Source organism: Gouania willdenowi, chromosome 6, assembly GCF_900634775.1.
Source record: "Gouania willdenowi chromosome 6, fGouWil2.1, whole genome shotgun sequence".
NCBI lineage: Eukaryota > Metazoa > Chordata > Actinopteri > Blenniiformes > Gobiesocidae > Gouania > Gouania willdenowi.
In genome coordinates, this window is record NC_041049.1 from 43,959,977 (window position 1) to 44,103,226 (window position 143,250).

A 143,250-nucleotide genomic window follows, 5' to 3' on the forward strand; every position below is an offset into this window, starting at 1 on the left:
TTCCTAGAATGATCTGCCCTCTTCAAGTAAAACTTTGAGTTACACCACGTGATTGTCGTATCGTAAGCAGTAAAAACATTCCCATATACAGTATGTATTTAAACTACTGAAGGACTTTCGACTGGTAAATAAGGGAAAATACTTCTTGTAAATTCATGTGTGCTCAAATGTCTGTGCATTACTCTACAATCCTCAAAGACGAAAGATATTACAGCACAAACCTACTCAGCTCCCCCATCATATGTGATGAGACAGGAGAGCTATTTTTTTTACATCCAACATAGCTCAAACATGTAAAATAATATCCCCTGTGATGGGAAATAACTGCGCATTATATTGGCTTCATGCTGAGATCTCAGTAATGTCGCCCCTCGGAGTCCCCCCTCCCCTGTTAGGTAGACAGTGACTGCAGCACATAATCTGTTCCTGCGTTACGCCCTCTTTCCATATCCTTCTTCAGGATGAGGCTTCTTAAATCTAAATTTCAAACTTGGTCCTAACGAGGTCCAGGCTTCAGGGATAAGAAACAAACCAACCTGACGTTATCTGCTGTTCGCTGGGCTGCGGAAAATTCAGCCCAGATGTGAAAGACACTCAATTGTTTTACTTTTAATTGCACTGACCGGTGAATAACATTTTCACACTGTGCAAAGGAATGTATCAGTTACTGTGGAGTTAAGAATCTGGCTGCAGAAGCTGGGGGAGAAAATTGAAAAAGCACGTGTTTGTATGACAGAGAGGAATAAAGACGCTGTGATGGAAAGGGGAATGTTTAATTTAATCTGACACACACTAATCCACTAAATTAAGTTACCTGACATATCATATAACTGTTTAGCAAAGAGAATATTTGTATAACTATTTGGCCTTGTCATGCAAAGAGTCATTAAAGTGATGTAATCCAGGTAGGTTTATACTGTATCCTTGGGCTGATAGATGAAGTGTGGCTCTATGAGAGGCTGCTGGTGCACTAATTCACCCCAGAGTCAGGCTAAAAATAAGACATTTTATACCGTCTCATCCCAGACACGGCTCTGCCCAAAGTAGACAGAGATGGAGTGATCTGCCAGAAAGCGCCGGCAGCCAAGCTGACCTGATGATCATTTGTTTGCTCCACTCTGAATGGAAAAAAGAAGCTCAGTGTGTTTACACAATCCTGGACAGAAAGTGGGCCAGGCACAGGCTCACCAAGGGAATTCAAAACACTGTTTCCCAAAAGGGCACCCCGAGAAGAAAAAAAACCCCAGCCATCCATAAATGGGTAAAGCCAGAAGTCAAGTTCTTATCTGGAATCACAGAGGTCTTTCCTGCTCAATGGAGGCTTCCGAGACATAATGAAATGCTTTAGATTCCCCATAAATGAACCCACCTAGCTGACCCCAATCCTGTTTTCATGAAGCATGTGTGTCAGGTTAGACTTTGAAACCCATGTTAACACTTCTTCTCAAGATTGTCAACAACCGATTACAAAGAAAACAAGAGAACTTGGAGTGCAAACCTCTTCCAAGTGCCAAATCTCCTCTTTTAGCAGATGTTGGCAGTTATCTGGACCAGTCATAATCATGGGTCGATGATCACTTTGAAGACTTGAAAAAAATTTGAGTAACACTTTACTTGAAGTCTTCTACATAAGGCTGACATTACACTGTCATTAGCATGAATAAGGTGTCATGAAGGCTGTCCGTAATTGTCGTTCGCTATCCTAACCCTAACCCTTTGATCCCCTAACCCCTAACCACTGACCATAACCTTAACCATAACTATACCCAACCCAACCCCTAACCCCACTAGATCCCAGTGCCTACCCAAGGGTGAATTGATATTTTGATTATTTGTTCTAATTATAATATAATTATAAATTATTTATTTTTCCATTTCCGATTGCCTACAGTACCTATTAGTTTGAAAGTGACAGGATTTTGTGCTTTTCATAGCCCAATTTCCTGGTATGGCAGAGACGCTACACAGTCTCACTCCGCTGTAAGACAGGAGGAGGCCACACCCTCTTCCAAAAGCACATTGCTGCTCTGCCTCTGTTCTCATAGCGTGTTTTTATGTGTTTGCGCATGCGGAGTCAGTTCCCCAAGATGAAAACCATTTATGTAAAAAGGCAGCTCTCTAAGCTGCCTTTGGACGTAATCGCCCTATGCTAAATGCTATACCTACAGTACGTTCAGAGTGCATTAGTGAATTGATACAGCATGGTCGCTGCTACGTTCTCTAGCTAGTGGGCGGGATAACACTACAGGAAGGATGACAGCGCTAGCGCCAGCGCTACCAATTTCCTGGTATGGCAGAGACGCTACACAGTCTCACTCCGCTGTAAGACAGGAGGAGGCCACACCCTCTTCCAAAAGCACATTGCTGCTCTGCCTCTGTTCTCATAGCGTGTTTTTATGTGTTTGCGCATGCGGAGTCAGTTCCCCAAGATGAAAACCATTTATGTAAAAAGGCAGCTCTCTAAGCTGCCTTTGGACGTAATCGCCCTATGCTAAATGCTATACCTACAGTACGTTCAGAGTGCATTAGTGAATTGATACAGCATGGTCGCTGCTACGTTCTCTAGCTAGTGGGCGGGATAACACTACAGGAAGGATGACAGCGCTAGAGACGATAAAGAAACTTTTTTTTGAGGAAAAATTACAGCTTTTAAAAGATGGGAGACCAACACCTGAGTTACCAGACCTTCAGCAAAAATAAGGTCAGAAAATGTTTTGTACTTTCCACAGTGAATGGTACAAAAGGAAGGATTGGCTTTGTGGATGCTCCTCACTGAGGCTGTTCCGAGTTGTTGTTGTTGTCATTTTCTCCGTGTTTCTGTGTTTCCAACACAAACAACGGATACGCTGCCGTGTCATGAGATATATCTTGTTGGGAAAATATGTAGGCTATATTGAATAATTGTTTATGTTTCTTTAATGGTGTTTTACGATGTTGATTTTGTTAGATTAACACTTGCCAGCAGAAACATATGGAATTGTCATTGGTGTCGACATTGGTGGTCTTGATTTGCAACTCCCTGCCTACCCAACCCTAGTGTTCACGGCACGTTACTGTCGCGGAACATACTGTAACAAGGTTGCATTGGGTCGCATTGATATCAGCGATCGTTTCCATTTGTATAGCGGTCTATAGGACGAAGGAGGGACTTATGTACATTAATGTATATGAATGACCACCGGCAGTAGACCATAGTAAAAGACTAGTTAGGTATTTTTTTGCATGTCAAAAGAATCATACATAATCATAGATTTATCAGAAACTCCAGATATCAGCTTTAACTCAAAACAGCTAAACTCAACCAACTGGAGACCTCATCTTCAGTAATGATGGGCAAACTTAAAAGTCACTTGCATGTCGCTGCATCACATGCGCTTCGCGTCCACCACGGAAACTGTAGTCCTGTGGTGCACCTAAGGAGTGGGTGTGTTGGTGACGTGTGTGGTGTGTGTTGGTGACAGGTAATGTGTTAAAGAAGGAAGTGCGGTGATGACAGCGGTAATGTTTTGACAGGTGAACTGTCATGCTGTGTGTGAGACAATAAAGAAAAGCAGTGGCTATCCTTACGGTTACCATATTGATATACTGACATTCTATCTGTACGCAGCGCCCTTATTTGGCCAGTTTATGTCACGTGATTCAACTCAATTCAACTTTGTGATAGGTCAGTCATTGGCCAATTTAGGTCATGTGACTAAGACAAAACCTTACCCTAACCCGACCTAAGACGCTACGTACTTGTACTTCGGCAACCGTACCAATAGCACCAAAGGTTGTCCGTACGGCAACCGTACAAATAGACACTTTCATAAAGAAAGCTAACTCGACATACAGTACCTGTCCGTCTCCTCTTTCTCGGCTTCCACATTGGTGATCCTGATATTTGCACAGCAAATAATCCGCTCTCAAACATCAGCTCCTCTGTCTGTTCCAGCTGTCCGACATGGAACGAGTGGATCGCCTGCTGTCACTCAACGGTTTGGGGGACAGTAAACCCACAGAGCTGATGGAAAATATGATTGCGCTGCTGGCATTAGGTGACACCTCATTCCTCCAAAATAAATAATACATTCTTTAATTCTAAGTAACTCAAAAGTTACTTTTTCCAGTAACGCATTACTTTTTGGTGTAAGTAATCAAAATAGTAACTGCGGTAACTAGTAACAGTAACTAGTTACTTTTTTTCAGTAACTAGCACAACACTGGTTACAGTACTCGTTACCGCAAAAAGTAACGCGTTACTTAATAACGTGTTAGTTTTGCTCAAGTTGTCATAATTTAGCGAACAACACCTAATGACAATTTTACATGTCACCCTTATGTAAAAAAAATTTCTAGGTCCAAATGTATGGACACCTGCATTTTCTGGAAATGTCACGATTAATGCAAAATCTAGGTCCATATCAGATTAAAGTCGGTGGAGTGTAGTCAAATTTCATAAAGATCCCTCAATTACAAACCGAGGTTGGAAATTTTCTATTTTTTTAAACAGAGCCAGAATCAGTATATTGATCTGGATCCTCTCCAAATTCTAATGCAATCATCTATGCCTTAAGGCACATATCTCAAACTCAAGGCCCGGGGGCCCTTTAGAGCATTAAATTCGGCCAGCTCGAGAAAGCAAAAAAGACAGAGTGAAGATCTTGCATGGACTGATAAACTCACATACTTAATCATTTATATATCAATTCTATGTGGAAGTACAAACCAGGGCACATTAATAATGAATTTGCCCTTTTACCTCCAAAAAATCTGTGGCCCACCAAGGTCAAACTGCTCCGTATTTGACCTTTGGAATAAATTAGTTTGGCACCCCTGCTCTAAGGTCTGTCTTTGGTTACTTTTTGTTAAATTCCCTTAAGTACGATTTGACGTAATCTTGCTAACAGCAAACAAACAATAAATAAATAAACCCTGGTGAAACAATTACCTCCTTGGTGGAGGTAATTGAAAGGATGTTCAATTTGATCTTTTGTCCTGCCAACAGTGGGAAAATGTCACTTAAGTGCAGACTGTGGTTATAGGAATGAACACCAGTTCAGATACAAGGACTGTAGTTCCCAAGCTTCAACATTTCCTCTGATAAGGTGCTCCTTCAGCTTTTTCCAAACAATCTTTAAGGTATCTGGTGTCCTATATTTAGCTCATTTTTTTCTAACTCACTGTTGCTCACTAAACAGAAGGATTACTCTGTCACAATTTGATGTTAGCAGTGAAATCTCTCAGCTGGTGAAGCAGGCAGAACATAAACCATGAGTCAGATTTAAAGTAGCTCATAAAAATAGGATCATTAAAGTAATCCAATTTTAAACTTTTACCATTTTGTAAAGCATCAAAACACTAATATCCTGTATTCCAGCCTGAATATCCTGTGGAATCTGACTTTTGCACCGCAAGGTTTGATTAACTAAATCCTCATTATCTTCACTCCCTGCCAGGAACAATTTCTGATTTATTCCATGTGACTGTGTTTTCTCTTTCCTCTTTCTCACACACACTGAATGTAGACCAATGAAATTAGCAGATTGAATGGATATAGATTGAAGAGAGATTTACTTCTTCACTCAAACCACAAGAGTTGATCTATAACCTATAAGAAAGTAATTATAAAGTGCGTGGAATAGAGATATTCCAAAAACTCAAATTGAGAACAGTGACAAATAAAAGGTACATTTCAGTTCAGTACAATCTAAATGACAACATCAAATTATCAAGATCACTAAATATGTTCAATACAATATGTGAAATGTATTATGCTGAAGAGATATGAGAAAGAATATCTACCAAAATGTGCAAAAGTGAGCCCTTATTGTGACAGCATTTAATGAGAATGCATGACAAATGGCTCTCATTAAGAAATCACTCTGCATAAGGGTGATGCATGTATGTTATAATAGGATTACAGTAAAATTATTTTTTTTGAAAGCTTTGTGGTTTGTAGTATTAAATGACTAATTGCTATTGCTGCTAGTGCTACAAGACAGAAAAATATATTTTCCTTATCTTTATTTATACTATCTTATTACTATGTTGTTGTTTTTTACACTTATCAGGGTTCCTCCCTTGTTGTTTAGTTTTTTTCTACTTGTTTTCCTTAAACTATGCAACAGTTCCACTTTCCAACTGAGCCACCTCCCTCCTCTCTAAAACCTCTCCTCCTCCTACATCCCACACTGTCACTGCGCCTCACACACTGAGGTGGGTGTTTTTACTCCCAGGACACAATGAGGTTAACAGCACCCTGCATATGCAGGAGCCTCTTGGCTTTATCTTGTCTATCTTGGATCAGGGGAGATCCTGAAGAGGTAAACCTGCTGGAATGGGGTGATGACTATGGCCCCTGCACTGCAACTCTGACACCTAAAGAGCCATGCAGACAGGGGCAGCACGGGAGCACGTGTCCTTACCTGTTCAGTCTGCCACCGCTGACCGTTCACCTGCCACAACAGCTGAGAGAGCTGGAGAAGATCATGCAGGACTTGGAAACGCTGAAGGACAGCGTGGATGAGCTGAGAAAGATGTGTGGGGACTGCCGCCCTAGTGAGAAGGAGTGCCGAAAGCAAAGAGAAAGAGGACATGAGGGTGAGGATGACATGAGCTGGATTAATCAGACACCTCCTGCTATTAACATGGATGTTCAACAGAGGCATGGAACAGACATAGGTAAGCTGGGAAACACAGAGGGAGATGGTGACACACAAAGACAAATAGACTGGAATGAAAAAAATAGAAAGGCAGAACGAGAAACTGATAAGAGAAAAGAAAAAGAAATGCCTGTGACTAAAGAGCCAGAACATTATGAAAGAACTCAGAAAGAAGGTACCAAAGAGGATGACAAACTAGAGCAAACAGAACTCTCCCCTTCAGAGAAAATAGTGATCATAGGAGATGCAGTGGAAGGAAATGCTGCTGAGCAAAATAGCAGAGAAAGAAAGACAAACAAATATACACAAAATCCAGAAGAGGGTTTAAATCAAGATCAAAAGGATTTATTTGAGAAAGAAACAGAAACAAATAAAACCTCTAATATTAAACCTCTAACAAATACAGACAAAGATGGTCTTTATTTGAGGCAAAATGAAAAAGAGAAACTCAGCCTTATTAAAGTCAGTGATAGAAAAAAGATGTCTGAAGACCTTGGTGGGCATACAGATCAGGAGCTAGAAAAGAGAAAGGAAATTGAGAGGAGCCTGAATTTGATGGAAAATAATAAAAAACCCAAACAGACTGAAAGCATTGGCCATGCAGGAAGAAAGGAGAAGACTGTAATCCGGAATGAGAAGGTGGAGGAGGGCGGCAGAGAGGAAGGAATGGAGATCAAGCAGCTAAAAGCTGATGGTCAGCAAGGAGACAGAGATGAAAATAAAAGGAAAGGCTTTGCTTCAGTTATTCCAACTCCTGACTCCACAGCCAAAATAAGGGTCGACTCCTCAGACTCTGACAAAATCATTAACTTTACGTCATCTTTTCCATCTCCCCTGCTTCACAGTTTGTCTTCAGATAAAATCACTGATGTCAGTCATGAAAGAATAACTACTTCTGGACCAACACAAAGGTCACATGTGGCAGCAGCTGGTATTTCTGAGCCTCTGAAACCTGACAAAGTGCCTGTTGTGGATGTTCCAACAAAGAGCATAGTGGGTGGCCCCACACAGCAGATAAGTGGTGCCAAAGCTGGGCAGAACACTTCAGCAAAGGTCAAACCTGAAGCAGGCCTCCAAGGTCACAATACATCCACTGCCACCAGCAGAGCGTCTTCTGAGAGTTCAGATGTGACTACACTGCCCCGGGCTGGAGATCGCAGTCGCTGGATGGCCAAAAAGAACATCAGCTCAACCACTAAGGCCAGCATGAAACCTCTGCCAGCCCGAGTACTAAAGCAAAAAGTCCAAAAGAAGCCTGAAGCAGACCAAAAGCTAAAGAATGCCAAGAATGAACGCAGAGTCAGCAGACCTCCTTTTCCAGACAAGAAACTAAATTATGACCAGAAGCCAAAACCATCTAATCACAAGCCAAATGCCAATCAAACTAAAGGTGCAAACTTTTCTAAAACCATCCAAAATCGAAAACATAAGGAGGAAACTCCAGCGGATTCTGTGGATCAAAACGACCCACCTGCTCAAAGGATTAAAACTCATACAGTTAATGACACTCAAGAGTCTAACCAAAGACCTCGGTCTACAAATTCAACCAACTTGGATGAAAATTCTCGACTCAGCCATGTGCGCAAATCTACCATATCTCAAAACTCTGAACTTGGTCGAAACCAGTTCTATCCTGCTAAAATTAAGCCTAGTGGAAAGCAAAGACCTGAAATAAAAACACAAATCCATCAACCACTTGAGAAAGCTCATGATCATACACCTGTTCAGGACCATGAATTGCACAAAGAATCTACATCCAAGGAAGACTTATTACTCGGGGAAATATTGATACCTGAACAGTCTGATCAGAAATCTCAAAGCCCTCGCCAAATACCTGTTGTAGATTTAACCAAAAAGAAAACTCAAGATCCAATTTCTAAAGAAGACTCTAACCTTGGCGAAAAGAATATTCCTAATCAAGGTCAAACACTAGTGAATCAAACGATCAAAATTGGTAAAAACCATCCCTCTGACTCTATCAAAAAACCTGATCAAAGTTTTTCATCTCCATCTTCCTTTCATCAATACATGTCTCCTAAAATACAAGTAATTCCAACAGATGAGCAAAACACAACACTGGATCAAGTACGACAACCTATCCAGAAAATACCCAAACCACTTCAGGATCCCATTACAAAACCATTGGAAGTATTGGGGGAATTGTTACCCTTTATGCCAACATCTGATAAAGACTCTGATGAAATACATGGGAAGGAGAATATCCCCCAAAATATCTCTGAAAGATTAAAGATTAAATCAAGCCCTAGTTTTCCAAAAGCTAAGCCAAAATCTGCCACTGAGACTTCAAGTAAGGCTGTTAAAAACTTAACATCACATGACTTTGGATTTCTTCAAGAAATGACTCCTGGGGAGAAGACTAGACATGACAAAGCAAATACATCACCAGACCAAGCCACTAAAATCAGGCAGAATATACCAAATCTTCAGCCTTATCTTGTCACCAAACCAAGTGAAAATATTGAGTATAATCATGAATCTGAGCCCGTGTCTAAGAAAAAAAATAACCCAGCACCCGATCACATGAGTGCGCCAAGTGAGAAAAGACGACAACCTTATCAAACTTTACCTGTCCCGAAATCAATGGGGAAGTCTGATGAAAACATTATATTTCAGCCTAGATCTGAAGAAGACTCAACGCGTAAAATAGCCATGATTACTCCAGATCTAGAGAAGATCCCGAGACCTACCAAAAACAGCGAGTCCTTTAAAGAGTCAAACAGGAGTCTTGCACTGTCAAAATTTGATGAGGAATTACCACCAGAAGAGGAAAGTCCTCATATTGGGGCCAATACACTGACAGATCAAATGATTAACAGCAGTAAAAAAGAACCAATACTAGACCACGAGGTCACAGAACCAAGTGAAAATGTAGAAGAGCCTACATCCACTGAGGATTCCATATCTGAAAAAAAACCTACTCCCGATAAAGAAAGTCAAACACTGACAAATCAAAGACTTAACAGCCGTAAAAAAGTACCAATAATGGACCTTAAGCCGATCACAGAACCGGGTGAAAATGTAGGAGAAGGGACCACATTTAATGACGATTCCATATCTGAGGAAAAAGCTACTTCTCACAAAGAGAGTCAACAAGTTCAAAAACCTCCTCAAATGTCCTTCCCTGAAGCCAGGCAAGAAGTAGATGGGCATTTAACAATAAAGACAATGTCTGATAAAGACTCAACACCTGAAGAGAGAACTGTAACGGACCAAATAAATACACCACCTGATCAAAAGTCCCCACCCAAACAAAGTATTCTAAATTTAAATGGAACTCTTCCCATCGGATCTGATGTAAACCTTTTAGTGGGGACTACATCCAATCAAGGCTTGATGATTGGAAGGCCAACTGCTGATAAGCTGCCAGAACAAAAGCTTGAAATTGGTTCTAACAAAAATCCTAAAATAAAACTAAACTCTGGCCAGCTGATCAAATCGCATCCAAGAACTCCAAAACTGGTGACAGACCTGAGGAGAAAATCAACTGTGGGCCGTAAAACTGACCAGCCCCCTCAAACCAACCACAGACCTGAAACTCCCAGGATTGATCCCAATCCTAACCCCTTGCCTGATGAAATCTCCATAGGAGAGTCCAGCAAAACAACCAAACAAAAGCTTCCCCTTCATTTACATCTATCAACCAGTAGACCTACATTTGAGCCAGGAACACCATCAGTTCCAAAGCCAAAACTCCAAGAAGAGTCACATCTAAAATCCAAGACAAACATTGATCTTCCTTTAATCAGCCGGACAAACACTGACAGTATCCCAAATGCACAAACTAAGGCTCCACCTCTTTTTAGCTCTGAAAGACTGATCTCTAAAGAGACTCATTCACCTAAGGATGCGGAATTTGAACACAGCATGAAGAAGATAATCCACAAAAAAGAAGACGATCCAAAAACTCTCTCTGATGACTTCACAACGAGCATGAACAGCTGGTCCATGTCTGATCTCAAGCCAATAACATCAAGTCCATTATCACAAAACCCAACAACTCCAAGTCCAAACAATGGCGTGTTCCCAGAGGTTATCCCAAGCATCGTTCCAAGATCAATAACATTAAACAGGATGCTTAAGCCCACCTCAAACATCCCCACTAACACCATTCACAAAGAAAAGGATGAAGTATCTACACTAACAGGCCCTTCCCCCAGTCTGAAAACCACCTCCACCCTCAGCTCTGACTTCAGGTCAATAACCCCAGCCACCTCTGGCCTCCGGCTTCCAGCTGCTGAGTCTTCCACTCCCAGTGCACGTGAACTGCGGGTGAAAATCAACCAGGTGGCTGCTTTTCTTAACAACGGTCCAAAGGGAAGACCACCAGTCAGACATCCACAGGCGCCCCCCGAGGACATCCCAGGAGACAGCAGGCCTGACAAGACACAGCTGTCAACTTTGACAACACCCACAGGTAAGATAAACAATTTCACTCTGTCAAGTCACAGTTGGCTTCTATGTGATTGGTTTAGATGTACAGTAAATACAATTTGTATTCAAAATAAATACATCAATTTATTTCAGGCAGTAAAGGGACTGAAGTAGAAATAGAAATCACCTTGTCCACTACGGTCACAGTGAAAATATCATCAGCATTAATATTAGGAACCTGATTCATTGTGCATTTATTACTCTGAAGAGTCTTTGACTTGAGAGGATGCTATGTAGAACAGCCTGATTCTCTTTTACACATATGGGCCACAAAAACTGTGATTTTGTGATTTGAAGGCCACATAATCAACATTCATGTCAGCATTTAGAATAATGACCAATAGTCATTTTGTGTGTTTGTGTTGTTGTTTTATGCATTTTGTTTATATTTGTTGTTGTTTTGTGTGTTTGGAGTAATTTTGTATATTTTTATGTATTTTTGTTGTTGTTTTGTGTATAATTTTGTGTTGCAGAGTCTTTTAGTATATTTTTATTGTGGTTTTTGTATTTTTGTTGTCATTTTGTGTACTTCTATGGTAGTTTTTTGTGTGTTTAAAGTCATTTTGTGTTTTTTTTCCCTCTCATTTTATGTTTCTGTTTTGTTTGTTTTTGGATTCATTTTGTGCATATCTATTGTCAATTTGTATATTTTTCTGTTATATTTATGTATATTTGTAGTCATCTTGTTTGTTTTGGTTGTCATTCTGTGTATTACTGTAATTTTGGATGTTTTTGAGGTAATTTTGTGGATTTCCTTTGGTGGCCACAGAATATTAGGCCTAGTTGCCCGTGTCTGCTCTTATGGATGTCATAAAAAATGTATTCATGTGGAGAGAAACTCTTTCTGTATCATACAGGCTGTGATTTATCATGCTGGGTAGTTTAAAAAGAAGTGTGTGATAAAACACAACTATGTGCAAAGTGACAAGCTTTAAATCATTCCAGAATGGGTGGAGGCCTTACAGGGAGTCAACAAAGAAATGAGGTTCACATAGAGCAAGTATTCATGAAACCATCATGTTGTGGTTTGCCTAAAATGTAATATCTATTTTGTTGAATCACCTGTGTCATTTTTATTTGAATATCCTCCTTCACTTTATCCATGAACCAAATCTGGCAACAAAAACACACAAAGTTACAAAAAATACCCAAAATGACATTAAAAATGCACAAAATGAGTCCAAAAAGATACAAAATTACTTCAAAAACATACAATAAAAAATACACAAAGAAATTCACATGAATAGACAAAAATTAAAGGGGAAGGAAAAAAACGATCACCAAAACACACACAACTCTTCATTTCCTGCTTTAATGCTCAGTTTTCTAAATGCTGACATGAATGTTGATAATGTGACCCACAGATCAGAGAATTATTTCTGATGAAGGTTATCTGTATGTGTTCTATAGCTTTTCATTAGACAAAAGTGCTTGTGCAGTGCTTTGGGTGAGCCTGAAGCGGATTGGACGGTTTCTTGCGTGTATCTACTGCGGTGGTCCTCCTAAAAAAAAGCTGCCCAAAGCACTTACTGGTTTATAGTGGAACAGGTTTGCTCAGCGCTGTTGCACTTGTGACCTCCTTAACATATTTCACAGTTACATTCCAGCTACAGGATGATAACTTTGCCTGAAAGGTATAAAAGAAGATGTGGAGCTTTGTGAGATTGTTTTTTAAATGAAGAAGCTCTTTAGTATGGTGTAGATTTTAGGACATCCTCGGGTCTCAGAGTGAGGTATCAGATATCAGGAAAACCTGTCATTTGTCAGACCAAACGGACTCATGACTCAGCAAAACCTACGTCAAATGAAACATCCTCACTTGTCAAACCAAACGGCGCCAAATGACACAGCCTCAGGCTTTAAAATAAAAGTCATTAGACTCAACGGCCTCAGGCCGTTAAACACAAAATGGCATTTTACTTTGAAGGAACCAGAAAAACATTTTTATTTTTAAAAAGTTGAGAGATATCAAAGTATTGTTGATTAATAAATCAAACGTTGATATATATTAACATTTTTAAAAAATTAGAAAATAGCTTTCAACTTACGCTCATAATTCTGTTTTTTTCAAAACACAACGTTATAGCGTGGTTTACGGCCTAAGGCCGTTGAGTGTGACAACTTTTATTTTGAAGCCTGAGGCCTTGTCATTTGATGCTGTTTGGTTTGACAAGTGAGGATGTTCCATTTGATGGAGGTTTTGCTGAGACATGAGTCCTAAAATGTACACCGTACTACGGAGGATTTATTAGATAACCTGTGTGATTTCTGTTCCAGTTTCCTCTGTGATCACAGACTGCTCGGGTCACCTCCTCATGGGGCACACACACAGTGGGGTGTACCAGGTGAGCCCTACTCCCCGCAGCAGCACTTTCAGGGTGTTTTGTGACATGGAGCTGGAGGGTGGAGGGTGGACCGTCCTGCAGCGCCGCCAGGACGGCACGGTCAGCTTTAACCGCTCCTGGGCAGAGTACCGCTCCGGCTTCGGGGAGCTGGACCATGGAGAGTTCTGGCTGGGCAACGACCTGATCCACCTGCTGACACGGGACAGGGTCATGATATTGCGTGTAGAGCTTGAGGACTTTGAGGGGGTGTCGGAGTACGCCCAGTATAAGCCCTTCAGGGTGGCCAGTGAGCGTCTGCACTACAGGCTGACTGTGGGGGCGTACTCAGGCACGGCAGGAAATGCTCTGCGCTTCAACCAGAAGTACGAGCACAACAACAGGGCCTTCACCACACCCGACAGGGACCATGACCGCTACCCATCTGGGAACTGTGGGGCCTACTACAGCTCAGGTTGGTGGTTCGACGCCTGCATGGCTGCAAACCTGAACGGGAGGTACTACAAGGGGAGCTACAAAGGGGTCAGGGACGGGATTTACTGGGGGACGTGGCCCAACATATCAACAGAGTATTACCCCACCAATGACAGACAGTCCTTTAAAAAAGTCCGGATGTTGATCAGACCCAGAGGGTTTGTACCGCCTTAAAACTCCTGAACCTAATTTCAGCGTTGGAGTCAATTATATTTTTCAATTACAGTTACGTCTTCAATTATCCATGTTCAGTTACAATTCAATCACGATTACGGTGACCAACATTATTTCCAATTACAATTAAAATCAAAATTATTATTTAGTCAATTACAATTGTGTTCCCAATTACTAAAGTTCAATTACAATTAATCCCGATTATTGAGCCCTTAATAAAATAAACCCATAAAATGTAACCTTCCTCTTGTGTTAGCTTTCTGTTAGCATCTCTTATGATAACGGCTCAAGTTTTGACCCATCTCTTAAATCAGCTGTAAAATACACTAAAAATATTATCTATCATCTAATTTGTTTCTCATCTCTCGGTTACCTTGTTAGGCTTATTTAACCATGAAAATATTGGTATTAATATTGTTGGTGTTGGCCACTAACATTTTTTTTTGTGTCAGTATACTCCTCGATTTAATTTTTTTTTTTTAAAGATAAAATCATTCTCAAGAGAACAGACAGATAGTAGTAGTACGTATGTGTTTAACTGACAGTTTATATCAAATTTTCATGCCATTCTTTATTGAATTTGGAATACATTTTATAAAATTTTAACAATTTGCAATTAAAATAGACTGTCATCATGTGAGAAAAGCACAGGAATATTGTGGCTATTCATTGAATTTATGTATTTGGAAGGGCTGAGATATCTACAATTGAATTATTTGGAATTTTTACACGATGATTCACGTTTTCTGTAATTTTGGCTTTATCTTATGGACCGAATTTGATGCTCTCATGGACTGAATTTGGCCCCCAGGCCTTGAATTTAACACATGCTTTAGAGCATGCATGGGCAACTGTTGGCATTCCTTCTAATTTTGTTAAGCCCTCAAAACAAATCCTCCAAAATTGTAACTGAAGAAGTTGGAAGAAATATGAAACCCAACCTAATATACAAAATAACTGCAAAAAGGTAAAACATTTTAACAAAAAAATCCACAAAGTAACAACAAAAACAAAAAAATGGTACCTGAAATAGACAAAATGACTCATAAAACACACAAAATGACAACAGACACAACAAAACACTCACTGAAACATTAAAGAACATTATGTAAAAACAAAAACAAACAATGATTTGAAAGAACTCAGAAAAATACACACAATTACTAATAACTCACAAAAAGACAACAAACACCCTTTTGTCATGTAATAATGCTCAGTCATTATTCTCAATGCTGACATGAGTGTTAATAATGTGACCCTCAGATCAGACAATTTGTTTTTGTGGCCCCCTGCTGTGATAAATGTTTCTAGTCTTTTCTCCAGGCCTTGGTGACACATTGAGCCCTGTTTGACATGATTTGAGTCGATAGGACTTTATCCTGCTGGAAAAAAACAATGAGAGTATTTGTGCGTCTTGTTTATGACGGACATGTGAACAGGTTTCTCAGGGTGCGCCAAGAAAGTTTCCTTCACATAAATGCATCACCCTAAAGGCTGCTGATATCCACAATTTCACATTTTTGTTGCTGCTTTTATAATTAGCTGTTGAGCTCCTTTATCATTCAGATACAATGTTCAGTCTGAGATGATCTTTTTATACCTTGTTTGTCTTACTTTGTCCTATAGGACTTTGCTTCTGTGTGATTTTAGGATTATTATTACTATTATTCATTTATGTGAATGAACCGTTAAACAAGGTGCACCTAAAGTTACTGGTGAGCCATTCCTTGTTACATTGTATAATTACGAATTTATATTGTTTTGATAAATAGTTCAAAGAGGAAGTCCTGAGAGTGTTGCCTTTTGATCTGCTGGCTTGAGTTCATCAGACGAGTTGATATAAATGTTATTATTATTACTCCTACGGGTCAGGTGATGGCTCAATGAAGCTTCTTGTGATGTATGTGATGTTTTGTTGAGAGCAATAAAATATTTTACTTAAGTTTTGTCCGATTCTGTTTCTCGAAACAAATGTCTGAAAAACTCAAATTCAATTGCTAAAAATTCTGTTAAAGATGGAGATACTTTCTCCTTAAAACACGTGAGTAACACTTTAGTTTAGAAAACACCTATAAACCATTAATTATTTGCTTATTAGCATTAGTCACATATTGGCTCTTAATTATTCATCATTAAGTACTTATTAATGCCTTATTCTTATTAATGCCTCATTATACACTTAATGGCAGTCTCGCTGTCCAAACAAGATTAGGATTAGGATTAGTATTAGGATTAACTATAACTCTAACCCTAATCCTAGCACAATGAGATCATAATTCATATACAATAACTTCCTTACTTAGTAATAAGTAATAATTCTGAGGTTATTGAGGGAAAACTCTTAGTTAATGGCTTACTGGCCATGCAGAATAAGACATTAATAAGAACTTAATCATGGCTAATTAGGAGTCAATATGTTACTCATTTTCATGCTAATAAGCAACTAATTAATAATTAACATCTGTTCCCTAAACTAAAGTGTTACTCAAAAGTGAAATAATAATGAAAAAAGTTGTTTAAACAATTGTATTTGTTGTTCCTATTTGCATCCATACAATGTGGATACATTACTGTATAAGAAAAACCAGTGCCGTCCCAAGCCTCTTTGGCACCTTAGGTGAGATTTTCTTTTGGCGCCCCATGGCATTTTTTTAAATATACCAAGTAATTGATATTTACATTATTATTGTAATATTACTATTATCAGAATAATTTCAAACACTTGCAAAGTGGCCTTCACCATACCCACAAAAATGCTATACATATTTTCCTGTACACCAACAGCTGCACCTCCTCTCACCAGTCGGTCAAACTCCTGAAGGTTGCGAACAACGCGACCATCATCGGACTCATCTCTCATTCTGCTTCCTGGGGACCATCATCACCCAGGACCTCAAGTGGGAGCTGAACATCAGCCCCCTCATCAAAAAAGCTCAGCAGAGGATGTACTTCCTGTGGCAGCTGAAGAGGTTCAGTCTTCTGTTAGGTTATTATCTTACATGTGCTCTGGTCTGATCCTTGGAGGGTCTACCCTGCCGACCGGAGCTGAAACCCACCTAGTTCTTAAATGCATGAGGAGGACTTACACTTACACTCTTACACTTATAATGAAGCTGAAGTCAAGGAATAGAGTTGACACCATTTATTACAGATACGTTTTACAAGTAGATACGTGTGGACAAGCCCTCAATCTCTCCCCTTTGAAAGGAGGTTTCAGTCCATCAGGATCAGAAGCTCTAGACACAAAACAGTGTCTTTCCCTCTGCCACCATCCTCATGAACACAGCTCTGGTCCCCCACTGACCCGGGACCCATCCCCATCACAACCTCCATAAAGACAATATCACCTGCAGCACTTGTATATAAGTATATATTTATCCTTTATTTTTCCCCTATCCTTTATCATTATTTTTTATTATTGTTTCTCTTTTGTTTTTTGTGCTTTGCACCAACTGCCAAGCTAAATTCCTTGTGCTGTTTTTAACTGTACTTGGCGAATGAAAACCTTCCTGATTCTGATTCTGATTTGATAAAGAGAAAACATAAACAAATGCACTTTTTTTATTTTGGTAAAAGGGTTTCACATACACATATAAAAGAACACAAACAAGTAGATAAAAGGTAATTTAAATATAGTGTACATCTAACAGGTTCAAAATACAAATTCCTAATATTATTAGAGTAAGGCATTGCACACAAAAAACAAGATAAATATAAAAGGCTTACCCTAAATGAATAAAAAACTAACAAACCAAACAATAATCTAACTTAAATTTGCTACAAAAAAGAGCAATACCTTTAAAGTACCTTCTAGTGATGGTTTGGCTCATCAAGTATTATTTTTAACTTAAATACTTTATGACTAAAAACTATTGACATTCACATTTTGTGAAAAGATCCAAAACTTCCAGATTACAATTACAATATTAAAATTGCAGTAATGAACACACATTGACTTAAAAAGTTGCAGTTGGCAGAGGTATTGCCCAAAGAAACTATTTAGCAGAAATAGTGTGATTTTCTGGTGGTGCTTTATAAAGCAGCATTAACCAACACAAGCTAAAAAAAAAAACACCATCCATTCCTCAGTCCAACCTTACAACTTTATTCTCCTGTTTTTCTGCCAGTGAAGTCATCGATGACTGTCATATTTCCTCAGTGCATCTGAAGGAAATATATATTTTTATAGTTTATCAAGCAAACCAAGTCATAGGATATGCATGATGTGATTATACATTGATGAATATTTATATATTTATAAACAGAATCAAAGCTGTACAGATTAAAGATGTAGCACACATAGCAAATAAATTAGATAAAAATGATTTTTTATTTATGAAATGTATCAGTGATGTAAAATGAGAGATATGAAATATCCAACATGAATAAATATAAATATATCTAACAGCAGGATTAAATAAATTAGTCCTCAGCTTTCTCTATTAAGTTAATCCTAATTGTATAAAACACAAACTGTGATGTCACTCTTTAAATTTGTATAAAAATTCAGTTATTTTAAAATGACGTTAACTACAGTGAAATAAATGAATATACCGCTGTTACCATGCAGTCAATGTTTTTTGTTAAGCATAAAACACATGTAAAGGTGAATCATACTCTTACTTAATTTGTTTAATAAATGACTTTGGAGTCATTAATATCAACTTTTAATAAAGTTTAATAATCCTTTTAAATTTGGACAACTCTTTGTATTTCTGCTACCATAGGAAGTATGGAGAAATTGGATTTCAGTCCAACGTTTTAGTGCTTAGGTGTCATCCTGTGACTTGAACGTTATGATATTTTTCCCAATAAGAGCAGAAACATTACAGAGGAGGGATTCTGACGTTGCACTAAGGAAAAGAGAATTTGAACAATAGGAAAATTCCATCACAAAGCCAAATAACATGCATATTTTTGATGTCCTGTCTTTAGAACTTCAAGTACAGTATATTCTTCATTGATACACACACAGGTGCTCAGTGTATGTATTACACAGATTATAATACATACACATTGTTAAAGTATATTTAGGCCAGTGGTTCTCAACCTTTTCAGCCTGCGACCCCCATGAACATTTAAGAACAGTGATGTGGAGACAGGGCCATCTATGAATCTAACTACATTTATTTATTTATCTGAATTATATCCACTGTTATTCAGGAGGTTTATTATTATTTGCACCATATTATATAGTCAGCTAAAAGATGTAAATCCTTGTTTTAATCAGAAATAAAATGGTTTAAGGTGACCAAAAACGGCAGAAAGGGTGGTGAAATTGGGTTTTAAAAAACCACAGAAATTGGTTAAAAGTTGCAAATTACAGTGGCCAAAAACGGACAGAAAAAATGTAAAAATGGTTTAAAATCTCAATATTTGAACAAATTGTTTTAACTAACAAATCATGAATGTGGATAAATTGGCAAAAGTAAGAATAAAATATGGTTAAAAGTGACAAAAATGGGTCAACATTTGCAACAGTGGGTGGGAAAAGTGGTGGAAATGATTTATGAGTGCTGAAAATGTCTTGAAAATGGAAAACATTTGCAAAAAGGGCATTGGAGAAGTGACAGAAATGTGAGTAATGTATATAAATGCTTTAAACGGAAAAATATGGCATGAAAAAGTGATGGAAATAGGTTCAAATTCCGTACATTTGGTGTCGTTGCAAAAAAATGGTAAAAATGAGAAAAAAAAGGGGCCTAAAATTGTTACAAAAACTATATATATATTCTTAGTTTCTTGAAGGCATCTGGCGACCCCTTCCCAGTGTCTCACAACCCCAAATGGGGTTCTGACCCCAAGGTTGAGAACCCTTGATTTAAGCAACACCCAGACTAAATCTCTGTAGACTCCAAATATCCAAGCATCCCAAACGTAAAGCCATTTTTAGGCTACATTTTAGACTAATATGTATATATATAAAATGTTTGACAGCTGTAAAAAGGCTTATGTTGTAGTTTGTAGTTTTACATTGTGATTTTAACATGTATTGGTCTAAAGATGAACAAAAATCTCAAGTATGAGTATCTTAGGTATTTTGCTAGAGAAAGTTTAAAAACAGGATGTATGTGCTTATGATACACAGTTTGGGTTTCACAGCAGGTTTAAAGCCTGCATAAATAAAGCATTTTATAAAGGCATGCAGTGAGTTTGCATTATACTTGTATTTATTTTGAAACCTCCGACCGGAAGTCATTAGTCTTGTTACGTAGTCGGACGCGGTGTGATGACGTAGTAGTGAGCATTTACTCCAGCGGTGTGTTGTTGTGTTGATGATTCCGGTGGGTGACTGACATGCTGTGGAGGTCAGTTGGTCGTGTGGGGGCCTCAGGCCTCCTCCGCTGCCTCTCAGTGTCTCTCCACTCCGGGACTCGCACAGCCACAGCAGCCCGGTGCCCTCCGTTCCTCTCCCGGTGCTTCTCCTCCTCCGTCGCTGAAGATGCGCAGCCGCCGGTGAAGCGGTGGACTCTGGCCGTCAGCCCCTTCACTACAGTGCGGGCACATTTAGGCTGCAGCATCTCCATCAGCCCGCTGGACCTGCACGCCTTTCCTGAGGCTGACCGAGCCTTCATCACCGTCCAGGGGAGTGAAACCCAGGTCAGTCTGGATCAGGTTCAGGTCCGCTACGACGAGGAGAGCAAAGATCTGCTGATTAGTGCTGAGAAGGTCCACAGTGGGGTGTCGATAGAGATGTCTGCACCGATCAAAAGCAGTGAGTGAGACTCCAATGACTTTGTAAAGCACTGATGTCATTCATTTCTTTGGAGAACCACAGGGCTCAGTACTGGGCCCCAAACCTTACAGACAGGGACACAAATTAGGTCAAAGTATGGGGAAAGATTCACAAATAGATCCACAATTTTCACGTGTGTTTCAGATCCACAAATAAATCCACTATTTACACGTGTTTGATCATTTGTGTGTGTATTTATCATGTGTACAAATATTAAATTGTGCTTGTGGATTGAGCAAAGTGTGTTTGTGCATTGGCCGGCGTGTGCTAGGGCTGGGCGATATGGACCTAAACTCATATCTCCATATTTTTTCTCAAAATGGCAATATACGATATAAATCTTGATCATTTTATTTCAAATACATTCTTACCAGAAAGAAAATTCAGTGTTAAATTTGCTGATGCAAAATGTCACACAGGCACATTTATTAACAAACTGTTTTTTTTTTAAATTTCTTATAAAGGACAGCATGTGTGAGTGAAACTGCTTTTTAATGCTGTTCAGAGTAGTGCAAACACAGACTCCTAAAACAAGTATTTTAAAACAAAATAAGCTTTAAAAAAAATAATAATAATAATTCAAACAGCTGCTGATCCACATGTGTGTAAAGCATGTAGATCAGATACTACAATACAATAATATCTAATAACATCACTGGTATTAACTGCTCTGTCACCAAAAGCACTTCAGTCTTCACTTGTACAACACTTGATTTGAGAAAAAATAGCTTGTATGGATTTGTATTAGTAATAAAATTAAATAACTTTACTCTAATGTACTGTAGAATAATGAAACTCTATCCAACCGTCAAAGGGGTTCTGTTGATCATACTACAACACTTGGTTTTTCATTATTTAATAGGTTTTTATTAAAAATGAAAAAATAGTTACAGGGTGTTTAATCAATTTAAACATTTGGTTTCAATTATCCATTAACACCAAAACCTTTTACGAAGGTGTCCGGTTATATACACCATCATTTATTTGGTCAAACTGTTGTACAGGGAATCTATGGCATTTTTACTCTGTTATATAAAATATAGCATCACATTTATCAAAAGAGAAGTGTCATCAAAAACATTTTTACTGATAAATATACACACACAACTTATTAAACACGTGTAAATTGTGAATATATTTGTGGATCTGAAAAACGTGAACATCTAAAAATCACATGTGAAAATTGTGGATCTATTTGTGAATTTTTTGAGACATATTCTCCCCATATTAAAGGGGCGGAATAAAGGAATTTTCCACAGGATGTGAAGTGCTGTAACTTTGGGGAATATTTAAAAAATATAACCTTTTCTTAGGAATTGTTTATCGGAATTAACCACAAATTTGGAGTAATGTTAAATAACAGATTCTGATACTTTAAAGCAGTGATTCTCAACTGGTGGGTCGGGACCCAAAAGTGGGTCTGTGTGTTTTCAACAGCTATTTCAGAAAAAAATAATTTGGTTGGTTGAATTCTAAATAAAAACTGGGTCACGATTTAATGATAGTGGTAAAAGGTGGGTCTCAGTGTGAGACCAGTTGAGAACCCCTGCTTTAAAGCAAGTGTGTCAAAGTCAGTTTAGTTCAGGGGCCAAATACAGACCAGTTTGAGCTTTAGTGGGCCACAGATTATTTTGTGGGAGAAAGAGGAAATTCACCATGAATGTGTCCTGGTTTGTACTTCCATGTTTAAATGATATATACATGATAAAGTATGTGAGTGTATCAGTCCCTGCTGGATCTTCACTTAAATTTCCCTGATTTTGGGAATTTGCGTAAATTTTGTCGCATAATTTGAGGAAAATTTGCCAGATTTTGGAAAAAGTCAGAGTTCTTTCAACAATTTGAGTTTAAAAATGACTGCAGTCATCATGTATAAGAACTGGAAAACTGAGCTCTGCAAACATTGTAGTTTTAGATAGAATTTTTGGAGGGACTGAGATATAAACAACTGAATTAGTTGGTAATTTACTAAATGTTTCATGTTTTTTCTGTCATTTTTACTTTCTTGAATGGGCCGAATTGGATGCTCTAAAGGGCTGGATTTGGCCCTCGGGCCTTGAGTTTGAAACATGCGCTTTAGATCAGTGGTTCCCACACTTTTCACAGTCCTGTACCCCTTCACACCTTTAAGCTGAAGCCATGTGCCCCCTACCCCTACACACTTAATAAACATAATGTCATATACAATGTAGAACTACAGTGAAATGTGTCCCTGAGTTTTACCTGTCCTGTTGAGGAATAATACATCATAATAATAATAACTAGAATATTTGCATTTACTGAAGAAAATGCAAGTGAAGATGCAGTTGCTGGCCTGCGTCATCCTGCCTTAGCTTAGCATTAGTATTAGCTGGTATTAACCTAGCATTAACATTAGCCTAGCAATAGCATTAACATTGACTTAGCATTAACTTTAACCTAGCATTACTATTAGCCTAGCAATAGCATTAGCCTAGCATTAACATTAGCTTAGCATTAACATTAACCGAGCGTTAGCCTAACAATAGCAATAACCTAGTATCAGCCTAGCATTAGCCTAACATTAGCATTCACTTATAATTAGCTTTAACCTAACATAAGCCTAACATTAACCTAGCATTAGCATTAGCAAAAGATACAGTGATTTAAAAATACCCCCAGTTTCTGATTAATTACAATAAATAATTCCAATAAAAACTTTAGATTTTTTAATATTTAATACTTTCTTCACACAGTCGGTCAGAGCGTTGCACATGTGGCTAAATCATTGTTTTTTTTAGATGAGGTAGATTTACATACAGGGGAACCTGCGATTATTATGAAATGTTACTTCAAAAAACAAATAATCCTAAATGGTATTTGATAAATATAATGACTATGTTAAATGTTGAATTTAATGTTAATATACAATATTTATAATTATGATAGTGTTTTATTACAAACTAAAATATTTTTTTAGTTATATATATGAGGCAGGGATGTTTGACTGATGCTGGCATATAGGAGTACAGTATATTACTGTGATATCAAATAAAATCATCATTTGTGTTTGGTTTTTTTCCAGATCTTCTCATCACCACTCGAGGAAACGGCAGCGTGCACGTGAAGAACATGGAGTGTGATATCTGCCAGGTCCAAACAGAGGAAGGCAACTGTTTGCTGCACTCTGTTAAGGTTTGGTTACAAACTCATATTTACTATTTGATTATATAAACGCAACACGTTCCACAGTAGATCCACATTCTAAAGTAGAAGGTGAGAAAACAACAACAAAATGACAAAAAAATTACCCCAAAACACACATAATGGCAATAAAAATAAACCATTTTACTCCAAAAACACACAACAAAAACGCACAACTATTAAGAAAACTATACAGAAAGGAAAATATGCATAATGACAACAAAAACACACAATGAGAACAAAAAAAACAGTGTTACATAAAAATACACAAAAGGACAAAAGAAATACACAAAATGACAACAAAAATAGATAGAATTACACTAAAAACATACAAGATGACTCCAAAAACTCAGGAAAAAACAAAAAAATATACAAAATGACAAAAAATAAAATAAAAAAAACATTACACAAAAATCAACGAAAATATGACCCAAAAAACAAAAGACAACAACGACAAAACCACAGACAAATGAGAGAAAAATATATAAAATGATGATTAACGTCACACTCAAAAACACAGAACATTTGCAAAAATGTACCAAAAAAACAGAAAAATACATGCGTGTGTGCACGGGGCAGGGTTAGACCTGATGGGAGCCGCATGCACACAGAAAATAGTTCACAGAAGTTATTGACGGTTCGGGCAATTATACCTGCAAATACCTGCATTGATTTACGGACTTTAATCCAGGTGAGATGAGGTTAAATGGTTCCTTGTAGAATAAAGGTTGCAGACCCCTGGTCTAAGGACAGGGGATGCTCCGGGACATTTATTATCTATTTGCTTAAGTCCAGCTAACATTGGTGCAAACTTTATTTATCAATTTATCATGTGCATGTCTGTAAATATGGATTATATTCATGGTTTCTTTTTTAACATACTGTAATGAAATAGCTCCTATTTAACCATAATAAAATATATTAAGGTCAACTTTCTCACAGCCTATTTTTTGGAACAAACAGTTTTAAAACATCTGATTTCAACTTAATCTAACAATAACACCATCATGTACATAAGTGATGAAACAAATCAGATATGAATAACTGGGACAACATATACCTAATAAATCCAATAAGCAGACACAATAGACCCCTAAATGATAAATAATAATAAATCAATCAATAATCTTGAACATAGTTATTGCTTTATATCAGCAGTAAATGTCATCTTTAACTAACTACAATAAATTGATCGTTTGATTTCTAAATGTAAAACATCTTCTAATTAAAATAATACCATTAGGTTTAAACTCTGACCTGTATCATTTGTGTATGTCTTTATCATTGATGAGCTCATGTGTCCCTGACAATCACAGATGTTTTACGTATCATAACAAAAGAAGACACATGTGCAGCCAGGGGAGGAGAAACAATAGATAACAACATAGAATAAAAATGCTGAGACAACTATGTTTGATGCCCACAGCTGTGTTTTAGATTAGTGCCTGTTATTTCCTATTGACTTGATATTGTTGTTGATTCATTTCTGTTCATCTGTAATACATTGATTAAACCTCTGACTATGTGTCTCTGTATGTAATCTCAGACACTGAAGACGAGTATCTCAAAACTCTAACATGTCTCATAGAATTAAACCAGGGAAATCACACACACTATTTTACTTTGCACCCACAAATATACCTCTTTATAACACTACAGAGTACAGAGTATGTACACCTCTTTGTACATCCAACCTTCAAACACATACTGACCATAATTGACAACTGTACTTAAGCTCCCACTATATGAATACATACTTCCAACAGGCACTGTACTAGTTATTCTAAATGTTGACATGAAAAAACATGTTTCAGTGGTCACAGCTTAGGACTAAAACTCCTCTTGGTTGGTGTTATTTCAGGGTCACCAGGTGGAGGTGCAGTCGAGACGAGGACACATCTCTGGTGTGGGAACCATCCATGGAAACGTGGACATCAGGACACGGGGAGATGGTGTAAGGACGTCGTGGTGGTTTTATCCCATGTGACCACTAGGGCGCAGCAGGCAGATGGTAATGAAATCTAGAGTTGATCCAGTGTGTGTTTGCAGGCTGTGGATGTGAAGAAGCTTCAGGGCAGCAGGATGAACGTGTCTACAGAGCGCGGCTCTATGAAGATCAAAGCCATCTATGCACAGTCCAGTGAGCTGTGCAGCAGCTCTGGGAAAGTAGAGCTGGGCCACGTACACGGTAAGAAGCACAGTTCACTTCACACACTCCTTAATGTGACGATATGGTGCACATCTTCACAAAGTCTGGAGAACTTGAGGACTGTTTTGAACATCACTGATCTGAGGCAGGCATTTTAGTTCAGGGGCCAGTTACAGAGCAGTTTGATCTTAAGTGGGCCACAGATTTTATGTGGGAAAACTAATCATTTCAATATTATTGTGCCCTTGTTCTACGTATAAATAAAATACAAAATATGCAAAAAACCGACAATATCCAAGCAATAAGTGATAGATATCAGTCCCAACAGGGTCTTCACTTTAAAATAGGTTGATTTCACGTGACGTCACATTGCTGCATCATGAGATTCAGATGGAGGGCAGGAAGCTTGAGAATTTGCCATCTGAAATAATCAAAATGCCCATGTTTTGTGTAGTTTACGGCTGCTCCAATCTGTTCTAACCGAGAAAAGCAAAAGAGATTTTATAGAGTACCGAAGATTGTCGTTCACAAAGGTGAGAAATGTAAAAAGCTCACAGAACAACTTTGTAAAAAGTGGATTTTAAACCTACGTCTGTGGATGGGAGGAGCAGAGTCTGCTGAGGCCATTGTCTGTAGCGACCACTTGGTCAGTGGTATGTTAGCGAGCTAGCTTTGTTTTTGTGGTCGTGTTTATATAGCATTAGGTTGTCGTTAAATGCTCATTTACTAACAAATAATGATCATAAGAAAGCATGAATCATCAGAAAAGTCCACCCACGTCCGTTATTCTGGACTCTGTTTCTGATGCCATCGTTGGTACAAACATACTGTGAGATGTATGCAGCTAAAAAAAAGTACAATGTATGCCATGTTTGCTGCCTTCTTATGATTGTTCCTTGTGGTTTTGTGTTAAAATGTGTGTGCTTTGTGGTGTTTGTGTTTAGTTTTGGGTGCTATACAATTACATTAGGTTTATTTTTCTTAGATCCAGCATGAACTTCTTCAGAAGCACTGGATAAGAGCCCAGTTATCACAGCGTCCGTGTTCAAATGGTCACAAAAGTGCTGTGTTTTATTCACTTTTCCATCCTCACACTGGCCAGAATGCAATTGTTAAATAAGAAGCAAAGTGGATGTGTAAAGCAATGAGTTAAAAAGGTTTTTATAGGGAAATTAAAGTTGGAATCCCAGTGCAGGGGGATGGAATGGTAGTATTTAATATCCCAGTGTGTTTTGTTGTACAGCTGCTTTATGTTATCTGGCTCCATCGGCACGTCAGGAATCCCATGCTTGCATCCAGTTTTTTTTTGTTTGTTTTTTTTTACAGCTGCATTCGCACGAAGTCACCCAGTGAAGGAAACGCTTCATCTTCGTAGAATTTAAATGTATTCCTCATGAGCTTATCATTATTATCATTATGCTTATCATTTTTTACCACCTCTGTTTTGTATAAAAAGGCCTCTCCCTTTCTATACAAAAACTTTTGGACACAACTACTCATTTATGAGAAGCTGGCCTTTCGTTTAATTTTGAGTGGTTCCAAAGTAAACACCCAAAATGACATAATAATACACATCTTGCAAAACAAAACATACCAAACTACAATAAATTGCTCAAAGGATGACAAAAAGACACACATTTCCTCCAAAAACACATGAAATGACTACAAATATGCTCAAAAATATCAAATATATATATAAAAATAAACATGAGAACAAAAGTTACTCAAAAACAACAACAAAAATACAAAGAATGACAAAAATGTACTAAGCGACAACAAAAATACAAACAATAACTCCAAAAACTGCACAAAATTACTCCATTAAGGCAAGGCAAATTTATTTGTATAGCGCATTTCATACACAAGGCAACTGACTCAGTGTGCTTTACATGATCAAAAAGTGCAACAGAAAACATTCATCAGCTTAAAATCAATAAAAACATTTAAATTCATCGATAAAATCATCAACAAACACATTACATCAACAACATGACCAAAAATCTCTCTCAATCATACGCAGTAGAGAAAAAAAGTGCCTTTAACTTTGATTTAAAAATGTTCACATGTGATGCTGACTTCAGCTCTGCTGCAGTTTGATCCACTTCTTTGCAGCATAACAACTAAAAGCAGCATCACCATGTTTACTGTGAACTCTGGGCTCCACTATCTGACCTGTGTCCATAGATCTGAGAGACCTGCTGGGTTCATACCTGACTAACATCTCACTGATGTATTCTGGATCAAACCCATTCACAGATTTATACACCAGCAGCAGAACTTTAAAGTCTATTCTGAGGCTGACTGGGAACCAGTGTAAAGACTTTAAAACTGGAGTAATGTGTTCTGACCTCTTTGTTCTGGTTAAGAACTGAGCTGCAGCGTTCTGAACCAGCTGTAGCTGTTTGATGCTCTTTTGGGGGATTCCTGTCAGAAGACCATTACAATAGTCCAGTCTGCTGGAGATAAAAGCATGGACCAGTTTCTCCTGATCTTTCTGAGTCATTAAACCTTTCACTCTGGAGATGTTCTTTAGGTGGTAGAAGCTGTTTTTGTGATAGATTTGATCTGACTGCTGAATGTAAGATCTGAGTCAATCAGAACACCAAGGTTTTTGACTTGGTTTTTAGCTTTTAAAGATCGAGACTGCTGAAATTATGACAAATAAAAATATTTCAGAACCAATTAGGATTAGCAGAGGTTGTAGACAAGGATGCTCACTCTCCCCCTTACTGTTCACATTAGCAATTGAACCATTTGCTATTGCTATGCGTTCTCACCCTCAGTTTAGTGGGATCTTGGTTGGACCAACGAGTCACAAACATTTCGCTGTCCGCGGACGATGTAGTTTTATTTTTGACAAATTTAAGCAAGTCAATACCAATCATTTTGGAAATAATTAGGTCTTTTAGTAAGATATCTGGATACAAAATTAATAGAACCAAGTCTTCAATACTGTTATTAAATGCAAGAGGTATCACAATTTAATGTAGTTTCACAGTTTGAGTACCTGGGAATCCAAATTTAGCCAGATCTGAAAGAAATAGTAGAAATAAATTATGATCTCATAAAGAAAGACATAACTATATATAATTTAATTGAAAGATAGATGCCTTTACCAATACCTTTGATTGGGAGACTTAACATGTTGAAAATGACTGTTACTAAAGCTACTCTATTAGTTCCTAAACATTCCCCTGCTGCCTCCTCTGGGCTTTTTTCCCCAAATGAAAAAGCTGTTTATAGCATTTATATGGAATAATAAAAGGTCACGTCTCTGCCTGTCTTTGCTCTACCTTCCATATGAACGAGGAGGTCTAAAATGCCCAGATCTCCAACTGTATTACTGGGCTACACAGTTGAGGTCTTTGATGTTCTATTACACAAATCATTCTCCACATTGGGTGGATATGGAAAGTCAAGGGTTACATTTAGAACTCCCTTTGTACATGTACTCCAACACAGTTCCAAAATTATTAAAACAAACAAAAAATCCAATGCTTAAAAATATGATCAGAGAATGGAGAGATTTGAAAGAACCAAATAGTTTATCCCAATTCAGTCCAATATGGGGTAACCACTGTTTTTGTACCTGGGAGAGCTGATGCAGTGTTTTGTATATGGAGAGCCAAAGGACTGAGAACGATTCAAGATGTTCACCTACCCACACTAATGTGCTTTCAGGAGTTGCAAGATACATTTCATATAGATAAAAAAACATTTCTTTAAATATCTTCAACTGCTAAGTTTCATACGGAAAACCCAGAATAATGTACTCACAAAACCTACTCCATCACACCTAGAGGAAATGATGACAAAAGATAGTCGAAAGAAAGGCATGATATCACATATATACAGTGTTATGATGGGTAATGATTCTGAAGATTCATATGGTAGACTCAAAGCTTGGAATGAAGATGTCATTATTTGGTTTATACCCAGAGAAATATACATATACAAAGAGTGAAAAAATGTTTATAAATATAAGCCTGTTGAATGCTAAGAGATGTGTATCACTATATTGGAAAAAGAGTCATGGACCTGCTGTGGATCAGTGGAGACAACAGATGTTGTCAACCCTCCCACTGGAGAAGATCACCTACGTGTTGAAGGGCAAATGTTTTTGAGTATATGGGGGCCATTCATGTTGTATGTTAAAGGCCTTTGAGCATGGGAAAAAGTGTAATGGTTTGCTTTGTCTTTGTTATTTCTTCTAAATGAGCATTGTGTTGTTTTTTAATGTATGTTATGTTCTAAAAATTAATAAAAAACAGTTTTGGAAAAGAAAAAAAAAAAAGATACTCGCTGATGGCAGTCCTCCTTTCCTTGTTACCAAAGATCCACATAAATTCACACAAGAAATATACAAAACTACAAAAAAAAAGACTAAACCTTGACTCCAAAACAACAAAAATACACAGAATGACAAAAAAATATATTCAAAGCGATAACAAAAATACACAAAATGGCTTCAATAACACAAAACTAAACTTTTATTAAACTCTTTATTGTTTCCTTTCCTAATTTCTGAGATGACATTCAGATATATTGTAGATCAGACTTTTTTTTTATCCTCTGGCTGTGTAATTGACACTAAGTAAAGCTGAGTGTGTGTTTGTGTTGATTTCAAGGTAACGCTACAGTGAGGAACGTTACTGGGGACACTGTTATAGGTGAGCACTGAGCAGATGCCTGAATGCAGTGATTCACTTTGTGCTGACTTTAGAAGGCCTGAGGCTTGCCTTGTTTTTGCAGATGGTTCCAATAGTTTCCTGAAGGTTTCTTCTCTCAGTGGAGGAATCGACGTGTACGTGGGAGAAGGTGGTAGTGCAGATCTACAAAGTCAGGAAGGTAAACGTTACAACAAGGGACTTCACCTGGTGAGGAGCAGCTTCAACAAAGTTTTATTGTTTTTGTTTTGTTTTTTTAAATAAAGGAGCGGTGTGTGTGCGTGTGCCATCTTCCATAAAGGCTGGCTATGAGCTGTGTGGAGCTATGGTGGACATCAGCCCACAGCTCACTCTGCATTCACTCAAAAACAACAGCTCTGAAGGCCTCACCACAGCTGCTGGTAAAGCTGTAACTTTTAATTACGTCACCACAAGTGTAAAAAGTACACCCAACAACATTTTGTTTTTCCTCCTCATTCATGGCTCAGTGTGTTGTTCTACTTCCTCCTCCCTTTTTGTGTTCTCTCAGGCTACGTGAATGGGGAACTTCCAGTTGAGCAGTGGATTAAAGCTCGAGCAGAGAGAGGCTCCGTCACAGTGAGGCCTCAGAGCTGGTTTGAGTCCCTGAGGCTGAAGAACTGACACATTAAACACTACACAACTGCACTGGGTTATCAGAGGGAGAGCCAGGGTTTCCTGCAGCTCTTTAAGACATTATCAAACATTACCTGTGTGTGGAAATTTACAGCAGAAAACATCCACATATAATGTAGTGTATTTACATGATCCTTAGCTGTGGTAAAGCTGCTTTAGTCGATGTTATTCATCAGATAAAGACAGTTTGAACAGAACAAATCCAACTTTTTCAAATCCGACCCAGGCCACTTTTACAAGTGCTCCTAAATCCAATACTTATCTGATATTTTGCGATGCGGCAGCTGTTTGAATGACCAGATCCCATTTATCTGACCTTTACATCATTGAAATGCGAGAAAAGTCACAAGTCGGGTAGAGCGGTGGGAAAAAGCAGCCATGGCGGGGGACAGAGTGAAAGAAGAGTGAGGTGGTGTTGGAATTAATACATATTTATTTATTATACATATTATTAGTGCGAGATGAGACACCGCCATATTTACTCCTGGTTCGCATTCAGTTCATATGAATGAGTGCACAAATTGTAGTCAGTTAAATCGAAGATCATTTGCTCAAAAAAAGATTTAAAAGGTTGAGTTTACTGCTCGAAAGTTTGTTTTAATCTCCACTGTAAACACTTTCTTATTGACAATGTTGGAAAAGTTTTCCCCATTGCATTGTGGGATGTGGAGTCCCGCGTAGACGTGTTTTTACTTCATTTTTTTTGTGATTAGTTCGTGAAAACACCAGAAATGTGTCTGGAAGTCACTTTGGCAGAGTTTTTGGGGCAAACACAAGAAATCAGTAAGAATGAAGTAAAAACACTTCTTTGCATCCCTCTACGAGACTCCATATCCCACAATGCAATGCGAGAAACTTTTCCGACAATGTCAATGAGTGTGTGGAAAAAAAGTTTGAGTGGAAATTTCAACCTTTTACATTATTTCTTTCGAGCTACGAGGCCTACACTATGTCTTTATTTGATAAAAGCAGCTTTAAAATAACTGTACATTAAATAGGCACCGCTCCAGAGGTTGTATTTAGTAGAAAAGTTACATTGTACATGTTATTTTATCATGTTGATGACCACTGATTTATTTATTTCAATAATCAATTCTGGTGAATGAAACCAGTCAAAATGAACAAAATGCTTCATATTTGTGACGGTGTGTATGACAGAGAGAAAATAAACAATCTCAGTGATTTTTTTCAAATTGAGTAGCTTGATTCTTGGTGCTTGTAAAGCTTAAATGTTATAAGATATGTAATTTGATTATCTGAGTATCATGTCACTATGGCTTTAGTATATTTTTCTATCCTTTTGGGTGTTTTTGTAGTCTGTCTATTTTTGCTGTTGGTTTGCAATTTTTGACTGATTTGTGCGTATTTTTCTGTCATTTTGTATTTTTTGAGTTATTTCAAACATTTTTGGAGATTGGGGTTTTTGGAGTCATTCATGTGTATATGTCTGCCACTTTGTGTTTCTTTCTATAGTCAATTGTGTATTTTGTTGTCGTTTTGTGTATTTTGTTGTCGTTTTGTGTATTGTTCTGTCATTTTGGATGTTTTTGGAATAATTTTGTGCACTTTTAGTGTATTTTTCTGTTGTTATGGGTGTCTTTTTGTGTAGTTTTTTTTGTCTTTTTGTGTAGTTTTGTTGTCTTTTTGTGTATTTCCTGTCATTTTGTGTTTTTTGCAATAATTTTGTGCATTTACTTTGTGAGTCACACAACATTTGACCGTGGCCCCCAGGTGACCAGTTGCTTATGATGTTTCAATGTAAACATCACCCTTTGAACAGAATATGTAATGTTATTCATGTCTTGTCTGTGTCCTCTACGTGCTGCCACTGGTCACTGTGAACATGAGCTGGTTCCTTTCTTTGAGAGCATCATTTGTTTTTAAGGGTTTTGTAGCTGAAGGCTGTATTTTTTTACCAGGCTGTATCCAAAGGATAAGGGGGGGTCATCACCACTGTGCTCCCAGTGCGTCACCCGTGGCTGCAGCGTCAGTGCAGCTGCCCTGAGGGAACAGGGAGAAAGGTTCAAATGCAGGACAAGGAAATGAACACCTGTTAACTCTTAAATTGCTGTTTTTTTTCATGTTAATTCATTAAGTAAGTAAGTATTTATTTATAAAGCGCTTTTCGCAGATAAAATCACAAAGTGCTGTACACAGAAACAATAAACATACATTTGCATCACATGTGTAGCATCATAAAAGGGCAGTAAAAATTAAAAATAAAATCTTGTTAACTAAAAGCTTTTTTGAAAAGCGAAGTCTTCAAATGTTTTTTAAAAGTGTCCACGCAGTTCATCTCCCGGAGAGACTGGGGCAGACCATTCCAGAGTCTGGGGGCTGCAGCCTGGAACGCCAGGTCTCCTCTGGTTTTAAATTTAGTTTTTGGGAACCTTAGTAGACCCTGACCTGAAGATCGAAGGCTGCGTCCTGAAGTGTAGGGACACAACATGTCTGAAATGTATAGAGGAGCCTGGCCATGCAAAGCCCGGAATGTTAGAACCAGTATTTTATATTCAATTCGGAAATTGACAGGGAGCCAGTGCAGGGAGGAAAGTATCGGGGTAATGTGTGATGTTCTGGACGTACCGGTCAAAAGTCTGGCAGCAGCATTTTGAACCATTTGGAGTTTACACAGGGTCGACTTATTAAAACAGGTAAAAACTGAGTTACAGTAGTCAATGCGGGACGAAATAAAAGCATGGATGACCAGTTCCAGATCAGGTTTGGACAGTAGATGCCTCACTTTTGAGATATTTCTCAGATGGTAAAAACAGTTTTTAGTCAGTTGACGACAGTGGCCCTCCAAAGACATCGATTGGTTAAACACAACCCCAAGATTTCTGATGCTGGATTTCACTGATGAACCCAAATCACCGAGAGAGTTCTTAATAAGTGGGATCTTTTTATCAGGGGCGATGATCAGAGTTTCTGTTTTGTTGGGGTTTATCTGGAGGTAGTTTGATGAAAACCAGTTTTTGATGCATGAGATACAGTCCAAGAACTCAGGTAAAAAGTGAGACTCTGAGTCATTAAAAGAGCAGTATAACTGGATATCATCAGCATAAAAATGATAAGAAACATTTTTAAAACCACGGATCAACCGACCAAGAGGCATCAGGTACAATAAAAACAAAACAGGCCCCAGAACAGAGCCCTGGGGTACTCCACATGACAGGGTGGACACATTGGACATTACATCATTAAAAGCCACATTAAAAGTTCTACCATTTATATACGAGGCAAACCACTGTAGTACAGTACCGGAAAACCCCATTTCTGATTTGAGACGATGGATCAGTGTGTTGTGATCTACGGTGTCGAAAGCAGATGTTAAATCCAATAAAGTTAAAACTGTGTAGCAACCAGAATCAGCAGCCATCATCACGTCACTGGAAACCTTCACAAGGGCAGTTTCAGTGGAGTGGATCAACCTAAAACCAGATTGATATTTATCATAAAGATCATTATCTTCCATGATTGATGTTAGCTGCTTGGCTACCACTTTTTCCATCATTTTTGACATGAAGGGAAGCTTAGATATGGGCCGGTAGTTTATAGGCTGACCTGGATCAAGATTAGGCTTTTTGAGAATGGGATTTACTAGGGCGTGTTTAAAGTAGCTGGGGACTGTGCCGGATTTAAGTGAAAGGTTGATCAGTTTCACCAACCATGGACCGACTTCATCAAAAACATTTAAAAGCAGTGAGGTTGGAATAATATCCACAGGGCTCGATGTGGGTTTCATTTTTCTCACTAGATCCTGAATATCCTGTAGGCTGACAGGAGAGAAGGAGGACCATGTGCTGACGGGAGCTACAGAAGTGCACAAGCTGACCAAAGGAGTCGTGATACTGGCCCTAATATCTTCTACTTTATTTACAAAGAAGTTTAAAAACATGTTACAATCATCCCTTGTGTGTACAGGGACATGGGACGGTGGGGGTGTAACAAGATGTTCAATAGTGTTGAACAAGACTCTGGGGTTTCTCTTATTTTGTAGAACAAGGTTAGTGAAATAAGTAGAGCGGACGCGCTTTATTATTTCATTTAGCACATTACAGGTTTAAATCAGTGTATAGTGTACAAGCCTGGATGTTCAGTTAACAGAAGTAAAGAACTTGTAATCATAGGCGGAGTTTGAGATTTTTGCTTGGGGGGAAGGGCAAAAGAAAAAATAGAATTAAATATATAGACCATCTTGAGATTTGTGCCAACCACAGTGTGTGTAACATATACAATAATGCAAAAATTGTAATTTATTGGTAACATAATTGATGATGTTGACTACACAAATTTGTGTTGATGCATCATTTAATATTGTAAATTAATGATAAAATCAGGCCGGTGACCACTTTCTGCTTCATTTTTGCTGCAGTACCATACATGAACTGCTGGATGCAGTGTTGCGTCTTCATTTACATTGTGAAGAAGAATTGTACAACAAAAGAAAAACCAACCTAGACTCTCAAAAGTTTGCGACCATTTCACTGAAAACGTATACTACACACCTGAGGTAGAACTAACATCTGTGACATTAAACAAACAGTAATATGTGAGAAACAAAGCAAACTATTTTGTGTTTCTGTCAAGTATCCCATTTTGGCCGGGAAACTCCCGTATTTTACACTTCTTTGCCGTCATCTTCCCGTATTAGTATTTTCCCGTAAATATCCAGTATTTTAATGTAATAATTAAAAGATGACTTACTAAACTGAACGCCGTCACTGGCCTCGCAAGAACTTCCACCTGAAATGGCCTGAGTGGCAGTTCTCGTGAGATTAGTGCCGACAGCAGCAACAAACCAGGAAACAACTCAGAAAAGAGATGATGAATGAATGAAAAAACAAAGAACTGGTGTAAATACGTTGTGAAATGTGACAGTTTATCTTCCTAAAGAGCATCAGGATGGGACACAGTTACACGTTCTGTTAGATTAATAATTGAGATTTTAGCGTCTCCCACAGGGGAAGGAACGACGTAAAGCAACATGAAAAATCAGCCAATCACAAGCACCACAAATATACACTGCTTTAAAAAGTGTTAAAGAATGTGAAGTCTGTAATAAATGTGTTTAATAAGTCATTAGTGAATACCAGAGAACCACATGAGTGAGTATGAGAAATTATAAGAAAATATATAATAAAAATAAAATGTTAATGTCTAACTTAAAGACAAACAATGTGAAATTAACAGTAATTATCCAATGTGTTGACTTGTATATAAACTGTAAGTATATTTAATAAACACATGTGCTTCATATACACATTTATGTTTTTATTTAGGCTGTTTTATAATTTAGGAATTAGAGCTGGGCAATATATCGAGATTCAAGATGTATCAAGTTTTCTATTTTGGTGATATAGAAAACTATAATATTTCATATATATATGCATATACTGTATATTATAGCTTATTATGTATCAAAATACTAGTATTAGGAGTCACTGCTTTTACTTCTCAGAACAACATGTAAAGCTCAGTTAGATGATTAATGAGTGCACATATTGATCAGCTGTTTGTTAATAAATGTCACTGTGTAGCATTTTTCATCAGCAAATTTAACCCAGAATTGTCTTTCTGGTCAGACATTATTTGATAAAATTATCTAAATTTATATCATATCACCATTTTGAGAAAATATATTGAGATATCACCCAGCCCTAGTAGGAATGTTCACAGCATTTCAATGTTAATAAAGGTCGACCTACCAGATTCTAATCACATAATTGTATTTAGTAAGTGATTGATAAGTGGGTATTTTAGATTTCTTGTAAACCTATCTTAAAATATAAGAGATAATGGAGCTTGGTTGGGCGGGTGGGACGGCTCGTAGTGGGCGCCAAAAAATTTCCCTTATTTTCAAATCTAAAACTTGACAGGTATGCTTTTGATGGCATTTCATGATTAATTTCATGTGCTACCTGGAGATGCTTCGACAGTGCATCATTGTAATGGAGCGGAGTGGAGGACAAATCTTCTCCAGGTGCTGTGGTGCACAATCTGTGAGCAGAACACAGCCACTCACGTCGAGCTCACGCAGGTACGGAGATCCAGACGTCAGATAGTGAACTGCCAAATCTGTCATCTACAATGGGATGAAAAAAAGTGGAAAACAAGTCGCTTGGAATAAGAAAAAATGAAGGAATTAGTTCCTTGGTGTTTATGGATTGTTTGAGTGTGTGTCAGAACCTTAAAACAACCTGACATCCGGAGTGTGACGAGACCTCTACAGTAAAATGAAAAGGCTCTGACGGCCGGATCAGACAGAGCTGCACAGTGGGATATATCGACGTGTTCCAGGTCCCTCACATTCTTGCACAGATTCTGATGAAAATATCAGGAATTATAACCATTCAGTCTTTCAACTGTAAGAAGATAAAATCTTATGGCAAGCCATTCCACTGAAATGTCTTGCCATATTACTGGAATCATTCCAGCAAGAACATTTTGTCTTTCAGGAAACTTTGATTTCCTCAAATGTTTCAACAGTCATCTGCCAGGCCTCTTCAAAGGCATCTGCTGATTGCTTTGATGTGTCCTTGACTTCCGCGTAGCAATTCCAGCAAGTTGTCTCAATAAATTAAACATTAACATATAATTTAAAAAGAAGACTAAATTAAGTGCTGGAATTACTACGCAGAAGTCAAGGACATATCAAAGCAATCAGCAGACACCCCTGAAGAAGACTGGCAGTTGGCAGACGAAACATGTCAGGAGATCAAATTAAAGTTGTCTGAATAAATGAAACCTTAACATCCTATGGCAAGCCGTTTTATCATTTAAATTAGACTATCTAGGATTAACATTATAGATATTTGTAATTCAATTTTGACTAGTCAAATTTGTCATTCACGATATCTCTACTTCAGGGGTGCAAGGTGGCTTAGTGGTTAGCACGTCAGCCTCACAGCAAGAAGGACCTGGATTCAAGTCCTGAGGTGGACACTTGGGTCCTTTCTGTGTGGAGTTTGCATGTTCTCCCTGTGCTGCATGGATTTCCTCTGGGTACTCCGGCTTCTTCCCACAATGCAAAAACATGACTGTTAGGTTGATTGGAGTCACTTAATTGCCCGTGGGAGTGTGAGTAGTTTGTCTCTCTGTGTGTTGCCCTGTGATGGACTGGCGCCTTGTCCAGGGCGTACCCCCGCCTAGTGCCCAGTGTGAGCCGGAGATAGGCACCGGCAGATCGCCGCGACTCTGAAATAGGACAATGGATGGATCTCTAATTCAATTTAACTACAGGCAAAATGAAATTAAACATATCTAAAATGATGTCACTGAAACGTCCAATGCGTCACACATCTCGAATGACGTTGCTTTTAGATATTCAGAAATACATCATTTCCCCTCCCTGCCAAAATCAAACAAAAAGTAGATTCATTCAACTGTTTCTTAGAGTTGAGGAAGAAAGAAGCAGCGGTCATGGCGATGGCTGTAATCGGAAAAAAAAAAAAAAAAAAAACCACAAGAAAATGCCATGAAATTGAACGCTCCTCATGGTGATACAATGTTCACAGGACCCGCTCCAGACGCCTAAAGTGGGAGGTGGGCCAAATTTTTCATCATTACAGATATCTGCAAAACTTTGTTAAAGATGTCTCCAATTCCAGCTTCCCACATTTGATAGAACTCAAATACACCTCACAGTGATACTTGGACACGTCATCAGTGATGAACCCGGGGTCATAGGGTGTTTCGGGTCTTTAATCATCAGACACCCTCGCCTGGGCGACCCAGCCGGGGGAGATCAGACCCCAGTCTGTGTCCAAGTGGCGCACCACGGATCCCCCCTACGGATCCACAGCCACCTGGAGGCCTTTTCTGTGGCCTCAAGGATGTTCTTGGTGTCTTTTCTCAACTGCTGTCCTCTAATGCCTAGGAGTTTGAACACTTGCTGTAGTGAGTGACCTGCAAAACCCCTGCATCCGATTTCGATATGTTCACAGCGGGCTCTCCAGCCATTGCTCCGGCACTCTGTGGTGAGCTCACAGCATTTAGCCCTCTTTTGCTCTCTGGCTTCGTCAATCCGGCCCTCCCAGGGGACCTTCAGCTCCAGTAGCACCACTTGCTTGGTTGAATCAGATGTTAACACCATGTCTGGGCAGAGTGAAGTGGGGACAATATTTGCAGGGGAACTTGAATTTCGTTCCCAGGTCAACTTGGAGCTGCCAGTCACGAGCGGTGGCGAGGAGCCCTCCTGCGGAACTCGGCTGGTGGTTTGCGTTCTGTCCTGCTCTAATGATTGATATCTACAATTAAATTATGATTATCCGTAACTCCAATTTCTACAATGTTATCTTGACTAGCCGTTAATTACATTTACAGATATCTGCAATATAATTTTGCCTAGTCAATATTGAATTTAAGATATCTGAAAAGGGAAATGTAGATATCTGGAATTCTATGGAATTCTGGTGAATTCAAGATATCTGTAAATGGAATTATGACTAGTAAAAATTGAACTGTGGATATCTCAAAACGGAATTACGGATATCTATGATTGATTTGCAGATATTTCACATTTTGGATATCCAAAATGCCATTGTAGATAACTGTTTAGAACCCCATAAACATGAATGATGTAAATTTCTCAAGATGGAATTACAGATATTCATAATTTAATTATGGATATCTGACAAGGCAAAATTGAATTACCGATATCTATAATGTTAACTCTGGACAGTTAAACTTAGTTTTTAAATGTTAAAACTTGCCAAACTCCTCCACCTTTGTACCTCTATCCCACTGTCCGTCACGTAACCACATCCTGTCAGGACTAATTTCTTCAAACGAATTCCTTCCAGATTAGACAGACCCTAAGAATACAGACGTTACGTCAAAAACTGTTCACCACAGAGGCTTTAATTGACATGTGGAGTGAAGGGAAAAGTTGGAAGCGGTACCAGATCTTGTATTTTGCAACCGGTGATATCGAGAGAGCCAATGGAGCTGCTTCTCAGGCTTTCCAGGGCCAAGTCGCTCAGCTGCTCACAGAAACTCAGATTCAAGTGGAACAGTTTGCACAACCTGAAAAATGTGTACACACAGCACACAAAAAAACAAAAACAAACGCTGCATGAGTTTATTTAACAGATTCTAAGGAGGTGGTTAAAGCAAATGTAAGATCCATGCTAACCTTTCAGCATATTCTTATTCAAAGTGTTCTGAGAGGACACTGGATCCTTCTCTTGGCTCTGGATTTAAGCTTTAGAAAACAAGGAGCGTGATGCTCTTTTTCAGCCAATCAGAAATCTTTCTACAAACCAAGTGCTCCACAAACTCTTTTGTCGATGCGCGTTCACGTCCTGAATGTACTTAAGGCACAATTCTGTATGATTTTCATGTCACAATACAATATATCCCCATACTAACAAAAACGATATACATCGCAATATAACACAATAACAATAACTACAAATTTCACCTTTACAAGTCCAAAATGGTATGAAATACCATTTATAAAAAAAAAAAAATTTAATTGCGAGAACATGTAAATGGTAATTAATTGTAATTCAAGTACCAATCTGTGAGCTTTGTGGCGATGGAGGAGCTCACGGTAGCCCCTGCTCCTCATATCAGAGTCTCTAAATTTTATCTTGTGTAATTGGAGAGTTTTCTTATCTTTTAGAGTCTAAAACGTCAGAAAACTCTCCAATAACACAAGATAAAGTCGCTAAGAGGAAATGGAAAGTGGCCAGATTTAGCGACAAAGTCGTGTGTGTTCATGAGGATGCCGGTGGATTCAAAACAGGGAGGGCGGTTGTTTCCATTCCAGTCACACACATTCTACATACTGCAACTTTAAGTTTTGGAATGCGTGTATGAGACATGCCCCCAGGTCACCTAAGCTCTGAGGTCTGAGCGTACCTTCGTGCAATCCTCTTGACAGACGCGTCAGTGATGAGAACGCACTGACTGACATTGAGTTCACGCAGTTTAGATGCGGAGCCTCCTTTGGTCAAATACTGGATCCCGACATCACTGATCCTGACGTAGAAAACATTTAAATGAAAAAGCAATGAAAAAAGAAACAATGACAGCAGTAAAAATCAAACACCTGCTGCAGAGTGAGATATCTAGATATTGGAGGTTTCGGAGGGTTCCGACGGACTTGAGGGCGACATCAGTCATTTGGGGACAATCTGCAGCTTGGATTCTGCTGAGTCGGGGTGAGCTGCTGCACAGGACTATCCAGCTGGCATCTGTTAACTGGTTGTTGCCTAAAAAAACAGTGCAAATTTAGATTTTTTTAAGCACAATGAAGTTTTTTGTGAATGATTCACCCTCTGTGCAGAACGACACAAACTTGGATCCTTCTGCGATGCTTTTGAAGGCAACATCCGTAAGATTAGGAGCGTTCAACAAAGAAACAGCTGCCAAATGCCAACATGTGGAAAGTAGAGCCTGTGAGAGAAGAGTGAGATGCAAATAATGTCTTGTTTTCTTTTTCAGTTTTCTTGATTCTGGTTGAACAATCCATTTGAAATGAACCCACATACCAACACACAGCTGTCTGAAAGTGTGGGCATGTCATTTATCACAAGCTCTTTGATTGATGGGCATCCAGCAGAAATATATCTGAACCCATCTATGGTCATCTAGGAGAAAAAAGAAAAAAGGAGAGGAAAATCTGAGTCTAAAGTAGAATCTGAATCATTTTCCTGGATGTAGTTTAATTTCTCCATTGGTCCAATTTCTCAGGGCCCTGTAAAGTTAAACTATACATCTGGAACCAAACTAATTCACATTCCTGGAAGAGAGCTCGTGTTTTATGTGTTTGATGCATGTGTTTTGGAGGGTACAAATGGTGAGTGGGTGGGCCAGGGCGGATTGCGTAAACCTGAAACCTCCTCCTGGCCACAGATGCCTTCAGCCCTCTTTGGTTTAGATCTTTCACAGCACAGTCTGAGTGTTGGTTGAATGCAAACACTCAGGCAAGAGCAGACACGTGGAGGCAGCATAAAGAAGAGGTTTAACCACAGCCAGAGGCAGGAATCTTTTGTAGCTGACATTTGAGGAATAACTCAAAAGGATCGTCTCGACGGACTGACCTGAGTACAACCAGACAGGTTTAGGTGGATGAGACTGCGACAACCCTTCCCCAAACTCAGGTAGAAAAGGCCTTTATCTGTTAATTTGTAGCAGTAGGCCACACTCAGATGTTGGAGGTTTAGACAGTTCCTGTTGCAAATTAGAAGTAGTAAAAACAAACAAGAGTTTTGACAAAGAATATTTGTGTTGTTCTGTAATTTTTTTAAAGAAGTTTAATATAAATCGAAAACATATACTATAAGTCAATCATAGCCATAAAAAAGCAGCCTAGAATTCACACAACATTCACGTTTTTATGGGAACATTTACAGTACGTGTATTTTCTATAATACCAGAGCGAAAGCAATCTAATGACAGGAAACATCTGTAGCTACAAATCTATCAACAACACGATCACTCTGTCAAGGCATGAACAACTGTTTCTCAGAATCATCCACATACTGTAGCTCTGACTTCATGGAACTTATTAATGTAACAGAAACTCATACAAAACAAACAAATGATGCTTCTGGAAGCGGCGGCTCATACTCTGCCAGTGTTGGAGTCCTACAGTAGGAACAAATGTTGTGTATAATTTTGGAGTGACTCAGTACCTGGACAGCTCTTTGAGGGTTGTGTTTGTTACCAGGGTGCGTGAAAGGTTCAGATAGAGCAGGTACGAGCAGCCTTCCACGATCCTCTGAAGCATTTCATCCTGTTAGAGAGACAGACTCACATGTGAATGTAGAGATGTTTGTGTAGCAGAAAGGAATCGAAGGAATGCATCAAGTTAATTCAATCATGCCAGTAATGTGTTACACTAATATCACCGCTTTTTTCACCAGAGTTATCTAACATGTTACTATTTCCAAACAAGTAGTCAGATTAAAGTTATTTGTCCAAGTCACTGGCAGTTACTGTTTTTGTCATTTTCCTGACCTATGCAACGAGTCACGTTTTCAGAGGAAAACTCACGTGTTAAGCAGTCAGCGACACTCACGTAAACAGTTAAATACGTCAGGTCAAACAAAGACTGTCTTCATTTTATATCTTATTTTCTAAATAGTATTTATGTTAAGTGAAGTCAAGAAAGGATGTTTTTATAGTTATTTTAAAAAAGCAACTATGTTAGGTTTTTTCAAGAGAGGCTGTCTTTATTTTATCCATTTAAAAAAAAGTAACTATAGTAAGTAAATTCAAGTAAGGAAGTTTTTATTTTATTTTCATAATTGAAAAAAACAAAGGAATTATGTCAAGTGAAGTCAAGAAAGGCTTTCTTTTTTAAAAAAAAATTTAAAAATTGAGAGGAAAAATGTTACTGTAACTTTAATTAAAGCGAAATTTTGCAAAAGCGGCTGTCATTTTTATGTAAAGGCGGTGGGGAAGCTGCTGAGTTAAACTAATGAAGTAACTTGTAATCTAACTACTTTTAGAATCAAGTAATCAGAAAAGTAACTAAGTTACTTTTTAAAGAGTAATTGGTAATTGATTACTTTTTCAAGGTAACTGTGGCAACACGGATTGTATTTAGTTTACATTTTTCCAGAAATGGCTTTTATATCCTTCTAAATTGAGAAAGTGTGGAAGTAACATTGCCAAAAGCATTTGTGTGAGACAATAAAAGATTATTTTACATAGACTAGATTTATTACCACTATTTAAAAAAATTACTTGCCGTAATGTTGGTACACTCTGATATATTAAGCTCCTGGAGATTTCTGCATTCACCTAAAAAGAGAGAAGATCATAAACTGATATAAAAACTGTGAAAAACTTTTATGGAATTGTATTGTTTTTTAATTAATCAGAATCCTAAGTTTTAATTACGTCCCCAATATAACGTGTTACTTTGTCCTTCGCTGTCTTTGGAGGGTAAACAGCATCTGTCAACCACAGTGTATCTTTGTCCTGTAACGTTTTGCTTCTGTTTAAATTCTTAAGATAGCAACAGGCAACTGGCGACCTAGGGGCCGCATGCAGGGCCACATGTGCATTTTGTGCGGCCCCTAATTTAAGTCTTAGGGACCTCTTCAGAAAAGTCTTAGGAGTCTTTTCATCCTAATTTAAATGCACAAAAAGACTACAAAAATGCACAAAAAGACCCCCAAAAAAACATACAAAATTATGAAAAATTTGCCTAAATGGAAAATAAAAATACATGTCAAATACAATTTCTCCCCAAAACACAAAAGACAACAACAAATAACAGAAAAATAAACAAAACAAGAACAAAAATGTCTCCAAAAACACTCAAAAAATGACCAAAAATGCAAAATGCTGAGATGATATTCTGAAATTGAGGCCCTCAGATCAGACAATCACATTTTCATGGTCCGTGATGTGATTAAAATTGTTCTTTCTGCAGAGATAGTCAGCACCGGGCTCAAGATGCGTATGGTTCGCCCCCTCCTCTTAGCGTCCCTGCTCCTCCTATTGATCCCCTCCATTGAGATGAAAAGACCAGGAAAGGGCCGAGGCCTCAAAGGAGCGAGACACAGGCTGACACGAGACAAGTACGTACTTTCTTCTCTATAGTCTAATTTGTACATTCAATTCATGTTCGCTATTCAATCATTCTCATCCTGTTGTATTTGAAAACCATCAGAGTGAGAGGTACTGGCCGTCATGGAAGATCCCGGGCCTCCAGGCTTGTGCCATCCAGCTGTTCTGAATCAACAGAAGCCGGGGAAGTCTTCGTGGATTGTCAAGATCGACATCTCTCTGTGGTCCCTGCCTCTAACAGTTGGTCCCAGCTGCCCAAACACCTTCTACTCGCCCGTAACCGTATAAAATTCCTTCGAGATGGGACCTTCCTTGGATATGAAGGATTAACCAGCCTAGACCTGCAGCAGAACCGAATCTCTCTTATAGAGGACGGAGCCTTTGAGGGTCTGACAGAACTCACAACCCTGCTGCTGCAGCACAACCACCTAGGAACCCTTACTGAAGAGGCTCTCATCCCAATGCCAAAGCTTCACTACCTACGTTTGTATGACAACCCCTGGATGTGTCTCTGTCCAATGGAAAGTCTCATACGGACGCTTCAGCTTCCCAGTAACCGTAATTTGGCAAATCATGCCAGGTGAGAGTAGTCTACCTCCACATAAGTGTATAAACTTAATGACTGATACCTGAAAAGTTACCAAACATACACATCATGTCTTCTCCATCAGGTGTGCAGAGCCGCTCAGGTTTAAAAACACGAAACTGAAGCAGGTTGATCCGGAGATGCTTTGCAAGGAGTTCGACCCAGCCATTGACCAGCAGGGTGACCAAACAGACCCTTCAGGACCTCTGGATCCCATTCCCTTTCGCAGACAGGATGCCACCACGCTGTGCCACACCTACTTTTTCCCTCAAGTACGAATGGATTGCAGCAATCGAGGCAAGCCTATCTATCTATCTATCTATCTATCTATCTATCTATCTATCTATCTATCTATCTATCTATCTATCTATCTATCTATCAGTGACGTGCTGTGACCACTAGGGTTGGGTAGGCACGTTGCAAATCGAGACCACCAATGACAATTTCATGTTTCTGCTGTCAAGTGTTAATTCAATTCAAATCAATTTTATTTGTATAAAGCAATTTCCTACAAAGTCATCTCAATGCGCTTATTAAATTATAAAATTCATAATAAGAAAGAAAAAACCCAATAAGATCCAAATGAACAAGCATTTAGCCATCTAACAAACTCAACATCATAAATACAATTAAAGAAACATAAACAATTATTTAATATAGCCTCCATACTCTCCAACAAGATATATCTCATCCATCCGTAGCACATCCATTGTTTGTGTTGGAAACACAGAAACACAGAGAAAATGGCAACAACAACAACTTAGAACATCCTCAGTGAGGAGCATCCACAAAGCCAATCCTTCCTTTTGTTCCATTCACTGTAGAAAGTATGAAACATGTTCTGACCTTACCTTTGCTGAAGATCTGGTAGCTCAGATGTTGGTCTCCATCTTTTAAAAGCTGTCGTTTTTCCTCAAAAAAAAAGTTTCTCTATCATCTCTAGCACTGTCATCCTGACTGTAGCGTTATCCCGCCCACTAGCTAGAGAACGTAACAGCAGCAGTCACATGGCATCTATTCACTAATGTACTTTGAACTTACGTATAGCATTTAGCATAGCGCGGTTACGTCCAAAGGCAGCTCTCTACGCTGCCTTTGCACGTAAATGGTTGTCATCTTGGGGACCTGACTGCGCATGCGCAATGGGAACGGAAGCAGAAGAGCAAAGTGCCTTTGGGAGGGGGCGTGGCCTCCCTCTGCCTTACAGCGGAGTGAAAAAAACTGTGCAGCTGTTCCAGGAAATAGCGCTGTTTAGTAATTTGGGCTATGAAACACACAAAATGCGGACACTTTTAAACTTATAGGTACTGTAGGCTATTGGAAATGGAAAAAAATAATAATTTATAAATATATTATAATTAAAACAAATAATCAAAATATCAATTCACCCTTGGGTAGGCACTGCCTCCTTTGCCTACCCTGACTGCACGTCACTGCTATCTATCTATCTATCTATCTATCTATCTATCTATCTATCTATCTATCTATCTGTACTTGAGTTGAGATGCAGGCTATTTTAAAGATAAGTCTTTTTTTCTGTAAACTACTTTCAAGAAACTGAAACACCTTCCTGTTTCTTTCTAGGCCTGACTGAGGCACCTACTGGTATTCCGGACGATGTTGTTCAAATTGACCTTTCTCGGAATTCAATCAGTCACCTTAAAACCAAGTCTTTTCATGGTCTGAGAAGTCTAAGAACCCTGAACCTCAGTCAGAACCACTTGGAGCACCTCGACACAGGTACTCTGGTTTCTCCCGTTTTACAGTTCATGGACCTGACGTGGTTTCTGAGTTTGTCTTTTCCCTCACACAGGTTCCCTGTCTGGGCTCCTGCACCTTCGTGAGCTCGACCTAACAGAAAACAGCCTGCATTTCATTCAGTATGGGGTTCTTGAGGACCTCTACTTCCTGTCGCAGCTAAAGCTGGGAGGAAATCCATGGATGTGTGACTATAAGTGAGTTTTCTTGGAAAAATATAGTTTTTTTACTCGGCTTATTGACATTGTCAGAGAAGTTTAGCACATAGCATTGTAGGATGGTGGATGTCTTTTTCCTTCATTCTTACTGTGATTTCTTGAGTTTCTTCTCCACATAAGGAGCACAGTTATTGGCTTGATTTAGTTTTTATTCTGGTTTGTTCCCAGTATTCCCTGTGAGATCACCTAACTCTGCGAGAAAATCAGAGGTTTTCTTGTAGGCCTCAAAAATAAACATCTGCAATTGATTTGCCGCAACTTTCAGTGAAAACTTTAGAGATGTGTTGAAAAGTCACTTTGGCAGAGTTTTTGGGGCAGACAAAAGATCATGTGTATTTCAAGCAACATTTTAGACCTTTTACATCTTTTTATTAGTGCAAATTAATTTTGATTTAATGATCTATGAGGCTACACTACGTCATCATCTGATCCTTTCCAGCAGCTTTAACTGATTACTGTCTTTCTGTTCAGCATCCACTACATGATGTACTGGCTTCGTCTGCATTCTGGAGTGAAGCACTCAGGCCTGATATGTCGCGCTCCACTTGACCACGCTGGGAACAGTGTGGAGGAATATGTGCACGACTACAACAGAGGATGTCCAAATGAAAGAAAGCCCAGCAGAGAAGATCAGGAGCAATTGAACACGGCGCTGGAGGTGCAGGGGGAGCTGGAGGAGGAGCTGGAGCCGAGCCACTTAAGAAAACCCAAAAAATATGAAATCATTCGGCTCTCATAATTTAATTTTTTCTTTCCTTTTTTTTTTTTTTTCATAAAATCCCATGTTCAACTTTCAAAAGCTTATTCTTTCCACTTTAACAATTTAACCTTCTTACAATATCAGCTAGTCTGCATCAGATGGAGAAACTATTTTTGTATGTTTGGTTAAGTTTTTTGTTCTGTCAGCTGTTTTTTTGATTAAAAATACAAAAAAAAAAAAAACACAATACAGGCTTGGATATTATTTTCACTGCAATACTCACTGCATAGATTTAAAATAATGAAAGAGAACTTTGCAACACTCACAGACACATTTAATGCTGTGCCATGTCAGGGACGTGCATCCTCTCATGTTGAGGTGGATCACAAATGGACGGTAGCTCTGAAGAATCTGCTTTGCTGTGCTGTCTGTGATCCAGTTTTTCCTTGTAGAAAAGTTTATCTTAAAATGAAAAGGGCCAATTGATCACCTGCTTTCTGTTTTAAAAGCAGTTTGGACATGTCTAAACAACTTGTTTCCTAATACTGACCTGACTCCACAGTGTGCCTGATTGGATGATAGATTTCCATGAAGAGCAGACCTCTGAACAAATCAGCCAATCGCTGAATTCCAAATATTGAAAAATCTAAAAAACCAAGCAGTTAATGAATGTATTCAAACTACACTGACAGGCCCATATAACAACAGTTAGAGTGGGATCTATTGGCAGGAAGTCAGCAGGGATTACATACGGTACTATCGTGGACTGTGTGATTATAGTTTATTCATTGTAAAAAGGAAAGATATTAATCTCTGGAGCTGCTTCTGTTCCTCAGTCATTTCTATTGTCGGTTTTAGGGTAATCAACCTTAAAGGGCCCATGATAAGCTAAATCAACTTTTCTGTGCTTTAAACATCATAAAGTGCTATTATGGCTTCATACACATGCCCAAAGTGTTTTTTTCATTGATTCACTCAATCGCTAGAGGGTGATTTGCCCCTTTCTTACTGCACCTCACTGTGACTTTCACCTCGCTCCAAATATGATGACGCGTTCCCACTTTGATGACGAATTTGACACAGCACTGAGCTGGAGAAGCCGCGCCTCAAAGAAGCTCTCTGCTGTGATTGACTTAAACAAACACGCCCACAAAGGTGAGCATTTCAGCCTCCTTCGCGCAGTGCTATGTATATATTTTCTACAGTCTATGTATGTCCGGTGAACGCCCCACCCCCACGCTCTGTCTCGTGTTTATAAAGCAGCATTAGCTCTGCTACGGAGTGGGTGGGAGGAGGGCGGGCTGTCCTCTGGCCCTACATCACCGTGCAGGGAGGGGGAAGCCAGTGTCCTGTCTATAGACACGCCCACTCATGAATATGAATAAGTAGGCTGCTAATCAGCCTGTTTTCGAGTAGACTTTTCAGAGGCTAATTTATTTTGGGAAAATAAACTTCAAATACTATGTTTTTGGGGTTCTTTGAACAAATGGAGATGGGTGAAAAACAGCATGACATGGGATGTTTAAGTTAAAATCAAACAATCCTAAGCAGAGGTAAAATACTTACCATATAAGATGGTAAAATATATTTTCTTTTGGAGACAAATTTAGAGCCGAAGATGAGGAGTGGCTGGTCGGATACACACAGGTTTTATTGTTAAGTTGCAGAGAATAACAAACAGGACTGAAGCTCCAATGCTTTTCCAAATGTGATCTGGGGTTTCACTATGAATCCCGTGCTCACCCAGTCTCTCACATATTTAAAGAGTAACTAAAAGAAATTCAAATAATGCCTTGATTATGGGCGGAGCTCCTGGAGTTAAGTCACGTGCAGTCTATACTATACAATCTCCAAAGAACAAGCTATGCTATGCTAACTAGCAACTCAATACTCACGATAGCTCTTTATTCACGATTCTCTTAATGCAAACTACTCGCCACAGATTGAGGAGTCCACAGGTGTTAGTTTCGATAGAAGGGGCGGAGCTAACAGTGGTGGTTCGTGACGTGAAAAGCCACTAATACGTCACAAGAAACCACCATTTTCAGCTAATGCATTTTTAAAAAAAACAAAATACACCAAATTTAAATACTTTGACTAAAATGTCAAGATCTGGACAAGAATCAATCAGCAACACTACTTCAAACCCAAATGCATTTTCATTTCAGCAGACAAAAGTGGTTTCAGGGTTTGGTTACTCTTTAAGAGAGTAGAGTTGCTGGTTTCATCAAACCAAACATGTTAAAGTCACCAAGGGCCTATGTTATGAAGCGAGATTACCATTTATCGCGCTAACGTCTTACAGAGCTAAATCACCATGGTAACTTATGCTGAACTACTAACTTGGTCGGGAGCAGGTTTTACTCTGGCTAGGATCTGAGCGAGTGCTAAAGTCCCGCCTCCTCACCAATCAGTTCTCTTAGAAAGCGAGTTGTCCAATAAAACGTCACTGTGTGGATCTGATCTGACAGCTGACAGGAGAGAGAATATTAGACATTGATGCAATCCTTTCATTTACTGTAGATGACATTCTATAGGAAATATATAGATTTATATCTGATAGACTGATCTATAGTCAGCTGATGAAACCTGTCTTTGTATGTGCAGACCAGTGAAGTCATTAATTAATTAATTCATTCATTCATACGCTATAGTGAGGCTGACGGCATCAGCAGGAACATACTCCAGACTGTGAAACAATGTGCTCTCATCCCAGTGTGTGTGATTAATAGGTCTACTTGAATAGGAAAATGTGTGTGCTGTAATAAAGTGAAACTGATCAGAGCACTGTCCGTTTTATGCATTAACAGCCTTTTCTGTGTTGTTTTTAGTCCGAATTATGGATTTTAATTATTCATAATTTCAAACTTAAGCAACACCTAACCTGGTCGGGACCAAGTTATGAAGTGGATCAGATCTGAGTGAGCATAGAAGCTCCAATTATTAAATTAGCATGTTGTGATCGACCATCGTAAGACAGCTTCTCTCTGACAGGGAATGTTTGGTTAGATGAAGCCCACTAACGAAGATTAATCCAGGATATAATTATCTAGATTTGTAGCAAAGGCCCTCAGTGCAAAGGCCCTGAGCAGGTGTTATCAAATTGTAGCATACTGCAGCTTCACAGCTGAAAACATGCCCAAATTATTATTTATTCACATTTATAGTTGGAAATATTTTACAGATTTTGCTTTGGACACAAAGATCATTCAGTCCAAGCTTTTGTTGTTTCAGCAGAGTGACGTGAACAAGAAGCTTCCACTGATCTCCAAACATGGTGAAGATAAAGCTCTATTTATAAAAGAAAGGTGATGGAAAGCCATTAGAGCAAACAAGGCCAGATCTGCTTCTGCTTTGGAAGCCAGTCCAGAATCTAAATGAACATAAATGTGTGTAAGCAGAAGCATAATGTGCTGCAAATGACTTTATAAACAGACTGGATGTGTGTTTACAGTGGAGTCCATTGTAGGCGTTGCATAATATGTGATCAACACAGCTGCTTTCAGACATAGGCTAGTGCAGGTTTGAGACAAGGATCTACACATTACTTTGTGTAAACTTGTCACATGAACTCACAGTGGAGGAATTACCTTTAACGAGAGGCTGCTCGGAAGCATCAAGATCCCATCACATCTTTCTCTTGTCAGGTGATCCTGGGCGTCATATTTTATATGACTTGTTTCCAATCTCTGAAAGTTGGTAATAAAACACAAAATAGTGAGAAAGACTGAAGCAGAGTTCGGATTATAATTGTATTATAATTTGTGATTCCAGACCTTAGAATGAATAAATACCTTAAACTCTTTGGTCCTCTTTGAGTTCTTTGCAACATGAAGCCATGCAGTGAAGATACGCTTAAGTACAAGTTTCTCAAGTTTCTTGATAGCGACTAGAAAAAGGTCAGTTAGTGCCGAAGATCATTATTAGCCTCTAGAGTCTAGAAGCTGACAGAGGGACTGAATGAGTCACAGCAGTGGGTGTGTGTGGTGGGAAAGAGTGGGATTTTAGGAAAGGCTTTGAGTTTAATGCATTTTTTAACCACAGTAAATGTTTTTCTATGGCACTACATAGGAGAAAGGAAGCTGCCCATTCACAGCTGAGCACATGTCAAACTCAAGGCCCGGGGGCCAAATCCGGCCCTTTGAAGCATCCAATTCGTCCCACAGGAAAAAGTAAAAATGACAGAAAACATTATTTTTTTTGTGTAAATTACCAAATAATCCAATTGTCCAGATATCTCAAATTCACCAACTCCACAATATTTTTAGGAATTTCCATTTTTCCTTGTTTATATCGCATGAATGCTGTCATTTTTAATTGGAAATTGTGGAAAGAACTCAAATTTACCCACAAATCTTGCAATTTCTACAAACAATTGCATAAAAGTCCTCTAAATTACACAATTGGTAACAAGAATTTTTAAAGTGAACTGAACTGATATTAAAAAACTAGTTTGACACCCATGCAGCAGAGAAACCCATAGTGCACATTAAAAAGCAACAACAAACAAACAAACAGATTCAGTCACCTACCATCCTTTCTGCTTTTGTGTAACTTCACCCAGTTCAACCACTTGTTAAGAGTCACCCGTTGGCTATTTCTCACATCCATTTTAGGATCGGGATTAGGGTTGCTGCTATTCCTCTGTACAGTGAAGCTCTTCCACTTCCTGTCACCCCACCAGCAAAAAAAAAAAAAAAAAACTCATCATTAATTCACTAAGCTGCATGGGACCCAGATAAGATGACAGTAGGTGGTGTTAAGTTATCAACACTAATAGAATAAAATAAAAGCAATAAATCAAGTTATCTTTCTTCTGACGTGTGTGTTATAATTGGGAATGTCAGCATGAAGGATTTAGCTTTTAGATGAGAGTGACAGGGGAAAAGGTCGGCAAATGACTGCTCTGACAATGGATTAGTGAAAGGAAACACGTGAAACTAAATATCCTCTTCAACCTGTGAACAATGTTCCAGGGAAAGTGTCAAGGCTTGTCTGAGGAAACACCTGACTCACTTGTTTTTATCAGGAGGAACTGGCAACCCGGGGGCAACATGCGGCCCTCACGCAAATTCTTAGTCAAAACTAAAAGCACCCCAAAACAGACAAAATGACAGTAAAATACAAAGTGATGATAAAAATACACAAAATGACTCCAAAAACACACAAAACAACAACCTAGGTACACAAAATGAGTGATAAATACACAAAGTGACAAAGTTTCTTGAAAGATCTTTACAGAAAAAAAGATTTATCCTGTATCTGGTAAGAGGACAAACCCACCCAACAACAAAAAAAAAAAAAACACACACACACACATGGAAGGACAACAAAATTATTACACAAAATGACAACAAACACACACAAACCCTTTGTTCTTTTTCTGTATTAATGCTCAAATTGGTCATTATTTTAATGCTGAGATGAATGCTAATGATGTGGTCCTGAATTCAGACAATCCTATTTTTATGGCCCTTGCTGTGATAACATGTCTGGTTTATATGGTAGAATTATAGAATACCAGATCTGTGAACAGTAAGCACATGAGATGTGTTTGTTAGGTATAGATATTTAATTCATCTTTGAAAGTGCAGCGCTCCACCTGCCTCAGTGTGATTGGTTGGATCTTTCACCCACCAGCTGCCTTCAATCACCTAATCACAGCCAGTGGGAGCAGAATCTCAGACAGTTTTCTTCTTTTGTTACCCTTTCCCCTGCCTGCTTTTATGTTTTCTGGAGCAAGAAAGGGTGAAGCATGAGCTTCAATGGTCTGGACTAGTAGTTTTAATCAACAGTCAGCTGCTGTCACTGCTGCAAAGGGACTCTGTGGTTGAATTTACAGTCATGGCTCTTCAATTTGGGTAAATGATACACTTGATTCTTTTTTATTACATTTCCCTGCTCTGCTGTGAGAAAGTGTAGGTATGTTAATGTTTAAATGACAGACTCACATGCACAACAAGCTGTTTGTGAAGCTTCGGTCTGACCTAGTCTAGCATTTATTCATACATTTTTGATAGTCTTTAAAGAGTAATTAAATGTTTTTTTTCAGTGCTGAAAACAAATGTATTTAGTATGAAGCACTGTTTAATTCTTGTCCAACTTCAAACCTGGCTATTAAATTTTAATTTTGCAATTGGCTGAGAATGGTAGTTTGTGACATTTTGGAGGCTTCTTACATCACAAACCAGCACTGCTGGCCCCGCCCTTTCTATAAAATCACCTGTGAGCTCTGCAATCAGTGGGAGTAGGTTGGCTTGAGAGAATTGTGAATATAGAGCTATAGTGAGTATTGAGCAGCTAGTTGGCATAGCATAAATCAGTGATTCTCAACTGGTAGGTCAGGACCTGGAAAAAAAAAATCATATATACTTGTTTTTCAGGGTCTTATGGCTTTGCATGCTTCTATGGGGCTGCAGTTCTCTCTCTCTGCAAAAAGGTAAGGTGTTGAAGATCATTTATTCACTGGACCAAAGATATACTATATAATTTATTTCCTGACAGGCTACAAAACTACACGAGACTACTACCCCTATGAGCGCCCGCAAACCTCTGGCTTGCATTATTCTGAAGTACCAGTGAACACAAACTATGAGAATGAAATGCAAGCGAGGAGACGACAAAACTATGTTCCTCAGAGACAACCTGTCCCCTACAAACCTGGTGAGGTCTCTAACCCTGCTGCTGCTGGTCTTAGAGAGGAGCAAGTGCAAAGCCAACCTAACTCAAGATATGGGTTTTTGGGGCCCTCCATTCCTTCTGCAGAGAGAAATAAACACTCGAGTAGCTTTTCAAACCCCTTTGGTTTACTTGTCAAGCAACATGCACAAAATCTTGTAAATGGTGTCAGCTTCCCAACAATCAACCAATTCCAGAACTTTATAGAAGCAATGAAGAGCTCCTACCTAATACCAGGAGGTGACTCGAGTAGATATTTTCAAACTGCACGGGAAACTATAAAAAATGTTGAAGGAGAGTCTTCTGTAGGCTACAACGGTTTTACAGAACAGCGTGCTGACGATGTAAATAGTAATTATTGGGGTGAACAAGGTGCCAGCGACCAGACGCCAGACAAACCCCTTTCTGGCCCAGATCCTGGATCCTCAGCGAGTCTAGTTTTTTCCGATGGGGATGCAAACCCAGAGTCAAACCAGGGCTCTTTAAACCCACAACCTCATGTTCCACTCACAGTGCATGGCTCGAGTGATTTGGATTATCCTGGGAGACATGTTGACACTTTCACCAATATTCCTGAAAATCAATTTAAGAGGCCAAATTATGTTCCCTCAAGACTGTTTTATGAGGAGGACTCATCTTTAAGAAATCCTGAGGATACATCCTCTGCCAATCCTTCATTTAGCCAAAACCAGGATTTTACCCCTTACCGAAGTACGGCACGAGAGAATCCTATACCTACGACTCAGAAATATGTGAATGACTTGATGAGGAGACCTCAAACCCCAACAGGTGACTATATACGAGGTAAAGTCTTCCATAGAGTTTCTCCAAATGTTTCACCACTAAATCTGTTTTTGGAGCATGATGATCTAAGTTCATACGTACCAAAAGTTCAAGTCTACATACCAACCCAAAGGAAAATGCCAAACCTCTTAACTCAAGCGTATTACCCAGCCGATGGCCTAAAATCAAAAAGTCTGGCACTTAACCACCTTCAGCCTTCATTGCCCTCATCCAGGAATAACGACTATGGGCCACTGGGGACTAAGGGACGTGTTACTTTTCAAACTCATAATCAAAGTCATTCTTTAAAGCCAAAGCAGCCTGACAGTTTTTACTCGAATCCTTCCAGTACTGATCAAGTCTTGAGCAAACCTGATTATCTTGAGTACCAGCGAGACAGTCCTAATGTTTTGAATTCGGCCAGCCAGACAAAAGAAGAAATCGTAGATGGGATTGCATCATATGAAACCACAAATCCTCAGAGCTCATTTGCTTCTCAACAAAGACATTTCTCTGTTGATGGTTCTGTCAGTAATAGACTTGAATCTGACGAAAAGAGACTTCCAGCCCACAAGAAGAAAGTGTTTAAAAACCAAGCCTCCTGGCCTTCTGATCTACAGTCTGCACCTAAAGGTTGCGTTGTATGGACAGATGGCACTAAAACCAATGATGCTCTGCCAAAAAACACTCGATTGTCTAAAAATGCACTCCTGAAGAACAGAAATCGCTTTGCGAGAGCTACAGCATATCTATCGAAAACCTGTTATGCACAATATCAGCAGGCTCTCAAGAACTCCAAAAAGGATCCCTGGAAAGTTGCCCCGTCTCAACGCAAAGACTCCAAAAATCCAAATCCTGACGTGCAGATAAATAACAGTCTTTTCAAGTGAGAAGTTACTGGTAGGAATTCACTTAACTCTGCTTTTTAATCACATTACTTTATTTTTCAATACTAATCCGTAGTTGTATTTTAAATAGAAAAAGTTGGAAAAAAATCTGTCTTAATTTGAATTTCATGTTTATCCTGTATCTCTTGTAGGCCACATTCTTGACAGTGAGTCCATGCAAATATGAGTAAGTATTAAGCTTGTTTTGTTTTTTAAATTTCAACACCAAAACTGACTCAAGTCCACGTTTTCTCTTTTTTTTTTCTTTTTTTTTTTTTTTAGTAGGATTGATTTCCAGCTTCAAATGAAGTTCCTGATGTTCTCTACTCATCCAGTGTCAATAGTAAAAGTCTGAAACAGGTATTGCTTTGTACTAGTCTTTATTGTAACATTTGGTGTATTGGAGTTTAATGTAATAATTGTGCATGCTTACCTGAAACAAAGGCTTAATAATTTATTTCTGTAGCTTGAAAACGCCTTCTCAAACAGATCCAGAGACACCTGGGGAGGAATAAAGGAGTGTCTCTAAGTGGCACAAATCATGTCAAAGTTAATTTATAATCTAAGGTTTTTGTGATATTTGATAATGTGCGGTGCTAAACCTCATTATCGATCTCCATATAATCCACAGCCTTGCCTGCCAGGAAGTATTTTGCAGCTAGATGCTCTGAATCGGTGAAAAACTTTTGCCTAAAACAAGTTGGCACAAACCAGAATACTCAAATATTCTAATTATTCAGAATATTTTGAGAGGCAGCTTTTTATATATATGAAGTCTGACATCAAAACATTTAAGCAGGCATGTTGACAATTATTGAAATTTGATTTAAGGTTAATTTTGTTTCAAAGATTTAATGACCATGTTGACGTAAAGACCAACTTGAGATGCCTTAAAACTTTGCAACCTATAATTTGTAAATATTTCTAATTACTATTAAATATTCCAGAGCAACTGTCAATGAAACTAAATTAATAATGGAGGATTGGTGTTTTTTAAGTCTTGTAACTTGCAAAAGTGTTGTTTAATCTCACTGAGGTTTAATGCACCTTCATAAAGGTTAGAGAAATGTTAAGAGAAGTGAGCCACCGTGTGTTCATCACAAGGAAAGTGGGAATGTTTGCATACCAGTCCACATCCTGAAGGTTGTCGTTCCCCTGGAAAACCACAAGAGTGTTTTTCAGAAACTGTACAGGGTCATTGGGACATGACAGGCAAGAAGCTGTCAGCAGGGCCTGTCAAAACACATGGAAATGAGTTAATCCATTGATAATTTACCAGTTATATTTCTCTTGAATTCCAGCTGACTTAAAGCCAGATGCACAATGTGGGCTTGGGTCAGGAATGGCCCAGGTTTATAACATAGGGGAGCTGGAGCAGAAAAATCCTGTGGAATTTGTGTTGCGTAATTTGTCATTAAGAGATTAATCTAGTTTAGTTTTCATTCACAAACCTCTATAACTCATCTCAGTGTTTTTCAACCTTGGGGTTATGACCCCATGTGTGGTCGGCTTGAATTTAAATGAGGTCATCTGAAATGTCTGGCAATTAAAAAAAAAAAAAAAAAAAAAAAAAAAAAAAACACAAACTGCTGAATAGAAATAGTTTTAAAACACATTATCTTGAACTGTATTCTGTAGTTTCACTTCCTCAATTATACATCTAGTTCAAATAAAATGTGGTATTAAAATATCTAAGTTGGTGCAACTTGTCACTAATAATTTGGAACACAGTTTAACAAACATGATCAAAAACTTCTTAAAAGGAAAATGTCTTTGGGGTCACCAGAAATTCTTGACATCAAAGTGTGGTTCATGATCCAGAAGATGTAGGAAACCACTGTCTTAAGTGGGAAATTAAACTGCTGTTATTACCATTTAAAAGTTTATTTTCCTTAAATTGAGCTAAATTTGTAAGAAACTCTCAGAAACAAAATTCCTTCTAGTGCATAGTTTATTACTAAAGGTTGGACCATATATCGTACAAGATATTTCAATAATAACACGTTATAAGACGTATCAGGGAATGAGTGATATTACTGGGGGTGCATTTACTTTAAAACAAACACAAAATCTACATGTCAGATACAGTAGGTAGGGTTTTTATTACCATCGGCCAAGTTTGGTCGTAGGTTATCAGTTTATCGCCTGTCTGTGTAGAGTGGTGTAGGTCTTTTAATGCAATACCCACCAACCATTCTCACACCAAACATTGGTACTCATGGGGGGATTCCAGGTAATAAAAAAAAAAATTTCAGTCAATTTTTGGCGAAAAAACTGCGCTTTTGAGGATTTTGAAAAAAACTTTGTTGCGGACTGATTTTTTTTTTTTTTGTGGACTGATTTTAAAGAAGGAAAGGAGGTGGACCATTGATACCTTGCTGTAAGGTGACATTCACTCAAGGCTTTAGATTAGTGGTAAAATTTTTCCAATCTGATAATTTTTAACGAACAAATTGGAAATTTTTTTTTTTTCCAAGTCTCTATTTTTGAACTCTGATATTTTATGTAGGTGTAAAGCTGAATTCATAACCCAGCAACAATTCATGCATCAAAACATTGGTACTAATATGGGGATTCTAGGTAATGTAGAACAGTGATTCTCAACTGGTGGGTCGGGACCCAAAAGTGGGTCGTGGACCTGTACTGGGTGGGTTGCGGAGGGCTGGTCAAAAATAAATAAATAGGATTTGTCTTTTATTTTGAAAGAAACTTTTCTTTTGACAGGCATGCTGTGAAATGCATGTTGCACAGGAAAATATAGATTTATGTTTTAAAAAAGATATATGTGTGCTTTCAACAGCTATTTTTGAAAAACTAAATTTGTTTGGTTGAATGAATTCTAAAAAAAAACTGTGGGTAATGATTTAATGACTGTGGCAAAATGTGGGTCCCAGGGTGAGACCAGTTGAGAACCCCTGATGTAGACCATTTTCCAGTCAGACATTGTTTGGTGAAAAAAAACTGCGTTTTTGAGGATTTTGAAAAAAAGGAAGAAGAAAAGGAGGACCATTGATGCTTTGCTGTAAGATGACATTCAATCAGGGCTCTTGATTAGTGGCAAAAAAATTTGGATGAAAAAAAATTGCATTTAAAAAAAAAAGTGACTATTTTTGGTGAGTCTAAATCTGAATTTATAACACTGGGGCAACTACACCGGTCTAAGTTTGTGAATCATGAAACATATTGTGGGTACTATTAGTTAATGGTTCACCTCAACAACACATTGGTGTTTGAATTTTACAGGAATGTCGACACTAGTTACAACACTACACATCTTTTGTACAATTTACCATCTACTCCTAAATAAACATCATCAAAAGGGTCTTCCGTCGAGGGAATCATGTTTTCCTACATCATGAGAAGAAGAATGAAATTAGAAAATAAATATGGTTTTGTATGAAAAATCAATCATAGCTGTTTTGCATCTTTACAGATACTGTAAGGATATGGAAACTGCTTACTTGTGCTTGTTTTCTTGGAGTATTGTGACCAGAGGGGTATTCCATAAAGCGTGTTATGTTCAAATTCTGAGTATGTTCAGGCTCAAATAAGGGAAACTCTGAGTATCCCATTACAAAAAGCGAGGTATGTTCTTCTCTGAGTATGTTACCATGGCAACATTGTCCTGAACTAAACTGGCAGGTTTTATCAAAGAAACCCTGGGTTTCTACCTGGCTCCGCCCACCTGAACACCGTTTCTTAACACTTTAATAAACCTTAACACTTTTCTCTGAAATACATTAGTAACATCACACACCACAGACGTGTTCACATCATTACTAATGTTGTGTTGCTTTACGTCTTTTTTTTTTTTTTTGTTGTGATAACGGTAATTTTCTTTATAACATTGTAGATGTAGATCATTAAGTGAAAGTCACTGAGAGGTTGATCTGCATTAAAATAATTACTGACGTCTGTAGTAAAGTTCTCTGGATAAAAACCTGTAGATAATATAAAGGAGGAGATGATAATTTAAATAAATCAACTTTTAAGGCTCGATTGTTGTTTTATATTGTTATACAGTTAAGTCTGTAGTTCACCCATCTTTGAAGGTATGATGGCGCAGTGAAGTGTGACGCTGCTCTTGAAAGCGATGGATCGCAGGTTTGTGTCCCGCTTCAGTGTTTTTTTTATGACATTTTTTAGGACGTTGAGATGACTCTACCGACAATATTACATTAAAAATCAATATAAATGATGTGATATGAAGCAGCAGCCACTGTCTTTATATTCAGTGTAACAGCAGGACTCTCTATGCAGCCATCCTATGCTGCTGACACGTCTCCTCAGACACACTTTATTCATATTATTCACCGCTCGTCACGTCACTGAAGCAATAAAGTGATGAAGCGACCAAAAAGTGTGACTAATTATGGGTGATGTAAGCCACTATAATCACTGAAGACTGAGCGCACCTTTAGAACAGGCTCATATTCATCAAACAACGGCTTATTTCATATCAGGGTGAATATATCACTATATTCCGTTTGGTTGTCATGGCAGTTTGAGTATTCTTTGATCCATTGATGATGGCTGTTTATCGCGCGCGTGCACATAAGTAACCCAAGGTTTACATACTCAGGGTTGATTAACCCACTTCATACCAGCTGTAATGGAATCAGATACCCAGAGTTTCCCATCGCGGGGTATGTTGACCCAGAGTTTATGGATAGACTCAGAGTTTGTTAACACTCCTTTATGGAACACCCCTCAGGAGAGAACTGAGGTGGTAGTTGATGATGTACTGTACACAGTCTTGATTCTAACAGTCTGCGATACAATGACTTTGCAGCATTACAAATTAGCTGTCTTGATAAACTGTTCATATTTTGTGTATGAGTAATCCTCTCATCAAACAAAATAAAACAATAAAAATTTGGGCTTAGGAACCATGTTGCAAGCAACCTGTGCACTATGTTGATAATTAATACTATTACACTGCATGTCAGGTAAACATTTCACAGACACATTTGTTAACAGATCCTAACTTCAATTTGAGTTTCATTGTTTTTATCCGTATCAATTTCATCAATATATTTACTTTCATAGATATTGGTTGCTTATATATTGTCACAGAAACTACTACGTAATCAAGATGTATGCATAAACAGGTGAGTAATCATATTTAATAATGTTTTATTCCCCTACCGGTATTATAAATGTAATGTATGAACCATTTCCAACTATAAATTCACTGAAGCGCTTAGCTTGGTCACAATAAATCAATGTACATTATTTTTCGTGACAGTTAATATTTTGAGGATTTTTCAAATGTCAGGCCGAGAGTTTTCAAGTGCGAGGACGTTATGTTTTATATTCCTATTGAGTGGAAAAGGTCATATTGTATCGTCTCACCCCATTTATTTCCCAATAGTTGGATGATTTAGTCAATCTCAGGTAATTGCATGACTATTTCAAATGCACACACTGTAAAAAAAAAAAAAAATCATGATGAAGTAACACAGATGGTTTATGGAGTTGATTTAACAATACAGAGCATACGTTTATTGTAAGATTTACATTATTTGTATCTTTGCTTTTATTAGGCCCCATATGCTCAAAAAATATTGACACTTCAAGTTTTAAACAATGCCACACATTAACTCTTACACCTTACCTTGTAAAGTTGAGGCAGGTTGTGTTTAAGAACATATTCTATGTTTAAATCAGCCATGTTTCGACTCCTGCGTTATTTTTATCTATTTTTTTAAATATAGATTAATGTTTCGGCTGTTGAGCGCGTGGATTCCACTATGAATCGTATCGTTGCTAGGCAACAAATGAAGTCAACCAACACTCCTGGGCAGCTAAATGTGACGCAGTGACACGTAATCATAGCATAAGCATGACAGAAATAAAATAAACCTACGAAATAAATCATAAATTAGCTTGAATGTTTTGTGTGTGTGGATCGAAAAGGGTTTAATTACTAACATTAGAAAAAGTGTCTAAAACTCTGGGAAAGATTTCTTCGGCCACCATGTAATGACCCGGATGAGGAGCGAAGTGAAACAAAACACACTTGACTGCAAACTTTTCCACTTAGTTCAAGAATGGCGTGGTTTAAGCATGTGTGGACGGGCTTTGTGTTGGATTTCGGTATGCTGTTTATACTGCTAGTATGCAAATGAATCACGCTAGTAAACGTGCGGTGTTTTTGTTCTATACGTTTTGAAGCTTAACGCCAGCTAGCAAGGAAGCTAGCTAGCTGTTGCTAGCAGGGGAGGGTTATACCATACTGTTAGCCCGGGGACACGGTAGCATGGGAGACGGAGGCAGGTTCAGCATGAAGGCTTTGCTCGGCCTCATAGCTGGAGCTGGAGCTTCGTATGGGATCTACAAACTGCTGAGTGGAGGCAGCTTTAAGAGGGCAAAGAAGAGTAGTGAGGTAAAACTGGAGCCGGGGAGCCTGCTGGAAAGAGTGTCCGGACTGGATGTGGTTTGTCCTCGACCAGTGGATGCAACACCAGGTAAGGACAAGAACATGCAGTTACTAGTTCACTGAAGTTTTATACATTTAAAATCAATTATTCAACTGAGGAACACAGGGTAACTCGCAATCAAAAAGTGTTGATGCTAAGGAAGTGTGTCAAACACAAACCCATGACCTCCTGATGCATTTTTTTTTGCAAATAAGAAACTTACCTATCAGACAATACAGCATTACTAATACAAGGAAACATGTCCTTGATTTTATATATATGTATCTTCAAGTACAAATAAGGACATTAGTTTGTACTAAATTATAAATCATTTGTTAAAAAAATAAAATAATAATAATAATAATAATAATAATAATAATAATAATAATAATAATAATGTGAAAGGTTGAGGTCAGGTTTTTTTTTTTTTTTTTTTTTAACCTTCCACTGTAAACACATTTTGTTGCTATTGTTGGAAAAGTTTTGTATAATACTGTACTATTTTCCTTTCATATTTTATTGTCTAAAGAGTCCCTTGATAAACTATTCAAAACAATGCAATTTAACTAAAAATAAATCTTGAATGAAATAAATAAAGGAATAATACAAATGAAGAAGAAGACTCGTAATTTAAATTCTGGTTCTATAGTAAACAATGCAAAACTACATAATAGTTCCTTTTGTTTTTAAAAGTGCAACTGAAAATGTATTTTGTGCCTTAACAATTGGACTTTAAAAAAAAAAAAAATACAGTCTGCACTGTATATACGTCAGATATTTGTTTGGACCAGCAGAGGGCGCTGGTAACCCAGTGGTCGGTTGGCATGCAGATATCCTTGCAGTAAAGAAGAGATGCTATGCTAGCAGACAGAGCTAATAGAAAAATGTGACTTTTACAGATATTCACGTAATATTACAGATATTCTTTCGGTGCTAAAGGGGTAAGGAATCATTTATGAATATGTTTAAGAGTAGAAGGCGGCCAGAAAGAAAGTAGCAGCAGATTCTGCCCGCCGCCTACACTTTTGGATGAGAAGGATATATATGTATATATGCTGTTTAAAAAAAGAACTGCGCTTCAATTTTCAAAGTATCGATGTCAACCGTGATACCTATGAATCGATTTTTAACTGCCTTACGATTAATCGTTACATCCCTAAGTCCCACACATCACAATTGCGTGCTTTAGTTTGCATATATAATATTTTCCCAATGCTCTCATTTGTTTGTTTATTTATAATTAGAATTTAAAAAAGAGAATCAAATTTCCGTTGGCAAATACCAGGAAAGCCTACCATCATGGATGACTAGTTCAAGCCTTCACAGATGTATTATTTTATTATTATTTCCCTTGAGGTGGCGCCATCCCTCAGCTGCCCAACAACCTGGAGCCACAACATCTGAAAATGCTGCTTTCATGTCTCCAGACCAGCAATGATCCATCTGACAGATGTCGAATTCTCCTCACACTTGGAAACGCAGCTGCTTTTACTGTAAACCAGGTGAAGGACCAGAAATACATCGGCTGCTGGACATTATTGACTGACAACAAGTTTAGTTATTGGATTATTTTGTTGCTTTCTTTCCACTGACTGAAGTTCTTTTTTAATGTCAGAATCTGCTTCGGGAGTTTGAAGGGATTCCAATCATAGCAGCTTTCCTCTCTGATCCTGTAGCAGAGATCCGTGTGCAGACTTTAAATGCTTTAAATAACCTTTGTATGAACATCTCTAACCAGGAACAAATAAAGGTAAGTTACACAACTTAGTGTCATGTATCGTTTTGACCATTAACTCCCGTCAGGTTTTATTTTAGATCTAAATGCATATAAACTCTTCATATTTCCATGACAGGTGTTTGTGCCACAAGTGCTGGAACTGATTGAGGTGTCGCCGGTGAACTCTGACCTTCAGCTCAGTGCTTTAGGGCTACTGACCAATCTGTCAGTCACAGACAAACATCAGCACTTACTGAGGGAATCCATCACACTTCTACTGTCTCTGCTGGTTGTGAGCAATGAAGCGTTACAGGTTGGTATCATTTAGGCCCTAGGTTCACAACCTTTTCACAGTCCCGTACCCCTTCAGCCCATAGACTGTAAAAAGAATTGATGACGCAGGCTCCCATGGAAGTGAAGCTTTTATTTTTAGAGCTCCCCCTGCTGACTGGCTGCAGTATAGGTCATAAACCCCGCCTCCTCAATAATGACAGATGGCATGTGGGTCAAACTGTAAAGTTAAAATACTCATCACAATTTTTATTCAAACTTAAACTCTGCTGTGATCATTAGTTATTATCACCCTACATTGTGCTCAAGTGCTCATTTTTCTTTGAAGTTTGTTTTAAATACGTTATTTGAGGTTGAAAAATGGGATTTCACGTCTTGTATGACGATGATTGACAGCCGTGGATCTTGTGTAACTCTCTTTGTGAATAGCATAAGCAGTTACGTCGTGAAGGAAAGCGAGACACCATTCATCTTTTCTGTTCAGTTTTTCCGTCTTTTTTGAGCTGTTTGTGGCATAGCCAGGCTGCGTAAGTCATCAAGGCAGTACGCTAAACATGAATGAAACATCTAAGTTAGAATTATCACTCGGTTTATTTAACTGGCCTACTGGGATTTTCTGTGAGGAAAAAAATCTCTTTTCATCACCCTGAGACTGTGAAACTCGCTACAACTTTAATGAGAAGTGTGAGGCTGAGAGGATGCACATAACTCTGCAATGTTGTCTTAAATCATTCTCCATGCAAAGTCTTGTTCTATACATTTTTGTCTTCATTTTCTTCATTTTTCACACAAGTACGTGGTAGCAAAGGGCATCAAAGTCTTGACAGCATGCTTGGATGTTTTTTCTGTCACCACTAGAGGCCAGTCTTACAGAGGCCAATGTGTCATTTGTGGCAATGCACAGAGGCTCCTGACTGATGCTCTATTTATTTTCTAATTTCCAAATTTTTATTTTTCTTCATTTACCCACTATGGTAATGTGCATAATCACCAGCAGGAGGTGTTATGGAACTGGCTTAAAAAGCTGAACATAGGGATTTATGTATTATTCAAACTCATCCAGAATCAGTATATTGATCCGGATCACCCCCAAAATGTATCATTTGTTCCTTTTCCCATTTCCGACATTTCCTGAAAAGTTAATCAAAATGTATCAATTAGTTTATGAGTTGGAACATATATACTGTATAACGTATGCCAAAACTTAGGCTTATGGAAGTCATTTTTAAATGTGAAGCTCTGGATGTTTTGATTTCAGGTTCAGGCTCTAAAAGTTCTGGTAAATCTGTCCTCAAATCCAGACATGATGGATGATATTGTTCAAGCCCAGGTGAGGCTAAACAAATCAAATCCATCATCACTTAAAGTAACAGCTAATAAATAAATGTGATGTATTTGTAATTCCTCTACCAGGCTCCAGCCTCAGTGGTGCTGCTGTTTGATGAGCGCACTGCTCCAGCGGTGCTGCTGCGGCTCTTGACCTTCACAGGAAACCTGAAGTCCTGGAGGCCGTCGGTCCAGGTGGCTGACGAGCTGAGGAGGAAGCAGGACTGCTTGTTCCGGGTCATGTTGGACGAGTCGTCCTCACAGCTCCACAGCAGACTGCTGCAGCTGCTTTCACATCCAGATGTAGAGATTCAGAGCCAGGTCGCTCGTATCCTCACATAGACCTCCTTCACAGTTTGCCAAAGACATCAGTGGATACCTGCAAACATGCGTTCAAGGTAAACTCCTGGAAACAAAGGCAGCGAAGCCTAATACATCTGATTCCACTGTGTTAAATCATTGATAAGACGACACAAAACTCACCAGCCTTATGGTTTTAAATGTTGGTTTGGGGGTAAAATACATGAGCAACACGGTCATCACTCTGGGGGCCACAAAAATGTGACTCTCTGATCTTAGGGCCACATTGTGCATATTTTTTTTCATAGTTTTTCTCTGTTGTCCTTTTCTGTATTTTTGTTGTCATTTTTTGTTCTTTTGTGTATTTATGTTGTCAATTCATCCATTTTCTGACCCACTTGCTCCTCTTTTCAGGGTCGCGGTGTCTGCTGGTGCTTATCTCCAGCTCTCATTGGGCACTAGGCGGGGGTTCACACTGGACAGCGTGCCAGTCCATTTTGTTCTCTAGTGAATTTCAGTTGTACTGTTGTGTTCTTTAGTTGTCCTTTTGTTTTAATTTTGTTCTATTGTGTATTTTTCTGTAATTTTGTTGTCTTTTTGTGTATATCTGTTTTCCTCTTGTGTATTTCTGTCCTTGTGTGTATTTCTTTTTTTTGTTGTTTTTTCTTTTTGTGTATTTCTGTCCTTTTGTGTGTGTGTTTTTTTTTCAGTATTTTTGAGGTCCTTTTGTGTGATTTGTTTATTTTTACGTATTTACAGGAGGGCTGCACAAAATTAGACCTAGGGCCGCATGTGACCCCCTGGCCACCACTTGCCTATGTCTGCATTAACAGATAATGAGCTCGACACATTTGTGAGAAGAAAAAAAAAAGTCAGCTCCTCGTTTCCTGCTGAGTGTTATTTTCTTCGAAGATCTGGATTTCCTTTTCCTTTTTGAATTATATTTTGAATCAAAGGGAAAATTCCAGGTCTTGAAAGGTTGTAATCTAACCTCACTGCCAAACATTTGATACAGTATTTTGCAGCATGACCCTGCAGTGGGTTTTTAGCTGCTAATAGTCGCACGCCAAAGAAACACTGTTGGATCAGAGCTGTAATCCCAGTTCCAGCACTGATGAATGTCTTGGCATGAAAGCATTGTAAAGCATTTTTTTATTTTAATCAATGTCTTGAGTGTTTCTGAGGAGTGAAGCATAACTTTACACAAGGCCATGTGATATTTTTACACGTGACGTTGCACCAGCATGAAGAAGAAGAGCATGTGGTTCGGAATTATTCCAGACTTTGTGGGAATGTTGACAGCAGCTGTTTGGAATGGTTGATCCAGGATAGGATTGTTTCAAATCCTCCAGGGAGGTTGAAGGAAGTCTGTTACGGAAGAGGATGTGTGGACAGCCGCCATTCTTCTAACAATGTGAAAAATAGTGGAATAACGACAGCACGGATTGTTGTTGGCAATGAAAACAGTTAAATGCGACTGTGACAGAGAAGTGAACACTAGACATCAGCTGCCATGTGAAACTATGCAACAATGACCGACCGCCATCGGTCGGTCCAACTGTAACCTGAGCTTTGGAAGAATCTACTGACAGGAGGACTGATGGTTCATGACAGCTGAAATCTATCTCAGGGGAAAGCAGAACTCACACGGCAAGATGTAAAATGACTTATAATGCAAATGCTTTAATTTATTTGTAGTATTTGAGAATTATTTAGCATAGGAAATGACTTTGGAATGTTTGTTTTTTAATAATGGTTCAATAAATTATTGTTTGACATTGACTTCAAGTGTCTTTTTAAAAATATTATTTTTACTCAGGCTACTTTATTGGCTGTGCTCTCGAGTTAAATTACCAGATTTGCTGCCGTTTAAAGCACAGACAATCTGTCATTTCTTTTTCATTACATTTCAGCTTGAAAATACAATTGTTTCTTTGGTCAGATGCAGACATTTAAAAATACTCAAAACAACAAATACATGATTGAAAACAAAAGAACAAAATGACAGAAAAATTCACAACAAAATCAAAACTTTTCAGTGAGTGACACTGGAAATATGCAAAATTACTCCAACACAAAATGACAGCAAAAATTCCCAAAATGACAACATAAATACTGAAAATGACAGAAAAATATACAAGGCAAGGCTAAATATGCAAAATTACTCAGAAAACACTAATTCTAGCAAAATACAGAAAATGACTTTTTTTTTTTTTACAAATGACAACAAAAATACACAAAATTTACAAAATAATAAATTAAAAAAAAAACTTTAAATGGCAGGAAATATATAGACAGCAACACTAAAAATATGCCAAAGTATTTCAAACAACAAAATATCCATAAACACAATGAGAGCAAAAATGCCCAAAATTACTCACAAAACACACAAGCCAACTTCGAAAATACACAAAATGACAGAAAAATATACAAAATGATAGAAAAATATCCAAAAATACAATATGCGTAAAATTACTTACAGAACACGCAAGACAATTACAAAAAAACACAAAATGACAGAAACATTGATAAAATACTGAAATTGAAAGAAATATATATAAAGCCACACTAAATATAAGCAAAAAACACAACTTATGATAACAAAACTATGCAAAATGACTCCAAAAACACAAATTATAACGAATGAGAAGAAAAATACACAAAATGATATCCAAAAAACACAATATGACAACAAAATTACACACAAGATGACTACAAAAAGACTGAATTTTTTAGAAAAGGGACAACAAAAATAATATAAATGACAGGAAAATATAGAAAATACGCAAAAGGACTCCAAAAACACAAAATTACAACAAAAATACAGAATCCCATTGCTTTTTTCCATCATTGACTATCAGATTAGTCATTTTTCTAAATGCTGACGTGACTGTTGATCATGTGACCCCCGTCAGATCAAACAATCTCATGGTTGTGTCCCCCGCTGTGATAACAGGTGGATGTCCCTGGTCCTTGGTTACATAAACGTGTGAAACACATTGACGTGTAGCTTTAAAATGAGGCTGATTAATCGGTGACGACGATGCGTTCAGTCTTTGTCTCCCTCCCTCCCACACCCTCCCTCCCTCTGTACCAACGGGATGATGATGATGACCATCGCTGGCTTCCTCTGCTTCCATCAGAGCCACAGCGCGGACACGGAGGATTATTATCAGCTCTAAACCCGCTTCAGATACTATGATCAGTATATGAGCCAGTGAGCGGATCTGAACACAAACCATCGCGTCCAGGATGAGCGCAGCCACGGGATCTGGTTCCTGCCGCTTCGCGCACTACTTCGTGGTGTGCGGAGTGGACACGGACACGGGCCTGGAGCCCGACGACGGAGCAGGTATCAATAATGCCCATTAATATCCAATAATATACAGGAGAGTCATCGCACAGGGACATTATGATTTCATCTGTGAAACACACAAGAAAAAGCTGTCATTTATACCTGAAATATGCATATTTTGTCTTGGATATTGGATATTTTTCTCTTTAAAAAAAAAAATTACATTTTTAAAAATTTGTTTTACTAACACGTTATTTTATCTTATTAAAATGTCATGTATACATAAAATATACATAATTTGTCTTGGATATTGGCTATTTTTCTCAGTATTTACAACTAACACGTTATTTTAGCTCATTAAAATGTCATATATTCCTAAAATATACAGTTTGTGTTGGACTGTTGGATATTTTTCTCAGTATTTATAATGAACACGTTATTTTAGCTTATTAAAATCTTTGGTGTAACTCCCACTGGAAGAAAACACATTGCACATCTATTTATTAGGGTTACATCATTGAGGCTATTCGCCATGTTACAGTATTTCTTTGTATGTTTCAGTGAGACATCTATGTGATGACTTCAAACAGCTTCCCATCCTGCTTATTAAACTGGAGCACAGCTGGAACATCAGTGTAAAGCGTTTGTGTGTGCGCGCTGACAGATTACATTGTTCTGTGCTTTAAAGGCCACATGATTAATCCACACCATGGCCTCTTGATCTAAAATGAAATAATAATAAATGGGAAAAAAATCCCTCTGCTTTGCAAAATGCATCCCGTTACGAAAGAGGAGGCAAAAGCAGTCGGATGTGGTGTATATACAGTATGTGGATGTTGGGGTTGCCACGGTGATGAGAACCACAGTGATGCTGCTATGTTGCTATACTGTATGTGGCGGAGCCTATGTTATTGTTGTCGTTTTGGTGATGACATCATGTTGAGGACAGAAGTACCCAGTGGCCCTTGTGACGTCGACATGTGCTGGTGACGTGTGTGAGGCTTTGTGTGCTAACGGACAGAAAGAGGTGCCTGTGAGTCACATTTCGCTTTGATTTGCAGAGAAACACATGATAATCCTGGTATACATTTTCCATTTCATCTATGACAGGGGTTCTCAAACTTGGGATCAGGACCCCGTTTGGGGTTGCGAGACACTGAAAGGGGGTCGCCAGATGCCTTTAAGAAACTGAGAATATTTTTTGGGCAATTTGATCTTATTTTTGCTTATTTTTTACCCTTCTTCGCAACTACACCAAACTTGCCATATTCAAACTTATTTTCATCACTTATTCTTCCCATTACTCCCATTTCTGCCACTTCTCCATCAAATTCCAATGCCTTTTCTGCAAACTTTTTCCACATTCAAGACTTTCCACCACTTTTCCCACCTAATGTCACTAGGGCTGAACAATTTTGGAAAATAATCTAATTGCGATTTTTTTTTTTTTTCCTTAATATTGCGATTACGATTTAACATGCAATTATTTTTTCAAGGGCCTCTTTTCATGTATTTTTCAACGAACACAAGCAATAAATCACTCTGTTTCATAATAAACACTTTCAGATTTATTTAAACTTTAATTATAAATAAATTGTAAGTTTTAATGCACAGATTACAACAATAAAGAAAACAAATCAGTGGCTTCAACATATCTAACCGACTTCACGTTTCATGAAACTGCACTTCTTAAACACTTTCTGAACTTAACAGGACAGTACAAGACAGGACAAGAAAAAAAATTTAAAAATTGCAGCCTTTGCGATAATATCGCAAATGCAATTAATCGTTCAGCCCTAAATGTCACACATGTTGACCCATTATTGTCACTTTTAACCTCTTTTCACCATATTTCATGCTTATGTTTGCCAGTTTAACCACATTCATGATTTACCATGCCCAATATTTGCCAGTTTAAACTAATTATTCCTACTTTTTATATTGTGAATTATAAGTGTGGTTATCACAGATTCATAGAACAATGGACCATCATTTTGCTGACTTTGTGGATGGGCCCCAAAAATCTCTCCCCTTTATTCCCCCTTATAGATGACCCTGTCTACACATGACTGTTTTTCAATGTTCATGTCAATCAATCAATCAATCAATCAATCAATCAATCAATCAATCTTTTATTTGTATAGCGCCAAATCATAACCAATGGTATCTCAAGACACTTTACAGTGTTTACATGTCTGTGTTCAACCACCATCAGGTACAGTGGGAGTCCTTGATCTATAGAACCTTTATTTTGGAGGTCACAGGCTGAAAAGGTTGACAACCACTGATCTATAAAACATCTCATCGCTTTGTGCATTTCTTAGCGATATCTTTGGCTTCATTGCAGATTTATCAGCTCTTTCTCCTATCTGTACGGTTATATCTGAGCTTCCTTTGTAACAGCTGGTCACCCCCAATCCGATGGCAGCAGGGGGTTCTGCTTCTTTCAAGGGATTTCTCTACCCTTTATATGTGTTTTACTCTTCAACAATCCTCATGCACTACAGTGCAGTGACTGTGTATTCGTTCCTGTGTTGTGCACTTTCTTGCTTTTTGTGCGTATGTGTATCATCAGTGAATGCCTACAGTGAGACAATCTGCTCTTGTTGGCCCCTGAATGGATGGCACTGTGTTTTTTCTGCAGCCTACTCACATTTCTCATGACACAGCCTATAGTGCTCACTTTGGCTCCATAAGAGACACGAGGAATGACATCAGTGACGACAGACGTGCCCAACCACACAAAATCTGCTTCCTAATGCTGACACCTTACAAAAAGTCTGCAAAACTAAATCCTCTGGTGACATGAAACTTAGGTGGTAATTGAATGATGAAGTGATGTCAGTTGGTTTGAAGGAAAAACAAAAAGTCCTCAGTCAGATAACGCAAAAAAAAAAAACCTAAACAAAGTTAAAGTTGCAACAAAGACAAATGATCTATTTGGACCAGCAAGAGAGTTTTTCATTTTTCAGATAATATATTTCATCTACTTAACTGAAAAAAGTATAAAACGACAAAAACACCCAAACTGCCTACAAAAATACATAAGATGACTAAAAAAATTCACAAAATGACAGAAAAAAACACAATACAGCAAAAATACAAAATTGACAACAAAAATACACAGAATTACTTTAGAAGTAAACAAGACGGCTACAATATACACAAAATTAACTGAAAAACTATTAAACAACCACAAAAACACAGAAAATGACTCCAAAAATACACAAGATAAGTACAAAATATCACAAAATGACAGAAAGACATACAAAACAGCAAAAATGTCCAATCTGACAACACACACAAAATGATTCGACAAATCTACAAGACGGCTAGAAAGATATGCAAAATGAACTGACAAAAGTATAGAATGACAACAAATCACACAGAATAATTCCAAAAACACACAATTACATTCACAATTAAAATTACTCAAAAACACACTAAACTTTGAAATTACCTGAATTGACAACAAAAACACACAATTACTTTAAAAAAATGCACAAAATTGCTACAAAAAGCCACAAAATTAAATGAAAAAAGTATGAAACAACAAGAGAAACACACAAAATGACTCAAAAAACACACAAGACGACTACAAACATTCACAAAATAACAAAAAAATACACAAATTCATAACAAAAGTCCACAAAATAACAAAAAATATATAAAAGAACAACAAAAACACACTAAATGACTCCAAGAACACACAAGACAACTTAAAAAAAAGAGAATATATTATACGACATTAGAAAAACCCATAAAATAACAACAAAAATACATATAAAGACAGATTGGTCATTATGCTGACTAAAATGTTGATCACGTGGTCATATTGTTGTGGCCCTGTGGTAAAAGTTGTCTGTCCCTGCAGTAGAATAATGGCTGTTAGGTTTTAGAGTTGTTGTTTCTTGTTATGTGGGTGATTTGTGTCAGACTCCAGACACTCTGGATGTTGTTGGTGTTTTTCATCTTGTAAATGAATTGTTTTCCTTAGAATTAAAAGCATCTGACTGTGATTAGTAAACACTAGTAGAGGGCGTTTGAAGCTGACTTTGAGTGCGCTGCTTTGTCATCATGGGTGTCCCTGAAACCATGGCAACATGTGCTGAGCCTCTCATCGTCTGCACCAGTTTAAATAGAACCACCATGATCCTGCTCTCCAACCTGCTGGTCTTTACCTTGAGGAGCTGGTTTCACCTCCCTCTGCTTTTATCGGCCCCTCGCGCGTCATCATCTTATAACAGGAGGATGTTTCTGAATGCGTCAGAGCTCAGGGAAACCTCTTTGGTTCTGTTGTATTGCAAGGATGTTGGTGCAGGAATTCTCTCGTTCTCCAGCGCAGGGACCTTGGGGTCAGGACCCTGGGCACTGGGAGGGGGGTCGCCAGATGCCTTTAAGAAACTAACAATATTGTGTGAACAATTTGAGCCCATTTTTGGCACTTATAAATAGGGATGTCCCAATACAACTTTTTATTTCCAATACGATACCGATATTGCAGTCTTGTATATCGGACGATACCGATATTGCAGTCTTGTATATCGGACGATACCAATATTGATCTGATACGATATTAGCACGAATCCTACATACTTTTATTACCTATTTTGCAGTGTGGAATGTTAGAAAAGGCTTGATCAAGTGATGTTTCTCGAACAGAGAACAAAGCAACAAAAACTTATCGGAGCGCTTATAACGGAGAATTTAGATGCAGTTCGATAAAATTCGATATTTGATTTCTGGCTGATATTGGACCGATATCCGATATCAATATCGGATCGGGACACCACTACTTATAAAACCCTTTCCACTACTTTTCCCACCTAATAGAAATGGAATAGAATAGAATATACATTTATTGATCATCAGAGGGGAAATTCACATTTGTAGGAACACAGAACAGAAGAACAAAAATAAATACTAACATAGGATAATACTGCAAAATGTAGGACATAAATAACAACAACAACAGAAAGAAAAACAACAAATGTGAAAATGACAATAGAGAAATGGGGGGTGGGTGGGGTGGGATCAGTGTTGTTGCAGTTATTGATTTAAACATTGGTGTAAAACTGTTCATGTCACATATGTTGACCTATTATTGTCACTTTCTACCTCTTTTCACCATATTTCACGCTTTCTGTATTTTTGTCAATTTAACCACAATCATGATTTGCCATGCCCATTATTTGCTTGCTTGTTTCAATATTGACACTTTGAACCCTTTTTACATCTTTTTTTCTGACCATTTTTGGCCACTGCTGACTTTTAACTAATTTCACCACCTTTTCCACCATATGTGGTCACTCTGTCTAAACCCATTTTATTTCTGATTAGAGCTGCAAGCTGACACAAGGTGCAAAAAGGAGATGCTCTGATGCCCCAACAGGGAATTCACTCACTCACTCACTCACTCACTCACTGTCTGCAGGAATATATGAGTTGTCCTCGATTCACTGCAAAGTCAGAGTTTTCAGAGGCAGCAGAGTTACGTAACTCTGTGGAGGATTTTCCTTCTCCTTGCTGCAGTGTTAGGAAAGGATGTTGTGCATGTAAAGTGTTGTCATGCTCTGATGTGTGTGTGTGTGTGTGTGTGTGTGACCTGCAGGTGCGGGCTTCGAGCAGAGCCCCGTCCGACGCTCCTTTAAGTCAAAGGTTCTCGTGCACTACCCCGAAAACACTGGGAAGAACCCCTTCAACAAAGATGCTGTCAACATGGTGAGAAGTGCTGGATGTTTGAAACACACAGTCATGGTTGATCTTTAGTGGACCGAGCCACAGCATTTCTCCCGTTTAAAAAAAAAAAAAAAAAAAAGCTGCTGCAGATGATAATGTTTTATCATGTCTTATGTTTGCCTCCCAAAAAAGTGCCTTCACAACACATTTCAGGTGTTTTCAGTGAAAGTTGCAGCAAAACGATGATGTAGGTTTATTGTGGGGCTAAAACACGGACATATACTGCATGTGGCTGAAGATGAATGTCTGGCGCAGTGAAGTGATACCACTGAGAATACTGGGAACAAAGTAGAACAAAAATGTAGTTAAACCAATCAATCTCCTCCTTGTCTGGAGGAAAAAACACAAGCAATCACAGTAGGAATGAAGTATAAGCACTTCTACGTATCTGTCTTCATGACTACACATCCCACAATGCAATGTGTGAAATTTTTCCAACAATGTCAATAAAGAGTGGAGAATAAAACAAACTTTTGAGCAGCAATTTCAGCCTTTTACATCCAAAACAAAATATTTATTATACCTTATGAAGAAAAACAAAACACATTTTAACAATAAACCTTTGAGTGAAGTACAAGCTATGTTAGTATGAATCAAAGTAATATCGGACAGGAAAAATGAATAAATAATATATTGCACATGAGGATTTTATCTCTCATGTTATATTTGTCTTTAAATCAGTTCATGATCTACTATTAAGTGGAATGTGACGCAGCAGCAGCCATCGTGTATTTTGCTCCTCTCTGTTTTTCTTTTTTGCTCTAAATATGCAGAGCGTGTTTATTGTGCACTGGTGGAAAACCAGGTCATGATGATGCCATCAGCCTCAGAGAATAGTTAGCAATCAACATGAATTGAACTACAGCCATCACTGTGCAGCCTCGTTCCTCCATCACATAATTAAATCAGCAGTAAACAGGAATCCAAAAAACACAAACATGGATGACACACACACACCTTTTATCACAGCAGGGCCACAAAAATGCGTTATCAACATTCATGCCAGCATTTAAAATAATGACCAATCAGAGCATTAAAACAGGAAAGAATAAAAGGTTATATGTGTGTGTGTGTGTGTGTGTTTATCATTTTTTATATTTGTGTTTTTGGAGTAATTTTGTGCATTTTCCAAAAGATTTTGGTGTATTTCTTGTTGATTTTTTCCTGTATTTTTCCATCATTCTGTGTATTTTCGTTGTTACAGTGTGTTGTAGTTTTTAGGACTGCCAACTTTGGTAAAATGGTAAATGGACTTGATTTTATATAGCACTTTATCACCACACTGAAGCAGTCTCAAAGCGCTTTACATATCAGCTCATTCACCCAATCACTCTCACATTCACACACCAGTGGGACAGGACTGCCATGCAAGGCGCTAGTCGACCACTGGGAGCAACTTAGGGTTCAGTGTCTTGCCCAAGGACACTTCGACACATAGTCAGGTACTGGGATCGAACCCCCAACCTCTCGATCAGAAGACGACCCACTACCACCTGAGCCACGGTCGCCCACGGTGGTCGTTTAGTCGACTAATTTGTCGATGCCGTCGTGGTCGACCAAGATTTTCATTGGTCGACCAGCAACGGCATCAGTTTCAATACCGTTTAAAAAAAAATGCAATGCACTTATATAGGTGATGAGGATTAAATATCAAATATAATTCATTTAATGCCTAAACATGATTCTATGTCCAGCAGCAGCTGTGTAAGTGCGTGCTACGCTGCAAAAAAAAAAAAAAAAGTGTTGCTTTTCAGCTGTCATTGTGCTGTCATCAGAGCAGAGAGGGAACATATTAAGACAGTCTTGAAGCAAAAGCATCCACTGTTAAATCAATCATTTTTCTGCACAAGAACGTGGATTATCCTTATAATATATTATTATATTATACGTGGATTATGTAAATAGATCCACTGTTCTCTCTGGCGCCGCAGGGCATGCTGCGCACCTGTGTTTGACATGCATTTGTTTCCCCGTGTGCTGATCTGATGTTCACATTCACAGTGTTTATTGATAAAAGCAGGCTTTCCACTACAACAGATGTAAATATGTAATTTGTATGAGGAAACAATAGGTTTTAATTGTTGGTTTTAGTCTTGGTCAACCAACTATTTTTTTGGTTGACTACAGCCCTAGTAGTTTTGTGTATTTTTCAATCCTTTTTGGTGTATTTTTCTGTAGTTTTGTTGTTACTTAGTAAAAATTAAGATATTTTTAGTCATTTAGTGCATTTCTTTTGTTTGTTGTGTTTTTTTTTTAACCTTCTTGTGTGTATTTGTTGTTGCATAGTGTATCATAGTCCTGTTTTGTGTATTTTTGGAATTTTTTGTGTGTTTTTTTTTGTAGTTCCTAATTTTTGTTGACTTTTAGTGCATTTTTTTGTTTTTGTTGTATTTAATCTGCCGCTTTATGTATTTTTGTTGTTACTTAGAGTACTATAGTGCCAACTTTTTATTTTCTAGTCATTTGGTGCATTTCTTTTCACTTTTTTGTTTCTATGTAGTTACTTTGTGTATTTTTTGTTGACATTTAGTGTATTTTCCAGTCATTTGTAATGCATTTTTTAATAGAGTTTTTATGTGTTTTTTTTTCATTATTTTGTGTATTTTTGGTGTTACAGTGTGTTATAGAGCCAGTTTATGTATTTTTCAATCCTTAGTGGTGTATTTTTGTTGTTACTTAGTGCCATTTTTTTTTTGTAGTTTTAGTCATTTGGTGCATTTCTATTGTTTCTGTTTTTTGTGTATTTTAGCAACCTTTGTGTGTGTATTTGTTGTCACATAGTGTATTATAGGGCTGTTTATTGTATTACTAGTAATTTTTTGATTGTTTTTGGAACCTTTTGTGCTTTTATGTAGTTACTTTGTGTATTCTCGTTAATATTTAGTGCATTTTCCAGTCGTTTTGTGTATTTTTCAGTCAAATCTGGTGTATTTTTCTGCCGCTTTATGTATTTTTGTTGTTATTTAATGTACTATAGTGCCAATGTTTGTATTTTTAGTCATTTGGTGCATTTCTTTTCACCTTTGTGTGTGTTTTTGTTGTTACATAGTGTATCAAAGTGCTGTTTTGTATAATTTTACTAAATTTTTGTGTATTTTTGGAACATTTTGTGTTTTTATGTAGTTAGTTTGGGCATTTTTGTTCACATTCAGTGCATTTTTGTTGTTACTTTGTGTACATTAGTGCCAATTGTTGTATTTTTAGTCATTTGGTGCATATCTTTTGTTTCTGTTTTGTGTATTTTTGGAACCTTTTTATGTGTTTTTTACATAATGTATCGTAGTGTTGTTTTGTGTAATTTTAGTCATTTGAGTGTATTTCTGTTGACATTTAGTGCATTATTCACTGGTTTTGTGTGTTTTGTAGTTATTTTGTCAGTGTTTTGTGTTGTGATTCCACTATCCACTTTTAAGGGCCTCTTATAATTTATCACTTTAGACTTGTTTTTTGTGGAGGTTTTGCTTCTGTCATCAGTATCCAAAGGTTCACAGTTTCTTCTAAATCTGAATCTTCTTCTATCTTCTTTTCCAGCTGTGCATGCCCAGAGGTCTGTCATTCCGAACCCAAGCAGATGAACGTCACCCTCAGTTTCACTCCTTCACCATAGCTTTTGACGATGGCACGCGCTCATATGGCTTCGTCCATACCTTCTACGAGGAGGTGACCAGCCCTCCCATCATCACCGCCATGCAGACGTTGTGTAAGATGCATCATGTGGAGCACCACTCCTCCGCATCAGCATCCTCCTCTTCCTCCTCCTCTGCCTCCTCTCCTTCCTCGTCCAGCATGGACTCCCTCATGAGCAGCTTGGATGAGTCAGACATAGAGTCTCTGGCCGGAGCGTCTGGCTGCCTGGGCTGCGTTGGCTCCTTTGATTCATCACGTGACACCTTGTACGTGTCCAAAGCTCTTTGCCTCATCACGCCACTTCCTTTCCTTCAAGCCTCTCGACAGTTCCTGGCTCAGCTGCACCAGTCGGTGACGTCTCAAACTGCCCCACCACTCCCTCTAGAGAGCTACATCCACAACATCCTGTACGAGGTGCCCCTGCCTCCACCCGGGAAGTCTCTGAAGTTTCACGGGGTCCAAGGACCCATCGTGTGTCAGAGGCCTGGGCCGGAGGAGCTTCCCCTTGGGGAGTACCCACTGGGGGAGGCCTTTTCGCTGCTGGGTGTGGAAAACATGGTGAAACTGCTGACATGTGCACTCCTGGAGACACAAGTCTTGTTGTACTCTCAAGGTGAGCGCAGGATGCACTAACTGCATACTTTAAACCGGATGCGTCAAACTCATTTTAGTTTAGGGGTCACATACGGAGCAGTTTGAGCTAAAGTGGGATGCAGATTTTTTGGGGGAAAAAGGTGATTCCAACAATTAAATGTAAATATTCACATTATCCAAGCAATAAGTGGCTGTGTTTCCATTTTTGGCAAAACAAAAGCAATATTTCTTAAGTTTTGACTATGTATAATTGTATAATTATTTGGGAAAAAATATGTCCGGGCCCGATACTTTTTAACATATTATTTCACTCACTAAAATATCAAGGTCTGTATTGCTTAATAAAGCAGAAATATCCTAGCTTTCTAGTTCCGCTAGTTTTTTTTGTAACGCAGGTTTGATTGACAATTTTCAGCACTTTTCCGTTTCCTTTCCACTCCACTATCATCGACCGTATCCATGGAAACCCCAGAACAACTTTTTGATGTCAGTTTTTTAAAGTTTTTTAAAGGACAGCACAGCTAACATGGAACACAAAGTGACCTACTACAACTTTTAAATTCCATGTTTTTCAACATCCCAAATGTGCCCCTAATGCAGCATTTTCAACCTTTGGGTCGTGACCCCCATGTTGGGTCGTCCAGAATTCAAATGGAGTCGTCTGGTCGTTTTGGTAAATTACAGATTAAAATTAGATTTTTGTATTTTTTTAGATTTTTTTTTTTTTTTTTTAATTAAAACACCACACACAATCTCAAACAACTGTATCTATACTTTCACTTCCTTAAATATAAATGTAGTTTTAAGAAATACAGTATAAAATCTAAATAATTAAATAATTAAGTAAATAATGAAATGAAAGTAATATTTTTGTAATTCAAAAAAAAAAAAATATATTCTTTTTATTTAAATTAAAACACCACACACTATCTTAAACAACTGTATTTTATACTTTAACTTCCTCAAATATGAATCTATTTTTAAAAAACACAGTATACAAATGTAAATAATTAAACAGTTAGGTAAACAATTAAATTAAAAATTAAAAATGACAATAAAAAGTATTATAACACCACACACAATCTTAAACAACGGTATCCTATACTTTCACTTCTTCAAATATAAATATATTTAGTAAAAAAAAAAGCAGTATAAAATAATCTGAGCTGGTACCTCTCGTCACTATAACACTATATAACAATTATGATCAAAAAGTTATAATAAAAAAAAACTATGGGGTTGCCACAAATTTGTGATATCAAAATGGGGTCACTACCCAAACAAGGTTGGGAACCACTGCCCTAATAAAAATTTCACAGATTTTGTTTTGTTAATTTATGTGATTTGATTTACAAAGGGAATAAAAACACTGCAGGGTTTATCACAGATTGTATGATGTGATTATTATGTCTTTTGCCCCCGGTAGATTACCAGCGTTTGATGACAGTGGCTGAAGGCATCACCACCTTACTGTTCCCCTTTCAGTGGCAGCACATCTATCTGCCCATCATTTCCACGCCACTGCATCACCTCCTGGAGGCTCCGGTCCCATTCCTGATGGGAATCCACCGCCGAGACGGAGCTCAGCGATCTTCTCTGCACCTCCCCCATGAAGTAAGACATTCAGCAAAGTGCAGAAATGTGAAAATATTTGTTGAAAGTGCACGTTGCAGTTATTCATCAGCAGAGTTTAGCTGAGCAATGGAGGACAAAGTGTTTCCTCCGAGCTGCCCCCACTTCTCCCTTTCAAGACTAATCCTGCATCATCTTCTGATGCATGAGCCTCATGCCAAGACTTTGAAGTAGCTTTGCCTCAGAATAGAGACAGAATAAAGACAGAGCGCTGAGACGGTGCTGCCAGATGAAAACGAATAATGCATGTAGGCAGATTCAGAACAATGGGGCTTCCTGTATAATTCATGAGAATCAGAGTTCTCCAATTAGTTCTACAATTTTTGCAGTTTGGTGCATGTGTACAAATATTTTTGTTTCATTTGTACTCGACTGCAGTGTCGTCTATTTTTAAATATGTGGTTTTCATCCAGTTGAGTGTTTTTACCTCCACAAAGGAGGTCATATTTACCGTGTTTGTTTATTTATTTGTTTGATTGACTGTTAGCAGGATTACGTCAAAAGTACTGAGCGAATTTTGACAAAATCTTAACCAAAGAAAGACCTTACCCCATGGAAGATTCCCTTACATTTTGGAGGAGATCCAGATGAATATACTGATTCTGGATCAGTTTGAAAAACTGAAAAACCCTCATCTGTCATCATTAGCAAAATTTAAAAACTTCATATCTGAATTCCTAATCGACTGATCTTTATGAAATGTGACTCAGTTATGTCGGGGTGGTTCTTCGTTAACCTCACAGAGTTTCATCCAGATCAGAATCAGATTGCGCAATTAATAGCGATTTTAGGATATGTTAGTTTGTAGTTTGCCTCACTTTAGTGCATCCAATCGTCTCCATAGTGATGTAAGGCATTAAACATAAAGGACATACATTAGAAGGACGTAGTGCGACTGTCTGCACGTCTCCAGCCTCCCACGAGGCTTCAAAGTGCCTGAGGTCACTATTGAAGGTCACATGGCTGCTGACTGCTGAGCTCCACGGCTGCTTACTGAAGCATTTCACCTTAATCTGGCCTGGTCCGTCACACTGAGCCATGGAGTTCATTGCTCAGCAGCTTCATGGTCACATCCAGGGTCCCTGACATCGCACATTTTCAGTTTGTCTAACATTAATCGTCAGATGAGTGACATGTCATTGTTACTCAATGAAGGACTGTGATTTGGGCTTTAAACATAAGCCACTCTGGGTGAGATGATTTGAAGTTTGTAGAGTTTGAGGCGTTAACCAGACATGGGCAACATGCGGCCCTTAGTCTAAATTTGTGTAGCCTCCAAGGTGAACACAAAATTACCCCCAAAACACACATTATGAAAACAAAAACACACAAAATGATAGGAAATTCTATAAAACGACTTTGAAAATACATGAAAATGACTCTAAAACACAATATGACAACAAGATTACTCACAAAACTCACAAAATGTCAGAAGAATATGCAAAATGATTCTAAAAACACACATTGTAAAAACAAAAACGCACAGAATGATAGGAAATTGTATAAAACGACTTCAAAATACATGAAAATGACTCCTAAACACAATGTGACAACAAAATGATTACTCACAAAACACACAAAAAATACTCTAAAACACAAAATGACAATATAAATGCACAAGATTACTGAAAAAAACACAAAAAATTACAACAAAAACACACAAAATTATCCCCAAAAAATGATGGGAAAATGTACAAAATTACAGACAAATATAGAAAATGACCAAAAATAGACAAAAATGACTCCTAAAACACATTATGACAACTAAAATAAGTAAACAACACTAAATTAGTCTAAAAAACAACAGCAAAACACAATAAAATGAAAAACACACAACATAAATGAAAAAAGACTCCAAAAAGACAATAAAACAACACAAAAGCACAAAATTTCTCGCAAAACACACAAAACACCAAAAATACACACAGAAACTCTCTGTTCTTTCCTGCGATAATGCTCTGATTCTTTTAATGCTGACATGAATATTGATAATGTGGTCCTCAAATCACAGAATCACATTTTTGTGGCTCCCGCTGTGATAAAGGTGGCCCATCTGGGTGTTCAACCTAATAATAATAATAATAATAATAATAATGTCTTGTTTTGTCTTGCTCTTGATGACAGGCCAACCTCTGCTTTGTGGACATTGATAACCACCGTGTTGAAGCCCCTGAGGACCTCCCACTGTTTCCTGATCAGACGGAGCTCATTCAAGAACTGAGTGAAGTTCTCCTTCAGTTTGGACTCTCACCACAGGGAGGGTCCATGATCACAAAGCTCAGCAGCAGCACATCTCCCACTGCGTCCCCACGCCTCAGCAGCCTGGTGCTGGAGGACCTGATGGAGGACAGGAGGAACGGGAACCTGGGAGGAGAGGAGCTGGCGGTGCTGGAGAGGCTGCAGGCTTTGGCTAGAAAGTGTGGAGGAGAGCAGACGTCTGAGGGCAGGAGAGCGATGGAGATGGAGGAGGAGGATGAAGAGATGAAGGCCTCTAAGATGAACGTTCAGCTGAGGGAGGTGTTCGCTGTGCGTTTTGCTGCAATCTTTAGCAAATATGAGGACTTTGTCATCCATAGCGCTGTGGATTTGGACTCATGGCTGAGCAACAGAGAGGGAGCCTTCAGCTTTGATAAGGTGATGCAGATCCTTCACATCCAGGGTTGTGGTCAATTACAATTACGTCCTCAATTATCCATGTTCAGTTACAACTCAATTATAATTACGGTTACCTGCATTTTTTCCAATTACAATTAAAATTAAAATGATTTATTTCTTCCTGCAAGTCAGTCACGATTACGTTCTCAATTACTAAAGTTTAATTCCAATTAATCACAATTACTGAGCATTTAATGAATGAGCGCATAAATTGTAACCTTCCTCTTGTGTTAGCTTTCTGTTAGCATCTCTTATGATAAGGTTCAGTTTGACCCATGCTTTAAATCAGCTGTAAAATACACGTCTCTTGGTTTCCTTGTTGGGCTTCCTTATCCATGAAAACATTGGTATTACAATTTTTGGTGTGTGTGTCTGAGCCTTTATTCTGTCAGTATAGCACGAGATTTATTTGGTTTTTAAATGGTAAAATTATTTTCAAGGGAACTGACAGGAAAACTAGATGTAAAGCATATTTGAATCATTATTAAATACAGTTGAATTGAATTGAACTGAATTAACTACGTATGTGTAAGCCATAGAACTGTAACATGGTTCCACAGGTTTGCGTTTTATTAAATTGTAACTGATAGTTTTTATAGAATTTTAATAACAATCACAAAGTCAATTATCTGAGCTCAATTACAATTAGATTATGATTACAACAAGAGCTTTTTTCAGTTGCAAATACAATTATGACTACGTCATAATTGAAATAAATTATAGATTACACAATTATAATTATAATATTTTATATATAATATTATAACACCAACCCTGACTCCATCTGATGCCACCTGATCTGTTTTATTGATCATGTATTATAAAACCATATCTTTGTAATGTTCCAGGGCTCCTTCCTGTCACTTCAACCAGCGACACACTTGCATTTTTTATCTCGCTTCCTGGAGACCTCCATGTTTTCTTCGTTTGTGGATGGGAAAGTGATCTCCCGCTGGGCCGACAGGGAGCCGCAGCAGCAGCTGTTCGACCGACGTTTGGAGCGAGAACGACTGTACGACACGGGAGAGGAGGACCCCCGCCCCTGCTCCTGTAAGAAAGGGCTCCTGCTGTCTGAATCAGGTATGAACAACTAACCATTCATCAATTCTACAGCAGCGACTCATCCTGGTAATAAGCATGTGGGAAAAACAGGCATACTGTGTTTAACCCATGGAATAAGATGTTTAAGCCTGTATCTGTTGCAGGTTTGGGGTCAATTATATTTGTAATCACTTAATTGAAAAAGTATAATAATTATTATGTAATAATAATTGTATTTGTATTTGAAAAAATTTCTTGCTATCTTAATAATAATTGAGTTGTAGTTAAGTTCAGATATTTGACTTTGTAATTGTAATTGGCATGGAAATTTAGTAGTTGAGAGCGTAATTGTAATTGACTTTTAGGGGAAAAAAGATAATTGTACTTTTAATTGTAAAAAGTGCCAGTCACCGTAATCATAATTGAGTTGTTATTGAACATGGATAGCTGAAGATGGAATTTGTAATTGACCCCAGCCCTGATTTGTTGACCATTCAGTGCGGGCAGTGGAGCACAGGCTGCAGAAAGCCGACCACACAGCCATACACCCCCACCTGCTGGACATGAGGATCGGACAGGGTCGACACCACCCAGGATATTTCCCTAAACTGCAGGCTGACGTGCTGACTCAGCAACAAAACACCAACAAGTGAGTTCTCAGCTGATGGTCAGTGAGGGACAACGCAGTCGCACAGCATCCACTTTGAATATTTCTCCTACACAAACTCAGGAGAAACTACAGGAGCCTGTTTAAAGGTGCAGTCCGCAACTTTCAGATCCCTCTCTCCCCGCTGCTCTCTTGCCCTGCCTCCAAACTTTCCAAAGTCCCTCCCTCAGAGGAGCTAACAGCTAACGTTATTTCGACAGCAACAGCACAGTAATATAACATGCTCTGTTAAAAGCGTATTACTGCAGAGCTTCTCTCTCTCTATGTGCACACACCTCAGCAGCAGCAGCAACACAGTGTCACCTACAGCAATCACATGGAGGCTGCTGCGCGCACACGAACAACACATGCACCACAGAGTTCTAGTGTAACAATTACAAATCAAACATAATGTAAATCAAGCAGCAGTAATTACCTTTCAAGCAGAAAAGTCACCAATTCCATCTTCTACTCCTCCAGACCATACACTGTAAAAAAGACGGCGCTCCAGCCCCGGGAAAGGGGCGGGGACTGTGACAGCTCTCAGACAGACAGCACATCAAACACAATCCTGGCTCTGATTGGTTCTTTTTGCGCGGTGCATTCTGGCAATCTGCCAAAAGCTGCAGGAGCAGCAGGGGGGACTCAATGAGTCTGTTTTTTCATGTAAAGCTGTCCTTACATAGTGACAGCTTGAGCAAATATGACAAAAAGTCACGTTTATAAAAGTTGCAGACTGCACCTTTAAAACAGAGGATCAAACAATACAGGCATCATTTGTGTTTTCATTTTGGAAAACATGGAGAAACACATCCTGACCTGAAGTAAAACAGAAATATACAAATATTTGTATGTTTTTAATGTAATTTTTTGTGTTTTGGAGTCATTTTGTATGTATTCTTTGTCAAAAATAACCTAATGGCCTTATGGTTAAGGAAGAGGGTGCCGGTTCGATTACAACTGAATCAGACTCAATAAAATGTTTTTGGGGTCAATTTTGTGTTTATGTTTCCTTTTTGTGAAATATTTGTTGTAATTTTGTATATTTTATTGTTTTTTTGTGTAATATTCTTGTCATTTTATGTTATTGTTGTCATTTTTGGGTGTTTTTGTTGTAATTTTATGCATTTTTATTGTCATTTTCTATATTTTTTTCTTATATTGTATGTTTTTGTTGTAGCTTTGTGTGTTTTTTGAGTCATCATGTATGTTGTACAATCTTATTGTGTAACTAATTGGTAATTTGGGGTTTTTTGGAGTTATTTTTGTCCATTTCTGTTGTTATTTTAAGTAATATTGTTGTAATTTTGTGTTTTTTTGGAGTTATTTTTGTATGTTGTTATTGTCTGTATTGTATGTATGTTTTACTCTCATTTTGCGCAATAAATTTGTCATTTAATGTTTTTGGAGACATTTTTCTGTGTTTTTGTTTTTATTATGTGTAATACATTTGTTGTTTCTTGTTTTTGGAGTCATTTTTGTTGTCATTTTGTGTATTTTTCTATCATTTTGTATGTTTTTATTGTTGTTTTGTGTATTTTTCTCTCATATTGTGTATTTTTTGGCATTTTGTGTGTTTTTGTAGCCAGTTTGTGCATTTACTTTAGGGACCGCACAATATTAGGGCGAGGACCGCATGTGGCCCTCGGGCCGCCAGTTGCCCAGGTCTGACGAAGTCCCGTGCAGGCATGCTTAATGAAACCAGAGAAACAGAGACTCTCAGGTTTAAGGCTGTTAGTTACAGTTCGTTACTTTGTGATTTTTGAACACAGGTGGTCCAGTCGTGTCACAGCTTCCCGCAGATCAGACCCCAAGAGATCCTCGTTCACTGACCCGTCAGGAGGAGACGGCGACACCAGACAGGTACCACAGTGTCCTGAGGAAGGCAGCAGAAAGAGAGGCAGCTTTGTGACGCTGATATCTCCTTCATTCCTCTACAGAAACATGCTTTCATAAGAAAACCACTTCATCAGCTGAAACTACTCGACATGTCTCCTCAAGCCGTCACTCAGACGCACCGCGAGTTTGTCAACGGACTGCTGAGCGAGTGTCGCGTGAAGGTCAGATCTCCATTTTTGTATCAGGATGTGACTATTTATTCAGAAGCTGCTCATATTATTACTTATGGCTTATTCATAAGGCAGGTTACAGAGAGCACACAATCAGTCTGTTTATTAAATCAGGATTGTTAAATCTTATTGAGCTACAGACATTCACAGTGATGTTCAGAGCTAAAAATATTTGTTTTTAGTTCAGAGAATGGGAACCACAGGAGGAAATTTAATTTCAAACATCAATTTGGACGAACAAACTTAAAGCTGCTATCCGGAATTTCTGAGAAACGTCTCAATGTCCCGCCCTAAACAGCTTCACTTCCTCCCCCTGCCTCTATCAATCTACCAGAAGCCACGCCTCTTCTTTTCTGTACGCGCATCGCGGAATATAACAAGGTTGCATTGGTTCACATTGATATAGGTCTATGGTTCAGGTAAGAGCCAAAATCATATTTGCCTGTTTGCTGTTGTGACGCACGGCCTTGTTTCCGTGCACAGTTCCACATTCACTTTGATTGACAATCTCAAAAACAGGAAGTGGAAGCCTATTGGCTGGGCGCACTCAGCTATCGTTTCCATTTGTATAGGAGTCTGTAGGACGAAGGAGGGACTTATATACATTAATGTATATGAATGACCACCAGCAGTAGACCATAGTAAAAGACTAGTTAGGTATTTTTTTCACATTTCAAAAGAATTATACATAAACATAGATTTATCAGAAACTCCAGATATCAGCTTTAAAGCAGATGTGCATTTCTGTTGTTGGGGTCAAAATGTGGACTATTTTACATAGTGGTATAAAGAGCTGTTTGAATATCTTTCCGTTTAAGAGAATGTACAAAAAGAGACTCCTAAGACATTATGAACATGGTGATTAGTGTTATTTGTTTTCCTATTTTGTTGCTGAGAATAGGTGTGTACGTCCTTGAATTTGATTCTGGGAAACCACTTTTAAGACCATTTCTAATGATATTGTTTTATTGCAAAAAAAATACTGAAGTAAACAAATAAACTGAAATAAATAATTTTAATGTATTATTTATTTATTTATTAATTGCTGTAATATAATTATCTCAGTTAGCGTAAACTTGGCAGACCAGTTGTTTAATATTTTTGATTGCATAAGGGGCAGGCAATATAAGTATTTTTCTTCTCCCTGCTCCTTTCTGGACAAGTTCAGTATTCCTTGTGAAAAAATAGTGATCTGTACCATGACAGAATGAAAAAAAGTGAAATATTAACATCTCTGACTTTTTCAGACTAAACGCATGTTGATGGAGAGAATGGGGAAGGAGAGCGTGGAGCTTTGTCAGGGTGAGGCCAACATCACGGGCCTGCAGGAGAACACACTCATCCACGGTCTGTGTGATCTACTGGAGAGAACCTGGGGCCACTGTCTGCAGATAAAACAGGTCAGACACATGATTCATGGCATGCCTCGTCACGGCTTCCTATACCACAGCCTATGCATCTATAAACACTTTATTTCCTGACTGAGTAAACAGGCCAAATGTTTTCCATCCATAACAGGGGAAGTCGGCCCTTTGGTCCCATCTGCTTTATTACGAGGCTGCTCTGAGGAAGACGGAGGCACCAGCTGAGTCTGCAGGTCAGAGCGCAACCATTAACTAAAGCTGTGTATATGTTATTGTCACGTCTGACTGTGTTCAAACCCTCTGCCTGTGCAGGATCCCACTGCTCTGAGCAGAGAACACTGGATGATGGCACTTTAGTCCCGAAAGCTTCGTTAACACAGGACATGAGGTAATGGCAACACAGTTTTCATACAAACGGGCAGACATCGGTAATTGCAGCCCGGGGACCACATGGGGCCCTTGGACTCATTTTGTGTGGCCCCCAAAGTAAATGCAATCAAACTTACTCCAAAAACACACAAGATGACTACAAAAATAACAGAAAAACACTGTGTACAAAACAACAACAAAAATACAAAAAATGACTCAAAAAACATACTCCAAATGACTCCCGAAACACACAAGATGGCTATAAAAATGCACAAAAAAACTGACAATATGCAAAACAACAGCAAAGACACAAAAAGGAGAACAGAAATACACAAAATGACAAAAAGTGACACCAAACCACAAGAAAAGTAAACAAAATGACTAGAACAAACACATAAAACAATAACACACACTCACAAAATTAGACATACTACATACTACAAAACAACCACGAAAATACACAGTATGCCTTCCAAAATTCACTAAATGACTATAAAAACATATATGTGCAGAAAAATGCAGAAAACAACAACAAAAATGCCCAATAACAGAACAGAAATGCACAAAATGACAATAAACGTACGGTACCCAAAATGGCAACAAAATAAAATAAAATAAAATGACTCAAAACACACAAAACAACACAACACAAAAATTACTCCCAAAACACACAAGGTGACTAAAATAGACAAAAAACAGGGAAATATGCAAAACAACATCAAAAATACACAAAATGACAAATACACACACTTAAAGAGAAAAAGACAAAACAACAAAAACACACAAAACAACAAAAACACACACTAAAAAAGAAAAAAGATATAAAATAACAACAAAAATGCCCACAATGCCCTTTGTTGTTTCTTGTGTTAATGCTCAGATTAATCACTATTCTAAATGCTGGTGTGAATGTTGATATTGTGGCCCTCAGGTCAGATTCAAATTTGTGGCCCCGCTGTGAGATCACTTGTTCATCTCTAGCACAGGGAACTGTAATTAGATGCTGTTTGAGCATGTGAAGGTCATATTTTATCTGCTTATTCCATCCCATCTTTGGTTCATTCAGGTTCATTCAGACCATGAATGAGGGTCTGTCTGAGGTGGGTCAGGCTCGGGCCTGGATCCATCTGGCTCTGGAGAAGAAAATGCTCTCCCAACACCTCAAAGAGCTGCTTACCAACCAGGAGCTGCTCAGGTCATGACTCAGTGATGAATTTAAACTGTGGAAAAGTGCAAACAGCAGCTTTTAATGGTGTTTCTTTTCTTCCCTTTGTCTCCCAACAGGCAGCTGTATAAGCCTCATGCATTCCTGCTCTGTGAGGAAGAAAGGGAGCAGTTTTTGTTCCACCTGCTGTCCCTGAACACGGTGGACTACCTCTGTTTTACACGCGTCTTCACCTCCATCTGTGAGTCCCCTGAACTTTAACAACAAAAGGCTGAGTTTACTGCCTTTCCAGGACAATGCATGCCAAAAAAAGCAATGAAACATTCTGCCCAGTCATCCTTTCCAACACACATCATACCCTGTTGGTTTACAGACTTTACTTTGACCTGTCTGGGTTTTTGATATTAGAGAAAAGTGCTGAATTCTTCTCTTTCTTACTGTTTGTCTTCAGGTATTCCTTACAGAGTAGTTATAATACCCATGAAGAAGCTGAGCATTGCGATGGCGACAGTTAATCCCTGGGTGTGTGTGTCAGGAGAACTGGGTGATTCAGGAATCAGACAGTTCCCCAAAAATACACAGGAAATCTATTTTCAGGTTAGTTTGTACTTTTCTCTGCAGACGTCCATCATCGATGGAGACCAGGGATGGGGTCAATTATAACTGCAATTGTGTAGTTGATAGTTAATTACAATTATGATGTAATTGTAATTGGAAATATATGTTGCTGTTTTAACTGTAATTTAATTGTAATTGGTTTTGGATAATTTACTTTGTAATTGTAATTGGCATGTAAATTATATACAAACTAGGGCTGGGCAAAAAAATCGATTTAATCGATTTATCAAATTTGTAGATAAAAATCATTTTTATTTTGCAAATTTGAGTTTAAAAAAATAGAAATAAAAAAATGTGTTATTATTATTATTAGGATTTTTATTTTTCCCCCACCACAGTTTTTTTGCGTTTCCGCAGCGCAATGTAAGAACTATGCTGAGATGCTAAGGGAAGAGTTTATTATTTTTTTAATTGTAATGTTATATGTTATAAAATATGTAGTTGAATTATTGATAAGAAAATTTAAGCTACTGTGAAGTTGCTGTTGCACTTTTGCTTAAACCTGGGTTAAAGCTTGAAATAGTTGAATGACAGAGCCTCATTTATTTTTTATTTTGGGATTTTTCTATGCATTTTAACTCTTGAGGACAATCACAGCAATAAAGTAGCACTTTTGACAATATATTTGATGTCATTTTTAAGTGCATTGGAAAAAAAAATAATTTTCTTTAAAAAATGTGAGTTTTTTTTTTTTTTTAGGCAAAATCGCCCAGCCCTAATACAAACTGTCATTTACATTTAATTGAACGCAAACCAATGAACTATGTTACAGTTCTATGGCTGACACATAGGCACATACATAATTAACCATGATTAAAATAAGTTTCATATCAAGTTTACCTGTCAGTTCTCTGGATAAATAATTTTACCACGTTTTTGAAAATTAAAAATGAGCGTTTTACTGACAGAAAAAAGGCTCACATGCCCACACCAAAAATATTAAAACCTATGTTTTAATGGATAAAGAAGCCTAATATAACCAAGAGATGTGAAACAGATTAGATAATAGATAATATTTTACAGCTGATTTAAGACATGGGTCAAAGCTGAGCCGTTATCATATGCTAACAGAAAGCTAACATAAGGTTAAGTTTTATGGTTTTATTTATTTTAGGCTCAGTAATTGTTATTAATTGCAATGGGACTTTAGTAATTGAGAACGTAATTGTAATTGGTTTTCAGGGAAAAAATAATAAATTTAATCTTAATTGTAATTGGAAAAAATGTTGGTCGCTGTAATCATAATTGAGTCGTAATTGATCTTGGATAATTGAAGATGGAATTGTAATTGAAAAATGTAATTGACCCCCAACCCTGATGGAGACACAATGTGACGTGTGTTTTTTTGTGTCTTCAGTGTAAGAACCTGGGCAGGTTGAGCACTCTGCAGCTGGGCCAGGAGAACTCTGGACTGCTGGCCAAGTGTCTGATCGACTGTGTGATGGTGTACAACGAGATCACAGGACACACGTACAAGTAAGAGGGTGACCTCACACCATCACCACATCACGTGACATGGATTTATTTTGTCTCACTGTTTCACTGTGAGACTGGGCTAGATTTTTATGTGTGTGTTGGTCAGAAAATGTGACATTGCATTTTCTTTATGCCATTAGTGTCTAAAATGATTAAAGCTAGGGTAGGCAATTTTCAGCTTCACAAAGCTTCACACCACAAACATGCCCTATGTGAACCAGTTCCAACATAATGCCTGAGTGAGTACTACAGTGAAGTTTTTTGGTCCCAGGTTCCCGTGCGGCCGTTGGCTGGGTAAAGGCGTTGGTGACGGCAGCCTAGAGAGAGTGCTCATTGGTCAGCTGCTATCTCCTGGTGTAGAGGACGACTCTGGAAGGTGGACCGGGACACCGCCGGAGCTCCCCAGTCCGTCCCAGAGCGTACGGACAGTGCTGAGCTCGCTTGGCAGTCGAACCAGTACGTACTGACAAAAGACTGCATTCTTTGTCACAATGGCTGACCTAGTTGTATGAGAGGCTTGTTACAAAAACAGATTATTGTGCTTCTGTATCACCTTTCCATTCAGTCCCTGTTTTTCTCCTCCTCCTCATGTTTCCATTAATAACTATTGTTGGTTCACCTTCTCAGGAATGTTATCTGTGGAGGTACAAGAGGAGCTGAGGGAGGCGGCGAACAACCTTGTCAAACACTTCCACAAACCTGAACAAGAGGTGTGTAAACGGAGCCCTCGATTGAGCTCCTAAATCTAAAATCAGTAAAGTGAAGGAACGTACTGCTCCATTTTGGGTTTTGTTAATAGTAAAACATTCATTCAGTCATTTCCCTTGTAGGTTATTATATCTGACGTGTTGCCAAGAGCGACAGAGTGTTTTAGTCCTGGACAGATATGGGAAGTTTTTCACATACAACAATAAGGGTGTGAGAAAAAATCTATTTGGCAATATATCACGATATTTCACCACGTGATAATCGTATCAATCCAAAAAATGTTCAAAACATTTTTTTAAACAAAACATTTTTTTAAAAGAAACATTTTTTTTAAACAAAACATTTTTTTAACGAAAACACCATTTAATGGCGCTAACATATGCATAGCACGTAAACACCTGGTCTGAACTACATCACTCCTCAATGACTTTTAGCTTGGAAGTTGATTTTTATGAACATACTGGGCACTTTTATAGATGTATGTGGTTACTTCTTTTCTATGTTTTTTGTTTTTGTTTTAAGAATTTAAGAACTTAACAGAATCCGAATCTGTTGTAGAAGCAAAAGTTGACCTTTTTTTGAAAACGGTAGTTAGATAGTTTAATAAACACCAATTATCTTTGATATTGGAACTTGAATTACTGCTTGTTACAATTTACTTGTTCTCACAAGTTAAAAAAAAAAAAAAAAAATATATATATATATATATATATATATATATATGTATTGTATTTCGTACCATTTTGTACTTGCTAAGATGAAATCTGTAGTTGTTTGGTATCAAGATATATTGGGATATATCGTATCGTATTGTGACATGCAAATTGGGAATTGTATCGTATCGTCTGATGCATGGCAATGTCCACCTCTATACAACGGTGTTCATCAGTTTACATACCTTAGCAAAATGTCTGAATTATTTACCTTGAACATTCTCGTATTTTAAAATATTTATTAATTGTTTATTTATCTTTAATTATTACTCCTTTGGGAAATCATTGTGGTTACTCTTCATTAAAGTTTTAGGTGCAACTGTTTGTATCAGTGTTTAGATTATTTTGGTTTTCTCTTTTATTTGACCAAAACATACACTTTTATTTAACTTTTCGTGTGTCGTACTTTCTCACAATTAAAGGATTTAACTGTCCCATGTGTCAGTGACTCACTGTGTTCCACTGTGTTCCCAGAGGGGAAACCTGACCGTGTTGCTTTGTGGTGAAGGAGGGCTGGTGCTTTCCTTGGAAAAGTTCCTCCTCCATGGGCTCAAATCCAACCGGCTTTTCCAACGGAATGTGTTTGTTTGGGATTTTGTGGGTAAGTGCTGCCATTCAATACTCTGACATGCATTTCAAGGCTCCATCTGGTGGAGCTCAGTGAGAATTCAGTGTTAGAGGTTGTAAGGTGGCTCATGCCACGTTAATGTTAGCTTTCTCTGGTGTTTTCTTGTACAAGAGATAATCACTTCAAGCAGAGATGTGTAACTTTTATCACAGTGATTGTCTGCTCTGAAGGCCACATTGTCAACATTTATATGAGCATTTAGGGCCTATGCTACCAAGCTAAATAATAATAGCCTGGATTCATCTCCGTTGGCGGGCCTCACCTAATCCAACATTCCCTGTCAGAGAGAAGCTGTCCTACTAAGCATGATCACAACACGCTGAGTGAAGGGCATTGATTTCAGTCTGGTTAACCAGTGCACTCTAGTGAAGAAGGTGGATATTACAGCGTCTGACTAATCACACACGGAGGAACTGTAGAACGTCACAATTGAGGAATAATTCTTCAAAAATATGAAGAATTAAAATCCATAATTCAGACCAAAAACAACACTGATGCTGCAGTAAAAGCAGAAAGTAATTATTGCAGGAATTAATGAGTGTTAATACTTAAATTAGTGAAATGATAAATGGAGAATAAACGCAGATACTCTGATCAGTTTCACTTTCTTTTACCTTGTCTGTGGCTCTGATGCTGCATTCATGCAGATCAGCCTAAATTATAAGGTGGAATATATTTATATGTTTTATTATCTTAAAGGACTGAGGCTCTTTGCATCACCCCAGAATACATGAATTAATGAAGGAATTAATTAATTAATTTATCGGTGTGAAAGCGCCCGATGCATACAGGCTTTATCAGCTGACTTATTTTACTTTATCAGTCCATCAGATAGAAATCTATATATTTCCTATAGGATATCATCGGTAAAGGAAAGGATTGCATCGATGTCTAATATTCTCTCTTCTGTCAGCGTCACATCAGACCCACACAGTGACGTGTTCGCACATCACCTTTTATTGGACAGCTCGCTTTCTAAGAGACATGGTTGTCAGGAGGCGGGACTTCAGCACTCGCTAAGATCCTAGCCAGATAAAAACCTGGTCCCAACCAGGTTAGTCGTTCAGCCTAAGTTACCATGGTGATTTAGCTTCGTAAGACGTTGGCAAGCTTCGTAGGACAGCACACACTAATTAAATCTCGGAAGTTAGTACGATAAATCTAACTTCACAACATACCCCCTTAGAATAATGACCAGTCTGAGCATTAAGAAAGAAAAAAAACTAAAAAAGTGTTATGTGTGTTTTTTAATCAATTTTATGTGTTTTTGTATATTTTTATTTTATTTTGTTCAATTTCTATTTTGTTTTGTCTGTTTTTTGTTTTTCATTTAGCATGTTTTGTAGTCATTTTTGTGTAATGTTTTGATTTTGTGTTTTTGGAGTAATTTTTGTGCTGTATATTTGTTGTTATTTTGTACATTTTAACCTTATTCATATGTATTTTTTGTTGTCATTTTGGCATATTTTTCTCTAATTTTGTTTAATTTCTATGTTGTTTTGTCCGGGGTTTTTAGTCATTTTTGTGTGATATTTTTGTGCTTTTTGTGTGATATTTTTGTCCTTTTTGTGTTCATTTTGTGTTTATAGAGTCCTTTTGGAGTGGTTTTGCCAGTATGTTGGTGTATTTTTGTTGTCATTTTATATATTTTACAATATTTTGTGTATTTCTGTTGTCTTTTTTTGTATTTGTCTTTCATTTTGTATGTTTTTGGTGTAATTGTATGTGTCTGGGAGTTATTTTGTGTATTTTTCTGTCATTTTGTGTGTTTTTGGAGTCAATTGTTGCTTTTACTTTGGGGGCCACATTTCTGAATTAATGGATCAACATTTGTGTCCTACAGAGAAGGCTGTGATTTCCATGGAAACGGCTGATCAGATGGGTGACCTGCACAGATCGACGATAATAAAGGACCCGCCCTGTGACTTACTCTGTCACTACGTCAACGCCATCAATGCATCGTCCAGAAACATTGGAAAAGAGGGGAAGTTCCAACTGTTTGTCTGCTTGGGAATCAGGTGCCTGAAGCTCACTTTTACATCACATAAACTAAATATTCAAATGTATTTTTGGACCCATTACACAAACATTTCCAGAGTTGGACTTATGATAATACATTTAAATTTAAATTTAGAATAAACTATAATTAATATTATTCTAGTACATTTTTGGTGCTGCTTAGGATGTGGAGGTGGAATGAGTGAAAAACACTTTGTGTTCATGTAAAAATATTAGTAACATTTTCCACAGCTTTTATAGGTCATGCTTGTATAGAGAGAAACAATATCCATCTGCCAGCTGCTTCATAAATTTAGAACACCTAAAGAAAGCCATGCAAAGATGACCTAAATTACTATACAAAGGAATGTATAGTAAAGGTTCAAATGTGTCTACATTTTCCAAAATTATTAGCTAAAATCACATTAATCTGTTTGAAATATTAATTAATATTTTACAATTACCTCTGCAATTTTTTTGTTTAGTGTATTAGTTTTATTTAATAGTATTCGAAATCATTTAAGTTATATTTTACCTAGGCTTTGATAAAACAACTAAGTACACACAATTAGAGAAATATATACAAAATGACAACAAACATATGCAAAAGGACACCTTAAACACATAAAAGAACAGCTAAAAATAGGTAAAAGATGCCAAGAACACAAAACAACAACAATAATACACAAAAAAGACTCAAAAACACACTTCACGACAACAGAAATGCACAAAATATGACAAAAATACACAATATGACAACACACACACAATGACTCAAAAAACACACATTAAATTACAAAAAGACAGAAAATGAGATTACATTTTTTTTAAAAACGACAACCCATATACATAAAGTGACTAAAAACACAAAGAGGGACAAGAGAAATACACAAAAATGAGAGACAAATACACAATATAACATCAAAAATACACAAAAAACCTTTTTTACATGCCAACAAAAAATACACAAATGCTTTGTGCTTTCCCTTATTAATGCTCAGATTGGTCATTATTCTTAATGCACACATTAATGTTGATAATGTGACCCTCAGATCAGACACAATCACATTTTTTGTGGCCCTGTTGTGATAAAAGTTGCCCATCTCTGGGTTCTTTATAAACTAAACTTCCTCTTCTTTGTGGTGTGTTTGTGCAGAGACCGACTGCTCTCTCATTGGTTCCCCCTCCTGGCAGAATGTTCTCTGACAGTACGGACGTATGAAGAAGGAGCTCTGCTGAGGGATCGTGCTGCTGTCCTCTCCCTTTCTCGCATCCTGCACACACTGAACGACTTCACCGTTACCCTGGAAACAGCGCTGGTGAAAGGGGTTGACCTCTGACCCCAAGTGACAAGCCTTAGCCCTGCTGATGGATACTGACGTATCCAATGTTCATTTGTTCAGAAAAAAAACAAGTCCCATTCAAACTGCAGCAATGTGTGACTTTACCATGAAAGCAGCCAGTGGAGCAGATGGAATCACAAACATTTTGCCTTTTCCACAGATGTGTCTGATGTACTACCCGACCCAACCCGTGCTTCAGGAACATGTCCTACGCTTGTTAACACTGTGAAAATCCCCCTACAGAGAGTCAGAGTGGTTGATGAACCTATTGTTTACCTAACCCTTGGACAGCTGTGACAGCCTCTGTTTTATAGCTTGTGTTTAAAGCTGCTGGAGACCAATATATTTAATCAGATAAAGACAATGTGTCGGCTCATTATTTAATTTTAAAAAATCAAGGATCATTTGCTGGAGAAAATGTAATGTGAAATTACAAATCAAAAGTTTGTTTTCATCCCCATTGTAAAAACTATTTTCAGAATGGTTTTGTGCATTGCATTGTGGGATGTGGATCCCGTAGATGGATGCGCAGAAGTGGTTTACCTTATTTTTATGTATTTTTTGTGTCATTTTGTATATTTTAACATTGTTTATGTGTTTTTGGAGCCATGGTTGTGTTCATTTTGTGTTTATAGAGTCCTTTCCGAGTGGTTTTGTCACTATTTTGATGAATATTTGTTGTCATTTTTTATATATTAACCTCATTTTGGGTATTTATGTTGTCCTTTTTTTTTCCTTTTTTTTTTTTTTGACATTTTTCTCTCATTTTGTATGTTTTTGATGTAATTTCATGTGCCTGGGAATTATTTTGTGTATTTTTCTGATGTGGAGTCTCATAGATTGATGCATAGAATTTTTACTTTATTTTTTATTGTGATTTCTTGCACTTCTTGCACTTCACTTCCCAACACATTTCTGGTGTTTTCATTGAAAGTTTTGACAAATCAATGGTTGATATTTATTTTGGGGCTTACACAGAAAGAAACAAATCTGGTCAAAATTAAATTTCTTATGGAGTGAGGTGATATCACTTTGAATACTGTCAACAAACTAGAAGAAAAATGGTGGTAATCAAGTCACTGTCCTCTTTGTTTGGCAAAGAAACATAGGAAATCACGGCAAGAATATATTAAAAATGCTTTTATGCATCCGTCTACGGAACTCCACATCCCATAATGCACTGTGAGAAACTTTTGAGCTGCAATTTTAACCTTTAACATTTTTTTTCAAGCAAAATGAACTTGATTTATTGATCTATAAGGCCTATACTATGTCTAACTGATACAATGTTTTGGTCTCCAGCAGCTTTACATTTAAAGAAAGCACGTGCATGGCCAGTTGAGTTTTGTCTTTATGTGTTGTGATTTAAATTATAAAAACTCAGGCTTTACCTACATTATAATTGTTTGGTTTTTTTTACCTCTTTTATTTTTCAACATCATTAAATATCATATTTAATATAGGCTACTAAATAAAATAGGCTCCTGATGTTGAAAGTGTCGTTAATAACGTTGGAAACTTGTGCTGCTGTGTACCTACGTACCTACTTTATGGCCTGTCCTCATTGGTCCTTTCATTTTTAAGGTCACATGTCACAAAATCCTCATCCGATTTAACGATGAACCAAAAGTGGTGTTTGTGTTGTCGCAATGCTCAAATCTACGCCCATACTCGCTCATGTAAATAAAGTTTCTCTTGATGTTTAACAGTATTTTCCCATCATCCATCCATCTTATCATTTGTTAATATAATACTGTAACCGATTGGTGGCATACTTATCTGTATAAACGCAACTTTGAATCTCTCTCTGATATTGAAAATAGCTCCGCTGTTTCTTTCTGAGTTGCTTTGTCATTTTCACGCACTTCAGACAACAATTAGAGCACATGTTTATGTTTTGTTTTTAATGCAAGGTGTTATGTTAATGTGGCATTTAGTTCAACATTAAAAGTTATAAATACTGTTTCCTGCACTATTCTATAAGCAAGTCTAGAGTAGAGAGAGCAATAAAGAATTGTTATTTATGATATGTGCTGTCCAAGATTAAAGTTAATACTGACACAAGTTCAACATTTTGTCACATGTCTTTTGTGAGTCTAAATATTTATACATACATTAATTTATGCCAAGGTTTAGCATGGGTTTCAAACTGGCCAGTTTGGCTGATGGTGTAATCTAGTCCTTTTTATATTATGTTTATAATTTCTTAGCGTGCCATTTTTAAGCTTTTTATTTGTTTACATTTTTAGAATTGAAGATTTATTTTTAAATTTTTCTATTGTAATTTTCCCATCATTTTTGTGTGTTTTTGTTCTCGTTTTATGTGCTTTTCTGTATTTTTGTCTATTTTTTGGTTTCATGTGTATTTTTTTCTTTTTTAAGGTATTTGTTGTCCCCTTGGGTATTAATGTTGTCCTTTTGTCTATTTTACATGTTTTTGTAGTCATTTTGTGTATTTTTGCTGTTTTTTTGTTTTGTTTTTTTTTATTCCGGCACAGATGCCCATGTTTGGCCTAAGTGTTTAAGCATAATATTGAGGATTCTTTTCAGCCCGTTCACATAGCCTGTAATTAACTAACTGTTTGAAAGCATCAAATTGCTTTCCCAACCGCTTACCAATCAACCTGTGTTTTACAACTAATAAATATGGACAGAAAATCAAGAAATGTGCAATAAGGTCAAATTATCTAAGATTAAAGTTCAATTTTTGTCACAGAAGAGCCCCCAAAAATGTTATTGTCTAGTTGAGGGACACGTCATCAACATTTATGTCAGCATTTAGAATAATGGCCAATCTGAGCATGTATTTTTGTTGTAATTTTCTGTATTTTTGTAGTCATATTATGCATTTAGCGAGTAATTTTGTGCACTTTTGAAGTTGAATTGTATATTTTTCTTTCATCTGGTGTATTTTTGTTGTCATTTTGCATATTTTTCCCTCGTGTGTGGATTAATTTGGTGTATTTTTCACTTTTTTGTGTTTTTAGAGTGATTTTGCATATTTTTTAACCAATTTTTGTATATTTACTCTTCATTTAATGTATTTTGTGGTCATTTTGCATATTTTTCTTTCATGTTGTGTTTATTGTTTTCTGTTTATTTAAAATGAAGTGTTTTTGTTGTTTTGGAAATTGTTGGTGTCATCTTCCAATTATTCTTGTGTATTTCAGTTATGTTTTTTTTTGACTAATTCTGTGTGTTTTTGTAGTCATATTTTGTGTTTTAGAACAATTTGTGCATTTTTGTAGTGTTTTTGTGGTCATTTTTTGTGTATTTTTGTTGTTATAATGTGCATTTTTGGAGTAAATTTGTGTTTATTTGATGTTATTTTGAGTATTTTTGTTGTCTTAATGTGCATTTTTTTGAGTAATTTAGTTTTTATTTGCAATTATTTTTGTGTATTTTTATGTCATTGTCTGTGTTGTTTAAGTACCGGTAATTTTCTGCATTTTTAGTTTAGGGGCCACACAAGATTAGACCGAGGGCCGCATGTGGCCCCCGGGCCGTGAGTTGCTTATGTCTGGTCCAGCCCGTCGTCCTGCAGACTGGCCATCTGCCGTCCTGTAGTAAAGCACAGGCCCCGCCCCCTTTGCTTACGCTCTCCAATGTAGCATAGCAACCGGGGCCGAGCCCCCTGTTCCCGCGCAATGTTCCCTTCCTTATAAGGCCAGTAGAATGCAGACGCACGCACACGTCACACGTTTATGTAAATAGTTTTGATTGAAGAAAAAGGGGGAGAAAAAAAATGCCTTCTGCTCTGAAATGGAGGTGTGGATGAGGCGCATGCGCAGCTGTGTTCACAACTATCCCATCCCCGTCCGTCCACAGACATCAACAAGAGAAGCGGGTTTACTGATGCGGCTTGATTTCAACAACACTGTCTGTGTTCAAAGGAAACGCTGTACGGACTACTTTTTTCTATCTACCGCCCAATACGTGCATTAAGGTAAATAAAACATCTTCATCTTGGTTTGAAGCGGCTTTAAACGCGTGTAAATTCAAAAACAAGCGAGTGGATTTAGAACAATTGGCCTTATTTTATTTGGGGGGGGGGGGCTCGGTTGCACCCACACACTGTGAAACCACATCCATGTTTAAGTCACTTATCGGTGTTTTTTTTTAAAATTTCTGGTCGAGCATCCACGTGCGGAGACATTTAACGCAAGTTTGGTGTCTCGCACGCACGCACGCCCACCCGGAGCAGAGACGCGCCTGAGCACGCGGCGCTGCTGTCAACAAAACAGCCTCATGGACGCACTCAAAGTGGTCCGTGAACGCATCACGGCACCACAACCGCACCGTGTAGTTCAAGAAAGTGGCGTAAAAAAAAAAAAAACTGACTTTAGTTAAACTTCGCGCACAGCAGTGTAAACGTGCCCGGTTGGAGTGTGTGGAATAACAAAGAGTAAATATCACATTACACACCCCTACCTACCCCACCCCCCCAACACACACACATGTCCCGTAACATTAATACTGGTGCAGTTTTCTGTTTAAATGCTTTAGTTGTAAGTCAATATGGCTACTTTAAGTTAATCGTGTGTGTGGAAGAAGTCGATGCTCGTGTCGCCATAAAATGGGTGCGCATGAAGCAGGTCGTAGTGCGTGTGCCATGCTTCTTCCAGGAGGAGTGGGCGGTGAACACCACTTTCCTCCCCCCCATCGATGGAAACCCGAGCTTTTCACCGCCTTTTAGTCACATTTCAAACATCAACCTTTTTACTGATGCAAAATACCTGAGCTTTACTGACAATTTAGGCAGTTTAATCAGGGAATTATTCAGTTTTGGTGTAAAACTGCACCATCACACCCCCTTCTCCACATTTGCCTCCGCCTTTGAAGTGTGTTGCCATGTTGAGTTGCGTCACGTACTGTATTCTGCTGCAGAGATCGTCTGATGTTTACAGATGAGCCACTCTGAGGCTGGTTAATGCACATGCTGGAACACTAGCTAGACAACACGTGGTGGCTTTACTCAGGAACAATATAATGTGTAAAATGCAGTTACATTCTGTATGGATTCTTATATGCAAAAAAAAAAAAAAAAAAAAGGAAAGATGGAGCTGCAGGAAGAGGAAATTATGTTATTTTCTATTTGACATTAATGGTGGGTGAGGCTTGTGCAAAAAAAACGGTAAAAAATAGGTGTGGGAAAAACTAGTGACTATTAAAAATCCTTTTTTTTCCCTCAAAATGTATTTTATTTTATTTTTTAACGATGTCTGCATACGTTGTCCTATGTTAACACTTTTGCCGTTGAAATTAATTTCAGACCGACTGATTGATAAAACCACGACTCATACAGTGTTTCTAGAAGTGTATACTTTCACTTTCATTATTTTTGAAGTTAATCACAATACTTAATAAATCAGAATCACATTCTGAATCAAATCCACTCCCTAATATCCTGATTAAAATGGAATCGGAACAAATGTATATGGTCCCAGCCCCACTAAACAATGTTTGACCACATTGCGTGATTGAATTATGTCATCAAAAAGACAAACACCTAACACTGAACCAGTTTTCATATGCTTTAGCTTACTTTTAATGTGTTGCTTCACTGAATGTTTTACACCTGAAACAAGAAAAGTGCCATATTTGTCTCAAACAACAAAAACAATAAAGTGAGTGGGTCAATAATATCACCCATCACTATTTAAAAAAAACACTAGTATGCTTTGGAGCAGATTAAGTATTTCATGATAAATCTCCTTCAAAATAAAAGCACACCATTTATTTTCTTGATGCTGATAATTGATGACCGTGGTTAGAATATTGTAGCTTAGAGTTAATAATATCAGCGATGGCATAAGGATGGAAACTGTGGACAAAATGCACATTTTATATCAGAGAGGGTTCCCAACCTTTTTTGGATTGTGACCCCATTTCGTTATCACAAATTCCTGGTGACCCCAAAGGCTTTCTTTTTCTACAATTACTTCTTGATCATATTTGTTATAATGTGTAACACATACAAAGTGGCTAGGAGTAGTTTCCAATATGATACCTATATTGCAGCCTTGCATATCGACCGATACTGATATTGATCTGATATCAGCACACTTTTTTTTTTCTTTAATAAAAAAAAACAACTTATTTTGTAGTGTGGAATGTTAGAAAAGGCTTGATCAAGTGATGTCACTCAAACAGACAACAATAGTCAGCAATAGTAGGGATGAGAAAAACTGAGCCATTTATTATTAACTAATTAGTTACATAAGTTGTATCCTTCATCATAATATCTACAGTATTCTACAGTTGAATAAAATAAATAATTAATAATTGAGATGACTGTTGTAATTTGCGCTATGTAATTAAAGTGAAAGTATAGAATACAGTTGTTTAAGATTGTGTGTTGTTTTCATTTGAAAAGGAATAATAAATATATATATATATATATATATGTAATTTTAATCAGTAATTATTTTTGGTCAATTACTAAACATTTCAGGCAACCCTCACATGCTCTATATTATAAATGCATGTGATGGAGTATCCTCCTACTACTACATGCTGCTGCTACTACTACTACATGATGCTGGTGATGCAGGAATGCAGCTCCTATAGTTTATGTAATGCTGGTCTGTTCTGGGTGTGTATCTTTGGTGCAGAGTGAGAGCTCTGTGCTGTGGCACTGCACTGTCAGGACTCCTAGGACTGATGGCAGGAGGAGAGAGAAAAAACCCAGTCTGGGGGGCGCGGCTCGCAGTTTTGCCGCAGTTCAGAGCCACATGTGCGATGGAGATGACTTTTTTTGCCTAGCAACATAACATCCCAATTCCTCTGCACCTCACCCCCCCATCACTGCACCTCGAGGTGTTTCACACACAGCGCTCATTTTAAATTCTGCATCATTTTCTAAGGCCACATGTTTATTTCTAAGCGTGGTGAATGTGTGCAGCCTGTAGGTGCTTTTTACGGGGTTTTAGGAGCTAAAAAACCAAAAACTGGTGTGCGCTCAGCATGGTGACATTATATGTCTGACTGTTGACCTACTTCCCCCCATGTGGGTCAGAGCAGAGAGATGTTCACCAAGATCTGACTCCATCCCTCACCATAACTCATTGGATATCATATAATATATACCATATATATAACCTCTAATCATAATATCCAACCAGCCACTGCTTGAGTCAACATTTGAGCTGATGAGAACATGAGGTGGTGTCTGTCCATGGGTGTTCTAAGGCAGGGGGTTCTCAACCTTGGGGTCAGGACCCCATTTGGGCCAGATTCCTTCAAGAAACTAAGAATATTTTTTTGAACAATTTGAGCCAGGGTTGGGGTCAATTACATTTTTCAATTACAATTACGTTTTCAATTATCCACGTTCAATTATAATTCAATTATGATTATGATGACCAGCATTTTTTTCCAATTACAAATAAATTAGGATTATTATTTTTCCCCTGAAAGTTAAAAACAATTTCGTTCTCAATTACAGTTTTTACTCATTTTTATTCATATAGTTGTGATTTTTGTATGTGTGTATGATGTTGTTCTAGAATGTTTTAGTGCTTTAATTATAATATATTATGCAAATGTCCAACTAGGTACACGAGTTGTAATTTAGTAATAGTTATAAACTCTTTGTTTAAAGCATCAATTACATGAACACTATTGTTACTCTGTAAAATGTTATCGTCCCTATTATTATGTAATTATAATTGACCATTTTTATAGAATTTTTATAATTACAATTACAAAGTCAACTCAATTACAGATTTCTTAATTTGCATTTATGATTATAATTATGCAATAATTGTAATTAATGATCTATTATGTGATTACAATTAAAATTGACACCAAACCCTGATTTGAGCCCATTTTTTGTTTTTACCCTTTTTCTGCAACTACACAAAACTTGCCATATTTTACCCTATTTTCATTACTTTTTATTTCAACATTTTTGCTCCTTTTAATGCATTGTTGCTATAATACCCCCATTTCTGCCACTTCTCCATCAAATGGAAATTTTATGTCTGCACATTTTTTCCAATTTTAAGACATTTTCAGCACTTATAAACCCCTCCCACCTATTGTTGCATATGTTGACCCATTATTGTCACGTTTAACATATTTTACCAAATTTTATGTCCTACAGTTGGTTAACATTACGACACAGTGTTTTATTGCTTCATTGATCAAGCTGGTACATCTGAATCACACAACACACAATGGTACATGAAATCAACAATTAAATATAAAATACAAAATAACTGACTAAACACTCCAATAACTCTAGCAGCAATTCATACTTTGTTTCTAGAATACAAGCATTCTAGATTGTTGCAGTTAAATTGCATCAAACAAAATGTGACTAGTTTTTAGTTTTTATTTAAGTGTTTTTATTATCCCCTACGGGTGTGTCTAAATACTCGTTCCTGCTGGCAGATGTTTGGCTTTCACAAGCCGAAGATGTACAGGAGTCTGGACGGCTGCTGCATCTGCAGAGCGAAGTCTTCAAGTTCTCGTTTCACTGACAGCAAACGCTACGAGAAGGACTTCAGGAGCTGCTTTGGGTAAGAGATGCAACCCTAACACTGAAATGAGCTGAGGAGTGACCCACCACCCACGCCGTTGCTCAAAAGCTGCATCTGTGTCGCAGGCTGAGTGAAACTCGATCCGGAGAAATCTGCAACGCGTGCGTGCTGCTGGTGAAACGGTGGAAAAAGCTCCCGGTGGGAACCAAGAAGAACTGGAACCATGTGAGTTTGGCCTGATGGTTTACTCACAGATATTCCTTCAACGTTCCTTGTGTTAAAAATCATTTCCATGCCCTGGACAGGTGGTCGATGCCAGAGGAGGTCCCAGCTTAAAAGTGACTTCCAGGCCAAAGAAAATAAAGTCCATCGCCAAGAAGGCGAGACCCAATCAGATCAGCAGGCTGCAGAAGGAGCTCAAAAGAAACAGTGAGTTTACATTTTTACTGGAAACATACTTTAAAACAGGCATTGGAAACTGGGGCACAGAGGCCACATGTTATGGATATTGCTTTTACATGTTGAAGTGCAAATTATAGCACAAATTGTTCTTGAGATCAAACTGGTCCGTATTAGGCCCCTGTGTGAAAATGGCCTAATATTGTGAAGCCCCCAAAGTATATGCACAAATTGACTCAAAAAATACACAAAATGACCACAAAATTACACAGAACACCATAAAAACCATTGAAAATGAGAGAAATATAGAAAATGACAAAAAAAATGGTACACAAAACAACAACAAAAATGGTACACAAAACAACAACAAAAATGGTACACAAAACAACAACAAAAATGGTACACAAAACACCAACAAAAATGAACAAAATGACGACAAAAAATATCCAAATTGAGAACAAAAATCAACAAAATTACAGGAAAATTACAGGAAATCCGAAACACAATGATTAAAACAAAAAAACAAAAAAAACATGCAAAATGGGAGAAATAACAAAAATACACAAAACGACACACATTAATGCTTCAAACTTCATAGTTTACAGTTAGATTAGCAATGTATTTTAAATCTTTAAATTTATTTATAAAATTCCAAATCATTGTAAAAATGTTTGGAAATACGTTAGGAGAATATGAGTACTTTTCAGTGAGTATAAGTCTTTATGGTAAATGGACTTGATTTTATATAGCGCTTTATCACCACACTGAAGCAGTCTCAAAGCACTTTACATATCAGCTCATTCACCCATTCACTCTCACATTCACACACCAGTGGGACAGGACTGCCATGCAAGGCACTAGTCGACCACTGGAAGCAACTTAGGGTTCAGTGTCTTGCCCAAGGACACTTCGACACATAGTCAGGTACTGGGATGGAACCCCCAACCTCTCGATCAGAAGACGACCCACTACCACCTGAGCCACGGTCGCCCCATTATCCAACCCAAGTCATATTTATAGGTTTCAATGAAACTTGTGTGTGAAAAATAAGGATTTGTGTGTTACAGATTCAGACGCCCACAGCACCACCTCCAGTGCCTCTCCAGCCCAGTCTCCCAGTTACAGCAACCTGTCAGACGAAGGCTCTGATACTGAACTCAGTCCAGGATCCAGTCGCTCCCCAGTCTTTTCATTCCTGGACTTAACCTACTGGAAGAGGTGACGACAAACTGTTTCTATTTACAAAATCAATGGCAAAATGTCCGACTTTGTTCATTTTTGTTTCCTTTAATTTATAGAAGAACTTTTAACTGTTAGCGTTCCCAACATGACCTCATATTTGATAAAGTTGCATCAGTGTCTCATTTTCCTTTCCCTGTTTAGATGATTTTACTGGCTATTAAACTTCCTGAAATCCAACCAAACATGCTAAATAGGGTTAATGGAGTTGACTACTGTAATTGATTTTATATTTATATGCTTCAGATGACCGGGAGAGTTATACCAAATTCACGCGAGATTACTTCCCTAGAATTGCAACTTTGCTAATTACGCTAATTACGAAAAATACCATGAAAATGTGTGATATAGTTTAATTTGACATATTAGTCCGTTTGCTACACTACTGTCAAGATGTTTAGTCTCCTGTTTCCTGGGGAAACATAGTGTGTAAATGCATCTTTTTGTCCTGTACGATAGAGTATTAGAGCCACATTAAAATTAAAATTAAAATCTGGGAATTACGAGATTAGAGTCGCAATATTTTGAAAATAAAATTGAAATAGAAACAAGATGTGCGTGTTGCACTCACTTGTGCGTTACGGAGAATATGGAGAATTTAGTGAGATTATACTTCTCTTTATGTTTCACACATTGTGAAATACTGAGCCTTTGCCCCTCATCAACACACTGTTATTTAGGGCTGTAGTCATCCAAGGAAAGGGTTGGTCGACCAAGACTATGGCACACGTAGCGATTAGTCAACCAAAAAAAACAGAGCATGAATGAGCAGGTGCAGAGGAGGACGAGGAGAAAGAAAAAGAGAGAAATATATTGTTTTGCTGATTTGCTTTTAAACGCAGACCATTTATGATATGAACCTTATTCAAACTTTGACCAGAACCCGACAAAGCAAAAGTGAAACCTACAGGTCCGACAGACATTAGGTATTTATATCAGAGCCCGACCCGAAACCGACAGTTAAAAATTCTTTTCCTCAAACAAATGACATATTTACGTTTGTTTTAGCGGTTAGCCTGCTTTTATTAATAAACAAAGATCAGCACACGGGGAAACAAACGCACGTCAAACACAGGTGCGCAGTGCACTTTACTACGCCAGAGACAACAGTGGATCTATTTACATAATCCACATATCAAATATAAGGATAATCCATGTTCTTGTGCAGGAAAATGATTGATTTAACTGTGGATGCTTGTGTTTATTCCCTCTCTGCTCTGATCTGCTCTGAGGACAGCGCACTGACAGCTGAAGCGCAACAGTTTGTTTTTTTTGCAGCGCAGCACACACATACACACAGCTGTTGCTGGACATAGAATCATGTTTAGGCATTAAACACATTATATTGATATTTAATCCTTATCACCTATATAAGTGCATTGTATTTTTTTTTTTTCCGCTATTGAAACTGATACTATTGCTGGTCGACCAATGAAAATCCTGGTCGGCATCGACTAATTAGTCGACTAAACGACCGAAGTTGGCAGTCCTACTGTTATCAGTTTAAGGACTTTAAAAACACTTTGCAGACATTTGCGTTTGTTCGGACTAAAGAACCAGACTGATTTGGAGCAAATAGCCTCTTTTATTGTGGAGGAGGAAGTGGATGGAAGTGGTTGATTTCAGGGCTATCGGTGTTGGTTGCGTTCACTTGAACTGGGATTTCTGAGTGCTGTACCGTTGCGAATTTTTTAGGATACAACTTTATTCTCATAAAATTATGACTCTATTCTCAAAATATTATGACTTTAATCTATAAAATGACATCTTTATTCTCGAAATATTCCGACTTTAATCTCGTAGTGCTCAGATTTTAATTTTAATACGCCGTCCTAGTCCTGAAGCATGCATGTGAGATATATATATATTTGTCATATTGGGTCCTGATTTCAAATGAAAAGAAGAAAAAACCCCAATTCAGATTAGTGTGAATTCCGTGTTCTCCATCTATTTTTTTTGTTCAGAGTTAAACGTAGATCCTACTTGTGTGTGTGTGTGTGTGTTTGTGTGGTCCAGACAAAAGGTGTGCTGTGGTATCATCTACAAAGGCCGCTTTGGGGAGGTGCTCATCGACCCCCACCTGTTCAAACCGTGCTGTCGCAACAAGCAGCGACAGCAGCGGCAACAGCCAGAGGAGGAGGAGGAGGATGACGAGGAGGAGGAAGAGGTGGAGGTAGATGAGGGCGTGGCCGTGGAGAAGCCTCAGGCGGAGGAGGAGGAGGAGGAAGTTAAGCAGATGTCGGTGTCTGATGAGAGGGCGGGGCCTCCATCCGTAACGATGGAGGCGGGTTGGTAACGTGACGGCTTCACTTTGCATTTGATCATTGAGCAGCTGAAAAAAAAGTTCTCCAGTGTTTAAACGACAACTGATGGACTGCTGTTGGTTCCTTTGTATTCTTATTTATAGTCTCTGCTTTGTGTTCTCATGATGAAATGCTGGAGCTCTCGTACACGTAGCCTATTTCATTCCACGTCGTAATGGAGCCACCCGTGTAAACAAGGTGCTACTTGAACTCAGCATAGTTCAACACATTCTCAGTGAAGAAACTCTGGATCTTCAGTTTAATGTGTGTGTGCGTGTGCGTGTGCGTGTGTGTGTGCGTGTGCGTGTGTGTGCGTGTGCGTGTGTGCGTGTGCGTGTGTGTGTGTTCTCTTCCTTGAGATCAACATCATCTTCTTTTCTGAGACGTTAAGAAATGAACAATAACAGACCTGTACAGTAGCCGTTGTGTGATTCCCGTGACACCCACTTTGTCTGATAGTTTGTGTTTGTAGGAAAAGATTAGCGTTCAAATAGACTTTGAGGAAAAAAAGGCCTATTCACAGCTTCAACAGCAAATACACCAGCCTTAAATGTTCTGTGTCACAGACAGTGGAATTCTGGATTGGTTTGGAGACAAAAAAAAAGGAACAGTAGCTCTATTACTTGTGGCCTCTGCAACGATTCCAGTGTTTTTTTTTTTTTTTTTAGCATGAATAACTGAAGGAAATCAACCATCGCTGCATGAGCCTCTCCATGGAAAAATTGCATGGCCTTATAAGAAAATTGTAAATTTCACTTTTATTTTTTTGGATCCATTTTCTCTGAAGTTTTAACTTATTTTTGTACGTAAAAAGAAAATAGAAATTTGAAAAATAGAAATCTCGCTGCGTAACAATACCACACAATCCAACTGACAAACACAAAACTAATGGGTTTATAGACATTATTAAGCAATATCAATATCCGTGATTTCCGTCATTCCTGGGTCAGTATATGGTTAAAAGACTTTATACGAACTAAAACTCTATGCCGTTGCCTCTTCAATACCATAAATGTGTTGTGATATAATATATCCTTTAATTATTTATCAAGTGAAAGCCAAAGCACATTGAAGAAATTCACCCCAATGTCAGAACATTGCAGGTTTTCTATGGACGTATGTTTATGGTATTCTTTAAAAAGACAACGCTTAGGATGAATTTTGTACATGTGACGTAGTTTGGGGAGAGGAGGGGGCTGTATATAAAGGAGGGTTATTTATTTATTTGATATTTATTTGTATTCCTGCATCTTTTTCGTAGACTTCTTAGACTATGAGGTGTTTTTCATCTTTAGCTGATAGAACAGTTGGAGTGCTCAGAAAATGAATGTAATTCTCACGCACGCTTTTTTTGTAGGACGACGTGTCGAATTACTGGCTGTCAATATTTGTGAAACGTTCCTAAGTATTTATTTACTCATCGGCGCCGTTGCGTACGCCTCCTATAACTTATTCTGTGTCATCCCTTTGGATCCATACACGTAGAAACGACACGACTGGTATAGACTGCAACCAAAACTGTATTCCTTCCTTTTTTTAGCGTGTAGCTTCAAACGGTTGCAGAGTAGTTGGATACCATTGTAGGAAACTTTAACTCTAGGCTTGCATGAACTGTCGCTATGCATTTACTTAGTTAGACAAAGCGGTTTTGTATTTTTTATACATCATGTACTTTTTTTACTCGTCTCTCAATAAAAGTAAATTTTGTCAGTTTTCTGGAAGTTTTGATCACACCTTTCTTGAGTATTTTCTTTTTTTAAGATCCAGGGTCGTGAGACTCGTCCATCACTGCACAAACTCACACAACACAGACTCACTATGACAATGAAAGTAAACAGTAATTCTGATTGGTTGTTTTATGAGGGAAAGATTCTAACGTCATTTACAGACACTGAGGAATGATTGTTAAAAATATTCATATCCCTGCTTAGATGTGGTACAACACTGAGCACAACATCTTTACCAGACATGGCATGTGTCACATGCACAAAATGACCCTGAAAACACACAAAATGACAAGAAAATTACCCCAAAAACAGACGACTACAAATATACAGAAAAATGTACAAAACACACTAGAGGAAAGAAAAATAAAAGCATAGAATGATTCCAAAACTGATAATGAAAACAAAAAATGACAGGAAAATATGAAAATACACTAAACAACAGTGGAAGTACACAGTTATGGCCAAAAAAAGACAACTACAAATATACACATTAGAGAGGAGAGAAATATATACAAACCACACCAGAGGAGAACGAAAAATACCCACATAGAATGAATCCAAAAATGCAAAACTGATAACAAAAACAGAAAATAACACAAAACTATGAAAATACACAAAATGGCAAAATTCTCCAAAAACAAACAACAAAATACATGAAAACAACAGGAAATTGTACAAAATGACAATGAAAACACAGGATGGAAAAAAAATCACAAAATGACTAAAAAATACAAAAGGATGTTAACAAAAACACTATAACCTTTGTTCTCCCCTGTGTTAATGGAGAGAACAAAGGTTTTCTCCATTAACACAGGAGAGTGTGTGTGCTGACGTGAATGTTAATATCATCTTGGGATCAGACAGACACATTTTTGTGACATGTGTTGTAATTAAAGTTTCCCATCGCTGATTGAAACCCCATGGTTTACCATTAGATTAGTATTTAGGAGAGTATTCTAGAACACCAGCAGATGGCAGCAATCAAACATTCTCATATGTCAATATGAGTTGTTAATAAAACCAGCTAAACTGTATCTCTAACCTTATTTTAACATAGTGGAGGGAGATATTGTTTAACGATTCAATTTATTTTGGGCAAAATTTTAAATTAATAAATGTAGATATTAAAAAACAAAGGCATGTTTTCCCACATTTTTGCATATCGTCACTTTCTTAAACTCATCGCTTAAGTAATTTTTTAAAGGTTGAAATTGAAATGTATTTTTTTAACAAGGACAGTGCATATTAACATAACAGCTCAGTTATATAATATGCCAGAGTTAGCCAAAAGGCTAGTTTTTATCTGTAGTCCTCGGCCAGTTGTACAATAGGCTCCCTGAAAATATGTAAAGCTAGTTTATCATTACGTGGCATACAATAAACATTACATTACATTTGCTGCAGCAGCAGGAATAAGACACTAAAACAAACAAGCAAAAAATAGTTCAATATTCAAAGTGTGAATGCAGCTGGAGGCTACAGGACATAAGCCACAAGCATCAGTTCATGAAACAACTAGAATCAGTATTAAAGGACATAGTCAATAACATTAGTTAGTTTATATACAAGGCTTAAAAAGGAGAGTCAACATTCAAATGCAGCAAAATCAAAATTAAAAGAACATACAAGACGACACAAGAAAGCGAAAGTTTTTCAGAAAACACAAAAAGCTGAGCCATATGTTGACTTTATGATATTTTTTCAATAATTTTACTGAACAAAGTTGTAATTACAGTTCACAATTGATATACCAATAATAATAGCAATAAAAGAAAAATGACTTTTTCTGAACATGCTTCAGTGACTTAGGCAATTTACCATTTTTAATTCTGTCACTAACTGAACATAATCCTGAGGAGACATGTGCATCTCCTCACTGCTCCTTCCAGCTCTACTTTGCTGGGATCTTCACTGATGCCTATTAATGTGGCAAATTGTCATATAAGTGATGACACTCAACAAGCATGATGTGTTTCATTGATTGGAGGTCCAACTCCTAGAACTTTCTCTCCTTGACTGGGAGAGCACATGGGAACACCATGCTATTAACATGTGCATCATATTCAGATATTCCCATGCTTGAATGAAACACATTTATCTCACTGATCTTTTCTGAGAATGAATATGAAATACTTCTCTTCATGAAGCACATGTGAGAAAACCTGTGTTCCAACAACCCTCACTCCAGCATTTGCAGCTACTTGTTGATATTTCCGATGTAGTTGGGAGATGTTTGTGCCTGGGTGAAGGAACTTTTTGTCTTTGTAGGTGTTTGTGCTTCTGCAGTAGTGTGAATCAACAGTGAGAAGGTCCCTCAACTAGTCCTTAAGGAAATCCTTGACACTAGTTTCAAGGTGTGCATGCTTGCCTCTCTTAGGTCTAGATTTAATTGCTGGCGCTTGTTCATCAGGGTCAGTAGGGTTTTTGTTCAACCAGCATCTTATGGTTCTTTCAGGGAGACCACATGTAGAAGAAAAAAGTTCCTTGCACACTTGGAGACTTGTTCCATCTTGAAGCTTTAGTTCGTAGGACAATGATGAACTGCGCCGTCAGGATCCTTCAGTAACTCCATCCATCCATACATTTTCTGACCCATTGCTCTCATCTTCAGGGTCACGGTGGTCTGCTGGTGCCTATCTCCAGCGCTTAATGGGCATTAGACAGGGGTACACCCTGGACAGGGCACCAGTCCATCACAGGGCAACACACAGACAGACACACAACCTCATTCACTCCTACGGCCAATTTAGAGACTCTTCCAATCAACCTAACAGTCATGTTTTTGAATTGTGGGAGGAAGCGGGAGTTCCCGAAGGAAACCTACGCAGTATGGGAAGAACATGCAAACTTCTCACAGAAAGGACCCAAGTGTCCACCCCAGGATCTTATTGGTGTGAGGAAGACGTGCTAACCACTAAGCCACCGTGCACCTTCAGTAACTGTCTTTTGTTTAATGTTGACCTTAGTGACCAAAGTGGAGACATAACCAGCGTTCATCACAGGTTTTCATTGCCTTCAGAAAAATCCACTGCTGCTGCTGTTCTGTAATTTCTTGGCAGCGCCAACACTTTTTTCTTGGTTTCATTTTGCTTCCATGTGTCTAAACTAAGGCGTTTTTTGTATTTTCTTTTTGGCCAATTTGTTTAAATCAACATCATATACCTTATTTTTTGTGGTAGAGGACTCATCACAGCATGAGGCCAAGTTTGGATCCCTGATGAAATCATCATCATCACCATCATCATCATCATTGCCTCTTCAAGGTTTGGATGTGTCTGCTTGGCTTCTTCAACAACATCAACAGGAGTGATTAAGGTCATATCTGCTTTATCTGAAACACAATCTTGGCCTGGTGCATGCTGCATCATTTATTTAACACTCATTTTCATTGGATGAGGCCTGATCAGCGTCTGAATTGTTTAGTGCATCTCCTACTAAAGAAAAAAAAGCAGTTTAACTCTTTAAGGTATACGATTATGGGTGATCATTCTGAAAAACATTCATTGTATTTCATGCAGACACTGCACAAGCGTTTCAGAGATGCCACATTCCAAGTCAAATGATAATGTGATTAATAATACTATGTTCAAGTAAGATTCTGATTTAAAAAATAAATAAATAAACAAAGTCAATCCTTTGTAATTAGCTTTGGAAACTAGCTATCTATTTTGCTAACTAAAATTCTGACTAAAAAGACTATTTATGGCATAGCATATATTATAATAAACCTCATTATTTACCAATCAGGCATAAGCCTTGAATCTTGGAAATGGCTTCAGACTGTAGAGTTTTCTCCTCATTGAAGCAGTCTCCATCTTGTCAAACTTGTACGATTGCCTAAATCACGTTATCTTTTCCCTTGGGCAAAATAAAATAGCCTAACTTACACTGTTGACATAGGTCATTATACAAAAAGTGTAGAATCACATGTTCTGTTTAACTGAGGATTAAGGCAGTTTTACCAGAGGTGGGCAGCGTCATAAGGAGTTGATTTATGCAAAAAAAAAAAAAAAAAAAAGTCATTCTTGTCAAAAAATTACTTAGGCAATTATTTTAAGAAGGTGACAATATTTATTTTGAAAGATTTAGAAATATAAATAATGTCCAATCTAAACCTGCTGCTAAAAATTCCAAAATTTTAAAAATGTCTTGCTTTGGAGTTTTTTTCCCCCCTGTTTAGTTCTTGATTATCCATGTTGTGTGTTTTGACCAGTCTTTGTTTAGTATTTTTGTGTGGTTTTGAATGATTAAAAAAACCCAACACTCGGCCTGACAGGAAGTAGTTCACCAGCTAGACGGGGCGCCAGTTAAACCGTAACACCGGAAACGCCGGTCATGTGACTGTAGGTCCAAAAATGTCGCAGGAGTGTCTTGTGTTCGCCTGACAATCGCCTTCGTGGTGCCGTTTGCACCGGTTATTGAACATCAGTAGTTTGAGGCCTGAGGTGAGCTGTGTTTACTGTAGTTTTAGTACTTTAATGAAGCTCTATGGAGTGTTTTTAAGGGATACTACGATGCAAACAAACTGGTGGTGCTGAACCTGCTGCTGTTTGAACACAAATACTCTTATTGTAAGTAATGTAATGCATCTATAGACATAATGATTCATTGTTTATATCATTATTGCAAATGACAGGTGAAATAAACCCTGTTAATATTATTTGTTGCTCATATAATTGAGATATTTTGGGATCTATGGTGGTTTTTGTCTTTTGTGGTCATTATTTGTCAAAAGTCACTGTTGAGTTTTGTGGTTTATGGAGTCATTTTGTGGATTTTTTCTGCTATTTTTTATTTTTACGAGTCTTCTTTGAAGTTTTTGTTATATTTTATGTGTTATGTGAGTCATTTTGTGTGTTTATGTTGTGATTTTGCGTGTTTTTATTAGGTTTTTTTAATAGTCATTTTGTGTATTTTTCTGTAATGTTTGTTTATTGGAGTCCTCTTGTGAATTTTAATTTTCATTTTATGTATGATTCTGTCTGTTTTTGTGTTTTTATTGCAAATTCCTGCATTTTGATGGTAATTTTGTACAATTTTATTGCCATTTTGTGTTTTTCTTTTTTTTTCTTTTTGTATTTTTTGCTGTAATTTGATAAAGTTAACTTTTTGCTGCTAATATTGATCACATCTTAATCAATAGTGTTAGTCAAGTAATTGCTAATGTCCTTTAGGATTACGATGAATGATTTCGGGTTAAAAGTTTCCTTGAAATAGAATTAAATGAGCCACTATTTCTTTTGAGCTATTAGTAAATAAATGAAGTCTGAGCGAGTGATGCCATCTTTACGTCCTCTCCACACTGAGCTTGTGTCACATTTGTGAGTTGCAGGTTAGTGTTTGCTGCGTTCTTTGTGTTGGTCATCATGGTGGAGCCCACGGCCTCAGGAGTGTTCTGTAACAGGATGCTGAGCATGGTCAATTCAGAGGATGTGAACGCCATCATCCAAGCTCAGAGACACATGTGAGTGTGGCTTCACCTTTCTATCCCAATCACTATCTACAATAGCTACACTTTAGTGTACATTTTAATCTCTTTTTTCCCCTCTTTGTCTGAGAATGTAAGCCGTGTTGTACATGTGTGTTTCACCTTTGTGGAAACAGGCTCGACCGATTTGAGAAAACCAACGAAATGCTGATCAACTTTAATGGGCTCTCTAACGTGCGACTGCAACAGATGAACGAGCGTTTCCTGCTACACACGCGCACCCTGGTGGAGATGAAGAAAGATCTGGACAGTGTTTTCAGAAGGATCAGGTGGGTTTTGCTTTAGTTCTGAGCGCAGTTTTCCTGCAAGATTAGGATGTTTCCCTCCTCAAACTCATGAATGCAAAGAGTTTCAGGATTTCTGCAAAGCAGCATGACAACAAGGTCATAATATTCACCTGCAGGACTGTGGCTCTGTTACACCAAGTTTGGATGATTCTGCTCTAATGTTTCATTCTGTACACCAAAGATTGGCAACTTCTATCACAGCGGGGCCACGAAAATATGATTGTCTGATCCGAAGGCCACATTATCAACATTAATGTCAGCATTTAGAATAATGAACAATCTTAGCGTGGGTTTTTGTTGTAATTTTGTAAAATTTTCTGTAATTGTGTGTATTTTTGTAGTCATCTTGTGTGTTTTGCGAGTAATTTTGTGCATTTTCGTAGTGATATTATGTTTTTGGAGTATTTTTTGCTTATATACTGTATTCTGTAATTTGGCGTATTTTTGTAGTTATATTGTGTTTTTGGTGTCATTTTTGTGTATTTTTACTCGAATAAACATTCATTTTGTTTATACATTTTGCCCAGAGGGGTGCTCCATGAAGCGGGTTTTGTTGAAACTCTGAGTATGTTTGGGCTCAAATGAGGGAAACTCTGAGTATCACATTCCTAAACGCGAAGTATGTTCTCCTCTGAGTATGTTACCATGGCAACATTGTCCGTGAACTAAACCTGGTCTCTGGCAGGTTTTATCAAAGAAACCCTGGGTTTCTACCTGACTCCGCCCACCTAAACACGGTTTCTGAACACTTTAATAAACCTTAACACTGTTCGCTGAAACACATTAGTAACATCACACACCACAGACGTGTTCACATCATTACTAATGTTGTGTTCCTTTACGTTTTTTTTGTTTTTGTGCAAACGGTAGTTTTCTTTCTAACATTGTAGATACAGATCATTAAGTGAAAGTCACTGAGAGGTTGATCTGCATTAAAACATCTCCTGATGTCTGTAGTAAAGTTCCCTGAATACAAACCTGTGGCTAATATAAGATATGATGGCGCAGCGAATTGTGATGCTGCTCTTGAAAGCGATGGGTTACGGGTTCGCGTCCCGCTTCAGGGATTTCTTTATGACATTTTTTAGGACGTTGAATGACTCTGGCGACAATATTACATTAAAAATCAATATAAAATGATGCAATATCAAGCGGCATTTACTGTCTTAATATCCAGTGTAACAGCAGGACTCTCTATGCAGCCATCCTATGCTGCTGACACGTCTCCTCAGACACATTTTATTCATATTATTCACCGCTCGTCACATCACTGAAGCAATAAAGTGATGAAGTGACCAAAAAGGTGTGACTAATTACGGGTGATTTAAGCCACTATAATCACTGAAGACTGAACGCACCTTTAGAACAGGCTCATATTCCTCAAACACCGGCTTATTTCACCCATTCGGGTGAATAAACACTATTTTTCGTTTGGTTGTCATGGCAGTTTGAGTAATCTCTGATCCATTGATGATGGCTTTTTATCGCGCGCGTGCACATAAGTAACCCAAGGTTTACATACTCAGGGTTGATTAACCCACTTCATATCAGCTGTAATGGAATCTGATACCCAGAGTTTCCCGTCGCGGGGTATGTTGACCCAGAGTTTATGGATAGACTCAGAGTTTGTTAACCCTCCTTTATGGAACACCCCTCAGTTGTGTATTTTGTTATTGTGTTTTCGGAGTAATTTTGTGTATTTTTGCTTAAATATATTGTCATTTTGTGCATTTTTGTAGCTTATATTTTCTGTCATTGTGTATTTTTGTTTCTTGCTTATTTTTGGAGTCATTTTGTGTATTTTTATGCATTTTTCCGAGCTATTTTGTGCGTTTTTGTTGTCATTGTAGGGTTTTTTTCAAATCTTTTTTGTTTGCTTAATGTGTGTTGTTTTGTTGTGTTTTGGGTGGAGTCTTATTTTACATTTATCTTGGGCCTTATTGGATTTGCCCTCTTACACTCACCTGATCAGACTTTTCTTTGTTAACTCTCACAGGACACTGAAAGGGAAGATTGCTAAGCAGTACCCAGACGCTTTCAGCAGTGAGTGCTTGTTTTAGATTTAAAACATTACCTGAATGAGTTTTGTAAACATGAAAACTCAACTGTCTGTTTCTATCTGCCAGATATTCATGAATCTCCCATCCTGGATGATGACGACGACGAGTTCGACCCGATTCCCCCGAGTGTTACCACGGTCACGTCGGAGCAGAGCACGGAGTCATGTGACACCAGTCCGGATGTGATCTCGCCCAGCGTGAGCAGATGCTCTGAAGATCTTTCTCAGGAGCCGCCAGATACGCCCACGTCTGACGTCCTGGAGACGAGCGTCCTGCAGGACGAGGGTCCGGACTCTGTGCCTGCAGAATGAGCAAAACAACACTTTCAAACTAAAGCTCACACGCTCTTTTTGTTAGCATGCCACTTTTCTCCACACCTGGACAAAACAAACAATTACTTCAAAAATAGTTGAAGTTGCAAAACATTGGATTGTAAATAATATTCACAGCTGTAACTTCAAATCTGAGTAAACGTTATTTGTGTTGTTCAGTGGAAAAAAAAAACCAAGTGCAATTTTAGATTTCTGAATTTAAGCAAGAAATCTAGTATGCATTTAATAATTTCTTTGTTTTTTAATGTACAAGCTTACGTCTCATCCATTTTTTGTTGAATGTTTTATCCAATTATTAAAATAGTGTTTTATTACCAAACCAAAGGTATAATAAAGCGTTATGGGTTTTAGAATGCAAACATCCTCCCTTTTGTAGCGTTTGGAACAAGCCTGCCTTTTTCTATGAAAATGATGTTCACTCAGAGCTGTTAGGTTGATCAATTTAAATTATGTAGTAGTAAGGCCTGAATGAGTAGTGGGGAGATTATGCTAATTTTAATTAAGTTTCTAATAGTTTAATTTGAACAGAAGAAAATCAGCTTTTAAAAAAGGCACAGGGTCAGTGTGAACCTTTCTGTAGCCTCCACACAGAGTAAAAAAAAGTATTTAACTTTCTATGGATCCATATTTAACAATGTAAATGTACTCCTGCTTTAAGCATTATTTACTTTGAAGGTTGATTTGTATTCATTTTTTTTTTTTTACCTTGGTTGCTTAAAATTTAGCATTTATTTGTGTTTTGTCTTCAGCAAAGGGGAATTTCAACCATAAATGTAAGTGACAACAGCAAGGACAGGAAAACAAACCATTATCATTATTAAGTCCTAACCTTACTAGATAGATATTGATAATAAAACCAAGAAATAAATAAGGGCTATCTTATACCAAATTAAAGCTACACATTAAGTCATATACATTTCGGGCTTTTATGTCTGACAAGTTTCATTAAAACAATATGAGGATTTTTGTGTTTTTGAGTCAAGTTTGTGTAATTTAAGCTTATATATTCTGTCATTTTGTGTATTTTTGTTGTCATTGTGTTTTTGGGGTCTTCACCTTTTTTGTTTTGCTTATATTTTTTGTCACTTTGTGTATTTTTTTTTAGTAATTTTATGCAATTTTGTTGTCATTGCCTTTTTTGTATGTTTCTGTCATTTTGTTGTGTTTTATGTGGAGTGTTTTTTTTGCATTTACTTTGGGGAGAATCTGATATCAAATTAAAAAAAATAAAAAATACAGACATTGGTTGAGCAAATATAAAAAGAAAAAAATGGGAATTTCAACCATAAGTAAGAATGTAAGTGACAACAGTAAGGACATTAAAACAAACTATTGTCAATCAAAGGAAGTCATAACCTAACTCATATCGATAAGAAAATGAAGAAACAAACACATAAATAAGGGCTATCTTAAATCAAATTAAAGCTCCATAGTAAAGCATATAATTTTCGGACTTTTATGTCTTTGGTAATTTTCATAAAAAACATTAGAATGATGATTTTTGTGCAAAACTGCGGCTCCTTACTGTCTGCACCGACAGGGGACACCATAGGCTTTTCCAGAACCAAAGAAGAAGAATAGCGGCAGCAGGAAGTGACGTTGCCAAATTGGGAACGGCGTTGTTTATGTGGGAGTTGTTTGTTGATTTAGTTTATGATTATTTATTGTTGTAGCTATAATATCTATTTGTTTCATATATAAATTAGTTGGTGATTTTTTTAAATGGTTTTGATTGGACTTTGATTTGTTTTCAACAACACAAGGCGGGAAATCATTCTCAGTATCTGGCAACTTCACTGTAGGGCTAGCGTTAGCTGTTAGCTGTAGACTTTGCACAGCTTGGACAGCTGTGAGGACCGTCCGCTTCATGACGGGCTCTCCTCGGTCCTCAGGATGAGGAGGATAACCAGAAAGAAGGCTCTGACCCTGGTCCGGGAGTTGGACGCCTTCCCTAAAGTCCCGGAGAGCTACGTGGAGTCCTCAGCCAGCGGGGGGACAGGTGAGACCCCCCACTGTCCCAGTGTCACACTGGTCCCATTGTAACCCAGTCCGTGTTATCATTCCCCAGTGTCTCTTATAGCGTTCACTCTCATGGCTGTGCTCACCTTCCTGGAGTTCCTGGTTTACAGAAACACCTGGATGAGGTACGAGTATGAGGTGGACAAGGACTTCAGCAGGTGAGGATGAGGAGATGGATCTGTCTGTCTGTCTGTCTGTCTGTCTGTCTGTCTGTCTGTCTGTGAGAGATACTGACTGTGTTTGTGTCTCATCCACAGTAAACTGAAGATAAACGTGGACATCACAGTGGCCATGAGGTGTCAGTGTAAGTAATGCATCAGAGATGGGAAATCATGGATCACTGGAGGTCATTAAATAATCAACATTCATGTCATCATTTAGAATAATCACCAACCTGTGTGTTATCGCAGGAAAGAACAAAGGAGTTGTCTGTTTTTTTGGGGGGTTTTTTTGTTGTCATTTTTGTTTTTGTTTTTATGTCTCTTTGTACATTTTTTTCGCCATTCTGCATATTTATGTTCTGTTGTGTGATATGTGCATTTTTGGAGTTATTTTGTGTTGTTATTGTTGTCATCCACCTATAAAAGCAAGAAGTGTGTGCGTGCGTGCGTGCGTGCGTGCGTGTGTGCGTGTGTGTGTGTGTGTGTGTGTGTGTGTGTGTGTGTGTGTGTGTGTGTGTGTGTGTGTGTGTGTGTGTGTGTGTGTGGAGTGAATATCTCCCCTGCGCGACGTCTGTTCAACCTGAAACTTTGTCAACGGCTTCCAAATACCACAAGTGTGTACATTCCTTATTTTGGAGTAATTTGGTGTTGCAAAATGTTCATTTTAATTTCAAGATTACTAAATGAGTAAAATAAAACAAAAACTAAACAATATTTATACAAAAAAATACACAAAATGATAACAGAAATGCACAAAACTACACTGAAAAAGATACACAATGACTCCAGGATCACACTACAATGGCAATAAATAACAATAATTATACAAAGAATTCACAAAAAGACAACAGAAAGATACAAAAATACACATAATGACTCCAGAAAAATACACCAAATGAGGCCTCTCTCATCCTTTTAAGTGGGAGAGCTTTGCCCAATTGGTGGCTGACTGAATACTTTGTTGCCCCACTGTATAATTTCCAGTATTTGTCATCTGTGTTCTGTATATTGTTGTTGTCTTGTGTGCTAAGAGTGATTTTCGCTCAAATTTTTGCAAGTTTTTGGGAGCTATTTTGTGTATTTTTGCAGTTCCTTATGCATTTTTTGCCGATTTGTGGGTTTTTGGAGTAATTTAGTGCGTTTACTTTGGGGGACCCTTGCTTGTAAACCATGTTTATTTGTATTCCTATGCACAGGTTAATGTACATTCATCCACTTCCTTAATGTAGAAACACACAAACACAACAGAAATACCAACCTTTGCATTACAGCAGGAAAGAACAAAGGGTTTGTCAGTTTTTGCTTTGTGTAATTTTTGTATTTTCAAATATTTACTTATCATCTTGTGTTTTTGGTGCAATTTAAAAAAACAAAAAAAAAAAATCTGTTTTTCTGTATATTCTTGTTGTGTTGTGTGATATTAGTGATTTAGTTGTGTGTTTTTGGAGTCGTCTTTGTCATTTATGTATAATCTTTAAGAATTGATTTGTAGTCAGTTTGTGTATTTTTGATGCATTTAAAAAAAAAAGTGTTTTTCTGTCATGCTGTGTTTTTTTGATGTCTTGTGTAATATGAGTGTTTTTGGAGTCATTTTGTGTATTTTTTGTTGTCATTTATGTACAATCCTCCAGTATTCATTTGTCATCTTGTGTTTTTTTTTAGTGCAATTTTGGACATTTTCTCTCATTCTGTATATTTTTCATGGCGTGTGGATATGAGTGATTTTGTTGTAATTTTTGTATGTTTTTAGGAGTCATTTTGTGTATTTTCGCAGATTTTTTTTTTTACTTTGTATTTTTTGTTGATTTGTGAGTTTTTTGAGTCATTTTGTGCTTTTACTTTGGGATGCAGTCCCTGCAGCTTTCAAATGTTCTCCTGCTCAAATTTCAAATCCAGCTTTATTGTCATTTTGCCAACCATACATAGTAGTGCAGACAAGATGAGGGAACATTTCACTGGGATCCAGTTAAAAACATACATGTCTCCCATACTATACATACTCGCACACTCATCCAGAGACGTCTCTATAGTTAAAATGTAAAGGTTAAATAGTATATAGCAGCCAGAGTGCATGAATAAAACAACAGTTAAAGTGACCTTGTGAATAATTAAAAATGCTGAGACTAAAACCAAATATAAATACTGAAACTAAAAACAAAGTCCTAAAGAGTTAAAGGTGCAGTCAGTGTGTACATATTTGATCTTCTGACCCACTTGATGACGCATTAAAAAACCAGCAGGCTTGTAGCCCTCCAGGACCAAGGTTGGATGCTCCTTCCATCATCATCATCAGTCCCCTCGCTGTGACATATTTCTGTCATTCATCATATCAGTGTGATGTCTAACGGAGGTTCTTTACACGCAGACATTGGTGCTGATGTTCTTGATCTGGCAGAGACCATGGTGGCTTCTGATGGATTAATATATGAACCTGTGAGTAAGCATGCACCTTAAATCCACTTTAAAAAGTATCTTGCTTTATTCTCACTTTTAAAACTGAATGATGTTTTTTTGGTCCATGTTTTAGACGAACTTCGAGCTTTCTCCTCAGCAAAGACTCTGGCAAATGTAAGAGTGAGATAAACCAGTTTAGTCTGTCCGACGGGTTTAACGTGTTTGTTTTGTAGCATTCCTGAAAGATTGTTGAAACAACCCAAATAATCCACAGACGTAAGCCAACTAAAATACAACTCATTTAATTTATTTTAGTCTAGTTTAACTATTGGATCCTTCAGTTCAGAGAGCAGGAGGGAGGAAATAAACCGCGTCTGTGTTGACAATGACTGTCATTTAGAACCAAACTGACATTATGTCGGTTCCTTTGAGGTAATTTTCCCGCTTTAAGGATTCAGACTCGTATTCCTGAACATCCATGAAGATCTTATAGTTTCTGTCATCCTTGTTAGACTGAGAAGAGTTACTGACCTTTTTAAAACCTTTATTAACCCTTTAAAACCTCCGGCTTCCATCATGAAGTCTTATTTGTCTCAGTGAGAATCTTTCGTCACAATTAAGGTGGCAGACCACATCTGAAATTTACAAAATTGAAGGTTGGCCCTTAACAGGAATGTTAGAAACATTTTGGAAAATACAGTATAGCATATATTCTATCTTTATTTTCCCACTTTATTAAAAAAAGAAAAAAAGAAAAAAACACACACATATATATATATATATATATATATATATATATATATATATATATATATATATATATACTGTATATTTAGCATTATCTTGACTTCTAATCAATCTGATTTCATGCAAGTATATTAGAGATTATTTCTCTTTTTGTGATTTTTTTTTTGGGGGGGATAAAGTCATTTTATTTAAATTTCAAATAAGGGGTGAAGCAGAAGAGTAATATTTGACTGAACATTGATGTTACGTTGAAAGAGCAGTTATTGATATCAATGATGCTGATTTTGCCATTCAAATCTTTTCTAAAAAATGTATTAAAAGTTCAAATCAAATTTTTGATGTTTAAGTCAACATCATATTACCGGTACTTTCTGCAAGTCAAAAAGTTCCTTAAAAACTACTCCCGATTTCTGTCTAATTCCAATTCTCCAATTTTGAATATTCACAAAATTCCCAACCTGAAGTTTAGTGGAGATTTTTTACCCCTTTACAAACCAAGTCACAATTAAATTCTTAATTTTCCAACACATTTCTGGAAGTTTAAGTTTAGATAATTCATTCATTTCAGCCAAAAAATAGTTACAGTTACAGTTGTGTGATCAGCAGAAGGAAATGCTGGCTCCTGATTGGTGGACGACCTCCCTTTATGACCTAAGTCACCATTAATTTTTTCATTTTCCAACACATTTTACACGTTTTAATTCAAAGTGAAGTTTTCTAATGAATAGGTAAATGTCTGTGACAGATCTAAAGTCCTACAGCGTTCCCTGTCACTAGCCTGAATGGTTGAGTTCTCCACCATGGAGTAGATCAGTGCTTACGTGTTGCACGCTACTGTTTATCAGTGTGTGTTGTTTGTGTCCTCCTTCAGGACTCTGCTGCACATCCAGGAGCGTCTGAGGGTGGAACACTCTCTGCAGGATGTCCTGTTTAAGAGTGCCATCAAAGCTCCTCCCCCCGTCCAGACTCGCAGGTACACAGACATTATAACACGTTCTATTTAAATGTGTGATCTCATGGTTTTTGGTCTTTGAATGTTATTTTCTCTCCTCAGTGACAACAACCTACCATCCCCAAACGCCTGCAGGATACACGGACATCTCTATGTCAACAAGGTGGCAGGAAACTTCCACATCACTGTCGGAAAGTATGTACACGCAATACAAACATCAAGTTCAAACACGGGCAACTGGCGGCCCAGGGGCCATATGTGGCCCTCAGTCTAATTTTGCACGGCCCCCAAGGATAATGCAAAAAATGACTGTTAACACTAACGCTGAATTACTCAGCTGCTGCTGCTTCTGCTGCTGATGCAGCAGCTGATCATGTCAACTATCAGAACGGTTTGTTTGTATCATCAGTAAAACATTACAGTTCATTGATTATTAAGAAGGGTTATTAAGTTACTTTCTAATAATATTCATGTGATTAGATTTCTTTCCAACAGTAATTCACTTCATTTTTCCTGCACAGGTCCATCCCTCACCCCAGAGGCCACGCCCACCTAGCTGCCCTCGTCAGCCACGACAGTGAGTGAGCAATAATGTATTGATATAGATTTTGTTTCCATGGCGATGGAGCTGATAGTTTTCCTCCTTTGTGTGCTCACAGCGTATAACTTCTCTCACCGGATCGACCATCTTTCTTTTGGAGAAGCTGTTCCTGGAATAATCAGCACTTTAGACGGAACCGAGAAAATCTCCTCTGACTGTAAATAATGTTAATTATTAAGTTCTTGCTCGTCTTTCACTAAATGTTTATCAGTGAAGATGATGCATAGCAGCATATGTTTTACTGTTTTACTCTAACTTCTCCTGCCGTTTTAAACCCATTTGGACAATGAAAGGTATCAAAACATGTGGATAATTTCTACACATTATGATTTATTTTGGGTTTTTATAACTCTTCAACTTTGAGTTATTGCACATTTTATTTTCACATCCATCACACAGTACTGGCTGATGGGTCCTTTGATGTTTGTCTCCCACCCAATCAGGAGCCAGCAGAGGTGAATGCTTTCCTTTGACGTTTGTCACCATCAGTTACTTGGTTACAGTTGCATAGTTACAGGTACTGAGTTACATAGTTACAGTTACATTTGTATGGTCAGCGGAGGGAAATACTGGCTCCTGATTGGTGGACGACCAAGTCACAGTTACTTAGTTACAGTTAGTTACAATTACTTAGTTACAGTTACAGTTGTATGGTCAACGGAGGGAAATACTGGCTCCTGATTGGTGGACGACCAAGTCACAGTTACTTAGTTACAGTTAGTTACAATTACTTAGTTACAGTTACATTTGTATGGTCAACGGAGGGAAATACTGGCTCCTGATTGGTGGACGACCAGGTCAGTTACTTAGTTACACAGTCAGTTAAATAGTTACTTTGTTACCATTACTTAACTACAGTTTAGTTACATTTTTATAGGTACTTAGTTACAATTAGTTACATTTTTATAGTTACTTAGTTACAATTAGTTATGTTTTTATAGTTACTTAGTTACAATTAGTTATGTTTTTATAGTTACTTAGTTACAATTAGTTATGTTTTTATAGTTACTTAGTTACAATTAGTTATGTTTTTATAGTTACTTAGTTACAATTAGTTATGTTTTTATAGTTACTTAGTTACAATTAGTTATGTTTTTATAGTTACTTAGTTACAATTAGTTATGTTTTTATAGTTACTTAGTTGCAGTTACATGGTCAGCAGAGGGAAATGCTGGCTCCTGATTGGTGGACGACCAAGTCAGTTACTTAATTAGATTTACATCGTTACACAGTTACAATTACTTAGTTATATAGTTTGTTACATAGTCACAGTTACTTGGGTTCATAGTTACTTAGTTACACTTAGTTACGTTTTCATAGTTACTTGATGACAGTTACAGTTGCATGGTCAGCAGAGGGAAATGCTGGCTCCTGATTGGTGGACAACATCATGTTCAGCTATGCACTTGCATCCTCATTTGCATATTCTTCAGGACATTCAGTAATCTTGGTTTCTTTCTGCAGCCAACCACATGTTCCAGTACTTCATCACTATCGTGCCCACCATGTTGAACACTTACCAAGTGTCAGCTGACACACATCAGTACTCCGTCACTGAGCGGGTGGGTCACATTATTTATTTGCTGCTTGTTGCTGTGCAGTGTTTACAGTGCTGTTGTTTACAGTGTTTGTGCTGCAGGAGCGAGTGATCAACCACGCCGCCGGCAGTCACGGCGTCTCAGGGATCTTCATGAAGTACGACATCAGCTCGCTCATGATCAAAGTCACAGAGCAGCACATGCCTCTGTGGAAGTTCCTCATTCGACTCTGCGGCATCATCGGAGGCATTTTCTCCACCACGGGTATGTCCACACCCTCAGGGTTTAAACACCAAGCTTCACCTTCCCGTGGCTCGTCTCAGTCAATCCTAAATAAAGGAAAAGCTTTTATTTTCACTGTTTAGTGAATCCTGCTTTAAATGAGCAATAACAAGGATCGTGTTTCATGTAGAATTAAGTCATATTTAACTGAAAACTGTAAAGAGACCAGAACATGTTTGTTTCATATTCGGTACATTTCCACGGCAACTTAAGATCAGGAGTTCAGGAATATTCAAAAATATGTTTTCAATAGAATTATTCATTAGATTTAACCTGAAACTGAGAGTCATTTTAAATAATTAATGCTGATATTTTCACTGATACTAAAATATATTTTCCCAACATCACTTTTAAGGGCCAACATTTGATTTAGAAAGTTTCCATTTAATTATCATGGAAAAGTTTAAAACTTTTAGATTCCTGGAAAAGTTTTGCAACCCTAGATGAAATGTTAAAGGGGGGGTTGTATTATTTTGAATCGATGCTATTTATTTTGCACATGATACAGTAATTAAAATGTATTTATTGGAATTAACCACAAATTGGGAGTAACTGTATCCAAACACAAATACTAGCATCCAGTCAAAAAGTTACAATTTGAAAAATAAAACTTGACATTTAGACTATTGTTGCAAAAATCTGGGAATTTTCAAAGTTGAAAACTTTTCATGGAAATAAATGAAAAATTATTCCGGGAAAAAGTTAAATTTTCAAAATTGAAGAATGTCCTTAAACAGGGATATTAAATATATTTAGGAAAGCAATATTTTAACATCATCTAAAATATCTACAGCAGCTATTTAAGTTTAAATGTATTTATTGGTAATAACCAGAAAGTGAGAATAATTTTAAATACCTGTGTCCAAACTTAAATATTGTCTTTTTTATTTTTATGTTTTTTTAAACCTACTATTGCAGTGCTCGTAGGACGTATGTCTTGCTATAGAAAAGTGTGAAGTTAAGTAGCTTTTCCATGGATGGTTTACATGGGAGCTTTAATTCCTCTTTAATTCAGAATAAAAATGTAATTCTCTTTAAACTGACCATGTAAACACTCAATTCCTAATGCAAATTTATTTCTGAATCACACACACATTTTTTTATTATTATTATTCACCGTAGTTGTAAACGTTGCTCACTGAGGACACCTGCTGGTCAATATGTACATTTCTTTTTAGGATATTTGACCCACTTTAGTCATTTTTAAAAGCCCTTTGTGCAGTCACTCCTGTAGATTCTTCTTCTGTGTAGTTTTACGGCAGTTGGCAACCAAAGCAAGGACCATTACCACCCAATAACTTATCCTGAGTTACCATGACTACCTGTCAACATTGAGCTGTTCTGCAAAGCTGCATTTAAGACAATTTTCTGAAATAAGTCAGGAACAGTATCATTGCAGGCCAAACAAATCTGACGTTGAACACCCTTGAACCAAGCAGCAGCCATGTTGAAAGTCTCAGCTGTCTGTTCCTGAACCGCTCAGCTATTTGAGCCACAGAAAGACAGACAGAGATTCCTTGCTTTATAGATAAATAAATAGATGACTGATTACTGGTTGTCGTTTCAATTGATTGTACTTCACAAGTTTTTGCTTGGTTCCAAATATAATGAGCAGCAGTATTTTTAATGGCATCTCACCTGACTCTTTCACCTGCAGGAATGATTCATGGAATGGTTGGATATCTGGTGGATGTGTTCTGTTGTCGTTTCCAGATGGGAATCTACAGCAGACATAATGTAAGACATGCTGCGGTGGAAACAGGTGTTTGTGTTTGCTTTGTTTATTTACTGTAACATCTGCTAAATGAAGTTTCTTCTTTTCTCAGAAGGATGGGGAACACGAGCAGGAAAACAACGAGCCTCTGATTTCCAGCGAGGAGCCGTCACCAACATGAGCTCATCATACACGTCTCACTTTGATCATACATGTCTGGTTCAATGTTCTTGTGCTGCTAATTTGGTTCATATGTGATTCGTAATAACTGATCAGTTTACAAACTCAAAAACCATCAATGGAAATCTGAAGTATTCACGTTAGATGTGATGGTTCCTGTTCAACATATCCATGTTTACACACAATTTAAGACTCAAAAACATTTTATCAGTTTTGATTAAAAAAAAAAAAAAAAGTAATTTCTGACTCTTTTGGTTTTTCTTCTAACTTTTTTAATTTTGTATATATTTTTACCTGAGGTAATTTGTTTCTGTTCACAGGATTACAGCAAAAGTACTCAATGGATTTTGACCACATTTTAACCAAAGGCAGACATTCTACGATGGAAGATTCCAATAAATATTGAAGGGGATCCAGATCAATATATTGATTCTGAATCAGTTTGAAAAATCAAGAAATCCATATTTCTCAACATTGGAGAAATTTGAAAAATTAATATCTTGGTTTGTAATTGACTGATCTTTATGAAATGTGACTCTGTTATGTGAGATTGGTTCCTCAGTTAGCTCACTCATTTCATCATGTTTAACAAAAGAAAAAAGGCCAGCCCATACATTTGGACCTAATAAATTATTGTGTAAATGATCAGCATCGATGATCCAGATAACTACTAATATTTGGAAAAGAGGAGATTTGGAGCTTGGAGGAAGTTTACGCTTTATTTTTTTTTAATTTGTTCGACAGTTGTCCTCTAACCTTGCTGTAGTGAGACATTATAATGTACAATAAAACAAATTAAGCTATTTTGAACAGTTAGCCTTGAAATATTAGGTCTGAATTCAGTTGGGTGAATCTGAACAGCTAATGGTCATTAAAATGTTCTTAAATCTATAACATCTTTCCATTTTCTGACCCGCTTTATTTCAGGGTCTGCTACTGCCTATCTCCAGCTCTCATTGGGCATTAGGCGGGGGTACACCCTGAACAGGGCGCCAGTCCATCGCAGAAATCTAAAATAGGTTGCCATTAAATTTAAACTACACTTTTTCCTCTTATAAAAAGTGGTTCCAGAACTTGGGGGCGTGACATCTTGACTGGATGCATGAGAACGGCCTTGCTAAACACTGAGCATGAAAAATAAAAAATAAATTTCCTTGAACTCAAAAAACTATTAATACTGTTCAAAAATATGCTATTGTATATTTTGTTATTTTCATAAGTTTTGAAGAAAAACATTTTTACTGTTTTCATAATGTTAAAATTTTGTTGCACTGGGGGCAGAAAAATTGTTCTTCGATGGGGATGCAACAGAATAAGTTTTGGAACCATTGTTTAAACCAGTGGTTTCCAACCGTTTTTGGATCATGACCACATCTTTATAACAAACCCGAAATTGTTTTTTCTAGATTAAATTTTTGACCATGTTTATTATATACTGTATAACGAATACAGAGTAGCCAGGTCATATACTTTCATACTGTATTCCTCTATTTCTTCCACTTTCTCATTTTCTTTATACTGCATTTTATTTAAACTAATCTAAATAGGAATAATAAGTAAAACTTAATTTAATTTAATCAGCAATTAACACATTCCAGGGGACCCCATTTAAATTTCAGTGTTTCAAAGTTTAAACGTCTCGTATAGCGTAACATGCACTGATTCCGTTTGCTCAGTAAAGGTTAGAGGAACATTTGACGCCATGTCAATAGTTTATTTGACAGTATTTCAGAATATCTTTCAGTAAACAAGTTTTTCGTTTTTTAGCAAAATGTAATATATCAGTACTGTCGTATTTCATAAAAATAGTTGTTCACGTCTTTGAAACTACAGTATCAATGATACAGTAAACCATATTTGTAGGAATACAGCTGTACAAGGTGAATAGTACACAATTAACACTACACAGTTAGACGTTTTGTCCATGGGGGGCTGATGATGAGCGCCGTCCTTCATGGGATCCTTTTTTTTTTCTGTATAAAATTGGTCACAGCAGGCATGAGGGATGATGAATTCTCTGCTTTCCACAACTTTTGACAATTGCACTCAAACACTTTTTACTACAATCGACTGATGTGCCGACATGCTCTTCGTTACCAGCTTCAACAAACATCCAGACATTTTTAAAAAAAGTCAGTGCTGCTCAGAGCACAAGAAGCTTCTTCTACTGTCAGACTGCCACAATGCATCATGGGAATAAACGGCTGTGACCATAAAATCTCCATCTCTCTGAGACAAACGGATTATCTTGTTGCGAGGGACAGGATCTGGTTTATCTCTCTGTGACCATCTGAACTGTAAGGGGCAGCGACGCTAGTGTTGCTCCATTGGTTGATATATGAAAGTAGAGAAGCTGTGATAATAAGCCCCGCCCACGCTTTAGTGAGCGTGAGGAGGATGTGATGCTACATGTCGTCCCCTGGAAAAACAAGTCAGAGACACTTAGGAGCCGCATAGCTGTGAGGGCATCAAGGAACACACATATCAATACATAAGTTTACATAGTGATGCACAATATTATCGGCCGATATCGGCTTTAAAATCATCGGCCATTCTGCCAATATAATTAACCAATTAAATAACAGGCTTTGCTTCCTTGATCAACCCAAAGACGTCATATACGTAGATGCCTCATCGTTCGTGTACAGGTGGGACTAAGCATCACCATCTCTTGTGTGCTTGTAAATCAACAAAGGTAAGATCTCAAAATGGAATTATTCAATGAATTTACCAATTTTCAAACAGTTTGATTTCTTACTCATATATCTGTGACAGGAATCACGAAGCAGCTAAAACATGTAATGCTGAGTTCAAGGCAACTCAGAATTTGGCATTTCCCAGTTGTAAATTCCTAATTTAGTGCAACCGAGTACAGCGACAGCTCGTTGACTTCAGGTGGCGTTCCAAGTCACTTTTTCAAGTAGAATTTTGAGTTGCTTGGAATGCAGCATTAGATCTTGTTGTTAGATCTCATTTGATCACACAAGATTTCTGTATTGGAGAAAGATCTGTGGTTGGAGAGAATGGTTGTGTGTGTGTGTGCGTGTGTGTGTTGAGATTATCACACACACAGTCCAATCAAAATTGTGAATTGCTAGATTTTTTTCCAAGTGTGGACTCTGTCAGTGTTAAAAAAAATCTCTTTAAATGTACAAAATCCTTCCTTATGTGTGTACCTCACTTTATGTATAACATATACAACATGATAAAGAGTCTGCACTATAATTCTGTACCTTAAATTCAATAGATAAACTAATTGATCTCTGCGATTACATGTGATGGGAAAAATATTGGTATTGGTATCAGTCATCGGCTCAAAAATCCAATATCGTGCATCCCTATATGTATACACTGACATTTACTGCTTGGTGTTGATGTTTAAAGTAAGCCGGCCTCACAGCTGAGTGAATTGCTGACACTGGTCAAACTAAGCAACAGCTCTGCGTTGGGTCAAGTAAAGAAGGCACTCCGGCCCACTTCCTCACCATCGGCTCATCTTCCTCACACCGATGCTCCTCCCACAGTGATGTGGTACACTTAGCACAGTAAAAGGCGTAGGAATGGGAAACAGAGACTGGAGAAAATGTTCCTGTCGAGCATTAAATGAACACAACAATTCTGCACGATGGCCACGTGGTTGACTGGTGACTGAGGAATGAACAGAACCAAGAGGAGGAGGAATGTGAGTTCTTTACTAAGCCGACTTTTCACTCACTCACATGTTCAGTTCAGGTCAGGGAGAGAAAATAAACCCCACGTGTACGACGCCTGCTCTGCTCCATGAAAAGTTAAGTTCACCTCCATGCACACGACGACCGCCGTCCTCCGCGGTCCGAGTCCTTGATATGTAGTTTAAGACGAGGCCCTGGAACACAGATCCCTAAAGCCTTTACGTTATCTTTTTATATAACAATATATCTAAGTATAATAACACTGCCTCAAAAACAGCCGCAGGCTTGTCTTTGAGTCCAACAAATGTACATCATTTCCACATCTTTACATTTACAGTACATGATATATTGGTAGGCGTGTGACGTATGTCAGGGTAAAGGCCGGCTGTCATTTTAGTGCCCAATCCAACGTCTTCGAGGCTGTTTCCCTCTGACCAATCAGAGCGCGACACGGTGGAGCAGTTAAAGGTACACGTTGAAAGCACAGCTCCATCTGTTTGATTCTTTATGACACGTCACTGTTCTTTAAGGTGGTGGGTGTAGAAAATCCTCTTTAATCAACACATTACAAACAGAAACAGGGGATTGAAGAGAAGAAGAGAGCAGGTTTAACGAAGAGGATGAGGAGGATGATCCTTCACAGTCTACCTGCTGACCGTGGAGGTCCAGGACCGCAGCGTGCCGGGTAGTTTGTCGGACCCGGGGACAATCCAGGGCCCCGGAGAAGCCGCCGTGTTCCTCGCCGGAGGATCTTCCACACCTTTGGAGGAGCAGCTCATCCTTTCTTCTTCTCTGGAGAACAGAGCGCGTGACATCATCCTTTCATGGAGGTTGACGTGCGCTTCCCCGCCGCCGCCGTTCAGGTTCACGCTCATGTACGGGTCCCAGGGCCACACGTTGCTCACCGACTGCATGTGCAGGCCTCTCCTCTCGCAGTAGGGCGACCCGCTCTGCCTCGCCCGTCCCACCACAACCTTAGCAGGCAGAGTCCGAGGATGTCTGTCACATGGTCCGGAGTCCACCTCTGCAGGGCCCTGATTGGTCCCCGACCCTCTGATGGCACATTTCTGCTCGGTGGACCTGCCACCTGCACCCCCCCCCCCTCCCATGGAGCTGCTGTGATCTACTGTGCACACGGTGGCCTCTAGAGGGAGCTGGTGAGGGGAGTCTGGAGCTGAGGCTGGAATGGATGAGATCGATGATTTAGGGCGGGGCTCCAGGGTCACTTCCTGCAGGGTAGGGTTGGCTGTAGGAAGGGGATCCCAGGGGCCGCCACAGTCTGCGAGGGAGGGAGGAGCATCACAGTCAGAGAGAGAAGAGATGGAGGGAAACAAAGGCCTGCAGCCACCATCAGGGGTGGGGTCAAATACAATTACATCTTCAGTTATCCATGTTCAATTACAACTCAATTATGATTACAGTGACTGCCATTTTTTCCAATCAAAATTACAATTATTTTTCCCCTGAAAGTAAATTACAAGTACGTTCTCATTTACAATTAATCCCAATTACTGAAAATGTAATAAATAGGCCCAATTAAGTTAACCTTCCTCTTTTGTTAGCTTTCTGTTAGCATCTATCTATCTATAAAGCAAGGAATCTCTGTTTGTCTGTCTGTGTGTGTGTGTTCGTAAAATATCTCTGCGGATCAGGATCCGACTGACGAGACTTTCAACATGGCTGCTGCTTGGTTCAAGGGTGTGCAATGTCAGATTTGTTTGGACTGCAATGATACTGTTCATAAATTATTTCATAAAATGTCTTAATCCAGCTTTGCAGAACAGCTCAATGTGACAGGTAGTCATGGTAACTCAGGATAAGTTGAAAATTGCGTAAAATCTACAGGAGTGACTGCACAAAGGGTGTTTAAAAACGACTAAAGTGGGTCGAATATCCTAAAAGAACACCTCGTAACTATTGACCAGCAGGTGTCATCAGTGAGCAACGTTTGTAACTAAGGTGATTAATAATAATAATAAAACAAAATAGGCTTTCACTATATGTAGCCTTTATTCAGTGTTGGCCGGTAACACGTTACCGCCCCAACATCAATTTTGACAGTAACTAGTACTGTAACGCAATATATTTCTTAAGAAATAACGCCGTTACCGTTACAATATGGTGCGTTTGTCCGTTACTTTGCTAGCTGCAGTGTACTTCCTGTTTACAGTGGTGCTACATATTTTTGCGGGACGCTGTGCCAAACACGGTAAAACAGTAGAAGAAGCATTGTCAGCGTGTTTCTGTTTACATCACGTGCACTAATCATGGCGAGTCAATGCGAGAGCAGGACGAGCTTCTCAGAGTGGAAATACGCACATTATTTTTGTCTCCAAAAGATGCATCAGTGAAGCTAAGCTAACGCTGCGGCTGGATTTTAACAAACTGTGACTGTTATCCAGTGACAGGTCAGCCAACCTATTGCACGGTATGTTGTTGTAAATAAGCAGCCTGTCGCTACTGCTGAGTCACTGCTAACAGCAGCTCATTAGCCTGATATGTTTAGCATTGTGTAGCTGAGAAAAATTCTGTGAATTCGTTTTTCCACATTTATTTTCATAGGCATTTTTAACAGCAGAATGTGCACCTGGAATATGCACAGCTTACTTTACATTACTGTGCTAACTCTGAAAAATTATTGTTTTAATTTTGGAGCAGCTGTTTTGTGCTTTATATGCACATCATTTATGGCTGTTTTATAGCAGTTGATCAACAGTGGATTATTATCATTACAGCACTAATATGAAGCTGTATGGACACAAATGACCCAAAATAAATAATACATTCTTCAATTCTAAGTAACTCAAAAGTTACTTTTTCCAGTAACGCATTACTTTTTGGTTAAGTAATCAAAATAGTAACTGAGTTACTTTGTGAATGAAGTAACTAGTAATGGTAACTAGTTACTTTTTTTCAGTAACTAGCACAACACTGCCTATATTACAGTGCTAAATATTATGCTCTTCACAGTTCATTTAGTCAACTAGCTACAAGTTAGTCTGTTTATACTGCCAGATTTCATTTTATTTGAGATGATGTTAGCTTCATTTGTTGCAAATTTTTATGCGCTGACTATGACATTAATAATAGACATAATCAAAACTGTAAGGCCTTCTGTTGCCTTCTCATTTCAAACCCACCAAACTCTTCTGAGCTGTGACTGTTAACACCTCATTCACTTTCAATGTGGCATTCGGGGCATGTTTTGGCCTGGGAAGTGTGTGCGTGTCAGAAAGTAGTAATTTTACACTGAACAGCAGGTATGGGCACTGCTTGGCAAATGTTACAATTTCCTGTCCTGCCTTTGTGAAACCAAGGGGGTTTATTGCCTGTTCTAAATAAGCCATCTCCTTGGCAAACTGAGTAGACATGTCATATCTAAAAGAATAGCCAATCAGATTGTCTCAGATCAGATGTGCTCACTTTACATTTTGTCATGTAAAAAAATACTTTACCTGTCCGTAACTTACCTTGAATATGTTCAAAACAAGGTAAAGACAAGGAATTAGTTTGTGTTTTGACTATCTTTAAAAATACTCTAATGAACGTTGCCTTAGTCTACAGCCAAGTTCTATAATTACCAGTTTACACAGTTACTGATGATAATAGTGGTGAAGTTAAGACATCAATGACAGCAGACAAATTCATCAACAAAACACAGAGTGCTCTCTCTTTCTCTCTCTCAGCAAGCTGCAGATGTATGCTAGCCTATATTACAGTGCTAAATATTAAACCTCCCACTTTTCTATAGCAAGACATACTTCCTACGGGCACTGCACTAGTCTCCAATGATAACAGGTCAGTTTTGACTCATGTCTTAAAACAGCTGTAAAATACACTATAATATCATCTAATTATCTATGAAAATACTGGTATTAATATTTTTGGTGTGAGCCTTTTTTTCTGTCCCCTAGATTTATTTTTAATTTTTTAATTGTAAAAATATGTATTATTATTTATTATATATGTAATATATATATATAATATTTTTTTTTCAATTACAATTAAAACTATGCCATAATTGTAATAAATTATCAATTACGCGACTACATCTATAATTGATCCCAACCCTGGCAGCTGCTAATGTCAATTATAATTGTAATCGTGTGATTGATAATTAATTATAAATATGACGTAATTAATTAGAATTGTAATTGAAAAAACCTGTTGCTGTTATAATCATAATTAATAAACACAAAACTAGGGAACCATGTTCTATAGTTTACACCAGTGATTGTCTTTCATAATACTCGTTTCAATGTCTCACTATGGGATACACGACCCTGTGTCATCAGTCAGAAGCCTAATCTCACTACACCAATCCTGATTGGCTGGTGAAACGTATCCGTCCGCCGCAGGTAGTCCCACCTACTATAAGTAGCGTGGACAGAGGATACTACGCCATTCAAACACCTCTTCTCACTCGGAGCTATCTCGCATTGACTAGCTGCTCAACTGTCCGCAGACTGACCCTTTTTTGGATTCCGTGGTCGGATGCTGAGGGTGGATGCTCTTTGCTCTTGACCACACCAAGTCGACCAGTGCTTCCTTGCCCTCCACGCCTCCCCACAGCCGTCGAGAACCGACCACTAACACACCAGTTAATGACATGACGGATGTGTGCATACGCGCTGCTGCTGGCTGGCCATTCCCTGTCCCGTTGTTGTAGCCAAAACAACCAGGTCTCGCTACGAGGGAAAGCGTTTTTCCCTGACCAGGGGCTCAGTGAGGCAATTACTCCCCATTTTCCCGGAGCTGCTTGACAAGGTGTCTCAACACAGTTCCTCCAGCTGGCCCAAGAAGCCTTGGGTCTCGGCTGCAGCTCCACCGGCACACACCACTCCAATTAAGAATGTTCTAACTGACAATGTCATCAACAGTGATGATGTCAGAATTCTATGCTCGGGAATCAGTGCTGCCAGATCAAATTGACAATTTCCAGCCCAATCGCATCTTAGAACCCGCCCATTCCAATGAAAACAGCCCAAACACGAACCACGAATCTGGCAACACTGTGTTTGTGACACAATGCGACGCAGTGCTGTTGCTGCATGGCGCACACACTTCATCAATCACATTATCAATAGCCGCTTAAATAGCCATGTGTTTTACTGTAATGTGCAGTTTTTTGGCTGAAAACAATAACAAGAATGTGTGAATAGCAAAATAAAGTCAACTGTTGTGTGGAGTCCGCGTCTATAGACACTCCCACTCAAACAGCCCAGTTTTAGAATTGGTCAGAAAGTGAGTTTTCAGAGGGTCAAATTCCAGAAAACAGGAGGGTTTGGGAAAATAAACCTCAAATACTGTGTTGTTGGGTTAAAAATAGCATAATATGTCCCCTTTAAGACATGGGTCAAAACCGACCCATTATCATAAGAGATGCTAACAGAAAGCTAACACAAGAGGGAGGTTAAGTTACATGAGGACTCAAACAAGACACCGTCAGACGTTTTCTACTTCCATCTTTGTATTATTTTTTTTAGAAGTCGGAGGAGGAATGTCGGGTATTCTGTCACTGGGACCATTCATTAATTCATTATCTTTCTGCTAGCTGTTACTAACCTGGTGAGGAGGGCTGTTAGGCATTTATGTGAATGTTGTTTAATGATAGGACTTAATTAATGCAGCACAGTGACAGAAACGTGACCCTTTGTTACTTTAAATCAACTTGAGGGGACTCTGTTAGGTAAATTAAAGTTTGGTTCCTATTATTTTGTACAGAGGATTGTTCGTTTAGGGACTTTTTGAGAAGAAATGCCTAAAAAGCAGTCCATGAATATAAAAACAAAATAGATTTTAGGGAAAATAAGGGTCTAAAACTCATTCTATAGGCACATGATACTCTCTGTTACGCGTGAGTATTCCAGTTTTATTATTCATATGGTATATTTATAATATTAAAGCCTATTTTCCTCGGGTAATTATTTCAGACTCAGAAATTGTGTTAAATTGTAATTTAACTTTAGTAATTGAAAACGTACTTGTAATTTACTTTCAAGGGGAAAAAACTTTTTTAACTGTCGTTGAGAAAAATGATGGTTACTGTAATCATAATTGAGTTGTAATTGAACATGGATAATTAAAAACGTAATTATTATTGAAAAATGTAATTTACCCCAACCCTGGCCGCCATGCACATGCACCACCACCACACAGGAAGTCATTACTGCACATGCAACAGCTTCAGATTCCTCTGCAAAGTTGATTCAGTGACAGAAAACAAAGATCAGATCAGCTCGGTACTCCTCACTCGCCTCATCACCACCAAACCAACACCTTCAAAATAAAATGCAACAGATGCATGCACAGACTGCACAGCTCCATGCCTAGACCACACACACACGCACACACAAGTGGCGATATGGAAAGAGAGACATGCAGTCGTTCACGAACCGTGTCTTTAGAGTGGCCCATTAGGAAGAAATAGGGGGAGCTTAGTGTGTCACCTTTCATGCACATGGAGAGGTTGGAAGGAACCATTCCTGAGGGAAGGCAAGTAGAAGCCTCTGCAGTCATTTGAGTTAAAGCCGACGAGGTTACAACAACAATAACAACATGAGGGCTGGTCAGCAGCTTGTTACACATTAATAACACATGAACGCTACGTTATCGTCAGGATGGAAGTAGCTATAAATGAACTGTTATGATCGGAGATGAAACACAGTAGTTACATGTTGGAAAGGATCTGAGCTTTGACTGGGTTTGTACTAGTTTGTACTGGGTTGGTCACGTACCATAGTCGGGCACCTGTCCCGTGCCTCTCTTCAGCAACAGCCGAACCCGCCTCCCTCCCGCCTTGATGAGCTCGATGGCGCGGGCGTGGGTCATGTCCCGGGTGCTGTCCCCGTTAATCTCTATGATTTGATCCCCCACCTGTGTAATAAAAACAAACACACAATAACGTGACACACACCGTAACTTGTTCAACTTCAACAAAGTTCAACTTTTCCTGATAACTTTCATAATGAAGGCTCACAGCAGGTTCAACAAAAATGTATTTAATTATATGTAAATATATTTGTTAATTTGTGTACTTTTGTTGTCGTTTTATAGATTTTTCTGCATTATTGTAGTCGTCGTGTGTTTGTGAAGTAATTTTGTGTATTTTGGTTGCCCTTTTGTGTTATTTTGCTGTTGTTTAATGCATTTTATGTTCATTTTGTGCATTGGACAGAGTTTCACCCCTCAAAAAAAATCCCCCAAAAATCGAAAATCAAGAACTTGGAAGGAATATGAAACTTAACACACTAAACAACAAAAACAAAAAACAGACACACAAAATGACAAAAAACAAACCTAAAACACAAAACGGCCAGACAAAATGCAGAAAATAACAACAGACACAAAACCACAAAAAACAAAACAAAATACAAAAAATCAAAAACAACAAAATACCCAAAACAAAAACCACCAAAAAACCGCACAAAATAACAACAAAGACAGAAAACGACCAAAAAAAAAAAAAACAACAAACAAAGAACAACAACAGAAAACAAAACTACACAAAAACCCTTTGTTGTTTCTTGTGCTAATGCTCTGATTGGTCATTATTCTAACGCTGACATAAATGTTGATCATGTGACCCTCAGAACAGATTCAATCACATTTTTCATAGGCGTTACTGGATCATATTGATCATTAGGAATCTCTCCATGTAGGTTGGATATCTTGCAACGAGCCTCATCAAAGCTTGAACTAAACGTTTGAAGCCTTTGTCTTTTAAATCTGACTTTTGTCTACCATCAGTTCTATAAAATACCTGTGTTGTATTTGGATCAATATGAATAAAAGTCATTGGAATCCAGTCCTTTCTTCAGTAAAACAAAGCAAAAAAAAAAAGACTCATCAGAAAAATCAACATTTAATCCAGTTTCTTCAATTAGTGATGTATGGAGATTAATTAATCTAATGTAACAAACCTGGTGTGTCGTTTGGATTAAAAATACTTGATTATAACAGATGAAAAACCTACAATGACACAGTACGATGTTAAATTGAAGTGGAGATGAATTGTAGAGTAAAACCAATCATCTCCCACTGTGTGGCTTTTCCTCATATTTCATCATCTCACCCTCATCCTCCCGTTGCGTACAGCAGGACCGTCCTCTGCCAGGCGTAACACAAACAAGTCCATCTTGTACTCCCTTCCTCCGCGGATACTGAAGCCAAAACCTTTGGTGCTTTTCTCCAGTTCCACGGTGAAATAATCGTAGTCCTGGGAAAACAAAGTGGGAAGGATGAGGCTGGTTTGTGAGTTTCTTTGCAGGTGTGTGATCTCAACACTTGTTAGTGTGGCTCTACCTGTAGTCTGAAGTCAGCTGGAAAGCCCAGAGG

The 143,250-nt window shown here is 37.9% G+C and overlaps 10 protein-coding genes and 1 long non-coding RNA gene across 19 annotated transcripts in view; 9 read left to right on the plus strand and 2 right to left on the minus strand.

Annotated features, from left to right (window-relative positions):
• Positions 1-6,181: 6,181 nt before the first annotated feature.
• Positions 6,182-14,434, plus strand: LOC114465418 (titin-like). Its single transcript, XM_028450415.1, has 2 exons — positions 6,182-11,079; positions 13,374-14,434. Exons 1-2 carry the CDS (start codon positions 6,225-6,227, stop codon positions 14,084-14,086), a joined length of 5,568 nt encoding a protein of 1,855 aa, XP_028306216.1. The 5' UTR covers positions 6,182-6,224; the 3' UTR covers positions 14,087-14,434.
• Positions 14,435-20,383: 5,949 nt separating this feature from the next.
• fam185a (family with sequence similarity 185 member A) lies at positions 20,384-27,486 on the plus strand. Its single transcript, XM_028448294.1, has 5 exons — positions 20,384-20,801; positions 23,866-23,975; positions 25,846-25,938; positions 26,034-26,165; positions 27,460-27,486. The coding sequence occupies exons 1-5, from the start codon at positions 20,384-20,386 to the stop codon at positions 27,484-27,486; spliced, it is 780 nt and encodes a 259-aa protein (XP_028304095.1).
• A 3,047-nt stretch (positions 27,487-30,533) lies between these two features.
• fbxl13 (F-box and leucine-rich repeat protein 13) lies at positions 30,534-62,349 on the minus strand. Its single transcript, XM_028449430.1, has 22 exons — positions 62,215-62,349; positions 57,724-57,830; positions 57,200-57,287; positions 57,031-57,098; positions 52,782-52,918; positions 52,044-52,138; positions 51,840-51,938; positions 48,800-48,895; positions 48,576-48,711; positions 44,161-44,213; positions 43,100-43,200; positions 42,506-42,635; positions 41,954-42,052; positions 41,738-41,858; positions 41,512-41,674; positions 41,322-41,441; positions 40,358-40,481; positions 40,190-40,270; positions 37,644-37,778; positions 37,376-37,539; positions 33,371-33,455; positions 30,534-30,965 (listed from the first exon to the last, which is right to left on the minus strand). Exons 1-22 carry the CDS (start codon positions 62,269-62,271, stop codon positions 30,837-30,839), a joined length of 2,388 nt encoding a protein of 795 aa, XP_028305231.1. The 5' UTR covers positions 62,272-62,349; the 3' UTR covers positions 30,534-30,836.
• On the plus strand, positions 42,321-48,496 carry LOC114464830 (leucine-rich repeat-containing protein 17-like). The gene is made up of 7 exons (XM_028449429.1): positions 42,321-42,565; positions 44,851-44,998; positions 45,091-45,567; positions 45,659-45,870; positions 47,158-47,313; positions 47,387-47,528; positions 48,021-48,496. Exons 2-7 carry the CDS (start codon positions 44,874-44,876, stop codon positions 48,286-48,288), a joined length of 1,380 nt encoding a protein of 459 aa, XP_028305230.1. The 5' UTR covers positions 42,321-42,565; positions 44,851-44,873; the 3' UTR covers positions 48,289-48,496.
• On the plus strand, positions 53,934-54,889 carry LOC114464833 (uncharacterized). The gene is made up of 3 exons (XR_003674265.1): positions 53,934-54,110; positions 54,633-54,688; positions 54,754-54,889. It is a non-coding gene; the product is annotated as an uncharacterized LOC114464833 (long non-coding RNA).
• Positions 62,350-62,591: 242 nt separating the features above from the next.
• On the plus strand, positions 62,592-67,285 carry armc10 (armadillo repeat containing 10). Of its 2 annotated transcripts, XR_003674288.1 has the most exons (7): positions 62,592-63,067; positions 64,376-64,521; positions 64,635-64,769; positions 64,873-65,049; positions 66,286-66,357; positions 66,441-66,751; positions 67,068-67,285. XR_003674288.1 is itself a non-coding variant. In XM_028450044.1 (6 exons), the coding sequence occupies exons 1-6, from the start codon at positions 62,860-62,862 to the stop codon at positions 66,693-66,695; spliced, it is 993 nt and encodes a 330-aa protein (XP_028305845.1). In that variant the 5' UTR covers positions 62,592-62,859; the 3' UTR covers positions 66,696-67,051. The 2 variants fall into 2 exon arrangements, 1 of the variants encoding a protein (XP_028305845.1); XM_028450044.1 differs by lacking the exon at positions 67,068-67,285 and having other exon boundaries at positions 66,441-67,051.
• Positions 67,286-69,896: 2,611 nt separating this feature from the next.
• On the plus strand, positions 69,897-99,020 carry LOC114465227 (DENN domain-containing protein 5B-like). Its single transcript, XM_028450092.1, has 21 exons — positions 69,897-70,005; positions 75,560-75,669; positions 79,219-79,927; positions 81,335-81,522; positions 83,665-84,174; positions 85,044-85,275; positions 85,735-85,885; positions 87,655-87,745; positions 87,823-87,942; positions 89,199-89,351; positions 89,470-89,548; positions 89,628-89,703; positions 90,751-90,879; positions 90,969-91,090; positions 91,301-91,446; positions 92,825-92,943; positions 93,215-93,399; positions 93,571-93,653; positions 94,839-94,965; positions 96,836-97,010; positions 98,147-99,020. Exons 1-21 carry the CDS (start codon positions 69,906-69,908, stop codon positions 98,328-98,330), a joined length of 3,789 nt encoding a protein of 1,262 aa, XP_028305893.1. The 5' UTR covers positions 69,897-69,905; the 3' UTR covers positions 98,331-99,020.
• Positions 99,021-102,133: 3,113 nt separating this feature from the next.
• Positions 102,134-112,382, plus strand: sinhcaf (SIN3-HDAC complex associated factor). Its single transcript, XM_028449760.1, has 6 exons — positions 102,134-102,279; positions 106,731-106,858; positions 106,945-107,044; positions 107,125-107,248; positions 108,286-108,436; positions 110,474-112,382. Exons 2-6 carry the CDS (start codon positions 106,731-106,733, stop codon positions 110,751-110,753), a joined length of 783 nt encoding a protein of 260 aa, XP_028305561.1. The 5' UTR covers positions 102,134-102,279; the 3' UTR covers positions 110,754-112,382.
• A 4,406-nt stretch (positions 112,383-116,788) lies between these two features.
• Positions 116,789-121,549, plus strand: kxd1 (KxDL motif containing 1). 2 transcript variants are annotated; one of them, XM_028450101.1, is made up of 5 exons: positions 116,789-116,932; positions 117,820-117,951; positions 118,092-118,244; positions 120,259-120,305; positions 120,389-121,548. In XM_028450101.1, exons 2-5 carry the CDS (start codon positions 117,854-117,856, stop codon positions 120,631-120,633), a joined length of 543 nt encoding a protein of 180 aa, XP_028305902.1. In that variant the 5' UTR covers positions 116,789-116,932; positions 117,820-117,853; the 3' UTR covers positions 120,634-121,548. The 2 variants fall into 2 exon arrangements, with proteins under 2 accessions (XP_028305902.1, XP_028305903.1); XM_028450102.1 differs by having other exon boundaries at positions 116,793-117,058; positions 120,389-121,549.
• A 705-nt stretch (positions 121,550-122,254) lies between these two features.
• ergic2 (ERGIC and golgi 2) lies at positions 122,255-131,460 on the plus strand. Of its 2 annotated transcripts, none has more exons than XM_028449641.1 (13): positions 122,255-122,653; positions 122,723-122,831; positions 122,931-122,977; positions 125,200-125,267; positions 125,362-125,402; positions 126,847-126,948; positions 127,030-127,122; positions 127,449-127,504; positions 127,587-127,685; positions 128,993-129,090; positions 129,168-129,330; positions 131,006-131,085; positions 131,175-131,460. In XM_028449641.1, the coding sequence occupies exons 1-13, from the start codon at positions 122,548-122,550 to the stop codon at positions 131,241-131,243; spliced, it is 1,131 nt and encodes a 376-aa protein (XP_028305442.1). In that variant the 5' UTR covers positions 122,255-122,547; the 3' UTR covers positions 131,244-131,460. The 2 variants fall into 2 exon arrangements, with proteins under 2 accessions (XP_028305442.1, XP_028305443.1); XM_028449642.1 differs by having other exon boundaries at positions 131,178-131,460.
• Positions 131,461-132,870: 1,410 nt separating this feature from the next.
• Positions 132,871-143,250, minus strand: part of magi2b (membrane associated guanylate kinase, WW and PDZ domain containing 2b) — a 166,850-nt gene continuing 156,470 nt past the window's right edge. For 4 of the 6 annotated variants that reach the window (XM_028448961.1, XM_028448960.1, XM_028448962.1 and 1 more), the window contains exons 19-22: positions 143,218-143,250; positions 142,988-143,131; positions 141,651-141,789; positions 132,871-136,192 (exon numbers count right to left, since the gene is read on the minus strand). The exon at positions 143,218-143,250 is cut by the window's right edge and continues 187 nt beyond it. In XM_028448961.1, the coding sequence (XP_028304762.1) occupies positions 135,558-136,192; positions 141,651-141,789; positions 142,988-143,131; positions 143,218-143,250 (951 nt within the window). In that variant the 3' untranslated portion in view covers positions 132,871-135,557. Of the gene's footprint in view, positions 136,193-141,309; positions 141,399-141,650; positions 141,790-142,987; positions 143,132-143,217 lie in introns of all 6 variants that reach the window. The other 2 variants (XM_028448965.1, XM_028448964.1) reach the window with 1 other exon arrangement.

Bases quoted from the DNA above. Each gene is read 5' to 3' on its own strand.
- kxd1 (XM_028450101.1), top strand. From the start codon at position 117,854: ATGGTGGAGCCCACGGCCTCAGGAGTGTTCTGTAACAGGATGCTGAGC. The intron at 117,952-118,091 runs GTGAGTGTGGCT...TTGTGGAAACAG, and splicing joins ATCCAAGCTCAGAGACACAT to GCTCGACCGATTTGAGAAAA. The intron at 120,306-120,388 runs GTGAGTGCTTGT...TCTATCTGCCAG, and splicing joins GTACCCAGACGCTTTCAGCA to ATATTCATGAATCTCCCATC.
- ergic2 (XM_028449641.1), top strand. From the start codon at position 122,548: ATGAGGAGGATAACCAGAAAGAAGGCTCTGACCCTGGTCCGGGAGTTG. The intron at 127,123-127,448 runs GTATGTACACGC...TTTCCTGCACAG, and splicing joins TTCCACATCACTGTCGGAAA to GTCCATCCCTCACCCCAGAG. The intron at 127,505-127,586 runs GTGAGTGAGCAA...GTGTGCTCACAG, and splicing joins TGCCCTCGTCAGCCACGACA to CGTATAACTTCTCTCACCGG.
- LOC114465418 (XM_028450415.1), top strand. From the start codon at position 6,225: ATGAGGTTAACAGCACCCTGCATATGCAGGAGCCTCTTGGCTTTATCT. The intron at 11,080-13,373 runs GTAAGATAAACA...TTTCTGTTCCAG, and splicing joins AACTTTGACAACACCCACAG to TTTCCTCTGTGATCACAGAC.
- LOC114464830 (XM_028449429.1), top strand. From the start codon at position 44,874: ATGCGTATGGTTCGCCCCCTCCTCTTAGCGTCCCTGCTCCTCCTATTG. The intron at 45,568-45,658 runs GTGAGAGTAGTC...CTTCTCCATCAG, and splicing joins AATTTGGCAAATCATGCCAG to GTGTGCAGAGCCGCTCAGGT. The intron at 47,529-48,020 runs GTGAGTTTTCTT...CTTTCTGTTCAG, and splicing joins CCATGGATGTGTGACTATAA to CATCCACTACATGATGTACT.
- fbxl13 (XM_028449430.1), bottom strand. From the start codon at position 62,271: ATGGCTGATTTAAACATAGAATATGTTCTTAAACACAACCTGCCTCAA. The intron at 41,675-41,737 runs GTGAATCATTCA...CTGTTTTTTTAG, and splicing joins TGTGTCGTTCTGCACAGAGG to GCAACAACCAGTTAACAGAT. The intron at 30,966-33,370 runs GTAAAAAAATAC...CTGACTTTGTAG, and splicing joins TATCCTTTGGATACAGCCTG to ATCTGCACTACCACCTTCTC.
- sinhcaf (XM_028449760.1), top strand. From the start codon at position 106,731: ATGTTTGGCTTTCACAAGCCGAAGATGTACAGGAGTCTGGACGGCTGC. The intron at 107,045-107,124 runs GTGAGTTTGGCC...TGCCCTGGACAG, and splicing joins CCAAGAAGAACTGGAACCAT to GTGGTCGATGCCAGAGGAGG. The intron at 107,249-108,285 runs GTGAGTTTACAT...TGTGTGTTACAG, and splicing joins GAAGGAGCTCAAAAGAAACA to ATTCAGACGCCCACAGCACC.
- LOC114465227 (XM_028450092.1), top strand. From the start codon at position 69,906: ATGAGCGCAGCCACGGGATCTGGTTCCTGCCGCTTCGCGCACTACTTC. The intron at 85,276-85,734 runs GTATGAACAACT...TTGACCATTCAG, and splicing joins GCTCCTGCTGTCTGAATCAG to TGCGGGCAGTGGAGCACAGG. The intron at 93,654-94,838 runs GTGTGTAAACGG...CTGTGTTCCCAG, and splicing joins TCCACAAACCTGAACAAGAG to AGGGGAAACCTGACCGTGTT.
- fam185a (XM_028448294.1), top strand. From the start codon at position 20,384: ATGCTGTGGAGGTCAGTTGGTCGTGTGGGGGCCTCAGGCCTCCTCCGC. The intron at 25,939-26,033 runs GTAAGGACGTCG...GTGTGTTTGCAG, and splicing joins TCAGGACACGGGGAGATGGT to GCTGTGGATGTGAAGAAGCT. The intron at 26,166-27,459 runs GTACACGGTAAG...TTTTTTTTACAG, and splicing joins GGAAAGTAGAGCTGGGCCAC to CTGCATTCGCACGAAGTCAC.
- armc10 (XM_028450044.1), top strand. From the start codon at position 62,860: ATGGGAGACGGAGGCAGGTTCAGCATGAAGGCTTTGCTCGGCCTCATA. The intron at 64,770-64,872 runs GTAAGTTACACA...TTTCCATGACAG, and splicing joins CTAACCAGGAACAAATAAAG to GTGTTTGTGCCACAAGTGCT. The intron at 66,358-66,440 runs GTGAGGCTAAAC...TTCCTCTACCAG, and splicing joins ATGATATTGTTCAAGCCCAG to GCTCCAGCCTCAGTGGTGCT.